Source organism: Papio anubis, chromosome 11, assembly GCF_008728515.1.
Source record: "Papio anubis isolate 15944 chromosome 11, Panubis1.0, whole genome shotgun sequence".
NCBI lineage: Eukaryota > Metazoa > Chordata > Mammalia > Primates > Cercopithecidae > Papio > Papio anubis.
Window position 1 is genome coordinate 86132875 of NC_044986.1, and position 144179 is coordinate 86277053.

Genomic DNA, 144179 nt, shown 5'->3' on the forward strand with positions numbered 1-144179 from the left:
GAAGCACACACTCCATACAGAAGTGTAATAAATCCACATATCTCTGAGGACTGAACCAGAAGGGGAAAAAAAATCACATAAATCAGAATGAAACTGCAGAACACCAATGACAAACAGATGATATCCACAAAGGAACAACTTTTAAAAGAGACAAAATAAACAATTTTCTAGAAAAATCTTACCAAAATTAACTGAAAGCAACACGGAACACCTGAAGGTATTTTTTAAAGTGTACAAATCAGCAGCCTTTAGTACATTCACAGTGTTGTGCAATCACCACTTCCATCTAGTTCCAAAGCACTTTCATTACCCCATAAAAGAACCCTATACCTATTAAGAAATCACTCCCCATTCCCCCTCCCCAGCTCCAGCCTCTGACAACCATTCATCTGCTGTCTACAGAATTTCCTGTTCTGTGTATTTTATATAAATGGAATCATACAATATATGCTATCTTTTGTGTCATACATGTTGTTGCATCAGTATTTCATTCCTTTTGTGGCTGAGTAATATTCCACTGTATAGATATACCACATTTTGTTTACGCATTCATCTGTCAATGGATGCTTCAACTGTTTCCACATTTTGACTATTATGAATAGTGCTACTATGAATATTCACAAACAAGTATCTGTTTGAGCACCAGTTTTCAGTTTGTGGAATATTCCACAAAGTATAACTGTTGGATCATATGATAATTCTATGTTTAACTTTTTGAGGAACCACCAAACTGTTTTTCACAGTGGTTGCACCATTTTACATTCTCACCAGCAATGTATAAGCGTTTGCTTATCCATGTCCTTGTCAACACTTGTTACTGAGTTTAAAATATTTTATTATAGTCATGCTAGTGACTGTTAAGTGGTATTTCATCACAGTTTTTACTTGCATTTCCCTAAAGACTAATGATGTCAAGCATCTTTTCATGTGCTTTTTGGCCATTTGTATATCTTCTTTGGGAAATGTCTATTCAGATTCTTTAAGCATTTTTAATTGCGTTGTCTTTTTGTTAAGCTCCCAATTTATCTTGCACCTTATGTTAATTATGTATTAACAACTGTACTGAGATATAATTCATATACCATATAACTCAATTTATTTCAGTAGTACAATTCAGTAGCTTTTAGTATATTCAAAGATATATGCAACCATCACCACCTCAATTTTACATTTTCATCACCTGAAAACCTAAAAACACCTCCAAACCCCCAACTTTTTAACTATTGTCCTCACTTATGACCCTTTACGCAACCTACTTACCACTTTTTCTTTAAGCAACCACTAACCTACTTCCTATTTCTATAGATTTCCCTATTCTGGACTTTTATATGGATGGGATCATAGCATGTGGTCTTTTATGGCTTTTTCACTTAGCAGAAAATTTTAGAGGTTCGTTAGTGTTGTAGCATGTATCAGTGCTTCACTGCTTTTTGGGGCTGAATAATATTCCATTGTATAGATATACTGCATTTTAAAATCCATTCACCTATTGATGTATATTTGAGCTGTTTCCATTTTTTTACTATTACGAACAATGCTGCTAGAGACATTCATATACAAGTTTCTGTGTGGACGTATGTCTTCACTTGGTTATATACCTAGGAGAAGAATTTCTAGGTCATAGGCTAGCTCTGTGTTTAATCATTTGAGAAATTGCAACTATTTTCTAAAGTGGCTGCACCATTTTACATTCTCACCAGCAGTATCCGTGGCTTCCAACTTCTCTACAATCTCAACACTTGTTACTTTTTTATTATTTTAGCCAACTTAGTGGGTGTGAAGTGGTATCTCACTGTGGTTTTGCTTTGCATTTCCCTGATGACTAATGATGTTGAGCATCTTTTCATGTGCTTCTTGGCCATTTTTATTTATTTGGGAAAATGTCTAATCAGATCCTCTGTCCATTTTTAAAGTTATTTCTGAGTCTTTATTAGCATGATTCACAAACATTTTCTCCAATTCTGTAGGTTGTCTTTTCCCTTTCTTGATGGTATCCTTCAAAGCACAGAAGCTTTAAATGTCAATGAAGTCCAAATTCTCTTTTTTCTTTTGCTGCTTGTGTTTTTAATGTCATATCTAAGAATGCTTTGCCAAGCCCAAGTTCATGAAGATTTACCCATTTTCTTCTAAGAGTTTTGTAGATTTTGCTTTGACAGTTAGGTCTTTCATTTTTTTTTTTTTTTTAGACAGAGTCTTACTCTGTCACCCAGGCTGGAGTGCAGTGGCACAATCTCGGCTCCTGGGTTCAAGTGATTCTTCTGGGTCAAGTGATTCTTCTGCCTCAGCCTCCCAAGTAGCTGGGACTACAGGCGCATGCCATCATGCCCAGCTAATTTTTGTATTTTTAGTAGAGATGGGGTTTCACCATATTGGTCAGGCTGGTCTCAAACTCCTGACTTTGTGATCTACCCACCTCGGCCTCCCAAAGTGCTGGGATTACAGGCGTGAGCCACCACGCCTCGCCTCTTTCATCTTTTTTTTTTTTTTTTGAGATAGGGTCTTGCTCTGTCACCCAGGCTGGAGTACAGTGGCATGCTCATGGCTCACTACAACCTCGACCTCCTGGGCTCAAGTGATCCTCTCACCATAGCCTCCTGAGTAGCTGGGACTACAGACGCACATGACCATGACCAGCTAATTTTTTTTTTCTGTAGAGACATGACTTTGCCATGTTGCCCAGGCTGGTCTGAAACTCCTGAACTCAAGCAATCTGCCCCTTTGCCTCCCAAAGTGCTAAGACTCCAGACATGAGCCATCATACCCAGCCAACTTTTTAAATATAATGTAAGGTAAGCGTTCAGCTTTATTCTTTTGCACATGACTATCCACTTGTCCCAGCACCATTTGTTGAAAAGACTGTTCTTTCCCCACTGGATGGACTTGGCACCTTTGCTGAAAATCAGTTGACTACAGATGTTTGCATTTATTTCTGGAATCACCATTTTTTAAAAAATACAATGATCTATGTCTATGCTTGTGCCAGTAACACACTTTGTAATTACTGTTGTTTTGTAATTCAAAATGAGGAAATGTGAGTTTTTCTACTTTATTCTTTTTCAGGATTTCTTTGGCTATTCTGGGTTCCTTGCAATTTCATATAACTCTTAGCATCAGCTTGTCAATTTCTGCAAAGAAATCAGCAGAGATTCTGACAGAGATTATGCTGAATCTGTAGATAAGTTTGAGGAATACTGTCATCTCAACAGCATTATACTCTTCTGATCCACAAACATGGGATGTTTTTCCACTTATTTATGTCTTCTTTAATTGCTTTCTGCAATGTTTTGTAGTTTTCAGAGTATAAGTTTTGCACTTTTTGTTAAATATGTTAAGCACCTTATTCTTTTTTATGCTATTATGAATATTCTTAATTTCATTTTTGATTATTCACTGCAAGTGTGTAGAAATACAATTGATTTTTAAATACTGATGTTGTATCCTCCCATCTTGTTGAACTCATTTATTAGCTTCAATAGTTTTTTTTAGCAGATTCCCTAGAATTTTCTACATACAAGATCATGTTATTTGCGAACAAAGTTTTTCTTCTTCCTTTCCACACTTTTTTTCTTCTTGTATAATTGTAATGGCTAGAACCTCCAGTACAATGTTAAATAGAAGTGTGATAATGGGCATCCTTGTCCTATTTCTAATCTTAGTGGGAAAGCATTGTTTTTCACCATTAAGTATAAAGACAGCTGTAGATTTTTCACAGATGCTCTTTATCAGGTTAAGGTAGTTTCCTTCCATTCCTTGTTTTTCAACCATTTTTATCATGAAAGGGTGTTGGATTTATTCAAATGCACCTTTTTTTTTCATCAGTAGAGATGACTTTTTAAAATTATATTGACATACGTATTACATTGATTTTCACATGTTAAGCCAATCTTATATCCCTGGGATAAATCCTACTTGGTGATGGTGTATAATTCTTTTTATATGTTGCTGGATTTGGTTTGTAGCATTTAGTTGAGGATTTTTGCATGTATTTCATAAGACATATTGGTCTGCAGTTTTCCTGTGATATCTTTGAGTGGTTTTGTTATCAGGGCAATACTGGGAAGTATTCCCTCCTATTTCTTGAAAGAGTTTGAGAATAATTGCTATTAGCATTTCTTTGATTGTTTGGTAGAACGCAGGGGTAAAACTGTCTGTGCCTGGGCTATTCTTCATGGGCAATTTTCTGATTGCTGGTTTAATCTGCTCACTAGTGATAGGTCTATTCAGATTGCCCATTTCTGTAAGGTTGGTAGTAGTGTCTATTATTTCATATTATATCCTAGTAATTTGAGTATTGCCTTTTTATTGGTCAATCTAGTGAAATATTTGTCATATTTATTGATCTTTTCAAATAACCAGTTTCTAGTAATATTTTCTCTATTGTTTTTCTATTGTTTCATTAATTTCTACTCTATTATTTCCTTCCTTCTGCTTGCTTTAGGTTTAGTTTTTCTTTCTTCAATGACTCAAGGTGGAAGGAAGGTTACTGCTTTATTTCTTCCTTCTTAATACAGGCATTTACACCTATAAATTTCCCTCTAAGCACTTTTTTAGCTGCATCTGTACAGTTCACTTGTGTCTTAATTTTCATTAGTCTCAAAGTGCTTTCTGATTACCTTCTTGTTTTCTTCTTTAGTGTATTGGTTATTTAATAGTGTGTTGTTCAATTTCCTAATTGTGAGTTCTTCAGATGTTCCCATTTTTTATTTCTAATTTAATCCTGTGATTATGACCACAAAATGCTCTTTGTATTATTTCTATCCTTTTAAACGTATTGAAGTTTCATGGTCTAGCATAAGGCCTATCCTGAAGAATGTTCCATGAGCATTTGAGAATGTATATGCTGTAGTGCTTGGGTAAAGCGTTCTATAGATGTTTGTTAGGGCCTAGTTGGTTTATAGTGTTGGTCAAGTCTTCTATTTCATTAACCTTCTGTCTAGTTCTGTCCATTATTGAAAATAGGTTATTGGAGTCTCCAGTTACTATTATGGCCATTTTCTTTTTTCATTTCTGTCAGTTTTTGCTTTCTGTGTTTTGATACTGTTATTAAGTTCATATATATGTTTAAACTGTTATATTTTTTTTTTGATGAGTTAACCTTTTTATCATTATAAAATGTCTCTATCTCTAGGAGCATTTTTGTCTTAAGATCTACTTTGTCTGACACTAGTACAGCCAGTCCAGCTCTTTTGTGGCAATTGTTTGGACTATTTCTCTTTCTATCCTTTTACTTTTAATCTATCTATGTCTTTGAACCTAAAGTGTGTCTCCCATAGATAACACAGAGTTGGAATGCATTTTTAATCCAATCTGACAGTCTCTGCCTGATTAAATTAACATTTATTATTGATAAGTTGAATACACATTACTTTGTTTTCTATTATCTATTGTGTTCTTTTCATTCTCTTTTACTATTGCCTTTTGCATCAAGTGAGTATTTTCTAAGGTAGTATTTTAATTTTATTAATAATTTTTCAACTATATTTCTGGAGTTATTTTCTTAGTGGTTGCTCTAGCATTTACCATATACATCTTATCAGAATCTAGTAGAATTACACAAGCTTAAGTCCAATAATATATAGAAGCTTTCCTCCTATATAGCTATATTCCCTTTCCCCCTTTTTGTGATATTTTAGGTATACATACTGTATCCATTAATGTTACAAATCCAACACATTGTTATAATTATTATTTTACCATCTGCCATTTCATTAGTCTATTACAGCTTTGCTCCCAGCCACCTCTTTTGTGCTGTTTTGACAAATGTTATATGACATTTCTGAATGTTATAGACCAATACATTACATACATATTATTTGATACAGCTGCATTTTGAATCAGTTGAGAGGAGAAAAATATGCATTTATGTGACTTTTATAATTATATAATTGCTTTTACTGGTGCTCTTCATTTGCTTTCAGCCTAAAGAACTTCCTTTAATACTTATTAGGCAGGTTCGTTAACAACAATTTTTCTGTTTTTGTTTATCTGGAAAAGTCTTTATTTCACTTTCATTTTTGAATAATACATTTGCTGGATATAGGATTCTTGGTTGACACTTCTTTTCCTTCGAGCACTCTGACTGTTATACCTGCCCTCTGGCCTCCATTATTTCTTCTGAGAAGTCAAGTATTAATTTTGTTCCCTAAGTGATGTATCTTTTTTTCACTCACTACTTTCAAGGTTTTCTCATCTTTGTTTCCAGCATTTTTTACTATGATGTGTCTGTGAATCCCTCTGCATTTATCATGCTGGGAGTTCACTAAGCTTCCTAGATGTTTTTCAATCAATTTGGAGAGTTTTCAGTCATTATATCTTTAAATATTTTCTTTTTCTTCTGTCCTTCTTGTAATCCCATTACATGCACACTTAATGGTCTTCAATGGTGCATATGATGGTGCTTTACAGTTCTCTGGGGTTTTGCTCATTTTTCATTTTCATTCTCTGTTCTTTGGAAAGCATATCTCTCTTACTCTATCTGCCAGTTGGCTGACAATTTCTTCTGCCAGTTCAAATCTACTACTGAACCCCTTTCGTGCATTTTTTCCTTGTCATAGTTTTTAACTTCATGAATTTAGCTCTTGCCACCTGGAGCTGCAGGGGATAAGAAATGCTGGCATCTTGCCCCTCCCTGTGAGGTACCATACCTCTGGACAGGGAGCTGAGGGAGACGGAGCTCTGTTTTCTTGGCTGCACCCACTGAAATGGGAGGGAGGGGGGAGTGTGTTGTGGCTGAAGAGTCTGACTCACTGTTCTTACCAAGATTTGGATTTCCTTGAATAAGTGTTACTTTATTCTACATGCTTTTAGGATAATTTTCAGTACATTAAGTGTTTGTGTCTCTCTGTATAAGAGGAAGGTGTTTATTTTTTGTTCCAATTTTCACCAGTTAAAGCTAATCCCTAGGACAGGGGGTCCAGAGGGCCCTTCACATTGCCATTCTGGAAGTGAAAGTCTAAAGGATATCTCAATGTTAGAAAATTTAACTGTGTACTTTACTACACTAAGAAAAGCTATACAGTTATATCAATATATACCAGAAAAGACTTTGAGGACAATCATTCTACCATGTGTGATAACTAATTATGACACCACAATGATAAAAACAGTGGGTTACTAGCAAAGTTAGATAAATGGACCAATTTAACAGAATGCAGAGCCAAGAAACATTTCCATAATTATATATAAATTGGTAAAGGTGGCATTATACATCAGGAGGAAAATAATAAACTATTTGTTAAAGGTGGTAGGGAAACTAGTCATCCGTATGGGATTAATAATTTATGAGAATGTATTCATGACCTTAGCTAGGGAATGATTCTTAAAGAAACAAAAAAAAAATGGAAAGACTGAATTTACTGTATTTTAAAACTTCCATATGATAAACATCACAAGGTAGATATGAGAATATGCTAATTCTCCATATTTTTATATAAAAGTTAAAAGACTCACAACCAAAACTAAAAATCTGTAAAACACCTAGGAATAAGCCTATTATGAAATGTGCAAGAGATTTATGATGAAAGTTATTAAAATTTCATCCAAGAATATAAAAGACTTTAATAAAATGACGCCTATCATAATACTAATCAGAAACATAATATTAATTATAAAGAAGTCTTTTATTCTTTAATGTGGAAACAAATGCAACCCTAGTCAAAAGAACACCACAATTTTACTGGAATTTAATAAACTAATTCTTGATTCAGCTGGAACAGAAAACACCCAAGAATAAGACACTGAAGAGGGGGAGAAAGGAAAAGCAACTTGCCCATGAATGGCAAAACACAACGCAAAGCGCCAAATGACAGCGTGAGGAGTGTGGTTGGTAGAACCAACACCTGGATCCACGGGTCAGAAATAGACAACTTAGCATGTGATGAGTTGAAAGCTGACATTTTAAACTGGTGGAGAAAAGAATATTTGTTGATCATTGGAATAATTGCCTTTTTGTTTTTGTTTAGGGGAACAATCCTAAAAGATAAACAACCCACAGGAAAACTAGGCAAATATAACACAAATAGGCAAAGTATGGTAGAGATCTACAAATGGCCAATAACACGCAAATGTTTGATTTTATAAGTAATCAGGGAAATTCAAGTGAAAAAAAGGTACTTTCAATCATGAGATTGGTTAAAACAAAACAAAACAACCTACCGATATTGATACCACTTACTGTTGGCAAGGGTTTGGAGAAATGGGTCCTTTTATGGAGGGTGAATTGAAGCAAGTAATTTTGCTACACCAACTGACACTTAAAATCTACATAATTAATCCAACAATTCTATGCAGGCAGAGCTATACTTACAGGAATAGAAATGTCTTGCACATAATATTAAATGAAAAGTTAGTTGCAAAATAAGGATGGTATCACTCCATTAATATAAATTACATATTTAAAGCAAACTGGTTGCTGTAATAGACTTCAAAAGACAGTAGTTTAAGCAAGTCAGTATTTTATTTCACTCTTAAATAGCAAGTCAAAGGAGAACAGTTCAAGACTGGCAGGCCAACTTCTCCTTCCTCAATACATGACTTCCATCTCTTGAGATGCCAGGTCACTACTGAAGCTCCCATTGGCCTCCCAGCCAGCAAGAAAGGGGAATGTCAAGGAGAGTACATACCCTGCTTCTTTATTTAAAGGGCCAATTTGGAAGTTTAAAACTTAGTCATATGGCCACAATTAACTTTAAAGGAGGCTGAGTAGTAGTCTTAAGCTGAGCAGCCAGACGTCCAGGTAAAACTCAGAAATTTTATTAGTAAAGGAAGAATGAGAAAATGACATTATAGCAGCAGTCTGTGTCATGTGATTCTCTAAATGCATGGAGAAGACACACCAAACATAGGACTGTACTTAGCTGTGGAACAGGTGCACGATGGTGTGGGGGTGGGGAGGCAGACTATTGCTTGAACATTTTTAATGGTGATGGTATTAACATATTTAATTTTTTGACAAAATTTTAAAATCCTTTATTTGTGCTGATAAAGCATGTTAAATACATTAAATCTACACTGTACAAAGCTTTTAAAGTTCCAAAAATTAGATTTTTATCTAAATGAATAAACAACTCTGCATTGTTAAAACCATTCTACTTACTGCAATGTTCTCCAAGTCCCTCCATCCAGGAGGCATGATGACAATGTGTACAGATCTCCTCACTGAGACACCACCTTCCCAAGATCATGGTACATCAGAAAAACTGAGACAAGAACTGGAACAAGGACCACCTTGCTCCTACTGCATTATAGCTTTTGACAGTGTTTGTTACTTGAAGAGAAGGCTATACCTTGTCTAGCTCAATACAGTTTATGTTCAGACACTATAAATGTGATGCCCAAATGCTTCATATGAGTGAACAAGGTCAGTAGATCACCCTGAGAACAAGGAAGACACAATTTCCTTATAGGCTAATGATTATAAAAATAGAAATTAAGAGCTCTCCAGAAACAAACCACTTAGTCAAAAAGGAAGGAGTTTTGACTTCCTTCTAAACCAAGTATTCAAGTTTAAGACTTATTGGCCTGTTTAAAAATTCCTTCTATGACTTCTCAACAATGATGGCAAAGTGACAAGAATAATGTAATCATCATTTTCCCTCATTATATATAAACCAAACTAAAAACCAAAGAAATGAACAAGCTATAATCCAAAAAAACTAGAAAATCCTGGCAGGAATCATAAAGAACATCTCTAAGAAAAAGATTCTTGGCTTAAGCAAAATATTAGAGCAGAGAAAGCAAAACTCATGTCCTCTCATGCAGTCCGGCAAGGCTCCCCCTGCCCAGGACCCTCCTGTCTGAGTCACAGGGACAAGCAGACAGAAGATCTGGACACAGCTATCCATGTTAAGCATGAGCGAGATGTAAAGAAACAGCACGGTAGGAGGGCAGGTATACTACAGAAAATGAGAGAGGAAAAGAGCAGACCAGAGAACACAAATCCAAGAAACAAACTGCACTGAGATAGCTACAGAAGAAATTCAAGGAATACAATGAATTTCAGAAAACAACACTTCAAAGATGAGATGATAAAATCATCCTGAGAAGGAAACAAGAAAAACACAGGTAAGAAAATAAACTGGGCTAGGCGCAGTGGCTCACGCCTGTAATCCCAGCACTTTGGGAGGCCGAGGCGGGCAGATCACGAGGTCAGGAGATCGAGACCATCTTGGCTAACACAGTGAAACCCCGTCTCTACTAAAAATACAAAAAATTAGCTGGGCGTGGTGGCGGGCACCTGTAGTCCCAGGTACTCAGGAGGCTGAGGCAGGAGAATGACGTGAACCCGGGAGGCGGAGCTTGCAGTGAGCAGAGATCACGCCACTGCACTCCAGCCTAGGCGACAGAGCGAGACTCCATCTCAAAAAAAAAAAAAGAAAATAAACTGAGGATCAAAGCAACACCATCACAGAACCATAAACACATAAACAGTAGCGAGATACAAACAGCCTTGGCTGGAATCCAAACCACAGAAACAGGAAAGCCCGTCACAGGGAATGCAAAGGCAGGCGCAAGACAAAGGCAACTGGAGAGAAGACAGCCTGCCAGCCTGCAGATAAGAGAGGTCTGGAGTGGTGTCACTTCATAGTAATAACAGCTGGGTCTGCTGTGGGCTACAGTGATGTTTGTGTGCATGCACATGTGTGGTTTTTATGTACCTACTTTTGGCTTTAATTGGATTTTTTTTTTAATAGCACATTTTGTGACTGTAGGAGGGAAAAAGATGCCCTTTTGTGACTGTAGAAGGGAAAAAGATGCCCTCTGCTTAAAGGAAAGCCAGGGTAAACTGAATACCCTACAACTTTCCACAAATACATGTCTTATCATTTATTAACAAACTGTTTCATGCTTTACTAATAAAAATACCCACCAATTTGCCAGTACCTTGAAAAGAGGATCTTTTCAAGAAAATTAATATAATTATCAAACAACAAATAACAAACCTGACCTTTGTGGGTGGCAAACAGTAAATTTAAATGTTTAAAGGTTATGCATCAAAATAATGCTGTCATCAGATATTGATGAACTTACTGAACAGGTTTGACTGAATATAAAACCTGTTTTTAGCACCAATAAAAAAAATTATTGAGATTTCTGTTCTGCAAACTTCTAACTGTGCTCCCTGACAGCATCTTTTGGCTAAAGGAACAAATGTGCTCCAAGGAGTAACCGTTAGGTCCCTGATTTTCTAACATAATTCAGAGTGCCAAAAAAAAAAAATCAATCCAAGTATTTTCTCCTTTAGCTAGCATTATTAAACCTTTTTAACTTTCAGAGAAGAGTTTCGTCTTCTTAAAGTTTTAATTCTGAGGTAGATGTCATGCAAACAAACATCAAGTGCAGCCAACTTCTGTTGACAAACATGATTATTAATAATAAATTAATAATCAGAAATGCCCATTAGAAAAAGTGACTTGAAAGTTTAGGAAGCAATGTTGTTTAGCAGTATTCTGGCTTGAGTTTCCAAATCCCTTCACCACCAGAAGTTCTATGAAAAGTGCACAGATTTCTCAATAGTTCTCGGAAGACACAAGACTGCGATGCAGATAACTTGGATTCAAACTCCTGTAGTATCTCCCTAGTGCTGGCCTGGCCATCAGTGTGGGCCTGGAAAGCGATGAAGTTTCTCATCTCCACCAGAAGGTCATCATGTTCTGTGGTGGGAAGCAGGGCAGAAGCTTCCTGCAGGTGCCCGCTTTCACTTTCTAAACGCTCTGGCAGAATCAGGTGGTTTCTAGCTCTCATTTTAGCCAAGAGTGAGGAGGAAGCAAGGGCCCCGGACGAAGAGTCTGCATCTTCTGCTCTTCCACTAAAATGCTCAGGGACATTATCTTTTCCCTCCTTTTTCATGATGCCATCCTGGAAAAAGAAGACCACTATATTGATATATTTAATCTCTAGTTTATGCCCCCACTTCCTTCCCCAAAAGCTGTGAGGGGTCACCAGACAACACGTGTGCCAGGGTGGTGAGGTTGACGGGGTAAGACTGAGACTCCACCTAATGAAAAGGGAAAGGAGGAGGGTCCGGTATCTAAATCCTCCCACTGTTAAGAGACCATTTCCTAAAAAAAATAAAATAAAATAAAAGGGGGGCAACCAAGCCATTCCCTTAGTCACCACTCTGCATGGTGGTGGAAGGGAAGGCAGAGTGGAGGTTTCCAGGCAAGGTTTCAGGAAAATCTGTCTCTAGGAGGCCCAGGACCACTTTCAGTGCCTGTGGGCTTTTCCTATTCTTCCTCTCAAATGGACCCTGACCTGTACACTGTGGATAAGGAACAGTATCATAGCTATACTTCTTTTTCCTCACTTTTAAATCTTCTTACTCTTTCCTACCTTACATCTAATGCAAGTTTCCTTAAAAAAACACAAATCTAACTCTGAAAGGGTCTCAAATCCCTACTGCTAAAAGCACAGAACATGAGAAGTCAAAAAGGTACTCATATTCCTAAACACATTCATATTAACTTAAAATTGGAGTCTGAATCTGGGAGTTTTAACATAATCCTTAATCAGAAAGACCACAAAGACTTCCACTGAATGGTGGAGTCTGGACTAGTTTTAACCACTGTAGCACTCAAGGCAAGCAGGGCATTCTTGAACAGAGAAAGACAGGCACTCTGCTCTAGCAGCTAGTGAGTTACAGACACCAACATTCAAGGCAGTTTTCTGGACCTTTATTTCAGAGGGTTGTGGTCTCTGGAGCTGGCACTTCCCCTCTAGACAAGGCAGGCTGTCCTAGCAGTGACACACCCATCCCTGTGTCAACCTTCTAATGGCAAAACAGAAATGCTGCTACGGATCTTGGGTTAAAGACTTTGTCTTTAGGAAATCAGCAGGTCCTTTTAGATTCAAGTGAATGTGCATCGTAAATCAGAGCATGCAACACAAATATCAGGTGTCATTACACCAGAGATAACCATTTTCTTCACACCCAAAATCAGGTGAAATTTTCATGGCATTCAATCAAGCAAATCTCACCCTGGAAAGCAAAAAGGTTATCTATATTACCTGGCACTTCTCTGTTGGAGATGTCGATGAAGAATGCTGCACAGAGAAGTTAGAATTCCTTTTCTTACCAAATCTACTCCTAAAGAAGGAAAATAATCACAGTAGATTAAATGTTTGCTTTTGAGACTCAGAGATCAAAATACTCTTTCAACAATGAACTTCTTCCTGGAAACATTTCCATCTGCATGGTAATTCTTTCACAGCCACGCCATTTCTGGTCTATCCTCCTCGACTCTTCCACACCACCCTCCTAGAAAGTAACTGCTGGCCGGGTGCAGAGGCTCATGCCTGTAATCCCAACACTTTTAGGGGCCTTGAGAAGGCAGATCACTTGAGGTCAGGAGCGCAGGGCCAGCTACAGCCAGCATGGTGAAATCCCATCTTTACTAAAAATACAAGAATAGCATGGCATGGTGGGCGGGGAGCCTGTCCCAATAACTATTGAGGAGGCCGAGGGAGGCTGCAGTGGGCTGAGATCCTGCACCACCACACTCAGCCCACGGGTGACAGGCGGACTCAGAATCTCAAAAAAAAAAAAAAAAAGGAACTGCTGCATCTCAGAATGAGAACCACTCAGTTTCTTGTTCAAAAGATGATGGGAACCATTCTCAATTCCAGGTAGGAAAATCATTCTAAAAGAGCATACTGAATAACAAAGTAATTAATGTGTGTTGTAAATTGTCTAATTATCTCATTCAAGTTTAATCATTATCCTGGATCTCTTACTTTTTTTTTTTTTTGAGCCAGGTCTGGCTCATCACCAGAGCAGTGCAGTGGCTGGGATCTCAAGCTCACTGCAAGCTCACGCTCCGAGGTCAGCCATTCTCCTGCCTCAGCCTCACGTTAGCTGGGACTGGCTCGCCCGCCAGCCGGGCGCGTATTTTTAGTAGGAGGCGAGGTTGCCGTGTTGGCCAGGATGGTCTCGATCTCCTGACCTCGTGATCCGCCCGTCTCGGCCTCCCAAAGTGCTGGGATTACAGGCTTGAGCCACCGCGCCCGGCCTCTTACTATATTTAACAACACCATCTCTCAAATAAAACCAATCACTTCTCCTGAAGCCACTTTGGAAAACAGGGGATGAAAGCAAGTAGGAAGGCAAAGTTGTAACAGTATTTCTACAAGTCACCCAGATTTCGCTGCTATAATCTTTCCATGAGGGATTTATTCCTGAAGAGAAATAACAACATAAGCCTCCACACCTGCTCTGATTTTATTTCTAGCCTTAGTTGTTTGGCCTCCTTGCAAGTATGGCATGCAGCAATCTCTTACTTTGTTCCTGCTGGTGCACCAGAAATCCCCCTGTGGCCAGTCCAGGTGGGAACACCAGACACTGCTCCCAGACACCGCTGACGAGAGAGCCTCAGTGCTTTCAAGGCATCCTGAGCCACTCGGTTGGCTTCTGCTTCCACCAGTACATAATCTGGGCTGGCTCCATCCATGATGGCATCGTGCTTCATGACACTGTGCACGCCAACTAGCAAGAAAAGAAACAGCAAAGTGATATTTCACTTTGTACGCAAGAAAGACACTTTTCTCCTCTGTATAAGTACAATATTGTGGTAGACAAAAAACAAAGTCATAGTACACTTAGAAAACCCTAGAGAATCAATGATAAAAAATAGTAAAATAATTCAGGCAACATAAAAAAATAAAATTCACATACAGAAACCTGTAACGTTCCTATTTACAAACAATAGCCAGCTGAAGATAAAATGGCAGGAAAATTCTACTTACAGTAACAGAAAAGACAAAACACTTAGGAATAAACCCAAGCAATGTGTAAAGCTTCTATGGAGAAGACATGAAAACACTCCTGGGAAGAGAGACCATCAGACTTAAACAAACAGAAAGATATCCCTTGCATTTGAGAAGAATGACTCAATAACCATTTTCCCTGAGTTACTTTATATGTTTAATGCAATCTCAATAAAAATATCAAGCTTTCTTATGAAGTTAGACAAACTGATATTAAAGTTCATATAGAAAAATAAACCTTCATGAATAGATCAGAAAACACTGAAAAGGCAAAGTGACACCCTACTGGACAATAAAACATGCTCCAATTACAACAGTTTGGTGCTGAGGAAGGAAGAGACACAACAGGAGATTGACCAGAAACTAGAAATAGATCGAACTACATTTGGAAATGTATTACATGATAAAGGCATCTCTAATCACTGAGAAAACCATATTTGAAATAAATGATGCTACAAACGTTGGGGCACAAATGTTGGGGCATTTTATCTTTGAACCAAGATAAAATCCACACCTCATACTCTAAATGGATCAGAAATCTGAATGTAAAAAGCAAAACCATACAAGTAGTACAAGAAAACATGGTGAATTATCATATGATCTATGTGTAGAAAAGGCTTAGAACTACAATTCCAATTAATAAAAGACTGACAAGTGTTTTTTTTTAAAAAAAAAAAACCTGTTTCATAGGAAAAAAATGATCATAAGTAATAAAAGACAACCAATGAGGAAATACTTGTAACATATATGAAAAATGAAAAGTTAACATCCCTAATATATAAAGAACTCTTTAAAACCAAGGGGAAAAAGGGACCAAAAATCTGATTTAGAAAATGGACAAAAGATATGAACAGACAAATTCACATAAAGAAAAATTTTTTAAATATAAATGGTCCTATAAAAAGTTCAATTTCACTCAAAGAAAATAACTGCAAATTGAAACTTAATATATCTTTTCTCACCTATCAGACTGGGAAAAATTAAAAGTATAACACCACACTCTTGACAAGGCTCTGGGGAACAATTGCTGGTGACAATTCAAATTGATCTAAACCTTACAAAAGGGAGTTGGGCATTATTCAAACAAACAAAACCACCTTACATATGTGTTCACCTTTTGATCTAGCAATCTCTCTTGTACAAGCACAGGATTATTTAGTGCAGCATTGTGGCTGAAAGAAGCTATAAACAATCTAAATCCTCATATGTGGATAAACTGTGGTACAGGTTTAATATCTCTTAATCAAAATTCCTGGGACCAGAAGTGTTTCAAATTTTCACTTTTTTGGAATTTGGAATAATTGCATATACAAAATGAGACATCTTGGGGATGGGCCCCAAGTCTAAACACAAAATGTGTGTATTTTTAACATACACCTTACACACATAGCCTGAAGGTAATTTTAATATAATACGTTTATCAATTTTGTGCAAGAAACAAAGTGTTAACTGTGTTTTGACTGTGACCCATCACATGAAGTCAGGTGTGGAATTTTCCACATCTGGCATCATGTCAGTGCACAAAAGGTTTTGATTTTTGAGCATTTTAGATTTCGGGTTTTGGGTCAACATAGCAGAGCACTCTAGCAATAAAAATTGCTAAAGGAGGAATAGCTCTCTGTTAACTAATACAGGAGTGGCTGTCAGGATATATGAAGTTTTTTAAAAAAAGAAACAGAAGATAACATAATGTACAACCTTTTGTGTAAAAGAATAAGGGAATATGAAATTATACATGTGCCTGCTTATTTCCACAAAAAGAAACTGATACAGTTCAGCTGTGTCCCCACCCAAATCTCATCTTGAATTGTAACTCCCACAATTCCCACGTGACAAGGGAGGAACCCAGTGGGAGGTGATGAATTATAAAGATGAGTCTTTCCTACACTGTTCTCACGAGTGAATGAGTCTCACGAGATCTCATGGTTTTAAAAATGGGAGTTTCCCTGCACAAGCTCTTTGCCTGCTGCCATCCATGTAAGATGTGACTTGCTCCTCCTTGCCTTCTGATATGATTGTGAGGCCTCCACACCCACATGGAACTGTAAGTTGATCAAACCTCTTTTGTAAATTGACCAGTCTTGGGTATGCCTTTATCAGCAGGGTGAAAATGCACTAATACAGTCCATCTGTACCAGTGGGGAGGTGCGCTGCTGAAAAGATACCCCAAAATGTGGAAGCAACTTTGGAACTGGGTAACAGGTAGAGATGGGAACACTTTGGAGGGCTCAGAAAAAGACAGGAAAACGTGAGAAGGTTTGGAACTTCCTAGAAACTTGTTGAATGGCTTTGACAAAAATGTTGATAGTGATATGAACAGTAAGCTCTAGACTGAGGTGGTCTCAGATGGAGATGAGGAACTTGTTGGGAAGTGGAACAAAGGTGACTCTTGTTATGTTTTAGCAAAGAGACTGGTGGCATTTTGCCCCTGCTGTAGAGATTTGTGGAACTTTGAACTTGAGAGATATGATTTAGGGTATCTGGTGGAAGAAATTTCTAAGCAGCAAAGCATTCAAGAGGCGACATGGGTGTTGTTAAAGGCATTCAGTTTTATAAGGGAAGCAGTGCATAAAAGTCTGGATAATTTGCAGCCTGACAATGTGATAGGAAAGAAAACCCCATTTTCTCAAGAGAAATTCAAGTTGGCTGCAGAAATTTGCATAAGTAACGAGGAGCCAAATGTTAATCCCCAAGACAATGGGGAAAATGTCTGCAGGGCATGTCAGAGACCTTCATGGCAGCGCCTCCCATCACAGGCCCAAAGGCCCAGGAAGAAAAAGTAGTTTCATGGGCCTGGCCCACGGTTCATGCTGTGTGCAGCCTGGGGACTTGGTGTCCTGCGTCCCAGCCACTCCAGCTGTGGCTGAAAGGGGCCAACACAGAGCTCAGGCCATGGCTTCAGATGGTGCAAGCCCCAAGCCTTGGCAGCTTCCACAAGGTGTCGAGCCTGAGGGTGCACAGAAGACAGTAACTGAGATGTGGGAACCTCCACCTAGATTTCAAAAGATGTATGGAAACACCTAGATGCCCAGGCAGAAGTCTGCTGCAGGGGCAGGGTTCTCATGGAGAATCTCTGCTAGGGCAGTGCAGAAGGAAAATGTGGGGTTGGAGCCCCCAAACAGAGTCCCTACTGGGGCACCAACTAGTGGAACTGTGAGAAGAGGGCCACGGTCCTCCAGACCCCAGAACGGTAGATCCACTGACAGCTTGTACCATGCACCTGGAAAGGCTGCAGACACTCAATGCCACCCATGAAAGCAGCCAGGAGGGAGGCTATACCCTGCAAAGCCAAAGGGGCGGAGCTGCCCAAGACTATGGGAACCCACCTCTTGCATCAGCGTAACCTGGATGTGAGACATGGAGTCAAAGGAGATATTTTGGTGCTTTAAGATTTGACTGCCCTGCTGGATTTCAGACTTGTGTGGGGCATGTAGCCCCTTTGTTTTGGTCAATTTCTCCCATTTGGAATGGCTGTACTTACCCAATGCCTGTACCCCTATTGCATCCAGGAAGTAACTAACTTGCTTTTGATTTTACAGGCTCATAGGCAGAAAAGACTTGCCTTGTCTTGGATGAGACTTTGGACTGTGGACATTTTAGTTAATGCTGAAATGAGCTGAGACTCTGGGAGACTGTTGGGAAGGCATGATTGGTTTTAAAATGTGAAGATATGAGATTTGGGAGAGGTCAGAGGTGGAACGATATGGTTTGGCTATGTCCCAGCCAAATCTTATCTTGAATTGTAACTCCCACAATTCCCACATCATGGGAGGAATCTGATGGAAGGTGACTGAATTATGGGGTCGGGTCTTTCCTGTGCTGTTCTTGTACTAGTGAATGAGTCTCATGAGATCTGATGGTTTTAAAAACCGGAATTTCTCTGCACAAGCTCTTTGCCTGCTGCCATCCCCGAAAGATGTGACTTGCTCCTCCTTGCATGATTGTAAAGCCTCCCCAGCGTGTGGAATTGTAAGTCAATTAAACCTCTTTCTTTTGTAAATTGCTCAGTCTTGGGTATGTCTTATCAGCAGTGTGAAAACAGACTAATACAGAAACACGTGAAGGAAATGCCAGAAACTCATGAGACTGGAAAGGGAAGGAAGGGGTGGGGACAGGGTGGGGGATGACACAACTCTGGTATTTCTTTTTGCATATTTTGTCTTTTGTTACTACGTTAATGTGTTGCTACTCAGAAGATAACATAGAGTCAACAAGGATGGGAGGAAACCCTAAAGTGGAATACAAACAAATAAATTAACCTAACTATATTTTAAATTGATAGCACACACTGAAAATACAAAGAAGAGAAAAAAGAACCAAGTTTTTTTTGACTCAAGAAGTGTTTTGACCAAAAACTTAAAGACAAAAATAAATAAAAACAAATACTGAACTCTAGTTAGTATAAATAAAAACAAATATTGAATTCTAGTTAGTATAACTGTTTTTGCCGTAGTTCAGGTTAGAAATTCTAAAAAACTACCATGTATCCTAGGATTGAGGAGTAACTCAGTACGTTGTGAATGAAGGTCTTGAAGAGGGAAGCTACAAACATGGAAAGGGCCCTAGGGCGCTGAAATGAAATTGGAGACAACAGTATCCCCTCATTTTATTTTGCTTTCTGGAGCTTGTTAGAGTGTAACTGATATGCAGTAACTGCTAAAGTACAGAATTGGTAAGTTGTGACATTATGTACATACCATGAAACTATCACTACAATCAAGACAATGAACATAGCTATCACCTGTAAAACTCACGTCCCTTTGTAATCCCACCCTCAAATATCCCATCCCCAGACAACCAAGCCACTTTCTGTCATGACTGTGTTTTCTAGAATTTTATGCAAATGGCATCAGAGTATGTACTAATCTTACTAGTCTGAAAGTCATCCATGCTGTAGCATGTATCAATACTCTATTTCCTTTTATTGTTGAATAGTGTATGTGTGTGTGTATATATATATATAATATATATATATATATTTTGAGATGGAGTCTCACTCTGTTGCCCAGGCGGGAGTGCAATGGTGTGATCTCGGCTCACTGCAACCTCCACCTCCCAGGTTCAAGCGATTCTCCCGCTCAGCCTCCCAAGTAGCTGGGATTCCAGACACCTACCATCATGCCTAATTTTTGTATTTTTGTAGAGACAGGGTTTCACCATGTTGTCCAGGTTGGACTCGAACTCCTGACCTCAGGTGATTCACCCACCTCAGCCTCCCGAAGTGCTAGGATTATAGGTGTGAGCCACCAAGCCTGGTCTGTTGATTAATATTTGATCATACGGATATGCCATGGTTAATTTAACTATTTACTTGTTGATGGACATTTGATTTCTACATTTTGGCTATTACTAATAAAGCTGCTATGAATATTCACGTACAAGCCTTTGTATGGACATATTTTCCAGTTCTCTTGGGCAAATACACATCCAGGACTGAAAAGGCTATATTGTAAGGAAGGTGCATGCCTAATTTTTAAGAAACTGCCAAACTGTTTTCCAAAGTGATTGTGCCACTTTACATTCCCACCAGGCGTGTATGAGAGACCCAACTGCTTCACATCTTTACCAACACTTAGTATGGTCGGTCTTCTTTCATTTTAGCCATTCTAGAGGGTGTGTAGTGGTGTCTCATTATGGTCCTAATTGGCATTTCCCTAATAATTAATAATATTAACAAGTTTCATATATTTATTTGCCATCTACATATCTTTCTTGGTGAAGTCTGTTCAAATTATTTGTCCATTTTAAAAACTGGGTTATACATTTTATTTATTTATTTTTTGACATGGGGTCTCACTCTGCTGCCCAGGCTGGAGTGCAGTGGCATGATCATAGCTCACCACAGCCTCAACCTTCCAGGCTCAAGCAATCCCTCCACCTCAGCCTCCCAGGTAGCTGGGACTGCAGGTGTGTGCTACCACACCCGGCTAATTTTTTTTACTTTTTGTAGAGATGGGATCTGACCATGTTGCCCAGACCTGTCTCAAACTCTTAAGCTCAAGCAATCAACACACCTCAGCCTCTCAAAGCACTGGGATTACAGACTGAGCCACCACACCCAGCCAGTAATTTTTGATTGGGTTCCAGACATTGTGAATTTCATCTTGTTGGATGTTGGGTATTTGCATATTCCTGTAAACTCTCAGGTGGAGCTGAAGCAGTGCTCACTCCAAGGCTGATCATTCCCTACTACACAGGCAAGACCCCCTACTCTGTCCTATACCCAATGCCCCATGAAATATTTTTCCAGTCTTAGCTGGTGGGAACAGGCACTATCCCTGGCCATGGGAGAGCACCAGACATCTCTCCTCTAATTCAAAAAGTTAAAGAGGAAAGGCCTTTTCACTGACCTTAAGTAGTTTTCTTGCACAATGTGCTGGTCAGTATTCAGCTGAGTGCCAAAGGAGATTCTGCAGACCTGTGGGGTTCTCTCCCTGTGCAGAGCTGTCTCCTCTATCATCTCTTTTATGTGAATGCCAGCCACCCTGGCCTCCCCTGATGCCCAGCTCTGTTTTTTCAACAGAGGGTCTGCCTTGGACTCTCATCTGGTTTCTTGTTCTTTCTGTCACAGCATGAAAATTCTCTCAAGGCAGTAGGGCAGGGCTGGAGAGTTCAGTTCATTTGTTTCCCATCTCTCAAGAGATCACTGCCCTTTGGTGCCTGAAAACCATTGCTTCGTACGTTTTGTCATTGTTTTCATTGTTTCACATCGAAGGATAAATGTTAATCTGTCTTTGCTGGAAGCCAAACTCATGGTTTTTATAGACATAGAGATAGGTGTATCTGTGCAATTTGTTGTGCATATATATGCATGTATGTATATGTATGTACACAACAAACACATACACACACATACATACATCTATTTCCTGATACTGTTGGCTACAAAAGCAATAACATACTAGCAGCAATGAACACTCTGAGAACCCAGATCCTAGTTCCTAAATACCATTCTCCAGGGCTCCTTGAAGAAATGGCTGATTCCAGGGCTGGCACAGAATACCAATTGAGCTCAGCATATATTAGTATACCAAGAAGAAAGGAGGTGCTCAAAGAATGGGGGGGACATACCAGAGGGACAAAGGAGCCTGCCTGAAGGAGCTCCCACCCACGAGGCAAATCTAAGACAATATGAGCATCATAATACCCCTACTAATGGATTACAGTTATGGAAAAAAAGAATCCATTAGTCCATACTGATCTAAAAATAAATTAATAAATAAATAAGGGAGAAGGAAAACCTTCCTTATAGTAGAATGTTAATCACCACTTGGCAATCACTGTAGTAATAACTGACTGAGGAAAGAATTATCAATGGATATTAAAACTAGTGGATAAAAGTTGGATGAGAAACAGGATATTTACACAGTCTCAAAGCATATTCCTTGAAAGTATAAATTAATTACAAAGGGAAAAATATTAACGTTAGCATTGAGAAACCTGGCAGACTCCACCTTAATCTTGAAAATTAACTTGTACTAGGTCAAATCACCATGTGTCTCCTGACAGATGCATTGAGTAAGATACAGTATCACCTCTGTGGTATTCCTGCCAAAAAAAACAATGTATGCATAGATGGGTGTGTGTGTGAATGATAAAGCAAAAGCTGAAAAATGTTAATAACTTAGGTAAAGGATATAGGAGAGTTCTTCGTATTATTCAAACTGATTTCTTTAAGTTTGAAATTACTTCAAAATATGAAATTAACAAAAAAATTAACCATGCTAAATAAAAGTCTTTCTGAAATGCTACACATAAACCTGCCTTCTTAAACTGAATGCCATAAGCAGCAATCTTTGGTAACTCAAGGTCATGACATTGTGAACACAGTGACTGCTAAGGGATCACTAAGCAGGGCTATCTATACTCCATGGTCTTGAGCAACTGTTGAGTCTACATCTCCTAACTTTTCTCCCTTGACATAAGTTATCAGCTTTCGTACTTCTAGAATGTCTGTCTCTAGCCACAAGCCTGTCTCTTTCCCTTATAATGTTACATAAATCTCCTATGGTTGGAAAATCAGATTAATGTAGCACATAGCATGTAAAGTAACTGCCTACTAATGTTCAGGTAGTACACATCTATTTAAGAATTGCACACTTCCCATAAGTGGCCATAAGTACTACCGTTTTCCAAAGTTTCAAATTCTTCTAGGTCTTCAGAAAAGAGGCGTAAATACAATTTTTTAAATGTCAATATATTTCAAATCTAAATTTTTGAAGAAAAACGCTTCTGGCTGAGAGCCCTCTATGCACCATCAGTTAAAGACTGCTACTGCTAGAAACAGCCTACTTATTTTCTGGTCCTAGCATCCCTGTGGCAAATGTATCAAATGGATTACCTGATTTTTTGAAAAGCTTTTCCAAAACATAATCATCATTGCTCTGTTCCTTGGCCTCACTCTTGTTTTCACCATCTTGCTTCTGGTAACGCCTTTTCTTCACCAGGTGTGGAATTCGAGTTCCTTCAAACTTGGCGTCTCTGCAATGCTTAGGGTTCTTAGGCTTTTGCTTTGGTCTCAGATGTTTCTCTAGGGTCTCTTCTTCTGCCACACTATGATGTTTTGTTTTTGACTTGTGCTTATAAAAATTATTTTCCATTTGTTTATTCTCCCAAAAAGATTCTGTTTGAGCCTGGCTGGGTCTTTCTCTTTTGTAAGAAAGACCCAACTTTTCATCAATGCTTTCATCACCAGATGGCCTAGAAGTTTTGCCTGTTCCTGAAGAATTTGAACATTCCCCATTTCCACTAATCACTGACGACTCTTCCGGTCCAGATACTGCATTTGTCTCTTCTCCAAGCCTATCATTGCTAGCTATATTACTACTCATGTGAGGGTCATCTTTCAAAGGATCACTTTGATTAGAAGGTACTACATTTACTTCAGCTCCTTTAGCCTCAGATTTCTCTTCAGATGATGTGGCATCATTTATTGATATGTTAGAAGCAGGGAACTTTTTGTGTTTTGGAACATCATGGTCTGCTCCAAAGGCTGGTTGAATCTTTCTTTTTAGATGGCATTTGGGTGTCTGAACATCTGATCCAGTTCCTGTAGAGCAAAAACACCGCTAATACTATATTGTATCATCTTGTGCAATTGATTACTTTAAATTAAATGATTTTATGTAATACCTGCAAAAATCGCACTTGTTTCAGTGCTCTGGGATGCATCAGGGCTAGTCAGAGTAAATAGCTCATAGAGATCATTGGATTTGAAAAAACGCCTTTGTTTTGGGTCTTTTAGCACTCTATTTGTCAAAAACTGCTTGAAGATTTGTCTAAAAAAATAAAAGATAAGCTGGTATAAAACAATGTGTAGCTCTACCTAAAAATTCAAGTTATAAAGCAATATAAGAGAGATACGATAACAGCTGCTGCATGCATGGCTAAATAATCCCCCAAATTTTCAGCCTTGGAAAATTACAATTCAGAAAATATATAATACATCAGTTAATCTCCCACATCTTGCAGAATTTAAATTAGAAATAATACCTTATTATTTACACCAAATGAGCTTTTTCAACCTCTAAGATCTAATCCATTTCAAGAAACACCTTTTCACATGCCATCATGTGGCTCATAGCCTCTCTTAGCCTCCCTGACTTGAATACCAAGGGTCCTGCCCTGCCTAGAACCTTCCTATCATAGGGCTCAGCAAACTCTCTTACCTGGGCTTTGCAACATCTCCACTCTGACCTCTCTCTCCCTGCTCCCACCTGCAGGTCCACACTCTGCTGAAGCCCCATGCCACTGCCACTCTGGAACAGGCACCTCCACCAGCCACACTGTCCCTCTCTGTCATTTATTCTCCTGGCTAAAGCATAAATCTGTAAGAGGAAGCTCTATTCTCACAGGATCCAACTCGTCCTCCACCCTCACACAACAGTCCCTTGAGGAAGATGTAATGTTCCCAGCATGTGATGAAGGGCATAGAACTTCCTATAAAAGCTGGGCTATGGCTCAAGGAGAGTCTGTGGTGGGGGAGTGGGAGAAGCTGGCAATGTCTTGATTCTACTGTTGAAGTTACTACTCTCTAAAATCCCCTAGTCATTACAGAAAGACAGAGGAAGAAACAGGCATCCTGTCAACTTCTTTGTAAGGGACATCAGAGTCAAAGACCGCCAGAACACCCACACTGATCCCACCTGCATAGTATGTGTAAATACCAATATGGTAACATTTAACCTTGTCACTTTTTAAAATTTTTCTGAAGGCAACACACCATAGTAGGCAGAAATATTCCTTTCAAATAACAATATGAAGTTTACACATACGTGATTCTTGAGGTAGAATAAGGTACAAAAATTATCAGGTTCAAAGACATTTTCTGACAACTCACAGTAAGCCATCTAAGCATATTTTAAAAGGAAAGAAAAAATACAAAACAAAAACCAAAACCTTAACTTATAGCAACTATTATTCTAAGATGTTAAGACTTTTAAAAACAACACTTTGGAAAAATTCCCTGCTCAAGACTCCAAGAGCGGCCGTCGTGTGCACTGACCGGTGGTAGATCTTTTCTTCAATGGTGCCCGCAGTGAGGAGCCTGTACACAGTCACCTGCTTCTTCTGGCCTATTCTCCATGCTCGCTCCCGGGCCTGTGGCAGAGAGAGACCTCTCAACAAGAATCCTTCCCAATGACAAGCACTGACTATAAGAAACAAAGCTAGCCGGTCACAACCTTTCACTCCCAGAGTCAGAATTTTGACTCATGACGTCAAGTACACCTAAGGCCTACTCAGGAAGATGAAGAGCCAGTTGACAAGACATCTGTACTTGAAAAAAATGTTTGTAACTATGCCTATGTTCTTTTTGCCCCAACTCTAGGAAAGAATGCTATGGATAAACTGTTGAAGATGGTTCCTGTCCACGTGGCTCTGAAGGGTGTCTTCTTCCACGTTGAAGAACAGTAGACAACCAAAATGTGAAATGTACTCTGAAGTCAACCAGAACATCAAAGAACAGTCACAAGCACTAACCATGAAACTATATTTCTACTAACATATTCTTTTCTTAAAAAAATAAAAAACAAACCTGTGTGTCTGTGCTTGGGTTCCAGTCGGGGTCATAGATGACAACTCTGTTTGCCCCTGTCAGGTTGACACCTAAACCGCCCACCCGCGTGGTCAGAAGAAACACAAATATGGATGTGTCCTAGAGGTAAGACACACAACACTGAGCACACGCACTTAAGACCAGTTATAGCTCTCAGCCTCTGCCTCCACATACTGTACACACGGAACTACTGGGCTGTTCCCAATACAAGGAATGGTAATGTCCTAGAGACCTCTGGTGAATCAAAATCTCATTTCACACCTTTTACTTTTAATATTTAATAGAAATATTGAAAAATTGGGTTTTTAGGAGGAAAATACATTCTGTGGAAAACACATTCTTTGTTTGAACACACACATGCCCACCCCCACCCCCAAATATCTAGAAGTGCACAGAGTTAAAAGCAACAAGTCTTCCCTTAGGCCCCCTCCCAAGCCCAGATGTCAACGCTGCTTCGGTGGGTAAGGGTGTGGCTTCGGTGGGTAAGGGTGTGGATATGCTTAGTCCTTTCCCTCCACGTACAGCAGCACCGCTCAACTTTCCTGTTACATTCACATGTTACCTCATTGTATCTTGTAATCAGTGGCTGTCTTGAAGCTATTGTAGTGGTACCATCCATCTTGAGATAGGTATACTTTTGGGCTCTAAGGAATACTTCAAGTATGTCCAGCATCTGTTTGGAGGTGGAGGATAAGAATTTGCAAAGCAAATACACATTCCCAGTGAGTGCTTCTCTATTTGTGTAAATGGTCACACCTTTCCCCAACAGGCCTATGTTAAAAGGAGTTTCTTGCTTTAGGACAGATAAACAGAACTGTTAAAATAGTAGTTTTGGTATATCCGTATGGTTAATTCTTACTTTTGTAAACAGCCAAAGCTCAGGCCTAAACTCACTTGCAGACCAAAATCACATGGTGAGCTTTTTTAAAAAGTCAACTTTTAGATACCAACTCTAGAGAAAGATCTAAACTCCCAAAGAAATCAGCAGACTGCCACCTCAGCATCAGTGGTAGACTTGCTTCAGAATCATTACTCTAGACTGAATCCCATTTTGTGAGTTGATGGCTGTCATAAAGAACCAGCCTGTTTCCTGTCTGAAGTCTGTGCACTCACCTGCCTTGACTGAGAAAACAGCAATACTCGCTGACCCTGCTTGTGCCATATTTTCAACAAAGATTCAACAACAATCATTTTCCCAGAACGTTTCCAGTACCCAAACTGATCTTCTTCTAGTTCATCATCAGGAAGACCTTTGAGATTCTTGGGACCTCCAGAAAAGAGATCAGGGTGGTTGCAAATTTTCCTTAGGGCTATGAGTCCGGAGAAAATCTATGATAAAAAAGACCATATGTACACTCAGATGACCCCATGTAAAGTAAGATTCCCTAGGCAAGGAGGCTATTCAACCTATAACACAGACTAAAAAACAGGTCTCCACCAGTTTCTTAGTTTCTTCTCTAATCACAGCATTATCAGGAGCTGGGAGAAATTAACTTTCACTCATCTTGTTTCCCTGATAGAACAAGTTCTCGGAAACAAAAAAATTCTACTGGACTGAACACGTCTACAGGGGTCATATACAATTGCTGACAATTCATTTTCCCTCACTAGAAAAAAGGCATGCTGTTCACAGCATTATAAACTTAATATAAAAAAGGAACTTGCCTTTTAAATATAGATCAGAAATGTCCTATCAACCTAAACTTGAAGACATCAGTCATGTGACTTATCAAATGCATTTAAATATTACACTCCTAAGTACCTTACTAAAAGTTCTGCAGTTTAATATGAGTCAGAGGTTGAGGATCCATTTACCTTTAGACTATTATTATATCCAAAAAAAAAAAAAAAACTGCATGAAAAATGCACGAATCGGAAACATATGAAGTATGGTCCATGCAGAAGGGCACAGAAGATGAGGGGTGAGTGCCCCTGGCCCATCCCCACAAAAGGACATTAACAAAACTTCAATAATGGGGCTCTTCCAGCCTTGAGAGGATGACTCAAATCAAACTCACTGGTATAAAAGCTTGAGCAAAAAAGGAGAAATCACCATTAAGCCAATAATCAAAGGGTAGGGTAGCTATCACTAGTAAACAGCAGTTAAACAGATTAACAATAAATGATCTGAATAAGTCAGGAACACTGGCAAACCTCCCCAGAGTCATCCGTGACTCATTTTTCTTCCTTTCAATCTGCACTGTCCAATGCAGTAGTCACTAGTCACACGTGGCTCCCGAGTACATGAAGGGTGGCTAGTTCAAATTGTGACGTGCTGCATTTGTAAAATACACACCCAATTTCGAAGACAAAAACAGGAGTAAAATATCTTGCTAATCATTTTTAATTTTTGATTACATATTAAAATGTATTTTAGATACATTAGGTCAAATAAAATATATGATCAAAATTAATTTCACCTGTTTCTCTTTTTCCTTTTTAATGTGACTACTAGAAAATTTACAATTCCAAGTGTAGTTTGCATTCTCTCTCCTGGATAGTGTGATCTAGACCTTCTAACTTGGAGAGACCTGAAGAAGTTAAGGGGAGATTCATGGAGACGAACAGATTTGAATGACTGAAAAAACCTCCTGTAGCTACCAATAAGAAATGAAATAAGAAATTGTGAGAGATGGTTAAAAGAAATGAAATGACCTAATCACACTCACATTAATAGAGTCTTTTGGAGAAAACACTAGCTAGGAACTTCTGAATTCTGGACACTAGTAGAAAGAGAGCTTTCTCAGTATTGAAAGGAACAGAATCACCATAAATAAACTACTGTCCTACCCCGGAGACAATAAGTATTAGAGCCAGGGACATTTGAACTAGATTTATATCTGGTTCCTAATATGGCAATGGTTCATAAACATTTATTGGGGAATAGAGCTCCTTTAGGAAGCTGATAAAAGTTATGAATCCTCACGATCCTCTCCACAAGATATGTAATTTTGGTCATAATATCTGGGAAAACCCAGTTATGTACCTGACACTTGCCCACCTACCAAGTAAGACCCTCGGAAGTAACAGTAACTGCACAGCTCGCAGCTGCATTTGCGTCTGGGTTCAGATCCACAGTGCACAGCTCTGCAACCTTCCACCTTCCACCAGTTACCTAACTCCTCTGCACCTTACGGCTCCAGGCCATAGGCTGACTGCACATCTACCATGCAGGACTGCATGCAAGTGAAGTGAGATGACAGTATGTGAAAAGCCTGGCATACTATAGATCCTAGTTTCTTTTCCTCCCTCGCTTCCCTTGGTCCACAATTCATTTCTCCAGCTTCTATTTTTTAGCTGACCTGCATCTCTCCATTGAGAATCCTGTAAACTTCTTTGGAATCAACAAAATTTTGGTAGACTTTATGCTGCTCATCTGTAAGACGGCAAAATAAGACCTACGGAGGGGAAAAACAAGGAAACTATAATTTCAAAAAAAAATTAACAGAAATAATTAAAATATCAGCAAAACTTCCCGATCAAAAGAGCACAATGCATGCGATTTTAATGATATCCCTATAATTAATATGAAAACAACAAAGGGTGATAATACTTCTCACCATACCCTCCTCACCAGCCCCTCCATTTCTGTCACTCATCTACCTCCAGGGCCCACCCCACAGTCCCCAAAGACTGGCTTCCTGCTCACGAACAAGTTCAGGGCCCAGGTGCACAGACCGTCCTCCATGTTAGCCTCCAAGTGCTCAAACCATCCCACCTCCCATGACCCATGCCATGCTCTACTCGCAGACCTGACCAGAGACCACAACCTCACCTGGAGCTCTCCCTTTCCTGGAGCTCTAAGTGCAGGCCCATGAGTTACCAGACTCACCTTGGAAGGCAATCCCTATCCTCCCAGCCCACTGCACCAACCACTCCATGCCATCGTGCTCTGTGACCCTTCACCTCTCAACCCTCCCTCCTTCGTGAAGTCCACTACCACCAGTTACATTCCCATGGATGCTCATTTAGCTACCCCTCTGTCACCTACCTGGACTGCTTTCAACTCCCTGCATCTTCCCTGTAAACTTCCAAATACAGGTCAACTCAACCATCAGTCTTCTGTAGGCCTATGGTCAGTGCCGGTGCTGCTGGAGAAAAGCTCCTACCCGGCAGCTTCCTGCCATGGTCTGCCCTGCTCCAGGGGGTCCTCTACGCATGCCCACCCAGAGCCTTCCATAAGCCCAGAGCAACTGTGCCCATGCTCCTCACCACCTAAGCCACCCACACCTCTGTCTCAACTTCTACTTAAAAACAATCAGACAAATAAAAACAAAATGAAAATCAAACCTGAACCTACCAGGATCAGGCATGATTCCCTGGTTTTCACTCCCTAACATGTCTCTACTTCTGCATCCACCTCATCTTCCTTTATTCCCAGAGAAAGAGGTTCCTGAACGGGATGGAAGGCAACGCTTCAACCTCTGCACAGCATCTGAAGACCCACTCATTCTCCTCAGTAGAGTGTGCCTCACCTGTTAGCCTCCAAGTGGAAGATGGGGGCTTCCCTGGGAAAATAAGGTACAATCCCCACCTCCACTTCCTCACCTCCACTCACTCCTGAAGCCTACACACAGAGCAAGCCTCACATGCACCTCTGTTGATGTCACTGAGGCATCACTCATGACTTCCTAGTGGCCAAACACACTGGGTCCTTACCAGGTCACCCTACTCACCTTTCGACGCCCAGGCCTTCACTTCTGCTCATGCACCTGTCTTCGCCAGCCTCCCCAGTCTTCCCAGCTAGCTCCTCCTCTTCTACCCTCCTCCTTGCTCTCAACCCTGACCACACTGCCCTCCCTGCTGTCCATGGAGGCCCCAAAGCACTGCCACAGCCCACCATCTGCAATGCTCTGCCTTCAAAACCTATATGACTTGCTCCTTCGCCTTCTTTAGGCCTCTGCTCAAGTGTCAGTTCATCAAAAGTCTTCTCTGACCATCCCTTATAAATGGCCCACTTCCCCAAATCCTTGCCCTCAGCATTCCCAGCTTATCCTTCAACCCTGCTTCATTTGTCTCCACACTTACTGCTGCTACCTGACATCTTCTAGAGTTTCTGTGACACTCTCCCTCAAGAATAAATGTGGGTTCCCACAAGAACAAAACTTGCTTTGTTCACTGCTATATCTCAGAGCCTAGGATCATGACAGGCACATGGTTGGCACCTAATATAATTTGTAGCATGAATGAATTAGGGGCTTAAGGAGAATGGAGATGTTTAAAAGAGCAATTGTAGGAACCCATGTGTCAATAAGAGGGAGGTCAAAGCCTGTGGACTAGAGAAGAATCCACTGAGGGCAGACGCCACAGCAGGCCTAGCCTGACCACAGTTCCAGGATCATACCTCACCAGACTCACCCACAGAGGAGAATCAGAGTGAAGAGAAAGGCACACTTATGCTTTAGGAATGCTTTGTTAACTCCTGGATTTACAGACCTGTTCATTTTTATCTGGCAAAGAAAGGCTCATCTTGACATCTGACTTCATTCTCCGTAGTAGATATGGATTTATGGTATCTCGTAATACACATGCACACTTGTAAGCAGTTTTGACCTTTAAAAAGAGCAGAGAAGAGAACAATACCATACATGTTTAAGGAATGTATTTGTTCTTACCTCTCAATAGATTCCATTCCTTAAAAAAAATAAAAGAATGACCAACAGCTGTACAAAGTCAGTGGGAAATGATTGCAAAATGGTTAGAAAAAGCTAGCATAAGTTCCATATACTCCAAGGGGTGGTAGCTTTCATAATATTATCAGTTAAAAAAATTATCTCATTAACCACAATGTACAACAAAACTGATAATTTTGTGCCTTATTTCTCTTGTACACTTTCTTTTAATTATTACTGTACAGTTAAACCCTAAAGTAGAGACTTATTGGGTTCTTGACCACCACCCCTAGGGGAAAAACTGCTTTTGTACAAATCTCTGTTTATGATCTTGTATTCTCCAAAAGCTACAAAGGCACTCTGTAAAGCTGAAGATCAAAAGCTAACTCTAGGGAAAAGCTGCAGTGATGGAGCAGCCAGCCAATAAGCAGAGATTAGTGCCCACTGGAGACTTACAAGAGTAAGTTCAACAAGAGCCCTCTGATCCTAGAAACGAAAGGTCACTCTGCCCTAAAATGCAGCATATGGTTCTGTAATGGAGCACGGCCACATGAGATGAGTACTAAATATACGCAAAAAACAAAGCCCCACAGCCCAGAAAACCACTCCCTCTGCAATTCACTTACAGGCAAAGCAGTCAATAAATTATTGCTACTTCAAAAAAAAACTAAATAGGCTTAACAACTTAGTAAATTACTATTTCATGGAAAAAATTCCAACCAAAGTTTCAATTTAAGAAAGTCAGTTGTAAAATGAATGATAATAAAAAAGAGCTTGACCACACAGAAAAAAAGTTAAAAAGTTAACTTGTTAAAAAATATTTTTAAAGAATGCTAAAAATACCTCACTCATGCACATATATGTATGTGTGTGTATCTGTTGCGTGAACGCATGTGCATAAATATTAAAATAGGCTTTACTTGGAATAATACATAAAAAAGCTCAACTAATCAATGACTTTTATTTATATATAACCCCTTAAATATATCATTCAGACATTGATAAAAATCACCTTGAAGATGATGATGAGGTACCTATTACTATTTCTGATGCAGAGATGATGAAATTTCAGAATTTAAAAACACAGTCCCACCAAGGAAGCATGAATGTACAGTCTATAAAGAAAACTGCCCCCACAACCTCCCTCCGCCCACACCCCCTTCCACAGAAGAATGAGCATGATGGTTGGAGGTGCTGGTTAACTACACCAGGGCTAGGCTGGGGAGCGGCCGGGCTGTGGCTCCTGCTCTTTCCTGCATGCCACCCCACGGAGATGATCTTCTGTTTCACTCCCAACTGGCTCCCAGTCTGTTTCTCTGTTCATAAAAATACAAGGTGGGATCCAGCTAGATTTCTCTACCAATGCTCACATCCCAGTGCTGTGGAAAACGGACACCTTGCTGAGCATGCCCACGCTACTTCCTACTCTGACAAGGAAGAGTTCTGCCTCTTCCTGAGCACAGTGGCCTTAGGCGAGTCACCAGAACGCTGGGAATCAAAAACCTTGTGTGTGGAATGAAGAGGGTCAACTAGGCATCTCTGCAAGCTCTTCTCAGTTCTCACATGCCCTGCCCCAGCTGAGCACACCAACCCCAGCAGCAGTCTGTATTTGGGCTGCTGACATGCTCCCCCTCACCTTCCTCACCTTTCAGGCTCCAGCTTAGTCATCCCTTCTCCAGGAAGCCTTTCTGAGCTCCATAAGCTCTGACACTGGGCATCTCCCCTGATCACAGTTGTCACTGTCCTGTACTGGGACCAGGTTTATTTGCCATTTTCCCCTGTGCCCACCCCTACTGGACTGGAAATACCTTCATGGGAAGGTTCTGGTTTCCAGCTCCTGCCATCATTTTAGCACCAGCATGACAGTCTTAGAATTCAATAATGCACGGCAACATGGTCTTTTTTTTTTTTTTTTTTTTGAGACGGAGTCTCGCTCTGTCGCCAGGCTGGAGTGCAGTGGCCGGATCTCAGCTCACTGCAAGCTCCGCCTCCCGGGTTCACACCATTCTCCTGCCTCAGCCTCCCGAGTAGCCGGGACTACGGGCGCCCGCCACCTCGCCTGGCTAGCTTTTTGTATCTTTTTAGTAGAGACGGGGTTTCACTGTGTTAGCCAGGATGGTCTCGATCTCCTGACCTCGTGATCCGCCCATCTCAGCCTCCCAAAGTGCTGGGATTACAGGCTTGAGCCACCGCGCCCGGCAACATGGTCTTAAACAAAAAGGAGCAAATACAACCAATGCTCTGCTTTCAAAGATCTCACCCGCTAGGAAGGGCAGAAAGACAAGTACACAGATTCCTGAAACAAGAACTTCAAGGAAAAAATAGATCATAATGACATGTTCTCAAATCATTTTTCTATAAATGACTTATTAATGTCAAAGGAGAAGTGGTAACTTCACAGAGTTTAGATCTGGCCAACACCAACTTAAAGTAATCAGAGTTAACATCACCCATAGTGGGACAGACAGACAGCATGTTCCTCCAGATACCACGCACTGAGGAAGACACATCATTTCTGTGATATTCCTGGTCAAAATGTATAACCTGAATCCAATCATGAAAAAATGTAAGGCAAACCCAAACTGAGGTACATTCTACAAATTAACAGGCCTATAGTCTTTAAAAATGTCAAGATAATGAAGGGCAAAACAAACGGTCCCAGATTAAAGGAGACTAGAGACACAGAAACTACTGGAACAACTGACAAAATATGAGTGATTATAGACTAGATAACAGACTCCTATCAATGTTAAACTTCCTTCTGATTTTGTTGCTTACACTGGCTATGTAAGAGGCTATCCTTGTTCTTGGAAATACACACTGAAGGATTTGGAGAAACGGGCATCAGGTCTGCAACCTGCCCTCAGATGGTTAGAAAACAGTAACTTCAGCTGTGAATCTACATGGAAAGAGGTGCGGGAGAGGGAGGGGAGGAATAGTAAAGCCAATGTGGCAAAATGTTTGCAAAATGCTAACAATCAGTGAATCTGGGTGAAGTGTTAAGAGGGTTTTCTTGTTTGTTTGTTCTTTTAAAATTCTTACAACTTTTTGTTAAGTTTGAAATTATTTCAAAATGAATTAAAAAAAAAAAAATAGAATGGTATAATGGGAGATTGAGAGAAAGAAGAGAGTCCTTACAAAAGTTAGCTGAAAATAATTCAATCTCAAAATGTAAAAGATGTTAAAATTGTTTCTGACAATCTTTTAATCTTAAAGGTCTAAAATTCTTTTTCTAATTAAATATTCCAAAATACAAGAGCTTCTCTTTTGGTGGAAAGTCTCATCCCTGGCTCAGCCATGACCTGGTAGGCACAGGCCAACCCAAGAAGGGCTGCCGAGAAACCCTGCCTCCCATCCAGGCTGTAGCCTGCCCTACAAGCCACAAACTGCCCTGTGGCTAACTTTACCTCCTGGCATTTCTGCTTGTGACCACCCCATTCCATCAGGTGCCCGGGCCTGAAACCTCAGGAGTCAGTCAGTCATTCACAGCAAGCTTAGCCCCTACTCCATCTCCTCGATCCTATCAGCCTCCAAACCTTGTTTGTTCTGCCTAAAAATGCCACCTGAGTCTCCTGCCCCACCATCTTTCTCAGACCACCACCCAAGATCAGGTACAGGTCCTCATGGCCCTCACCCCAGTGGTTCCTGCAGGTCACTCAGTGCCAGCCTCCCTCCTGTGACTACCCTGTAGCATGACAAACCCCTGAGAACCAGCATCTTCCAGAGTCCTGCTCAGACACTTTCAGTAGCCCAGTCCTCCCTGAGTGCCACTGCTTCCCTTTCAAGGCCCTTCAGTTCTGGCATCCACAGCTTTCTAGCTATGCCCCCACAAGCATCTCCGATCCAGTCAAGTGGGTCTCTTCACTGCCCCCAGCCACATATGGTGGCTGCATTCACACTGTTGCCCTAATCAAGGATGCCCTCACTCTCCATGGCCTACATTCCCAGAATCAGGTTAAGGGCCATGTCTCATTAAATCATCCCTGAACAGTCCGATCCTCCTGGTGTTTCTAAGTTTCTCCACCACTTTATAAGATGCACTACCCCAATTTGCAGAACTAAATTACATGCTGTTCCAAATGATTTGTCCTTGTTTCATAATTTCTAACTGCTCTTCTGACCACATGTGACATCTTTTTAAAATTTGTTGTCTGACTAAAACATCCCAGGAACAATGCCAAAACTGTTTAATTTCCATTAAACAAAGAGATATTTTATTCTAGGGCTTTCTTCTCTGTGAGTATTTTTCATGATGTTTTAAGTAAAAAAAATACGATCAAGCAAAAATAATTTTGTGATTTTTTTAATCAGATACCAATTTATAAGCCTGGCCATCTTTCTCACATTCTGAATGACTTGGCTACAAATTATAGTATTTAATAGGAGCATTTTAAATACTAAACTGCCAAAAGTATTATCATCCCAATATATTACCTGTACTGGGGAAGCATTTGAATATCCCCCCATGGTGATGGGGACGGAGAACTGCTCCATAAACACAGGCAACGTGCCTAACTTTCCCGGGAAGATGAAGTCAAAGAGCGACCACAGCTCTCGGAGGTTATTTTGCATTGGTGAGCCAGACAGGATGATCCGATGAGGGGTGCGAAACTATTTGAGGAAAGGAAACACCTTTTTATTAAATTTACCTTTTAGCAATCACCATTCCTACCCCAAAACGCTCCTCTGCAATATTATTTACACATTTACTCATTATTCTTGCATCATTTTGGTACTCTCTAAAACATACACATTTTATGCAATTACAAATCCTTAATTACATTTAGATGAAAAAATTACAAAGAATTTATTCTTATTGTTGAAGCTGAATACTATAGAGTTGGGTTTGGTTACATTCTAACAACTGGCCCCTACAAGAGACACTAAATAACGTGAACAATCAGAATTAAAGACATGATCAAGGGCAAAAATAAGGAGTTCTTTGCATTAACGAAAATGCACATTTTAAATTCCTTGTGCAGTTGGCACAAGAAAAGATTAATAAATGTGTTACTAAAAGCAGATAGTTTATTCTGAATTAAATATTCTTCTCCACCTGGAAATCTCCCTTGTTATAAGAGGTCATACCTGTTTGCAAGCAAGGGTGACAGCAGCATTTGGATTTCGAATTTTGTGTCCTTCGTCCAAGATCACATAATGCCAGTCATACCTGCTAATGTCATCCTGCATCAGTCGAATGTAGGAGTAAGATGTGATCAAAATTCCATGACAATGAGCAACATCTCGAATTAGTTTCTCCTAAGACCATAATAAAATGGTAAAGTCAGTTTTAAATAAGAAGTGACACCCTTTCAATCATGACACAATCTAAAGCACTTTATAAAAATGCATAAATACAAACATAACATGCACAATCATAGACATTATCAGCACTGGAAGTGTATTTGTTAACCTGGCAAGTAGTAAACAGTCATTATTGGGGGAAGGAGACTCTCAAAAAGATGACAAAGTTATAATACATATTTATATAAATATATACATATATTAAATTTTTATTTTTATTTTTTTCAAAACATCCTTTGTGTCCATCCTTGTTAAAACAACAATGTGGGCCGGGCGCGGTGGCTCAAGCCTGTAATCCCAGCACTTTGGGAGGCCAAGACGGGTGGATCACAAGGTCAGAAGATCGAGACCATCCTGGCGAACACGGTGAAACCCCGTCTCTACTAAAAAATACAAAAAACTAGCCGGGCGAGATGGCGGGCGCCTGTAGTCCCAGTTACTTGGGAGGCTGAGGCAGGAGAATGGCGTAAACCTGGGAGGCGGAGCTTGCAGTGAGCTGAGATCCGGCCACTGCACTCCAGCCCGGGCGACAGAGCGAGACTCCGTCTCAAAAAAAAAACAAAAAAACAAAAAAACAAAAAAAAAACAACAATGTGAATGGAAAATATATTAATTTAAAACAAAAGCAAGAAAATAAGAGAAAATCCAAAGACACACGGCAGACAAATCTAGGATCTCTAACAATGTATAACAGGAATTCCAGGACTGAGTGGAAAGGATATAAAAGCAATGATTTTAAAATGATAGAAAAAAAGCCAGTACAGTGGCTTACACCTGTAATCCCAGCACTTTGGGAGGCTGAGGTGGGTGGATTGCTTGAGCCCAGGAGTTCGAGACCAGCCTAGGCAACATGGTGAAAGCCTATCTCTACTAAAAACTTTTAAAAGTTAGCTGGATGTGGTGCCAAGCACCTGTAGTCCCATCTACTCAGGAGGCTGAGGTGGGAGGATCCCTTGAGCCCAGGAGGTCAAGGCTGCACTGAGCGGTGATGGCACCACTGCACTCCAGCCTGGGTGACAGTCAGACTCTGTCTCAAAAAAAAAAAAAAAAGAAAATGATAGAAAACAATCTCCATAAATGGAGCCGAGATTTGAATCTACAGAACAAAACATCTCCCAGAGTGTCAGGCAGAGACACTAAAAAAAAGACATATCTGTAGACGTAGCTTACTAGATGTCTGAATTCCAAAAATAAATAAAAACAGCCAGGCAAAGTGGCTTATGCCTATAATCTCAGCACTTTGGGAAGCTGAGGGAGGAGGATCTCTTGAGGCCAGGAGTTCAAGACTAGCCTGAACAACAAAGCAAGACCTGTCTCTACAAAAAATAAAAAAATTAGCAGTGCATGGTGGTATACAGCTGCAGTGCCAGCTACTCAGCAGGCTCAGGCAAGAAGATCCCTTGAGCTCAGGAGTTTGAGGCTACAGTGAGCTATGATCTCACTACTGCATTCCAGGCTAGGCGATGGCGCGAGATCCTGACTCAAAAGAGAAAAATACTTTTAAAAATAAGAAGAAAGTGTCATACATTCTAGTCAGAACAAAACAGAAAAAGAAAATATTCCCTACAGAGGAAAAGGACTGCCTGCATCAGACATCTTTTCTGCAGCACTAAAAATGTCCGAAGGCAAAGAGGAAAATCTTTACATAATTCTAAGAAGCAAAAGTGGTGACCATAGATTCTACATCAATCCAAACTAGCAGTCATGCTTGACGAAGAAAATAAACAAATTCCAGCTTCAGGTAGGAAGGACTTGGAAGATCAGTCACCAACAGATTGGCTAGCTACCGTGCACTGTACCCAGACAGTGGAGTGGCGCAGTCGTGGACAAAAGGAAGGCATGCACAGACGCCGTGACCTGAAGAAAGACAGCAATGCTCCCGCCTCGCATCCTCACCACAGCCCATGCTCACAGCAGCTCCCCAAGGAAGGACAGAGGGGCCATCACTAACTCCATTTTACAGATGAGGGAACTGGGGTTGGAGATGGTAACTAATGTACCAGGTCATGCAGCTGCTAAGTGGTGGAGTCAGAATTCAAATGGAGAAAGGTAGCCAAATCCAAAGCTAGTACTACTGATATTAGGCAACACTACCTCCTACTAAAATATAAAAGAAAAAATTTAAAAAGAAGATTATATGTGATATACATACCATTTCTTAAATCATTAAAGCATAACAATAAAGCCTAAATATTAAACACTTAAATATGAATGAAACTGTTAAGAAATGATCTAAAATATTAAAAGGTATATATTTTTAAGTGTTACTGTAATTCCTATTTAGTTTCATAAAAGCTGCAGTGAGATTAAGGGAAAATAAAAGCGGACTAAAAATTCCACCCTCTCCAACGGTAGAATGGGACACAGGAAATTGATAGAGTTTAATTCTTAACCATGTCAGAAAAATATGTTAAAATACATTTGTCAAAACTTTAAGCTGATTACTGAGTAACAGCTGCTACTTCCACATAAATACTAGAAAATAAATAGAATGTAGAACTCTCAAACCATTACAAGGGAAAATAATAGAAAATAGCAAAAATCAGGACAACAGAAAACAGAAAACAAGATATCAGGTTTCAGACTAAACCTGGTAACCCACCACATGACAGTGGGTTATTAACAGTGAGACATTCCACTGGGTAAGGCAAAAACCTAGCCTTCTGTTTAAAAGAGACCCAAATCAGACTGGTACTGAAAGTTGCAATATGGGAATTATCAAAGATATATCAAAGAAATGCAAACCAAAAAAGGGCAGGATTAGCAATATAAATATGAAACAAAAAGGAGTAAATAGAAAGAGGGATATTTTATATTTTAATGGAGATGCCACAACAAGAAAAAAAAGCCATGAACCTTTACCTACCAAAAAGCGCAGCAATAAACACAAAAGCAGAGCCCTTAGAGCTGTCAAACTGACACACCCACAGCCTACCCAGAGAGCGGACCACAGCCTGAGAGAGAGTCAGTTCAAAGAAAATAAAACATTTAAAAAGAGGATGCAAAGGATTTGAGTATCACCATCAGAGCTCCTTTTAACTGTGATCAGCAGCACTTTAGACTATACAAAGAATATTCAATCTTTACAAACACTCTATTAAGAAAAGATGAAATCAAAATGAGCAGTCAACTTAGCCTGCTAAAAAAGGAAAATAAGAAAATTAGCAGGATAAAAATTAGTGGGTACTAAAAAAACTGGTAGAATTGATGAAGCAAATAATAACCCTTTGGAAAGACTAAACCAAACCAACCTCTGAAAAGTAAGTCAAAAGAACAGACTGAGATGTACAGCATCAGAAATGTTAAAGGAACACAATTACAGATGTAGAGAATACGAAAGTGTTAAACAATATACATACCACAAAATCTGAACATTTTGACAGATATGATAGCTAAAAAGTTCATTGCCAAAATGGACCCAAGAAAAATCAGACCAACAGAACGAACCAATACTGAACAATGTGAAAAAGATGTTACACTCTTCTTACCAAAAGTCTACCAGACCCAAAGGGGTTTTATGAGTAAAGTAGGAATAGATCCTATTACTGAAATTGTTCCAAAATACAGAAAAAGAATGGATTCCAAATCATTGTTACAAGGCTAGCAAACCCTGTTTTCGAAACTGACACAGCACACTTACATGTGTGCATACACGCCTCTAAACTAGAGATCCACCACTTTACAGATAAAACCTAGTAATATATTAACCTAATAAGGCTTATCACAGGAATACAAGAATAGCTATTAGGAAGCCTAACATAATTCATGTAATCACAATCATCTCATATAAATTTTATAAAATACAACATCTTCAAAAAATGGTAATTTTGTATCTTCTTAAAGAACTAGGATTAAAATGTGTTTTAATTCAACAGAGTATAAAAGGGTACAACAAGAAAGGCTAAGACAATCTTAAGGAACAAAATAAAGAAGGGACATTGTCTTCTCATATGTTGTAATTCATGTAACATTCAAAGAGTTAATACAACTGCTGCAGAGAATAACCACAATGCCTGGACCTATTAATAATTTGACAGGTGTGTGCCATATTTTTATTACTATTATGACTACTCCTCTTCCATCTTCCCATTCACAGAATTCAACACCTGCACAATACCATATTGAAGGCCACACCTGAAAGAACCATTTCCTAACTTCTGACCTCACAAGAATACAGCACCTTGGAGTGCACAACGGCCTTAAAAACACACATACGGGTTCTTCAGGACTCCCTCGCACCAGCCCCACTCAGCTGCTGGTGCCAGTGAAGAAGGCAGTCTGCCCAGAGAAAAACCGTCCACCTCCAGCACCTCACCTGGTCAGACCTACGACCTTTAGAAGCCAAAGCCAAAATGAATTCTGGACATCACCTAGTGTAGCTGGAGCTTTCCCATAGTTATCAAATGAGACACCAAGCTTCTCAAATGTATACCACTGGAATGATGTTTAGTTTCTTATGCTTGTTTAAGGATTGAAGTTTATTTGGAAAATTCTAAATACTTTTATAGGTATAGAAATGTTAGCTATAGAAATACAAAACTTCGACTGTGTTCAGGAAGATGTATTAATGATTAACAAGAATTTAAAAGATGCTCATGTAAAAAGAACAAGAAATTGTTCAAAATGTCCCAACCGAAAATATAATCTCCACTTAGCCACTGGGTAAAACCCCATCTAAGATCATTTATTATCACCTGATTCAATCACAGAATTCTATAGCTGCCTAGACTGGAGTTTCAATAACGGTGAATTGTTGAATATTATGGACGTCTCTATCCAAACACTTAAGACAAATCATCTCGGGCGGTTTCAAATTAAAAGCTTGTAAAATATGTAACCTCTCCTAGTTTTTGCAATTAATAGGGTACATCTGCAATTAGCCTGACTTACTGAATGCAGTGCTGTTGTCATTAAAAGATGTCTGTGAAAGTGCTGCTGTTATTATGCAGGCTCAAGAGACCAATCCCTCCTAGAGGGCAAACAGTGGACTGGTGGAAAACAACAGCCATAAATCACACTGTCAGGCGGCGGGGAGAGGAGTGAAGCACAGGCACATGAAGGCCATTCACGGGAAACACAGTACAGCCGCTTCCTAGGCAGGATTTACTGCACCTGTAATTAATTAAAATTTCCTTCAAGCTAAATCTTTAATAAACAAGGATTTGTGCTGACAATAAGGAAAAAAAAGGGGGGCTCCAGCAATACAATTTTACAACATACCTCGCAGAACAAGCCCAGCATCTATCATGTCTTCTATCAGGTGTATACACTGACTCTAAAGTTAATAGGAATGATACCACTTTGCATTCTACTATAATTCGTGCACTTAGAATGTGTCTGAAATATTTCAGATGCTTGAGGAATAATGTGGCTTTTTTTTTTTTTAAGTTTTTTACTCCCGTCTAGCTTTTTAAAAAGCCATGTCTTTTTGCTCTAGTTTCAGAAAACAGGCCCTTTTAAAGAACGTCATGTTGACGGGAGTTTCATCGGATGGCCAAGTTTTTGTGTTATTTGCTTTTCTTTTTTTTTTTTTTTGAGACGGAGTCGCCCAGGCTGGAGTGTAGTGGCGTGATCTCGGCTCACTGCAAGCTCCGCCTCCCAGGTTCACGCCATTTTCCTGCCTCAGCCTCCCAAGTAGCTGGGACTACAGGTGCCTGCCACCACGCCCGGCTATTTTTTTCTATTTTTAGTAGAGACGGGGTTTCACCATGTGGCCAGGATGGTCTCGATCTTCTGACCTCGTGATCCGCCCGCCTCGGCCTCCCAAAGTGCTGGAATTACAGGCATGAGCCACTGCGCTGGGCCATTATTTGCTTGTTTAACCACACCTTGCACTTCACTGTTTCCATTTGGGGCCAAATGTATCTGAACACGAGAATAAAAGGTCTAAGTGATGTTGAATGACCACGAACATTTTTGATAAAGTACATGTGTACCTTCTCTCTAGACTACATACTGAGTCAATCAGCAATGCCTCATTCAGCATCTTTTCTTTTCCCAACCTCTGAGGTGAAGAGGCCTAAATATTCTTTGTTTCTAACAACAGCAAGAATTACCTGAGTAAATGTTACTATTAGGGACCACAATAAGCTCTTCATACATACATATTAACCCAAAAAGTCCTCACAAGTTTACCAAAACTAACCATTTTACAGGTGATCAAATCAGGCTCAGAAAGGCAAGTGACTCGCCCAAGCTTGCAAAGTTATAAAACAGGAGATCCAAGATTCAAACCCTGGTCTTATAAGCACAAAACCAATGCACTTAAAACTGCATGCTCTTGTTGCTTCTCCCACTCTTATGCATCTACATGTCATGAATTGATTAAAATGAAACAAAACTCTTTAAATTACCTAAGATGTTACAGAACTACTAGAGCCTACATAGCAAAAAAAAGGTAGGAGAGAGACAACTGTTTCAGAACATAAGCAATTTCTCATTATATATCTTGCAATAAATTGAAAAAAGGATCCTTAATCATTAAATAAACTTTACAAGACAGTGCTAAAGATGTCACCACCTACTGTGAATTATGGGATAGGTATCACAAGACTGCCTTCTTTATATCTCTTCATTTATTATATTTTCTTTCCCCAAGAAAACAGTTGGCTTTTTAAGGTTAGTTAAAAACATCCTTTTTTTTTTTTTTTTGAGCCCTAGCAACATCAAACACCTGAAATGCAGTGTTTCTGGTTGTTTTAACAAATAAATATTAATCAACTCACATGAAAGTTGCTCTATACTAGAAAAAAAGATCACAAAATATAATGAGAAAAAGGAAATCTTGAACTTTTATTAAATGAGATTTCAAGTGATCATTAAAAGAGATTCAGAAGCCTAAAAATTTCTTTATCAGATTTCATCATTTGGTTGAAACTATCAGCTGTATATTTTTTTGCATGGCTGCTGGGTGTGCATTTGACAATTCTAAATTATGCTGCCAATCAAAGACTATTAACAAAGATAACATAGCATCAAAGGGTGAGAGAGGTGGGAAGCTAAAGGGCAATCTGGGGAAGAAGAATGGTAGATGTGCTCAATTGAGAAATTGACCATTTGATATTTTTCCAAATAAAAAATTGTTAATTTTTTTTTTTTTTTTTTTTTTTTGAGACAGAGTCTCGCTCTGTCACCCAGGCTGGAGTGCAATGGCAGTCTAGGCTCACTGCAATCTCCGCCGCCTGGGTCCAAGAGATTCTCCTGCCTCAGCCTCCCGAGTAGCTGGGACTACAGGCGCATGCCACCACACCCAGCTAATTTTTGTATTTTTAGTAGAGATGGGGTTTCACCACGTTGACCAGGCTGGTCTCAAACCCCTGAGCTCGTGATCCACCCACCTCAGCCTCCCAGAGTGCTGGAATTACAGGTGTGAGCCACCATGCGTGGCCACTTTTCAAAATTTATGTCATATCAGCTACAACAAAGCATTTGGAAAATAAAGATAATCTACTTGAATGATAAAACAATTCTGGCATTATTATTCTTTTAAATATTTCTAAACAGAAATTCTCTTCCCTTCCCTGTTCTGTCCAGCATTGAATGTCCCAATGTCAGAGTACCATTATTAAATTTAGACAGGACAGCTGGTGGGCACAGAAAGTTCACCCACTGCAAAAAGCAATCACAGCTGATAAGGAAGTCAGGCATTAGATGCTGAGTTAGAGGACGAATCACCATAAACAGAACTTTTGAAATATGAATAAGAAACACAGGCTCTATTGTAATTTAACACACATGTAAGCCAGGAGGTATGCATGTGTGGTGACAAAGATCTGCACATCAGAGAAGATTGAAGGTGCAGAGGAAGCAAATACCCCTTCAGTAGTTGAATCCAGAAACCAAAATTATGATCTTAGAAATGTCAATATCAAGGCCTATGGAAAGAAACTATTAATACATTTTCAATGTGTCATCACCACAAATAATAAGCCAATATTAACATTAATAAAAAGTAATAAACATAGCGCTTCTAAGCAAGAATATAGTTTGATACATATAAAAGTACATCTTTTTGATCTTTTGCCTAACAGTTTACATCTTTAGTGATCTAAGATACTTTATAATGGAAAAGGAACAGTAGGAAGAGAGTTAAGAGTTTGAATAAAAACACAAGAAAACTGTAATCCTGTTTTTCCTCAAAAGTTAATTAAGAATCTTCAAGTTAAAGTCCTTGGTAAACTGTAAAACACTGAAAAAATCATTAACCACCATATGTATGCATGCGTCTATGAAGGTAAAACAACCTCAGAAGGTAAAACCACTGCAACCAAAAGTGAAATATCTCTTCTTAAAGTTTGCCCTCCAAAGTTAAGGAGGCAAATTTCACCAAGTTCACTGTCAATTCTATTTCCATAATGAGTCCATGTATGTGGTTTACATGAAGGCAGTTCTTCAAACTACGGTGACAAAGGAACTGGAGGCAAGCTATGATCCAGGTAAAGGTGTCCAATACGCACACTTTACTACTCCACAAGAAAATGAAAGGAAGAACATTTTTTTAAATTGCCTTTATAAGACAAACATCAGCTAATGAGTCCTGCTACAGGATTTTGCAGTACAAAACACTAAGAGATGTTAACAGATAACAGAAAAGAAAAAGGAACCACAAATGCTTTACAAGGATAGTGACAGGATAGTTTAAGGTTTGACAAACCATTTAAGGTTTGACTAGACAACAATCTAAACTGTTATTATCTTCATATTGCTAAAAATCACTTCTTTTTATAACTCACAGCATTTACCCTAATTTATTAATTATCTTATCCAGTTTATTTTCCACTTATCACTTAAAATTCTGGGCAAAGTCAGTTGGTTTTAACAATAACAGTGTAAGCAAAATTCCATCTCGCCTTACTTGTGCTACCAAACCATAGATTTTTCTGAGTCACTTCTATCAAAAGCTTGCTTTTCCATGAACACAAACACAACAGGAATCCTGGAGTTTCATGGTCCCCGTGCATCTGACTCCGTGAGGCAAACACCCCATAGCCCTTGCAGCCGGCACTGCTTTCCTGGGCCCTGAGAACTCACTCAAGAGCTCAGAAGACTCAGGAAAGAAAGAACTAGCTCCTAAGAGACTGCTGCTTCTCCTCAATAATGTAACCTGCAAATTCACAGTGAAACTGTGTGATTATTATTTATTCAGCAAATGTTTATGGGTCACCTGGGATACAAAAATGAATCAGACACAGTCCCTACTCAACAGAGCTCACAGTCTGGATGGTTGGAGAGATGAGAAGAAAAAAGGAAGAACACAACGTATCTATGCTACCCACAGGTGCACAGATAAAGCTCCTTTTCGATACTGTGATGTTACCAAACTATAAGTGAAGAAATACAACTGTCAATACATGACGATCAAGGATTCGGGGAACAAAACACAACTAAAAAGCAACAATACTTGGGAAATTCTCAAAATGGAAGGTTTCTTCTTTCACTCATCAAAAACAGATTTTAAATGCATATTAACAAATGCATTTACCAATTAAGAGTTGTTATTCTACTTCCGTATCCACTTTCCTAAAACTGTTTACAGCCGCTAATGCCCAAAGTCTCTCCTTACTGGACGCAGCCACCTGCGCAACCAGGCTTGTGCCCTGTCTGAGACGATTCATATTTCACTGGACAACAGACATGTCACAACACCACCACAGACTGTTGGAACAATAAGACCTATATTCATAACTGTTCTGAAAACACAGAGCTCTAAAGTAAGTCAATAATAAAATAAATGCACAGGAAAAAAACAGGAATATACATCTGAGAAACACATGGATCAGAGAAAAACCAAATATGTAAAATGGAGGGCATTAAAACAAAACAAAAAGGTATTGAAATATTATGTTACCTTTTTGTGGGTATAGGAACCGGTTTCATGTAGAATTGCCACTCTGAATGGAGGCCACCACGTGTGAAATTCCTTCACCCACTGATGCATCACTGTTGTTGGACAGACAATTACAGTTGGACCCAACCCCTCAAACCTGCATCCAAACGTCCAAGAAGAAAACAACCATGAAAGAGCATATACAGTCATCAACTGCTCAAAAGATCCCCCAAAACAACAAACAAAAAACTTAGTTCAAAAAAAAATGCTAACTATGGATATTTATTGATATTTTCTTTAAGAAAAAGTTACTGAGGTTAAAACCCAGTAAGTAAAATCTCTATAATCCCATTGATTAATTAGTGGATGTAGGTGTTAAGAGAAAACACTAAATAATATATTAACAGATATAACATCTATAGTAACATAAAAGAAAAACAAATATTATTTAACAAAAATACTCCTTTTCCCTTCTACTACAGATTAGTGACGTTTTTATACATTAGTGAAGTGTTTCTTAACCTAACTGAACATAACAGGATCTTAAATTTGTCTGAAGCTTTACAGTCTAACAAGAGTTTTCAACCCACAGAATTTCAATCTCGCTGCCCTAGGAAGCAAGCAGGCCAGAAATGCTCCACTGCTGCAGGCTCAGAAGGCTGGCATGGCACAGGTGACACGGCTACCAGGGGACAGAGGGCTGCCTAGTAGCCAGTCTTCACTTACTGCAGCCTGTCCTCACTACACCACCCTGCCTGCTCCTCCACACCACAACAGCACCATGGAGGAGCACCACAGTGGGTGTTCTCTCCTGGGAAGCCCACACCAACCGAGTATAAGCTAGCACTGCTGTGTGGGCAGGTGGCTGGGCAGCAAAATCAAGAGCCTTAAAGGCACTCATGCATTGACCCAGCAATCCCAATACAAACATTTACACAATGGGATACACACTGGAGCATTCTTTTTACTGCAGAAAAAGTGGGCGCTACCTATGTCCATAGAGAAGAGGGAAGCTGAATGAACTATCCCATTTCTTTAAAAAGCATGGGCCAGGGGTTAGGGGCACTGCCTGGATCTGAATCCCAGCTCTGCACACATTGTATGATCTCACGCACACTATTTAACCTCTGGAAACCTCAGTTTTTCATTTTCAAATGGGAATAATAACAGTATTGATCTTATAGGGTTATTAAGAAGATTAAATCAGTTAACATCTGTAAAGTGCTTAAAACAGGACCATACAGAAAATACTGTAAGATTCTGTTAAATAAGATGGAATATCATATAACTATTAAAATCATTTTGAAGAAGTTAATAAACTAGAAAAATGTTCATCATAATTTTTAAAAATTATTTATGGAATCATCCCAATTTCCTCAGACATAGGTATAGGTGGAGAAACTGGTTGTGGCCATTGTCTCAACATCCATTCCCCTCTCTCTTTCTCCTGAAGAATCAGATTTCTGCAGGTGCGCCTCCTTCTTCCTTCCCGCAGACACAGTTTATGGGACTCTGACCACTGCTTGGCTCAGGAGCAGGAATCTTGACTCATCTATAACCTGTCAGTGCATGGTACCCCCCTGAAACTCTCACTAGTCCTGAAGCTGGCCTGGCAAGACTGACCAACTTTGTAAGGAAGAATTACATTCTAGGTTGGGAGAGACTTTTCTCTCCTGGTCTTTCTAGCTACATGTACAGACCAATGGTCGCTGGGTTACAGTGGTAAGGAGATCTAATGATTACAAGGAGACCTGGCCTTAGGCAAAAATTAAAGTATTTGGGTCCCTGAAGACATCACTGAACTGCTGATCACGCTGTGTCCACAGCCTCCCCCTCTGTAGGTTTCTAGGTGTACCATATATTTGTGAATGTTTAACCCAATTTGAGGCCAGGTTTCACTTAGGTGCAGTCAAATATCCCGATACATCCTACACTGTATTCCCTGTCCGCATCTGCACTCCTCCTGCCCTTCTGGGACAATGGGACAAGTGTCCCTTTTCTTGTTTGAGACCAATCCCTTTAGCTAAGCTCTTGAGCTTATATCTCCACAAGCAACGCTCCCATTAATGTAGCCAATTTATCTTCAGTCTTGCTGGAGGTTGGGTGCCAGTCAGTGCATAAGATGAAAATTAAGCAGAAGTCAAAACTAACCATGGCAACCTCTTCAACAACACTCAGCTCATGTTACAAGAGGCAACTAAAAACTGGGACTGACTGAGGGCATCACAGGGCCACACGCCTGCCTTTCACACACCTGGAACAGAGTCACTGCACTCTGCACACAGTCATCCCTCCCCTCCACTCCCTTTCCTGCCCCACAAAGATGTTGACTGTGTGAAGCCAAATGCACATACATTACTCCACTGTACACACTATCCCCATTCTATCTCACTAATTCCCACAATTTCAATTCTAGATGCTGGTAATGCCAAATCTAGGTCTCCAGCCTAGATTTGGAGTTCACTCTTCTGAACTCCAAACCACCACACACTAGATATCTCACTGCCGATATCCCCATAGCACCACACACCATCCTCCCTTACCTGGCTGTCTCCCATCCCCATGCTTCCAAACCAATGGACAGAACTGTCTCCCACTGTCCAGGTGCCCAAATCAGAAACCTAGGCCTCATCCTTGAGCAGACCTGCTTGCTCTCCACCATGAGCAACCTACACTGAGTTCACATCATTTTTACCTCCTGAATCCTTTCAGTCACAGTATCTCTCCACCTACACTGTTACTATGCCAGTTCCAGCCACTCTCCTCTCTCATCTGGCTTACTGCATCTTCAAGGATGATTATTTCAAACAGTAAAATTTGAATTCCTCATCCCCTCACTTCAAAACCTCTAATGGCTGCCCACTGCTCTTGGGACAGAGATTAAACACCTGGATTTGGCCTATGAGGCGACAAAGACTGACCTCTGCTCGGCTCTCCTGCCTTACCTCTCACTGCCACTATCCTAACACTTGCTCCTGTGGCCAGGAGCCCACCAGCCTGAACCATCTTCCCTTCTTTCAATCGACCTTCACCTTGTCCTGGTACCCCTCCAGCTACCTTCTACTCAACTTTCAGATCTCTAGCTTCCTCAACAAAGCCTTCCCTGTCCCTTTCTCCATAAACAAGTTAAGGACTCTTCCTTAGTGCACTCCACATTAATCCTGTCGTAACACAAATCACCTTTACTGTAACTGTATGAGATCCTCCCTAAACTCTGTGAGAGGAGAGATAATCTCTTCTTCAAATGATCTCAATGCCTACCTAATGGCAAGCAATTAAAGAATACTGGCTTTATTAAATTAAAACATTTTTTAAGATTGGAAGAAAATATATCAACATGCTAAAAGAGATTATTTCAGAGTTGGGGAATCATAAGTGATTTTTGTTTCCTTACTAGAGCTCAGAAATAAATGATTTCTGAACTTAAAACAATTCTTGGCCGGGTGCAGTGGCTCACGCCTGTAATCCCATCACTTTGGCAGGCCAAGGCGGGTGGATCACCTGAAGTCAGGAGTTCGAGACCAGCCTGGCCAACATGGTGAAATCCCATCTCTACCTAAACTACAAAAATTAGCCGGGTGTGGTGGCGAGTGTCTGTAATCCCAGCTGCTTGGGACGCTGAAGCATGAGAATCGCTTGAACCCGGGAGGCGGAGGTTGCAGTGAGCTGAGACTGCGCCACTGCACTCCAGCCTGGGCGACAAGAGCAAGACTCTGTCTCAAAACAAACAAACAAACAAAATACAACTTTTACAAATAACTAAAGAGTAAATCATACAGTGCTTGAAATATTAAAAATCATCTGCTATACAACTGAAAAATAATCTGTAGTTCTATATAAAAATAACGAAACTTTGGTCAAGCCCTAACTTAAATGAGGCCTACCCTTATACTCCAACGTGACAAAATACCTGTCTACTTTGAAACTCTCCCTGCCTCCAGCTACAGTCACCACTGTCCCTGCCCTTCAACTGGGTGGAAAGGGTCAGACTACAAGAAGCCAGAGGCTACAGGAGACTCCGACACTCTTCCTACAGAGTTTCTAAGCTATGCTCCTCACCAAGACAGGGCCTCTCTAGGCACCCCTCGAGCTCCCTGAGGAGAGTGGGACTCTGCCCTGGCCCCTTCCGTGGCAGCAAGCCTTTCTAAAAGGATTAAATGCACCAGCTTCTTTCTGTCCCCCAAGGGGAATAAAAGAGTTATCATCAATATGCACTTAGCAGGGATTAGGAAACAACCAATCAAAAGCTGTCTAAAATATTTTTACAACAAACTCACATTCAAATAAGCATAAATACGTGTATATGTTTTTTCAGGTTATACAGTATTTTTTTCTCTTTTATAATATGCCTTCTGCAAACTGCTACATTGATGACTCACATTTTGTTATTTAAGGCTAGTATATTCTTCTGGCTGAACATCTATCTGGCATTATCATGATGCCCTTTAATTTCTACCATTTTCCCTCTAGTAGAAAAATTTGGAGATTTTCATGCTGAGTTGAGATCTAGAAGCAGACCTAGATTGTTGCTGGACCACAGCAGGACAATCAACTCCATTAACAGTCATGTCGTCAACTGAACCACCCTTTCCTAACCCCTAATTCCAGTGAGATGAACTTGAGTAATGGCTAAGTGTGCTACAGTGATTAGCATCAATTACCAAACAGACTACAATTCCTTTAATCTTTGATTACCATTGATTACCTAATAAATTTAGGGCAAGCCAATAGCTCCATGGTCAAATATATCAACCTACAAGATGGAAATCTGCTAGTCATACCCAGAACTTACCAGGAACAACAAAGTAAAATATTTATCCTTGAAAGTTTATTAAATTTAGTAACATTATAAATTAACAAAATGATATCCAAGACTTTAAAAAATTAACTGAAGTTTGAAAAGTCAAATTATTTCCTTTTCATTGTAAGATTGAGGGGCCTATCATTATAATATGAATGGCAAAGTGAAAAGAAGGTGGCGTATCTATTATGAACGGGGAACACAGGAACCAGTATAGATGTTTATTAACCATATGTAATATGCTTCTCTGTCTTCTAGAAACACACATACAAAACACATTTTTAAAAAACAACAAATCAAACTTCTTTTACCATGAAGTTTCTTGGTATCACAGAGACACTATTTCCACTTCAATGTTCATGGTCTTTAAAATTACAACACTAAAATCATCTCAAATTAGGGCCCCTCTACAGTTTGTAAGAGTTCACAGGAAATATACATAGCCAATGAGGCAATAACAGCTCACACAGAACTTCATTTGACCTTAAGAGCTATTTTTCTGTAAGACATAAATATAGAGAACTCCCAAATTCATCTGGTTCCAGAGGAGGATGTGTTATAAAGTTGTTAGGAAGATGTGGTCCAGTCTGCCCTGGTACATATGAACGGAGGGGACCACACTCCTCTGTAAATTTCCACTCATGAGGAGCCCAGGTGTTTGTGATGCAGCACCACATTCTCGCAAGCCACTTCCACCAATACCATCTTAATAAAGACAATCTGGGATGTAGTCCAATATGCCACATTATTTCATTATAGAGAAGAGGATATAAACATTGATAGTTAATTGATTACAGCTGTTGTTCATTATTAGCCTTGACTTCATTCTTAGTAGGATTGTCACCACCCAAGAGAGCATGTTTTAATTTTTAGATCAAAACTACACTGCAGGGATGACTTTAGGTTTCCCAGGACCCGAGCATTAGACTCCACGTAAGTTTGATGATAATAGGAAGGGAAGCAAAGAAAAGAAATGGGAAATAAGAAAATCCCAGAAACCATTTTAAGGAAAGAAAGAGTCCTAGAAAACATTTGGAGGAGTTTGGGGTAGTCTAGTTACCAAAAACACCCAATAGAGTTGCAGAAAACAAGCCAACCAAAGAGCTTATTTGAAACAGAAAAAGCATATTATTTGAAACAGAAAAAGCATATTAAAAAAATAAAGTCATAGATAAGACAACACTAAATGCCCACTTTCAACTTCAACTTTTCCTTAGATCTGGAATGTTTTCACATGCTTCCAAGCAAAATGTAATAGAATTCTCATATTTGAAAAAAAATCCCCTGCTTCAACATAACTTCCTTGTAACAACAACAACAAAACGTCTAGCATTTAAAAATCTCCGAGTGTTTTCTTCCCCTTCCTACATCTATATAAATGCAACTGGGGTTCTAAAATATTCTAAAACTCCAAACACTCCTCACAGAAGTATTGATCTGCTAACTTAACGAAAAGAGTAAGAAATAAAAAGAAAACACTAAACTCTAGAGACTAAAGAAACAAGATCTTGACTCAGTTTATGGTTCATATTTGGCTCTCTACTAAGCATTTTGCTGCTGATGAGCTGGAGTGTAGGAAGAACTTTGGGCACTTGCTGACTTCAGGCACACTGACACTACTGTAAAGACTATCTCCAAATCATATGTAGTGAGTGTCTGAGGTTTCCAGGGCACACCCCTCTAGCAAATACCTTGCTCTTACTCTTTACATAAGCCCTGAAACACAAGGAGCTTGGACTTATCTGGGTTCAATATGATGGAATATCCTACATAATTTACCTACCAATATTTTTACCAATACCAATTTCTATAAAGTCAATTTACAGTTTAAATATGGAAGTGCTCATAGTACTTTCTTTCAAAATAAAGTATTTCAGTCCTACCACACCAAATAAATTAAATGCTTATTCTTCTGGAATACAAAAGCCTTAATAGTTTATTTAAATTTCTAAAGAGAAGAAAGATTAACATCTAAACATAGTTTTCTACCATTTTAGGTAGTCACTTAGGTTTTGGCCTTAGAATTTATTACATAAAGTTCATAGATTGGGAAAGGCAGAAAGCACAAGGATCAGACAAGTAACTTCATTCAAAAACAAAAGAGAGAGCAAGCTATCTAGAAATGCTATCATGCACACTCATTATAAAGGAAATTAGGGAGAATGGCTTCTTCAAAGCTCCAGCTCTCCCCATGAATAGACTTTGTACTTACTGTAATGCTCACCTGGTCTCCTGCCAGAACAACTATTTTAATGCAAAATTTAATAAATGGAACTAAAGGTATTATGTCTAATTTAAAATTCCATATTGTGTAAACTATTGATATTAACATAATTGAGTTTGTAAACAATCCATTTGTAGAAGCTAACCTTAGACATCGTATTGACCCAAAATATCTAGTGGGGCTCATCTGCAAAATGAAGCATCAATGCCTGGAATTCATTAAAAGTGTTACATGTTTAATTTCTCCTGCCCTACAGCTCCATTGTCTCGTAAAATTTTTCCTTTGATGTCCCCCACTAAAAGAATTAAAGGAATATTGTAATTGAAATATCATCAATAATTCACAAGACCCTCCTCCACAGCAATACATCTGATGAAATATTAATTGAGCTCCACAGACTGACAGTCTGCAGAGGAGCACTTGCCTGTAATTTGAACCACGAGTCCTGATCTTGCTGTAGCTCAGACCTGCCAAGAAGGCAATTATCTGGATGGTCTTGCCCAATCCCATTTCGTCTCCCAGAATTCCTCCTGCCTGCTGGCAGTGCAATTCCCACAGCCACCTAACACCTGTCTGCTGGTACCTACGACAACAAACACCAACAAGAAAAGAGAAAATGGCAAATGGTGGATAATACAGATCATAACAGAAAGTACTCATGAATTAATCATTTGGCTAGGTTCTAGTACCAGTCAGAGAAACATGCGGGATGTGTGTTTTACATGAGTATTATATTTATAAGGTCATACATTTTTGATCACCTAGGCATAAAATCACAAATTTTTCTTTACAAAACGTTAACACATTTCTAATTAAACTGATAGATGGGTAATTAGAGACTATTTCCTTTCTTTTCAACATTAGAAATAGCTTGCTAAACAAGCATAAACTTACTATTTTTTACTCACTTTCTGGGGGAAAAAAATCCCAAACATTTTTCATAAAGTTCCATTAATTTTTCTACAAAACAGAGGCACTAATGTTTATTTTTTCAATCTGAATAGCATCAAAAAAGCAGGACAGAGAACACCACAACCTACAGCTTATACTGTTGAAAAGTCATTTGGTAATCATATTATCTTTTAATAGAAAAAACTAAATTTTAAGGTCATAAACAAGTCTGAATAAATAGGGCTGCTCTCAAAATTAGGACATAACAGATGATTCTGTCATATTACTAGCAGATGCAAAAAAGAACAGTTTAAAGACTCAACAATACAAAAGGTCTTTTTAATATTTCAAAGCAGAAATTGATTCAGGGAGTTTACCATAGGTATAAAAAGATCATAGCTATTAAGATTTTAAATAAGGAATACGGGCCAAAGAGAAATAATTTAAACCACCCTCCGCCCCGCAAAAAGTAGAAGTTAATATTTTTCTTTCTCCATCAATGATATGTTTAATCTAAAACCTAAAAATAAAGTTAAAAAAGGAAAAATACAAAAAAATTTTCTGAGAGTGGAAGACACACTTAACAACAGGGAATGGTATGAAGATTATATCCCAAGTTACAAAATCTAAAGCAAATACCACTTGAATTAAAAGATGATGGGTTAGATGAAGTGGCTCATGCCTGTAAATCCCAACACTTTGGGAAGCCGAGGCAGGAGGATCACTTAAGCCCAGGAGTTCAAGACTAGCCTGGGCAACATAGTGAGATCTCATCTCTACCAGAAAAAAAAAAAAAATTAGCCTGGAGTGGTGGCACATGCCTGTGGTCCCAGCTACTTAGGAGGCTAAGGTGAGAGGACCACTTGAGCCATGGAGGATGAGACTGCAGTGAACCATGATTGCACCACTGGATTCCAAACTGGGCAACAGAGTGAGATCCCATCTCTAATAAATAAATAAATAAATGATGCAAGATAAAGGATTTTTTTTTTTTTTCAAAGAAAATATCAAGGCTAATGGGCTACCCATCTTAAAATAAGATGGTTTTGTTGTTTTGCTGCCCAAATATTTACTATCTGGTACCTGGTATGTCTACCTAAAATCTCATTTTGGACTTCAGCTCATTTAACTGGTTTTATTTAATCTCCTCTCAGTAAATATATCATAATTAACTTTCTCCCAGTATTTTGCAAAGCAATTCTAGAAGTTTGACTCTAGCTGTTCCATTATTACCTATTACATAATGAAAACTCTGAATGAGAATTTTGCTGCTTATTAAGTCTGCTAATTATAATACACACACTGGATATGCACCTTGGAGAAAAGGACTAAAAATCAAAACACGATGAAGTCTAGTACAGATATAAGATGGTTCAATTTGGGAAGAAGGACAAATTCCAAAAATATGTGGTATATAATCAGAGAATAATGGCTACCACTTAAGGAGCAGGCTGCTGAGGAGGCACAGGCCAGGTGGTTTGGACACAGCCTCACAATCAACCTGCACAAAGGAGATTATCAGCACACTTTATCACTAGGAAACAAAAGCTCAGAATGGTTAAGTAACTTGCCAAAGGTCACATTGCTAGAAAAAAATGAGCAAGCCAGAGCTGAAATCCAGAACTGTATGTTTCCAAAGTAATTCTAGAAATGATCTAGACCAATAGTTGTCAGCCAGGGGTAATTTTTCTCCCTATGGGACATTTGGCAATGTCTAAAAACATTTTTGTTACAACTGGAGAAGTGCAATAGTAGAGGCCAAAGAAGCTGTTCAATATCTGATACTGCACAGGACAGTCCCCACAGCAACAAATTATTTAGCCCTAGACGTCAATTGTGTCAAGGTTGAGAAACCCTGATTTAGAACAAAAGTTGGTTCATGAACTGGCTACACTAGAATAATCTCAACTTTTGAAAAAGACATACTGCAAAAAGCTCTCCAAAAAAACTGATGTGCAATTAGTTTCCAGAATCACTAAATTCTAGTCAATTGACCTCTTTTTGCTGAGATACAGAACAACCATGGGACCAGCTCCTCCAGTCAGGGAACAAAATCTCCCAGTGATTATTCTAGTGTATTATTCCTACACCACACTGCCTCCATCCTACATGGGTCCAACAACTCTTTTTGCTTGGGGCTCATCAACTTAATTAAAGTGGGGAGAGTATGGAGAGGAGCAATTGAGAAATTATTAAAGGAATGGTAAATAGCATAGGATCCCTGAGAGGGGATCTCTCAGCAGGAACCTGAGAGGGGGTTAAGACAACTAGATTCTGTGTGGCCCAGGAGAGGCAGCATACAATGTGCTGGATGTTTCCTCATCTACAAATCTAATCTTTGAGGGTTTCCAAACAGCATGTGAATGTGTTTACAAGAAGATGAACAGCACTAAGAAAATGACATTAAAAAAAATATCTTACTAGGCAGCATGTAAGTCATATCTCGAGTAGGATCCCTAACAACTAGGGATAGTTACAAAGACAGCAAAGAGTGGCTCTTTCTTTCCACACAACACATGAAGGCCCTCAGATGGTATTTAAAGGAAATTCACTTGCAGATTGAAAGCACTAGCCACACAGCTGGTAGGTGGTATACATAGCTGGTATTGCTAGATGAGGAGTAAGCGGCCTGACTCAGGTTTCAGCGGTGCCACTAACTAACTTTGGTTTTACTGCTTTACCTTCCTAATAATAAACAGTGTAAACCAATTACATAGTTTAAATAAAAACATACTATAGAATCTAGTTTTCAAAATTTTTGAAAAGCATATAAAAATTACTTTTTAGGGACAGTTAAAGATTTTTGTAACTATACAACATAAAAAAATGTACTCTGCTATCCCTTGAGACTGAGGCATCACTATGTGACCACAGACAATTGGTGTGCATTGGCATTGCCACACTAACCCAAGATTGCATTTACTAGTGTGGCTGAAGGTAAGCTCAAAAGATTGAAGTTTGTCATTTGACTGCTAAATTAGATAGACAAATGTACTTGCTGGGCAAACTTTCAAAACAGAAATTTAAGTGTTAAACATTATCTTGCAGAAAATAGTACTTAAACGGCTAATTGTACCTTCTGACTCCCTTGTGTGCAACTCTATACCCTGTTAATTCAATTCCATAGAATGCAGTAAATACAGTAAAAAATACATCTACAGTTTAAAATTAAATTGGTCCCGCTAAAATGTAATCATAAAAGAAAAATGGAGACTATCAATCCTGTTAATTTTTTTCATACAGCAAAAGAAAATGAATAGAAGTTTTATGACATTTATAAAATATTTAAAATCCTGTTTTTGCAGAGATTAAAAAACACATTACTTTCCAGGAATGTGCAATTAAGACTAATTTTTTAAAAACAAGTATTATTTATATTAACTACTATAGAGTTTTGTCAATACACTGAATCCTAAATACTTTTAGTAAGCAAAGTTTAGTTCTATTAATTGTGAAATATCTTTGCTAGAAAATCTGACATTTATACAAAAATGCAGACTCAACTTGATCCTTGAGGATATTTGCCAAATCATTTACTACACATACACAGAAGCATCCTGTCTTTTTTAAATCAATTTAATCTACAATTTGGGTGTTCCTTTTGCTAGTACAACACTGATGGTATTTGGCTTGTTTCTTAATAAACAATCACTTTAGAGAAAACAAAAAGAGTTGCCAATAAATGTGGCCTTTATTTACCTTTCCATAGTTAATTTTCATTTGGGAGAAGCAATAAACAAAGCAACCACCTCTCTGCAAATACTACTACAGATTCGGATTTCAACTTCTGCATGGCTGTTCCTCTGTCCAGTTAAAGCAATCACAAGTCACTTCACATCTTCAGAGTTTGGCTTTCTATAATGTTTAGTGGGATAAAATAACTACTCTTCGCTCTCCACTCCCCCATGGAGAGAAAAATTAAAACTATAATATAAGCTCTTTGAGAGAAAATATAAAGAGCATGCTGTTTTTAAGTAAACTTCTTCCACAAGTTTAGGGCATGGCTGACAACTGAATCTATAAAGGAGACTAAACTTAATCATCTCAAAGAAAGAACTTTGCATCCTGCTCCCAACTACAAATTGATTATACAAAAGAGACAGAAAGAAGCTATGTAATGGTTTAACTTCCTACATGCATCTAAGAAGCCTTCCTAAAGTATCTTGTTAAGTAAATCCCAGGAGTGATGAGACTGAAAATGTTCCTCAGTATTTACATTCATCACGGGAGACCAGCCAGCCCTTAGAGATGACATGCACGCATCTATCAGGCAGCATCCGGTCATCTCCAATGCTTGGCCACTTACACATGAAACCTGGCTTCAGATAGCAACTTAATCGTCAAGGTGTTGCCCATATCTTCTCTTTTGACATTAGAATGACATCCTACATAAAATATTTAGATGCGCATTTGGTCAGCTCAAAAATATTATACTCTCAGATACAATATAAGACACTCAAAACATCTCAAAAGTTTTTTATTCCCACATATAAGAAAAAAAATCCTTCCCAATATTGATTTTAATATGAAACTCTTCCTATTAATCTGATTTAAGAAATTAGGAGTTTGGCACCTTAAAATTACTAAGAACAAAAAAATTATTCAACATAGATGGCTTTTAAATGTGTTGCTTTTAGTCTGCTGAGACAGGTCCATATAGATTCATCAGTTTACAAACATACCCAATGTACACTTTAGTCAATTTATTATCATCCAATTTTAATGAACAGCACGTGGCTATAATTTCATTTGACAGTATCTGTTTTTGCAATAAATTGCTGCAAGTACCTTCAGGGCCCACAGGTAACTACTATGTAATTCCTAAAATGTTAATTTGTACATAATGGCTTGACAGCAAATAGAAAGGAAAGAACACATGGTACATACTTAAAAAGCTTTTTGAACAGAAAACCTGGCACTTTAAAACCTTCGTCAAATTCAGCATCGCTTTCCTCAGAATCGTCCTCCAGCTTCAGACGTTTCTCTTTGTCCTGCAGTCTCAGTTTATTCCATCTCCTACCATAAAAATAAAAATCGTATTTCCATTATTTTGATCACAAGATAGATTTAAAAAGATAGCTCCTGATAATGTACAAGAAAAAACGGGCAAATTAAAATGGTCTCTTAGGTTAATGCTGCCATTATTACCCAAAACACGGATATTCAAAGAGGAAAAACAATTCTCTTCTCCGGCCATCTCAATTCATTTCTTATGTAAATTATTACAGCTGCTCTAGAAATATTTCTTTAAGGTCTCATTTCATTATCAAAACTACTTTCTCCTCTTCTGGCATACCCTAAGGGAAAATTTCTCTGCTAGTTCGTAATACATGAAATTAGTTCTAGAAAAGATTCAGTAAAAATTTCAATATAATTGAGTGTCTTCACAACAGCAATACTATATAACAAAAAATAGATTTTATTTATAATTACTGTTTCTGTGCTAAAGATATGATAATCACAGCATAAAACAACAAAGTACCTTAAACATAAAGCAAATTTTGGGTCAAAAATCACTGAATCAAGTTCACATTACTGATTACTTAACTGGGGGAAGAGGCATCAGCAATATATAAGCACTGATAGTGCTACCACTCAAAAAAATGTGTTCACTGAATAAAATCTAAGTTACAAATTTAGTAATATACTTTCAGATATAAAATAAGGCAAACACTTATATTTCAGAAGGAAATATATTTCATCTAAATATCTGAAAGTCTTAGCAACACACCAAGGTTGTGGAGAAGGTGCACCCATTTAACGAGACTAATTTTGCATTTATATAACTATAATGGACCCTAGTTGTCATGAGTGGGGAAAAAAAGCCTCAAATTCTATTCACTTTCAAAATAAAAAGATGACTTTTTTCATTTGGCATGGTGCAACTGATGCTCTGAATTTCACAAAATGGTGGAAATGGAATAAAACAATAATACAGAGAAATGCTTTCAAACTACAATTAAAAAAAAAAACTCACAGGAAGTAAGAGCGGCAACACATATACAGCATTTATCTGCCACTGACTATGCAAGAGTAAGAGAGAATGTCTGAGGCAAGGCAAGAGAAAATGAAAGGGTAATACTACACATGCTGCCTGGTCAGAGGTATGGTGTGTTGTCCATTACAAAACCAGCACAGAGCCCAATGCTAGTATCTGAGTAGCTGCTGGTGGGCCTTAAAGCACATCCTCTGATAAACTCTTGCCTTGTTAAAAATTTCAACTCTTCAAGGTAACAAAAGGAAGGGCTAGCTGAAATTTACTTGTGATCAATAAGAACTGGTGATCTGAAATTGCACTGCACGGTAGTAAAGGACCTATAAATAAGATCAATGAAGCACTGTTGGTCATTTCCAGAGAACAGCAGCAAATGGAAGAGGCAGTATATGGCTAACTCAAGGAAATAGCTATCATCTGACAATAGTTTAATAAGTGATACTCTTTTTATAGAAAAATTTAATGTCCTTTTTGTGCTTAACTTCTAAAGGCAATCTCTTCTTCTCCACTGGTATTTTTCTTCCTTAAAAATTATCACCGTGCAATGGACAAAATGAAGTATCTCTAGGTGGCTATGAGTCTTCTGGGTTTCATGTTATTTACAAATTTAGTTAAATGCAATGGTGTACAACAACCGTTCTTGACAGGGAGCAATTCTGTCCCTTCAACCCCACCCTGGGGTAATCTGACAATGCCTAGAGATATTCTTGGTTGTTACAACTGTGGAAGGAGTCGGGAGGATATACTACTACTGGCATCTTTCACGTGAGTCCAGGTATGCTGCTAAACATCCTACAGCACACAGGACAGCCCCCAAACCCCCCAGTAAAAAGGTATCAAGTCTCAAATGTCAATAATGTCAAAGCCAAGAAGCCCTGGCATATAGGTATCCCTTACTATCAAAACTTAGAAACTAAACAGATATACTTTCCTGATACACATATCTGAATTCTTGTTACTCACTCTGTAATTCAGCAATCAAGCAGTTTACATAATGAGAGAGTCCTCAGTATCAAAACTATGAACTCAGAGCCAAACTTCTGCGTAACAAAGGATACTTGTATTTAGTAAACTTGTGGATAACATAAACGCTGGAAGAATCACAGCCACTTAAACATACTTCACTTTGCAATTTCTCCAAGATAATTTTACGGAAGGAGAAATAAAAACACCAGAATATATTGCCTTTAGAAGTCTGGCACAATAAGGTCATTAAATATTTTACATACAGGGTATCACTTTTTAAACTTCATTGATATATGACGACCATTTCCTTAGACTTAGCCAGTCGATCTTTGTGGCTGTTAAATTTCCCACCACATCACTCTGCATCGAAAAGATTCAGCTTCCTCCTCCTCCCTCCCTCCTAAAATATATAGGCATCTTGTCACCACAGAACTCAGCACCTAGGAAACCACATAAGCCACTACAGAAATGATTGTATTCTAGTGCCTTCCGCTTCATAAAGAAAGATGAAAAGGGCCAAACATTTATTCAGTTTGGCTAAAGGATGACTAAAAGTGGTGGGGAAAATCATTATTGCCTACAAGTATTTGTATCATTGTGAAGACAAATCGCCCCAGTAGAATTATACACATATTAAAGACAGAAAATACCACGGTTATAAAACCATACGTATACAGAGAGGCAAAGAGATTCTTCTGTTACATAAGCAATACTTCCTCATGTGACTTATCTCCAAAATAGACCTGACCATCTGATAAGGGTCCACTGAAGCAGCACAGCTGAAGGTGGGGCCGACAAGTACACCATAGCACACTAGGGAAAGGGGGAGAACCAAGTTCATCCACACATACACAGAAACATGTCTTCCCCATCCCAGATGCTGCCAAGAGACTTTAAGGTGCTCTCTTTAACAGATCTAACCAGCCTGTCCTGTAGTCTGGCAGGCTGAGCAGTCTGTCTGGCCAGCAGATGTAAAGGATTCTGTATACGAACACACTGGGTTTGACATACGCAGAAGCGCAGGCACAGGCACAAAAGTCTGAGCTCATACTCGCTGTAGTCAAATCCTGGTGCCATTTACTAGCTCATGAACCCTCAGCAAGTAACTTAACTTCGTCCGCATCTAACTTTCCTCCACTGTGAGATGGGGAGAACAGCAGCACCTACTTCACTGGGTTCTGGGAAGGATTAAATAAGGTGTTACATACAAAGCACCTTAGCACAGAACCTAGATTAGGAAGTGCTTAATAAACTGATATAGTATTATATATAACCACATACATTTTCTGAAATCCTCACGACAACCCTGCAGCATATACTATTATTATGTTCACTGAAAGAAGAAACAGGTTACATATGTGGCCCAATACAATGTGCATATTGCAATGTACCCTGACTGTTTAACAGAACTATCTGAACATGTATACCTGAACAGAAACTGTGATAGCTCATCAAATGGATGCTCAGTAAATTATTACGAATAATGTGTTCACCACAGGAGTAAAGACACCTAGTCTTCAGATGGTACCTGTTGGCATATCTCAATTTAAAAATTCTGTCACAAATTTGTAAATAGTAAACCACCATTAGGTATGGCAGTCTTTTACGTGATAGTAACAAAAATAGATACAGATTGACTTAAAATTGGTAGGCAGTGGGTAAGAATTAAGATCTGGGCCAAGTAAGCTGAAATCTTAAAAATTAGAAATGACCTCAAAATGTCTAAATTCTGTTATTTCAATAAGTAGACCAGTTAACTGAGAAAAAGCAGAAGGGAGCAGTAAATAGTCCAATATTCACCCTTTTAGAAAACAAATAACTTTTTCATGTTCTCTATTCTCTCATTTTTAAAAATCCACACACGTAATAGTCACAGCTGCAGCCACATAAAACGAAGTGGTGGGCATGGTGTTCACTGGCTGTGTTTCTAGCTCCTCACAGAACTGCCAGATTCAGCCTGCTGTCAACTCCACTGGCAGCCAATTACAAGAGAAGCTGGGAACAAAAATAAACCTAAAATTCCAGTCAGATGCAGACAAGAGAAAACACTCCCTGGTTTCCCTACATTCATGCAGGAATGAGAATCTGGTCCAGGCTGTGGGGCCTGGGGCTGAGACTGTAATAATCATCTGTCAGAAGCAACTCAGACCCAGCACAACCAGTTGAACGACACTAGGAACAATGCTTCCTCCAGTTGTAACCTATTAGGGTGCCTCGTCAATGGAACCCTGAAAGCTAGTTGCTGTCATTTAATATATTTTAGAAGAATTTTCAGCACTCCAAGGATGTTCAAAATAAGTAAGTGGAAAGACACAGCTAGCTACCACTGTGCCATACCATGTATGCAGCCTCCTCATCTCTGTGCACCTGCATTCCTGTACTGTCCCCAAATCCTTCCCCTAACACACATATCCACAGAGTCAGCAGACCTTTCATACCCTCACTCACGCAGCACCTCCACTCACAGAAACCTCCCATGACCAGCCAGATTTAGGCGTCCTCTCTTCTAAGGGCCCTCCCAATCCCGTGACATCTTGGACACACCTGGGAACTCTACTACAGTGCCCATCAACTATAGCATACTGTGAAATCCATACCAGTGTCCTCCACTGGACTGGAAGCCACCTGGGGACAGACACTGTCCTAGCCATTTTTATAGCACTAGAGACTGGTATAATGCCTCCTCATGGCAGACAGTAAGTGCCGAATGAATGAATGAAGTTCATAATTGGGTTAGGGAAAAGGAAGATACAGACAGAGAAGCATGGCTTGAAAATGGTCAAAAGGGGTCATCCAGAAATAGGTTCTGGAAACTTTCTGTTCTATCTCATTTAGAGCCTACCTCTTGCTGCATTTCCTACTCCTTCTACCCGTATGACTTTAAAGCACTGCTCCTAGCTCTGTCCACTGGATAAAAATGGTTAAGGTTAGTTACAAAAAAATGACCCACAATGAGGGTGGCTGTAACATCAGATAAGTTCTTTATTTAGAATCTTATAACAAAAAAGAGATAAGGAGAAGGAAAGCTCATTATTTTGAACAATAAAAAGGTAAATAAATAAAATAAAAATTGTGTGATTTAAGTCTGAGCTCCATTTTTTGGGTTCATCACCAGCAGGTGACGGTAAGGAGCCTGGTTTCTGCACGCTGGCTGACAGGAAGAACCAGGAGCCCTGAGTTTGGTCCCAAGCTTCCCCAGGACCAGGTGGGAAAGGCTGGGCAAAAGAAGTACCTTCTTATGAAAGAATTCTTATGACGGGAAAAAAGTCTAGCCTTAAACTGTCTTTACATTACTAGGAAGGAAATAGTGTTTTTGATGTTCCTACTTTCATTTGTTTCTTTAATATATACATGTAAAAGTCACAGCTGCACCCAAATAAAACAAAGTAAGTATGTTGTTCATCTTATTTTTTTCTTTTTCTTTTTTTTTTTGAGACAAAGTCTCACTCTGTCACCTCAGCCGGAGGGCACTGGCGTGATCTCAGCTCACTGCAACTCCCACTTTCCAGATTCAAGCAATCCTTGTGCCTCAGCCTCCAGAGTAGCTAGGACTACAGGCATGCACCACCATGTCCGGCTGATTTTTGTATTTTTTGGTGTAGATGGGGTTTTGCCATGCCGGCCAAGCTGGTCTCAAACTGACCTCAAGTGATCTGCCTGCCTTGCCTTCCAAAGTGCTAGGATTACAGGTGTTAGCCAACATTCCCGATCCATCAAGGCATTTTCTAACTCCTAAAGCCCCTGTCAGGCTCCAGTGGTGGCCACTGGAGGAGAACCCAGCAACAGACACAGATTTAAGATAACCACAGATAAGTGAAAACAATGTAGGCAAAAGAGGTGCATTACAGGCCTTTAACTAGTAAGGGGAGGCCTGAACTTTAGAAAACATAATGTAACATTATTGAATCTGCCTCCTCCACCACAAAATGAGCCAAATAATGACTTTTTATGAGGACTAAATGAAATAATGTATGTACATTATACTTTTGAAACTACATAAATTTCAGATGCTATTAACAGTTGGCAGATTACACAAAAAGATTGAGAAATTTTAATTAATTGCAGGTTAAACGGGAATAAAAAATAGCAAATGTCAAAACACCTATTGCAATCTTAGGCCAGCAGGAGCTCAGTTTAACCCCCAAGCATAGAAGACTGTCATGCCAGTTCACTCCATACTGGTCAGTCAAGATCGGCAGGACATTCCAGTCAGGACATCCTATCATCCAGGACAGCAAGGAGGCTGGAAATCAAGCCAAAAGAGAAGACACAGAAGAGGTACAAGAGAAGGATCTGGTACATCTACCTCAGAATACAACTGTGAGAAACCACACCGCAATCTTGACCTACCTACACTTAGAACCAAGGGGCATGTTGCACGGTTTGTCCCCTAGACAGATGTCTGGTGCCCCCTAGTGTGTTCAAAGGAGAAATAATTATACTTCTTCCCAATATTGATACCGTACTTATATTTTTATAGACATTTTATCATTAAGTGGGCCTTAAGCTTATTTTTTAAAATGTATAAAAGGTACCAAAAGCATAATATCAATAAAACAAAATTTGTAACAGCTAACGATTTTGCTATGCTTATGACAGGTTGAACAGTCCTTATCCAAAATGCTTGGGACAAGAAGTGTTTTGGATTTTGGAATATTTGTGTGTATACACAATGAGATATGTTGGGATGGGACCCAAGACTAAACATGAATTCATTTATGTTTCATATTCATTCATTATGTTTCATAACTTATACACACAGACTGAAGGTAATGTTATACAATATTTTCTGCATGAAACAAAGTTTTGACTGTGTTTTGACTGAGACCCAACATATGAGGTCAAATACGGAATTTTCCACTTGTGGCATCAGGTTGCTAAAACATTTTCAGATTTTGGATTTTCAGACCAGGGATGTCAACCTGTGGTATCAATTGTTAAACTGCCTTTACTTGTGAAAGATCACATTTTCATATCAATATTTATACACCCTCCTTCATGGTTCTCACAGACCCTCATTTCAAGCATCTTACTGCCTTGGTGGAATCTCTGTCATAACTTTTAGCTAGTGGGCGTGTAACAAGAATAGCTAATATCTACTGAGTGCCTGATGTATGCCAAATATCTTACACATATCATCACCCATGAAGAAGGTACTGCTGTGATCCCCATCTTACCCCATCTTGTGAGTGGACACACAAGACCTCAGAGCTACTCGGCAAGGCTCTGGCACTCACTCCATGGCCCGTGGTGTCTAACCCGTATGCTATTTACTGCCTCCTTAAGGAAAGTCAGCTAGCTCTGGACAAGTTTTGTTTTGAGATTACATATATACCCATACATACATATTTTTTAACTGGGTCAGAAAACAAATAGTAATTATGACTGACAGTGATACTGGGCACTGGGCACTATTTTAAGTATTTCACATTTATTAATTCATTTAATCTTTACAACTTAATAAGGAAGATACTGTATGTATGAGTCCATTTTCACACTGCTATAAAGAAATACCCAAGACTGGGTAATTTATAAGGGAAAGAGGTTTAATTGACTCACAGTTCGGCATGGCTAGGGAGGCCTCAGGAAACGTACAATCATGGTGGAAGGTGAAGGGCACCTTCTTCACAAGGTGGCAGGAGGAAGTGAGTGCAAGCACAGGAAAAACTTCCACTTTTAAAACCATAAGCTCTTATGAAAACTAACTGTCGTGAGAACAGCATGGGGGAAACTGCCCCCATTATCCAGTCACTTCCCATCAGGTTCCTCCCTTGACACATGCATTACAATTCAAGATGAGATTTGGGTGGGGACAGAAAGCAAAACCATATCAATACTATTGTTATTGTTATTCTCTCTTTTTTCTTTTTTTTTTTTTTTAACAGTCAAAGCAGACAGGGAGAAAGAAAGGAAGCTGTCCAAGATTACCAATGAGTTAAGGAAAAGATTCAAACCCAGATAATCAGGTTCTAGAGTCTATATTTCTATCTGTTACATAATACTGTCTCCAAAAAGTATTTTCCAAACTCCCTAGTACCACTGCTTTTCTCACAGTGCCAGCAGAAGGGTCCTCTTTAACTGCCACAGAACAAAAGCAATTGCACAAGAACAAACCAAATTCTAAACCTTCAAACCATATGTTGTCTTTAAAAAACATCAGGACTAAGGTTTAAAGAAGGGAAAGACTGCCTTCATTTTTGTACAATAACAAGATTCCTTCTCCACCTTAATACTGTGCAAGGTAAGTCAAAACTCACTTTTCACTACACCCTTGCAAACTTTTCCAAGTAACAGTAAAATCAGTGTAGCAGTTCTTCGAACTATACATAATCTAGGCTGAACAATCATGTAATATACATTTTATACTAAACAAATCAATGTACACAACTGCCCATACCAATACACAAAAAGGACAGAATACACATTAATGGGAATTGTCAAATATTAGTAGCCCAAGATCATATTAATAAAACAAACATGCCGTCTCCAAAACTTCAAGGAAGTCACCTACCGCGGTGCTCAAATTTCAAAACAGACCTTATTGCTCTACTGTAATATTTTCATGTTGCAAGGGTCACTGTACACAGAGCAGTTTAAATCTGCACTGTCTGTAAGGAAAAAGCTGTGTATCACACAGTTAAATCATTCTTAATAGAGTGACATTTCAACCTCAGGATCATTCTCTACTTATTGCAATATCCATTTAAGAAATTCAACAACAGAGGCACAATGAGTACAATTTGATTTTTAAAAATATATTCAGGCACCAAGCTGGGTATTTAATATAGTTTGCATTCTGTAGTATGATAGGCTTTCTATTTCAGACAGCTAAGAATCCCTTACAGATTAGTCTAATTTGCTAAATAGAGATACTTGGTGTTTTACTTTTCTTATCTGCCTTTTTATGGTCTATCTGGGTAAACTTAATTGGCACATCTGAGCAGATGAAATACCCTCAGTTAGGAGTGCAGATCTCATGGAGTAAATTAAGACTGATGCAGACAATTATGCCCAGAGCCAAAAATGAAAGGTATGTAGAGCAGGAAGCAAAATTAGTCTTCATTTGTGTCTCAGCTTTGTTATTTAAAAGAAGCCAATGTGCTCTACATCTTTAACCCATTTATGTCTAAGGTTACAATTTTTTTAATTTTTGCATTAAATTCATATATGTTACCTAGAAAAATTCAAGGAACAAAAATCTGAAGATAAAAAAAATTTATTATGTTCCATTGTTATGTGACGTTCCAAAATTGGAACACTAGGCAAAACCACTGTACATAATGTATAAAATTATGTTTCTTGTCTCAGGAGGTGGTGACACCTGCTATTCAGTGTGATATTCAACGGAACACTTCACATGTAAGGCAACATCACATTTTTCACATCGAAAAGTGGTGTTCTTATGACATTCAGCGCACCGCGTTTGCTTTCCCTGTTTGACTATCACATGATTTATGCCATCATAACGGGAGTCAATGTTACGCTTCTGAGGTCTTCCTTTTTGGCCAGGTTCTGGAGGATGACCATGGGTCTCCAGATAATGGCATACCACACGCCGACGAAACTCCAGAAAATCCACTGGTTTCTCATCATATGTTTTATGCAATTGCCAAGCATTTTGTAAGACCAATTCGAAACAGAACAAAAGAGGGCTTGAATACCATTTCTTTCCACGGATTGAGGCCCGATACTTATCAATGTTTTCATCAGCTCTGTCTACGCCTCCCATGAATTGGTTATACACTTTGATCATGTTTGGCTGCTGAACTTGGATCTTCTTTTTCAATTTCTGGGAATAACGACTGACAAGACACAGGGGATGGATACCAGCACCAGATGAGGCAACAGTGACAACACTGTTATCATTCCATCTGCAGACAATATTGCCTTTGCCATCAATTCGATAATCAAATGTGCCTCTTTCTTTTTTCTTTAAAGCTACATCTGATTCCAATGGAACTTTGTCAATGTGATCCTTTCTCACTGTACCTGTTGCCTGATGTCCCATTGAACTGAGCTTATCAAGAAGTGCAATACTCGTGAAAAAGTTATTGAATACAAAATGGTATTGTCCAGGGTGTGCCTCTGTAAGTGCCTCACTAAACTGAAGGACAAGTGACGCACCAACACCATATTCCTCATGTTTAGTATTTGGGTTTTTACCCTGATACGGCTGAAACCAGCAAATGTAGCCCAGACAGGTGGCACCACACCAAAACTTATAGCCAAACCGAATGGGCTTTCCCCGAATAAACTGTTTGCACCCATGACGACCAAAATAAGGAACCATGAATTCATCAAAGCTGAAATATGTTTCATTTGGAACAAATTTCATGCATCTCTCATTGAGTTTGCTTATGAGAGGTCGCAATTTGGAAAATTTGTCCACTGGATCCAAATCTGCATTGTCAGCAACATGCAAATTAGAAAATATAGTTTCAAATCGGTCACGTCTCATGGCAGCACTAACCAGTACATTATGCACATCCGTTCTTTGTTCCCAAAACATACGCCTTCTAGGAACTGAAACATAACCACTCAGAAAAATAATTCCCAGAAAACATTTGAATTCAGAGCTAGTCAAGCCAAGATGTACACCTTTACTGTCAGCATATAAGTTGGAGTACTTGACAATGAGTTCAATGACCTCGTCATCAAGAAAAAGTTCAAGAATTTCTGTGGGAGTTCTCATTTCGGTGAAGAAATCGTTTGGTGGTGCTGTAACTCTACCTGCTACGGGTTGTACAGTTAGGTCGGCTTTTTTCCATTTGCAAACAATTTTTGTCATTTTCCTCCTCCTTGATGGTGGAGGTTGCTGCACAGTAGACGTAGATGGAACTTCGTCAGGAGAGTCATCTTTAGGTGCGTATGAGGGATCATCTGAGTCAGACTCAGCATCAGAGCCATCTTGAATAAGATACGCAGCTGTGTGCAACAAAGAACCTGGCAGATTTTTTATTGTTCCACCTTCTTCATCTCCTGATTCCTCATCAGAAACAGGTGCTGTAGCATTTTCAGGTGGTTGTATTACTATAGCACTTGCTTCTATGCTGTCATCTGTCTCTAAAAGGTCAGTTATTTCATGTAAACTTAGTGTTCGAGGCATCTTGGGACTAAAACGGAAAAAAGGTATTATTAGTCCTAGTGGTAGTGGTTTTGCCTAGTGTTCCAAAAATGGAACATGAAAAATGTCAAACCCATAACTAATGCAACAATAATACTTTCTGTATTTTCTTTTTACTGCACAATAGCATAACTAATAGAGAAGTTATTCTTTTAAAATTACTAGTATAGAATGTAGTGCAATAAAGTTATATGTACCTGTCTTTGGATACTTCCTCAAAAATGTTTCTGAAAACTCACATCACTTTTGACAAGCTCCCAGCATGCCAGTATCTGTAGCAGTAACTAACTCTGTGCACCACGTGATAACATGCACCCTCAGGAGGCAGACGTGTGAAAAATCAGACCTTGGCAATGACATTGAGCAGTAGGGTATAAATAACTCCCACATGCTTAGCGTTCCAATAATGGAACACTAGGCATAAATAGGTTTTAAGAGTGTAACTTTTTCTTTCAACTTATAGATTCCTAAAAAAGAAAAAAAAACATGGGCATCGTTCTTTCTTTTTTTTTTTTCTCCCAGGCTCAAGTGATCCACCCGCCTCGGTCTCACGGGTAGCTGGGACTACAGGCGCACACCACCACACCCAGGTAACTTTTTCTACTTTTTGTAGAGGTGGGGTTTCACCATGTTGACCAGGCTGGTCTCGAACTCTTGAGCTCAAGCAATCCTCCTGCCTTGGCCTCCAAAAGTCATGGGTTTACTGGTATGAGCCATTGTGCCCGGCCAGGCTTATTTCTTGAGAAAAATGAACTCTCAGAGAAGTTAAGAACATTCTTAAAATCATTATATTTAGGTTTCTGGGTAAAATCTCAAACTTTTACTAAATTCAGATTTTGGGAGAGTTTTGTTTTTTCTCTTTAATTTGAGTTTTAAAAAAAAAAAGGCACGATCAAATCAACCTCCATATTGTCAGCTGGCCTTTGCTGAAGCACAGCCTAAAATTGCTAAATCCTCATCGGGTACAAACCAGGATCCAAATTAAGGACAGACAGGACAATCCCAGTGCAAACAGGTGCTAGACAGAAGGAAGAGGTTCCCGGAAGACAATAAAATGGAAACAGGCTGGGAGGGTGGTGGTTCTCAGGGCACTGCCTTTAGAAGCATTTCAAGATAGGAATGGGACAATGGGGTGGAGTTGGCCCCCATCAAGTGGAGGGAGAAACCAGGCACTGAAGCAATGCTTGTCCGAGTCTGCTGCAGCAAAGCAAGCTGTGAGATCACTCTCATGTGTCCCAAACCACCTTCAGACCCCTTCTCCTTCTCCAAGCCCTTCCACTGACTGCTACCTTGAGCAAATGACTTCATCTCTCTGGGCTCAAAGTCCTATCTCCTGGGTAGCTGTAAGGATTAAACAAATTAACCTATATAACAAGAAGAACCACAGGAACCACTAAGAGGTACACATTCAAACATGTCAGCCATCATTGTTCTTGTGCACCACCCCTACCCCCGCCCCCACCCCCACTTAATGCCACCCGTGCTCAGGCCCTCAAGGCCTCAACGTTCCAAATCCACAAGACTCTCTTCATAACAGTCATCCTACTTGGCTTGACCCCTCAGCATCTGAAATGCTGAGAGCTACCTCCTCAGAACAGTGGATGTGCACAACCCAACCCTCCCAAGCCAGGATCCAATGGGGCCCTGGCCACAGAGGCCCAGTGCTCAGGGGAAGGACAATGAAGAGTATTATCTTCACAGGAGATTACGTCTCACAGACTATTAGAACACATGCTGTAAGACTTACACAATGAATAGAATCTTTATCAGCCCTTTACATCTCAAAGTTACTCATATAAAAAAGGTAAAAAATAGGGCACAAGAAAAACCTTTAGGATCAAAAATGTATTAAAAACCAATTATACCAACAGACATCAAGACTACAGATTCAGGTTACACCAGATCATGAAGTAAATTCGATCCCTATCCACACCATACTTGCCAGGTCTTCCATACTCCTGAGCCATCTCCCTATATCCTCATCCAATTCCCAGACCACAGGCTTAGGTTTTTGGTTTGGTTTCCAGTCCAACGGAGGTGGGGGCAGCTATGTGTTGATTCTTGGCACCACCCTGTGGTCATACCTAAATATTGCACCTTCTACTCAATCCCCCAAAGGGAAGGAAACACAAGTATGTAGAGGGCCCAGCCAACTTAAAATCTCAGCTCTACTTCACAGTAAGACTGTGGGCAAGCCAATTAACTGGAGGGGCCATGATTATAACCATGTAAAGATGTGTATTCACAGAACCAAAGACTGGAATGACATGTAGAAAACAAAAACATAAAAAATAGAGGTCATTTTTTCATCTTAATATTATCATACTTTTACAATAAAAAACAGGGACTCATCAGAAGTGCTGAAAGGTGGCGAGGGAGCCTTCAAACCATTCAGAGGAACCAACTCAAATCCACTTCAGGCTGTGTGTTTAGCAGCTTAGCCCAATGCACCAGGTCATCTGAGGAGACTCAGGCACCGCCTACTGAAGAGTTCATTTCTGAACTCCCCACTGTGTTTCCCTGATCGGGGTGGGCACAGGTTGGGGATTTATCCCAGAGGCAATTATTTGCTGAGTGTGGCCCAAAGTAGAGAAAAAAGCATTACATTCTCAAGACTCAACATCCTTACCAACAATGCTTTCCAACTGCCTCAAAGCTCTCCTAAATGAGAATACAGTTATTTCTGAACAAGGGCCTGTGGACCATGAAGAATGTCACCAAGCTCCCCCCAGAGTCAGCGGGAGCCCAGCCAAAGCACAAGTGCAATGCCCAGCTCCTCCTGCCCCGCATCTGCCACCTCGGACTCCCCAGGTTGAGCTTAGGCCCCTACCCACTGAAAGTGTTCCCCATGTGATTCTGACACACACACCCCACAAGAACTAGATGATCTATGACATATAGCATTTAGCTAAGGCTCCCTGCCAGGCCCTCCCCTGTGTACATACAACTGTGCAGGGCACATAAAAGAAGATTTTTGAGAAACTGATATACAAACTGCATTAGCCAAAAGCTGCAGCCCCAAAAAGAAGAAATATGTAAGATTGACTTATTTCCATCCCTAGCTCCCAAACCTGATAGTGATCAGAGCCACCTGGGAACATATTTTAAAAGTCCTGCCCGGTGACCCCATGCTAGACTTCCTGAGTCAGCATCTCCAGTGTTGGGGGCTTCCAGTGACACTGCATATTCAGTCTGTGGGTGGGGAAGCTTTGCTGTTGTCTGTGCTTGTTGCCAAGGAAGTAGTCTGTGAGGGCAACAACTTAAATAATAACCACTGGCAGATGAAAACAGAGTAAGAGCTTGGGGGAATGAGTTTAAGTCAAATGATAAATGCTAACCCTAGTCCTGGCAGCAAGAAGAGACAAAAACATATCTGGAAGTGCATCTTCTCACTCAGGATGCAACCCATCTATGCCCACAGCCTGACCAAGCAGCGCTGACCACTGCTGGACAAAGAGGCAGGAGTCAGTGACATTTGTTTCCTATGGCAAGGTTGGCAACTACCTAGCATGAATGTTGCTAGTTCCCCACTGTGCGTATGATAGACATCACTAAGGAACTGCAGACTCTTTCCCAGCCCACCCAAAAAGGGCCTCGGAGCCCCCTGAATAGACTACCACTACCCAGAAATCAGAGCTGGCTGGAGAGTGAAGCCCACCTGCCCTCCCTGTCCTCAGCTTCTCTGCATATTGTGGCATCACACCAACCTCCAAGGCAATCCAAATGAGAACCCTGAGGAAATAATGTGCCTCCAAAGCAAAGCAAATTCCTTCCCTTCTCAATGATGTACCTGGAGCTTAGGGGCAAATGTGTAACGTTGTTAATTGGGATAAGGGCCATATTAATATATCTGAGCTACCCAATAAGACGAGGCCCTACACTGGATGAACTTCCTCCACAGTCTCTCCCAAATATCTCAATCTGAATTCATTATTCCCTTCACACTTGGTTAGGTCCTATTTGTGCCCAAGTCCATCAACGGACTGCAAATTTTTTGCCAGAAACCCTTGAAGCCAGTCCAAGGATGCAGACATGCATTCCTGACATGAAAGCAAAGATAAAGCTATGTGGGCTGACCTCGAATATGTCAACTGGGAAGTGAATCAACAACATGGAGGTAACAAGGACTGGGGACAAGCGCCCTGATCTTTATCACCCTGCAGGGGAAAGGTTCATACGAAATGTTCGGTCTTCTGGGCCACCCAGGGCTGTCTTGGCTGCACAGCCTGGACTAGGTAAGTAGCATGTAGATGCTCACCAGGAACCCACATCACTCAAACACTGAAGGTGTGTTAGTCCTATTAAATCTTTATTTGGCACCTGGAGCTCCCAGGCCCACAATGTGCAAAGCAGTAGTATATTTTAAGAAAGCAGCAGACCTCACAATCAACAGCCAATAGCAAATGGAAACTGTGGTAGCACAAAATTAAAATGAAAAAATAATGTATGTTTTATAAGACCTGTATATCATTGACCATAGAACCGACAGAACATTTACTTCTAAGCAATGGCTCATCCATCCTGTATGATATGAAATGGTATGAAAACCAGGGAACCCACTGAGGAGCTGGCCTCGAGATACAGTTCAGTGCAGAGGAGGAGGCAGGAGAAATACGTGGGAAGGGGGAATACACGGTTTGAAAAATGGTTAAAACTTCAAAGACTGAGCTAAGAGTCTGAGCCAAATGAAGGAAAGCAGGATCCAAGGTGCGACTGCCCAGTTCCATAAAGAAGCTATGGAAAGGGCTTGACGGGAAATTCCTAGTACCAGCTAAAACAAAGGCACCTAGTTAGGGTGAACCTAGTGCCAGTGAAAGGCCAATGGCTCTCACGCTGAGAGAATAAAGAGGATGAGATATCCAGAAGTTACCCACTCTCACTTCCTAGAGTTGAAAAGAGCATTATAATTAACAGGCTATACCCTCAGTAAAAGGTGTTAAGTTCAGCTAAGGGTGCCTACCCTGAGAACTATTTCTAAATTCTAACGCCCCCCAAAAAACTAATTTTCTATGTTTTAAACTATATGACTTATTGTAATCATCCATCATCAAACCATTGCTAAGACAAGCAACCCTAAAGGTCTTTTTGTTTCTCAAGGGAATAGCATTACCATTTCAATCAGTCTACGAAGATCAGCAATGAGTAACAAAATATAGAGAGACTGGCAGTTCTAATATGCTTCTCAATCCTGAGCATTTTATTTTCCTTTAACATCCCCCAATCCAGATAGCACCAAAGGAGACGTAATACAAATATTTCAATGTGGATATCTGCAGTTTAACAGCCTTAATAACTGTAGCTATAAAATGTTAAGAGCTAACGTATTTTGGTGGCAATTAAGAGTTATTGATATTTCTGAAATTCATTTGAGATTTTACTGTAGCTTTAGCAAAATATTGGCTCTGGAAATAATAAATTGTTTTACAATCTTAACGTTATTAAGAAAAACTGACTGCCATAAAATTAAACTAAACCCACATTTAAAATTCAGTCAAAATAAATTGCTCTCGATCAAAATACTGATATATTTTAAACATATTTAATATTGACCCAATTTAATTGGAAAAATATATATTGCTCCATTTATAATCAATATGTTGAGATTAACACTTTTATTAATTCCTTGCAGTAGTTAAGAAAAAGCCTGACACTGCTCACTGTTCAAGAGTACTGGGCAACATTCCTCAAACAACTTTACAGGTAATAAACATGCACAGAAACGAAAGCTGCACTGAGGGATGACAAATATACGCCAGCCCTCATCTGTGCATTATTACAGAAGGTGCTACTAGAATGTGAGTGCCACAACTCTAAAGAACAGGATTTAAGTCACAGGTCCTCAAATTACTGTTTAAAAGAATTCTGACGCATCTATTTTGGAAAGGTTATGGTGTCTGTACTGTCTGGACAGGGGTTAATGAGCAGTTCTAAGTAACAAGAAAAAACACCAGGTCAACCTTCACTCACAAAGGCCAATAAATATAACAAACTAGGTCTCTTCACCTTGAGAAAGAAGAAAAAACTGTTGAGGATTGGGAAAAAGCCATCCCACTATCAAGTATTTTAAAAGTAATAAAGTTCCTTGTTCCCTTTGAATTCCTTACAGCTAAGTGAGCTCTAAGTCAAGGAGACCTGAAATGTGCAGCAGTAGCACAGTGCTCAGTGGGCCACCATGGGGAGGCCTGCAATGCCGATTATTCTTCCTGGCTCACAGAAAACGTGTGGCAATATGCAATTCAGACTTCGTGTTTCACATGTTCACCTTCCCTTTTATGGTGCTTGCTTTATACAGAGACAATGTCATGGAGCTAAAAGCCAAAGTCAGTCTCTAACATAAAAAACAACAGTGAAAAGAAAGGTATGCTGTGCATACAAAGTATACTTTTTGCACGATGGTAGTTTATAATTATGCAGATGACTATCTTCTCAAGACAAATGAAGGATTTACAAAAACAAGCTTATTCTTTCTATGCCAAAGCTTGTTTCAGCTTGTTTTTGAAGAAAAGTTCTCTAAAATTACTTTCCTGCTTCAAAAGGGAAAACAGAAACCCCTATCCAGTATGCATGACATAATTCACCCTTTTCTTTTTCCTGATACTTATTCTAGGATGACTGTAGATATCAAGGCGACACAGCTCACACTCAGCCCTCTGTATGCCTCTTGCCCCAGGCTTCCCTTAAGTTTTTCATCTTCGACTTGCCTCCAAATCCAAATAAAGACCTAGAAGTACATGCATTTGGGGCCAGCACCATTAAGGACTCAGGGGCCCCACTGCTTCTAGCAGGTTAAGGCTGCAGAAATCCAACCTCTGCATAATCGGGGGTCTAATATATTAAGCTGGATCTAGAATGTTTACATATTAATAAACCTGTCACCTAAGATAAAGCAAACAGTACAATATATTTATACTCCCCACAGACCAACCTTAACCGCTGCTTATAATAATCTTCATCTCCATCATCTCGGTATCTTCCTACTTTCCGACCTCCTCCTCCTCCTTCTCCTATAGGAGAAGCTTCAGCTTCTTCCCCAGAACTTGGGAAAAAGTCGTCATCAATCTCCTGCACTGGGACTTTCTTCTGCCGTTTCCGGCCCTTGGGCAGAGGCTTCAGCTCATAGTCAGTACGGTCTCCAGACAGGTCTGCCTCCACCCCCTCCACCTCGTCATCTTCCTCCTCCTCCTCCTCCTCTGTGGGGAAATACTCAGACTCTTCACCCTCAGAGTCTCCCTCTGCCTCTGGCCTCATGTCTGACTCCCAGGGTCTCCTTGCCTTTGGCAATCCCACTTTCCCCTGGAACTGCAAAGCCCTCTTCTGGAGTTTCTTGATGTGCTTTTTCAAACGCTCCTCTTTTTTGGACAGAACTTTGGCTTTCTTGTTTGGTTTGTTTTTACTTTGTGTTGGGGCCGGAGGCGTGACTGAGGCTGGAGCTTTTCTAGCTGGTCTTTTATTACAAGTAGCTTGCTTCTTCCTTTCAAAAGACAGTTTTGCTTGATCTGCCAAATACTTTTCGAAGCCTGATGCTTCATTGAGCATGATTTTTCTGGGCTTTTTCTCCTGTTTCTGAGGGATCTGGGTACCAAAAGGTGTCATCTGGCCAGTGCGAATGAGCTCTTCCCAGGCAGTCTCCTGGACAGGCATGAGCATGCTGCCAAGACTGGATGGCCCCGGCTCTGAAAGAACAATGGCAACGCGTTTTGCACTAGCATGAAACTTTTCAAGGGTACAAAAGAAATGCTCACTCTTTCAAGAAATATTAGGCAGCTACAAGTAACTCATATAAAAAAAAGAATCATCCATGTACTAAAGCATGTTACATACGAAGGACAGAATAAAATTTATTATAGCATCACACTATATTTAATATATTCCTGTTCAAAAAGATGACTTCTCAGTAACTTTTCTCCACAATATTTCACTATAAATATACTCTCTGCCATCCAAAAATAGGCTGATTACTCTATAAATACAGTTATAAATAGTCATATTTAGCTGTGTTTCCTTATCAGCCAAGGAACAGTCCATGAGGAAGCAAGCTCTGAAGTTCTCACATCATTGCTAAAACCAGCATTCAGATGGACTTAAATTCAAGAGACAGTAAAACCGAAAACAGGCATCTCAGGGATCACCACATATCTAAACAGGAAAAACATAAATGTCAGCTCTACGCTGCCCAGCATGGCAGTTACCAGTCACCTGTAGCTATTTAAATTTAAATTACATTAAGTTAAAAACTCAGTTCCACAGCTGCACTTGCCCTTTTTCAAGTGCTCAAGAGCTACACATGACTAATGGCTACTATAATGGGCAACACAGAGAACATTTTCATCACTGCAAAAAGGTCTATTGGAGAGCAGCACTGTGTTAGATATGTGAAGTTAACTGACGTGAAGACATGAACTAAAATTGGAAGTTACACCATAAGCGTAAAGTCACCCAGAAAGTATCCCTCTTTCATTAGTTGAAATTCATTTCTGGCAAAATTACCACATAATCAAAACACCAAAAGACATAAGGCTTAATAGGAAGGAATCCATATTCTAAAATCTATGACTCTTGCAGGCCAATGATACCCAGTTTTTCATTAAACTTGCACTGAAACAAAACACACATCTGAAAGTGCACAACTCATTAAGTGTAGAACTCAGTGAATATTCAGAAAATACGTACTCATAAACTAGCACCCATACCATATAACAGAAATTACCAGCACCACCAGATGAGCCCTTCAGGCTACCTCCCAGCCTCTATACCCCTCAAGATAATGATGGACCTGGACTCCTAATGTACAGACAAGTTGTGCCTGTCTCTGAATGCTACATAAGTAGAAATGTTTGTCCTGTGTCCACCTTCTTTCGCGCAACATTATGCTTTTGAGCTGCATCCTTACTGTTGAATGAAGCTGTAGTTTGTTAACTGTCACTGTTAATGCACATTTGAGTGGCTTCCACGTTTTGGCTACTAGAAATAATGTTATGAATATTCTGATGTACATCTTTCGGTAACATATATATATACACACACACACACGTGTATATACACACACGTGTATATACGTATGTACGTATATATATAAGTATATGTGTATATACGTGTGTATATATACATATATATACACATGTACATGTGTGTGTGTATATAATTATCTGAGTATGCTAAGCTTTAGTAGACACTGTCAGTTTTCCAAAGTATTACCTTCCAAAGTCCCATCAACTGCGTCAGAAAGTTCCAGCTGGTGCATATTCTTGCCATTCCATGTTAGCTGTTTTGGTAGATGTGTAGTGGTACCACATTATGGCTATAATTTACATTTCCCTGATGACTAACAAAATAGATGCCTTTCATGAATTTATCTTTTGGACAGTCTTTTTTGTATAGAAAGTGTTCCAGTCTTTTTCCCATTTTTCTTTGTCTATTTTTTTAAACGACTGCTAGTTCTTTATACATCCTAGATTTGAGTCCTTTGATTCACACATGTATTGCAAATTATCTTCTCCAGCTCAGTATCTTGCCTTTACACTCTCTTAATGTTATCTTCTGATGAACAGAAGTTCTTGGTTTTATATACAGTTTATTTAACAAATCTTTTCCTTTACACTGAGTATTCTGCCTCAAGTCTCAAGTGTTGGCTGCTGTCCAGACGGAGAGATGGAACCAGGAGCTCAAAAAAAGAGCAAAGCCAGATGTCTACAGATCTGTATAAGGTACTAGTAGAACCTAGGTGGCTGCAAAAGCCATGGGGATTAGATGACCAGGGAGAGGCAGTAGAACAAGAAGAGGGCTCAGAGAAATCCTGAGAAACATCAACATTTAAGATAATGCCAGAAATAACTATGCAGAAGTAGTCAGAGGGCCAAAAAGAAAACCGGTAGAGAAGTAGAGATCCCAGAAGGAATAGAAGTGTCAGCTGCTGTAGACAGGCAAAGTGGAACAAGGATAAAAAGGGGCTCCTGGATTTGAGGAGGTAGCTAATAACTCTAGACAATGTAGCTATTAACCCTACTACCAAAGTAGTAGCTGTTAACCCTGAGAGGTAGCTATTAACCCTACTACCAAAGTCAAAGTCACAGTAGGAGGTGAAAAACAACAGCAGATCTGAGACAGCCAGACAGGTACAAACATCTGTTACCAATGAGAAACACAGTACCAAGCAGTTAAAAGCACTGGTCATAGGCCTAATGAATTCTGAGAGACTGAACTTTAAAACCACGTATTTTTGGGCTGGGTGCAGTGGCTCACACCTGTAATCCCAGCACTTTGGGAGGCCAAGGTGGGCAGATCACCTGACGTCAGGAGTTCGAGACCAGCCTGGTTAACGTGGTGAAACCCTGTTTCTACTAAAAATACAAAAAATTAGCCAGGCGTGGTGGTGTGCACCTGAAATCCCAGCTACTTGGGAGGCTGAGGCAGGAGAATCACCTGAACCCAGGAGGGAGAGGTTGCAGTGAGCTGAGATGGTGCCACTGCACTCCAACTTGGGCAACCAGAGCGAAACTCTGTCTCAAAAATATATATGTGTATTTACATTTTTCTATTGCCTCAATTAATTCTTCATAACAATTCTCATCTTACTGAATAAACTTGTAAAGCTAGTAGAAAATAGTTGCTTAGAGAATTTAATGTTGGCCGGGCGCGGTGGCTCAAGCCTGTAATCCCAGCACTTTGGGAGGCCGAGGCGGGTGGATCACGAGGTCAGGAGATCGAGACTATCCTGGCTAACATGGTGAAGCCCCGTCTCCACTAAAAATACAAAAAACCAGCCGGGCATGGTGGCGGGCGCCTGTAGTCTCAGCTACTTGGGAGGCTGAGGCGGGAGAATGGCGTGAACCCAGGAGGCGGAGCTTGCAGTGAGCCGAGATCACGCCACTGCACTCCAGCCTGGGAGCACAGCGAGACTCCGTCTCAAAAAAAAAAAAAAAAAAAAAAGAGAATTTAATGTTAAGCAGCTTTAATCTGTATTTCAAATAGTCAATGCCTAAGCAGCCACCAACAATTTGTACACACACGCACACACACAATGACTGCAAAGATAATTTAGTTCCAGAGCTTATGAATTTTCCCAAAAGGTTTTCCAAAAGACAACTATCCAAGACAGTAATGTAAATGAAATACTGGCCACAGTATAACCTGAATGAAGATGTCTTTTCTTAAACTGATGCTTGGAAAGCCTGCCAAATACGCTCCTTAAAGACATGTGAGAGCCATTCTACAAATGGGGATTGATGATGTTGGGCTTCCAACTTGTAATTTAATCACAATGCTAGTTGTCTTTATCAAATTAACAATATAAGAATGTTTAAGATTTCCAATGTATTAAATGTAATAATAAATGTGTATCAGCAGCCTCCAATGAACTGAGTAAAAAGTTTACTTTAATTCTCTTTGAGAGGGATTTGGTTCTGCAAGTGTAAAGAATAAAATTTTCCTAAATCTGTTTTGACACTAAAGCAAAGAAATGGATTTTTCTCAAAACCCAGGCAAAGACTAAAGAGACACCCTCCACTGACTACAGGCATCAGGCATCAATTCAAGAACACAGAGAAACTGCTCCCAGCATTCTCACCTGCATCTTCCTCTAGACTGGCGTGATCTAGTTCAATTTTCACCTCTGCTCCTCCAAGGATGGCCTGGAGATGCTTTTGTTTTGCAGTGATCTTTTTTAGCTGTTGTTCCTTGAATGGTAAATATCGAAGACAGAAAATAGCAATGAAGTGATTTATTGTTAAATACAAAAGATAGCATTATGAAATTTTAAACTTTAATCCAAAGTAAAATAAAAATAAAATATACATTACATTATATAAAAATTCCATACATTACTATTACTAGAGAGCCCCATGTGAGCAACTACCACTTTTCTAGGAGTAAAGGGGCCATGAATATTCCCAGCAGACAGGCATGCCTGCACCACCATGCTCTCCTAAGGGCGGCAGACAGCCTTCTATGTGCCCGAGCCCTTAAATACATGGACACTGACCTGAAAGGTGGACTTGTTCTACTTGGTTTCCCCTTTACACACTGGGCAAAACCCTAAACTACTCTGTGTTTCTGATCTCCGGAGCCAATGGGCTATGGAAGTCAATAGGCCATAAGATAAGAAATAAAAACACAAATGTTCAGTTGAAAAAGTTAGTCCCCTTTGATAACCTACCATATTTATGACTGTCCTTTTAGTATTCTATCTAATCAAAAAGCCTTAAGAAAAAAATATATTTTGCCATGCCTCTTCACCCTGGCCACTCCAGACTCCTCTGTCTTGTTTCCTTCCACATCACTAGAACTCAGATATGTGCCCTTGGGCTTCATTGGGAAGGCCCAATGAACTGGGCCTGTGGTACCTGGTTCATCTTCCCAAAGTCAAGAAGTTTCAACTTCAAATATGAGTATGGGACTAGGGGAAATCCTGAACATAAATGCCACATTGCAATGACTTGCAGTTTGTTTTTTCTCAGTCTTACTCTCAGCAACATCCTGTTTAAAGCACTTTCCCTCTGAATAGTCTACCTAACCATCAAAGAGCTGTTAAAGACAAGAATGCATAATTAAGTTAGACTAGGACCTGAAGTGGTCTCAAGTTTGATGCTCTACACCCTTGAAATCCCAGCCCACCAGAAGCCCAAGAAGATATCTGTGCACATCAATTTCACATGCTCCCACGAGAGACCAGATATCCCCTCTCTGATTTGGGAGGAGCCACCTGCCTTGGGCAACTGCTAGCTTTGACCTTTGGGCTTGTATTCTGGAAGCAAGTGAGAGAAGATGGGATGGTGCAGACAACAGACTGGTGAGTGGAAAGTATAATAAAAGGAGGGCCACGTGAACTGAGTCTATGCACAGCCCTGCCCCTGGAGAGTTTAAAGAAAAGATGCAAGGACTCTACTCACTGCAGCGAATCAACTGTAAGCACAAGGACATCTGTTAGTCATTTGGGATGGCAGAACTGAAAAGGTTACAACTAGTCATTCCCATCTATTGCAATATATTTTCACAAAGGGGTACATAAATCCTAAAAAATGTTTCAAACCTCACAAAGCTGTACATAAATCCTTAAAAAAAGTTTCAAACTTCATAAAAATAATATCCGAAGTAACAAATATTCCCTACCCTTAAGTTTTCCAAAGCTAAGTACAGCTCCAGTGTGGCTGGGTGCTGACTGTACCACCCAAGGTGGGAAGAAGGGCCAGGCTCTCGCAACAGTGAGCAAAGGTGTGTGAGGGTCAACAGCTGCACTGCCAGGAAACAGAGTGGAGACAATCATAGGAAGCAAGGTTGAAGTAGAAAAGAATTCACACAAGACCAGGAGACTGAGGTCAGTGTGACCCTAAGCCGGGCCAAAGAAATGGTGATGCAGGAAGACTAGGGAAGTGCACCCAAGTGAGGCAAGCAACACCAAAAAGGAACTTTTCTCAAATACACAGATGGTCTCCAACTTACCAAGTTCTGACTTGCAATTTTTCAACTTTGCGATGGGTTTATCAGGGCATAACCCCATTATAAACTGAGGAGGCTCTGGACTTAACTACGGTTTGACTTACAATATTTTGACTTTAAGATAGGTTTTTCAGCGTATTAAATGCATTTTTGACTGACAATATTTTCAATTTACGATGAGTTTGTTGGGATGTAGCCCTGCCGTAAATCAAGGAGCAACTGTGTATGTATGGATGTGTGTATGGATGGATGTGTGTGTATATGTATCTGTGTTTTCTTAAATGCAATAGAATGGGATGTCAAAGGGAAACAGCAGAAAGATTAAACATAAAAAAGAAACCCAAAATTTCTCTACTGTAATTATAAGTATTTGCTTCACATCTTATAAGTGCTTTTTAAAATACTTCCTAAATTAAGTGGGCCTAAATGATGACTTTTTCAAAAATGCAATACTGAATATGTTATTCTGAATCACCTTATTATACTTCTGTCGTTTTACAGAATCTAGTTTCCTGTTGATGTCTCTGCTGGTGGCAGCTTGAGGGCTAAGCTGTTCAATAATTTTATTGATTTGCCTTAGTGATGTCGTACATGACCTGAAAAATAAGATAAATTGTCTATTTTCCACTCTGATAACATTTTTATAGCATAATATAAAGAGAAAAATGCTAAAAACACATCCCTTTTACTTCTTATTAACTAAAAGATAAAAGAAACTAAACCAGAATACATACCCTTATTTGCCACAAATAAAACTTTTAGGATCATTAGAGGTTTAAGATGACTGCTAGTGTTTTCTTTTATCTAGCGGATTTACATCAGCTCATTCCCATTTGTAAGCTGCTTCATTCATTCTACAAGCATTATTTAAGTGCCTACTTTATTCAAGACACTATGCTAGAATAATGTGCAATAAGTTGTTCTTTTACATGAAAAAATGCATACATGGGCTTTTTAACCCTGTTGCGGAAGCCAAAGTTTGGAAGCATCCTAAAAATGCTTAAACATTTTCTTTTTTTTTTTTTTTTTTTTTTTTTGAGACGGAGTCTCGCACTGTGTCACCCAGGCTGGAGTGCAGTGGCGCGATCTCGGCTCACTGCAAGCTCCGCCTCCCAGGTTCACGCCATTCTCCTGCCTCAGCCTCCGAGTAGCTGGGACTACAGGCGCCCGCCACCACGCCCGGCTAGTTTTTTTTTGTATTTTTAGTAGAGACGGGGTTTCACCATGTTAGCCAGGATGGTCTCGATCTCCTGACCTCGTGATCCACCCGCCTCGGCCTCCCAAAGTGCTGGGATTACAGGCTTGAGCCACCGCGCCCGGCCTTAAACATTTTCTTATATAAATCACATATCTGCGACAATATTTTTCTTCTACATAAATGGAAGATTCACTTACTATAGCATTAAACTTTGTGGTGCAAAGAAAACAAATCAATTTAAAATAAATTACTCCTAAAATAGACACCATAGAATTGTAGCTTCCAATTTTCAAAACACAAATTCAATCTTCTTGATGCTTGTGTAATTTGCTGTTTGCATCCTCTGTGGATTACAGGATAAACAATGCATATTACTGGCTGAGATACCACATGCCACCAGCCATCTAGCATCACTCTGCATGGAGACCCCACAACTTTCCTCTGTCACCTCTGTAGAAAGAGGACACATTTCCAAGATCAAATGTAAAAGTATCATTATAAAGAGTTGAGGTCCTCAACACCCAGTCTATAACCATGAATGTGCACCTGCTCCTGAGGAGACCAAAAGAACACACCAGGGAATGGTTAGCAGAAAACATGTCTTTGCAGTACCAACAGCCACATTCATGACAGCTCCACACTCCACCCTCCCCAGCTATCCTCTGCGACACTGCTCCATCCTCCATCCAGTTCAGCCCTTGCCTTCTTTCTTGCTTACCTGACACTGCCCAGAACACTGCCCAACAGGGGGCCAAGCAGCAATGATAAGTGAGCTCAACACCTCCCACTTCCCCTCTCCTGTCCTCACCTCCTACCCTGGCTCAGGTCTACAGTTTCCCCTATTTCTAGAATGCAAATCTGAAAAATTGCCCAAGGACTGAACACTAAGTTTGGGGACAGCAAGCTAGAAAGAAACTACTGCACAGAGAAAAATGTGAAGGTGGCGGAATGTATTCCTGGCATCTCAAATAGGAAACACCCGAATTTTAGGTGCACTTCTCCTGAGATCACTTTATGTACATGCTGGTGAACAGCCCTTCTCTTCTGGACATTATGCATGCAACTGGCTTTCATGAGCTGGACGGAGACTCTAACTACCATGTACAATGCCACTCCTGAGGGGAAGGGCTAGGGCTCAAAGATGAGGCTGAGGATTGCCCTTACTGACTCTGTTCTCCAAATAAAAGACTCTACACATCTCCTAAACTTCTGGAATACTAGAGCTCTCCATTACCTGAATATCCCCGTCATGTTTAACCACAACTTTTAAAGGAAGAAGACGGGCTGCACTCACGTGAGGTCATCCAGGACCGACCGATACTCCTTCTCTACGTCAGCGAGCTGGGAGGTACGGCTGGCCTCATGGATGGCATTGTCCACCTGCCGAAGCACACCCTGTTCCAGCACATCCTGGTCATAGACGTCCACACCCAAACCCTGCAGCTCAAGGGCCTGGGCGCTAGGCTCCACCGCCTGGATCTGATGTCGGTTGATATGCAGCAGGGCTGGCCCTCTCCTCGGAGCTGCTGATGCGCACCCCTCGGCAGAGGTGGACAGTCCGTCACCCACGGAACTAAAGGGCAGGTATTCTTCCACCTCCCCATCACCACCACTTTCTTGCTTGATTGCCATTTCTTCATTATTACTGACAGGTTGACTCTGTAAATAGTCTTGCTCCTGAGTTTGACTTGAGTGGGGGATTCCCTCATTTGGCATTCTCTACAGACTATCTAAAAGGAAAAAAAATTTATAAGCCTTTTCATTATGTAGGATTCATTGTAGTTCTTAAATATTTTATAATTAAAGCAGACCAATTTCTAAAAAGATCAAGTAATAATCTTCCAACTATATAAATTCAAGTGTCCAAGTATTAATTCACTAAAAAGGGACAAACACTCTATCTTCTTGAGTTCTGATAATAAATAAAAAACATTAACCAGAAATAGAAAAGCAGTGTCATCAACAAAGAACATTTAGGCAGCCAGCTAAGAAAGCTAGCCACCAAAATCCTGGGGTGATGGCCATGGAATATTTTTCAAAACAGTTGAAGTCATTTGGCTGCTGTTTTCCAAGTTAGCATCTTCATTTCATTATGACACAAATGATTTATATTATAGTGGCAAGATCAACTGTAATGCATAGAAACAGTGATGTTAGGAAAGAGCTTCTGTGTGAATCTGAGACTAGAAACTCCTAGGCTGAATACCTATCCAGTAAGTAGGAGCTCTGAACAAATCAGAAGCTCAGCAGATTAATTAGGCCAGGCACGTGGCTCACTCCTATAATCCCAGCACTTTGGGAAGCCAAAGCAGGAGGACAGAGACCAGCCAGGGAAACAGCAAGCTCAGGACTTCGAGATCAGCCTGGGAAAGATAATGAGGCCTTGTCTCTACTAAAAATTTAAAAAATTAGCCAGGCCTGGTGGTGTGCACCTATAGTCCCAGCTACTCAAGGGGCTGAGGCAGGAGGATCACTTGAGCCTGGCAGACGGAGGCTGCAGTGAGCCATGATTGCACAACTGCACTCTAGCCTGGGCAAAAGAGCAAGACTATGTAAAATAAATCAGAAGTTTTTTTAAAAGATTAATTAAAATATTCTCGAAAATAGGCTGGGCACAGTGGGTCACATCTGTGATCCCAACACTTTGGGAGGCTGAGGCGGGCAGATCACTTGAGGTCAGGAGTTTGAGATCAGCCTGGCCAACATGGTGAAACCCCGTCTCTACTAAAAATACAATAATTGGCTGGGCATGGTGGTGGGCACCTGTAATCCCAGCTACTTGGGAGGCTGAAGCAGGAGAATCACTTAAACCCAGGAGGCGGAGGTTGCAGTGAGCTGAGATCTAGCCACTGCATTCCAGCATAGGCAAGAGTGAGACTCAATCTCAAAAAAAACAAAAAACAAAAAAACCTCAAAAATAACTCCATTTTAATACATAGTATAATTTCTCACCCATCAGGCTGGCAAGAATGTAAAGCCTGATACATCCAATACAGACAAGGAGAATGATCCCCTCCCCCTCACACGCGGCTGCTGAGAATATAAATTAGTAAAGCCCTTTGGGGGGACAACTTAGCAATAGCTATTAAAATTTTAAACGCACATGACCTTTGTCAAGTAATTCTAGGTATTTATTCCAGAGAATTATTCCAGAGAACTAGTCAAACACAGATGCAAGGATGTTTACTGGAGCACATTTTTAATAGTTTAATGTAGCTACTAAGTATATTCTGTAGTACTGATACAAAAGCCATGTTAAGTGAAAAAATTCATGGTATGAACGCACTTATGTTGAAAGAAGTATGTATCCTGCACACAGAATGATCTGGCAGGATACAAACTAAGCCTGCAAGTCAGGAGGGGGGAAGAGAAAGCACAGGGAAAAATAAGGGGGAACTTTCACATTGTACTCCACATACTCAGGACCTGCTGCTTTAAGGAGAATATATTCACTATATTACCCATACAACTATTACACCTAATAAATATATTAAAAAGCAACACAATAACCAAAAACCAGTCTTGCTTTTTGTTTATCTGTGAATATACTAAGACTTCTTTGAGCACTGTCACTTTTCTGTTAAATGACAAGTTCCCCCAATGGGTCCCACTCATTCCTTATTAAATAAAATAAGCCCAGCAATAAAGCACTGGCATACAAAGATTTTAGCACCATCTACACCCGAGTGGCTATCCACTGGAGAAGCAGCATGTCAGTAACAACAGAGCAGGGCAGGTCAGCTAGCCCAGGACACGGACAAGAGGTCACATGAGCATTGAGGGACCTATATATGGTGTCTGGAGCCCAAGAAATATCACGGAGGAACTGAGATTTGAACACATGCACCATGCATGGTCTGATAAATAGGAGGTGCTCAATATCTGCTGAAAGGAAGTGAGGTTCAGAGCTAAGTCTAATAAAAAGTTTGGTCTGGACAAATGAGTCATAAATTCAGTCACAAAAATGAGACTCTCAAAAAGGAAGCAGATGGGAAGCAGGACTGGCAAGCAGCTTACATGTAATCAGTACCATGTGCAGCATGCAGTCAGAAATGCACAGCTGAGCTCAAGGGAAAGTCTGGGTGATACGTGGACACATCAGCAGAGTGAGCAGTTCCAGGGTTCTTAAGGCTCTGACAGGTACCGAAGGTCATTTTGGAGGGTCCGAGGAGGCTAACATCAGAAAGGTTAAAAAGTGAACAACACAGTGAGAAAGTTCCTCCTTTTGGGGCCTGCTGATTATTTTCAAGAGGAAGGCTCAGCTCACCTCACTTTCCAACAGAGGGAGCAGGATTCCAGCTCAGAGTCTCTGTACTAGCTGGTAGTTAACAATTCTGTTTTCATTTTTCTTATTTGTACACACATGAGGATTTCTTTTTAAGAGAAAAAGAATGCCAATTCAACCAAAAATATTAAGTAACCTTTTTTTATTTTTGTAAAATAAATAATATCAAAAAGTAGTAGTATTGTAGTGCCAAGACAAGGTTAAAAATAATGAAGTTTGGGGAAAACTTCTAATAATAAAAAAGGAGGAAGAGAGTCCAGTGAATTGGAAAGGGCTGAGTGAATTTGGATACTAACAGGTCACCATTTACCCTGGTAAAAGAAGTTTCAGGCCAGGCTCAGTGGCTCACACCTGTAATCCCAGCACTTTGGGAGGCCGAGGTGGGTGGATCACCTGAGGTCAGGAGTTCATGACCAGCCTGACCCAACACGGTGAAACCCCACCTCTACTAAAAATACAAAACTTAGCCGGGCGTGGTGGTGCATGCCTGTAATCCCCGCTACTCAGGAGGCTGAGGCGCGAGAATCCCTTGAACCCGGGAGGCAGAGGTTGCAGTGAGCTGAGAGCGCACCATTGCACTACAGCCTGGGCAACAAGAGCAAAACTGTCACCAAAAAAAAAGTTTCAGTGGAGGATGGGGTCAAAAACCAGACTGTAGTGGTTGAAATGTAGTTGGTGTGAAAGGAGCAGATGAGAAAATGGAGGCCACAAGGGAGTGGCCTGTCCTTTAAGGAGCTTGCCTGTGGCAAGGAGACAGCTAGAGTGATAAATAATGGATTTGTTGGGGGTGGGGAAAGAACTAGGGCAAGAAAAACTAGAGCATGTAATGACTGGAGGGAGACAGAGGAGATAACTCACACAGAAAGGTGTACCAAAAAAGACAGCAAAAGTGGAAGGTCCTGAGCAGAAAGGAACAGGAGGCACAACACATCTTTCTCGGACTCTGGCAGAAGGAGGAATCCTGATGGATCTAAATTTGCAGGTGGAGAGGAGGGAAGCTGAAGTGGATCATAGACAAAATATCCCACAAAGTAGCACGTTGGGCAGTTCCTGGGTCAGGAGACAAAGTTGGCACAGGGGCTGAAGACTGAGTCTGGAATAAATGTCCTGTACAAGAGAACAGGGAGTTGACAGGGAACAAACACTGATGATTGCTGTGGAGGACCTACCTGAGGATCCCCGCCCCCAGCCCCGCAGAGCCATGGACTGCTAACAATCTCCAGGGCTGTACAATCTCCTCCTTCAGCAATTAGCAGTCCTGGGGGAAATGTCACTATTGAGGATTTTCAGAGCAGAAATGGTACAGCAAAAGGGTCATGGGGTTGAAGATGCTGAGAAGAGTAGCTGAAGTAACTGACTTCAGGGTCCAAGCTGAGTAGGTTTAAAAAAAAAAAAAAAACAAACAGAAGGGGCCTGGAAATGGGAGAAAGGTGTCAAGAAGCCATTTAGTGTCTGGCAATGGCCAGAAAACCAAGTCTTCTGGGAGTGAGAGTTGGAAACCAGAAGGCTCTTATCAGGTTAAAGAATTTCAGAAGTGAAATAAATCATACATTTAACAAATAGTTACTGACAGTCAATTACACCAGGCAATGTACTAGGTTAACTAATTCCTGTCCTCATAGAGCTTAGAGTCTCATGAAAAAAACAGATATTTAAAATCCATATATATATATACACACACACACGTACACAATAGCGATTTCTTGGACACAATATTAAAAATAGAAGGGCAGTTGACTGATACTAGTTTCAACGCTTGAAAATAAAAGCAGATACACAGTGGTTCCCAACTTTTGAGACACATACAAGTATAATTGTGGTGACTGCTGTTAGGAAAGTACAAGGCTTTCTGACAAAATGAGAGACACCAAACTGAAATTATGGAGGTAGATGTGGGGTCAAGGAGGCCTCTCTGATAAAGTGACATCTGAGGACTCAGTCAGATCGAAAGTAAAGTGAACGTCTTGCAAGGAAACAACGAGTATAATTTTTTTTTTTTTTTTTTTTTTGAGACAGAATTTCGCTCCTGTTGCCCAGGCTGGAGGGCAACCTCTGCCAGGCTCCGCCAGGCTCACTGCAACCTCTGCCTCCCGGGTTCAAACGATTCTCCTGCCTCAGCCTCCCGAGAGCTGGGATTACAGGCATGTGCCACCACGCCTGGCTAATTTTTTGTATTTAGTAAACACAGGGTTTCACCATGTTGGTCAGGCTGGTCTCGAACTCCTGACCTCAGGTGATCCACCTACCTCGGCCTCCCAACAACGTGTGTAACTTTTATCACTAGAAAGAGCTGATGCATTTGTGAAAAAGGAAGAAGGCTAGAACACCGAATTTTTTACTTTATTTTTGACTTTGAGTTAAGAAGAGCCAAGAAGGGCTCCATTCATGGCCTAAGTCTTGCAGAGTATCTTCTAAGGCTTAATCATCTGGGACGCTAGTATCTTCATCGTCCTTCCCCCAGCACTGGGGCTCCCGCAGCCAGGGGAGAGCTGGGTCTGGTTTGGAGAGTTGGTCGGACACAGGCACAGTTCTGAGAGGGGACAGGCAAGGGCCAGATCACACAAGGCCTGGGAAAACACGAGCATGGATTCCACTCCCAGTGCAATGGAATGACTCTGAAAACTGTTAAGTAGGGTGATGATGGCATGACCTACTTTATGCCCGAGACCACTTGCACAACTGTGCGGATAACGGATTGGAGGAGACAGAGCAACAAGAATATGATGGGAAAAGTGGAGGAGAAAAGCAAGGGCAGCCTGTCACAGGATGACAGCAGTGAAGACGCTGCGTGGAAGTCACGTAACAGCAGCATTTACAGGCGGCCTGCCCCATCCGCCCACACTCTACTAACTTGACTCTATCAACGCCCAAAACCTCAGACGTACATCTAGCCCGACTCTCTTTAAAATAACAGCTCCAGCATTTTAATCGAGATCAAAAAGGACCCAGCTGACCCAGCGCGCAGGGGCCTTACACAAAGTCGGAGAAGTAGCTGAGTTTCTGGTCAGCCAGGGACTCGGGCCGCCTCAGGTGAAAGCTCCGCGGCGCTACTTCCGGTCTCAGGCTAGGCGGCCGGAAGCGGGCGCCTGGCCCTAAGACCGCTACAAACAGCCCTAGCTGACAGGCTCAATCACCACCGCGAGGCCAAGGCGCGGGGCCGCGGCCGCCCGAGGAGCCTGAGCCGGGCCCCGACATCCACTGCCCGACATTGGGCCGGTTCCCCCGAACACTCACCCAGGGCTGCGTGGCCGCCCACACGGAAACGGAGACTCTGCCGCTGCCACTGGCGCTGCCGCCGCCGCCAGCCGCCCGGGAACCCGGCTAGACGGGCCTTGGCGCCTGCGCCCTCAGCTCAACCGTAGACACCGCCCCCAACAGGGACTCCGAGTCGGGCTGGCGCGAGGTGGCTCGCGGCGCATGCGCCTGGCTCAGCGCTTGTTTTTAAGCACGCGCAAGACCACGTGGTTTGGAGGGAAGCGCTCAGCCGCGCCTTTGTCCTTGCGTGCGAGCAGGGCCAGAACGCTGTCTCTGCTGCATGTCAGCTGGGCGGCTTGCGGAGGACGCTTCGCCCCTAGCGAAAAATACCCTGCTAGTAAGGCAGTTATGAAAGTTAAGACATATTTCCACGTAGAGGGGGATGCGGGTGTGCCATGAGAATGTAAATCCTCATAATTAACCTTGAACCCTGCAGAGAAAGTCCGCTTGGGCAGGGGAGTTAGCCCCAGGCTGTGACCTCTCCTGTCATCTGGCACAACTTAACACGGGAAGGATAGAAAGCGGTTTGCTTCTCTCTTCCCCTTCCGCCACGCGCGCGCCTGGGCGCAGTGAGTGCCTACAGAGCCTGCTTACATGTGTACATTGCATTACATCCAGCGTTTAGTATCCGTTCTCAGATCTCAGAGATAGGCAGGGTTTCGAGGTAGGCAAGGATTTTACCGTGGAGCGTTTGAAAAAAGATGTCCACACAGAGGTTCAGAACAAAGGGAAGAAGTTGAGCTTCGCCTGGGGAAAGAAGCAGCCCACGATGCATGGTGGCTGTACCAGACAGAGCTTCTCAGCTCAGGATCGGCGCTAGGAGAAGGTGGACGTTCCAGGGCCCCGAGGCAGGATGTCCTCTGGGAGCGCAGTGACTGCGGGTCACTGCCTGGGAAGTGCCGTCCTCACTTGGAAGCCTGAAGTCGGACAATAGGGAAGTGGGATCGGAAGGCGGCCCCAACCCACAATGTAACTTGTTTTTGTTGGTGGTAGTGGGTTTTTTTGTTTGTTTTTTGTTTTTGTTTTTGAGACGGAGTTTTGCTCTTGTCGCCCAGGATGGAGTACAATGGCGCGATCTTGGCTCACTGCAACCTCTGCCTCCCAGGTTCAAGTGATTCTCCTGCCTCAGCCTCTTGAGTAGCTGAGATTACACGCGCCCGCCACCATGCCCAGCTAATTTTTGTATTTTTAGTAGAGACAGGGCTTCGCCATGTTAACCAAGCTGTCCTCAAACTCCACCCGCCTCGGCCTCCCACGGTGCTGGGATTACAGGCGTGAGCCAACACACCCAGCCTGTAACTTGTTTTTTTTAAAGAAGAAAGAATTTGGTGATTTCTTGGATAAAATATTAAGAATAGAAGGGCAGTTGATTGACATTAGTTTCAATGCTTGAAAGTAAAAGCAGATATACAGTGGTTCCCAACTTTTGAGACTGAGGTTCCCTTTGCAGTGTACTATTTTGGAGACCCTTCCTATATCAGAATTTGGACAGGAAAAAGATGATCCACTCAATAGGGGAAGTTGAGAGTTATTATTTACAAAGACGTGGGCAAGGTTCAGGAAAACAACTCAGGGTGATACAACTGGAGCTATTAAGGGCCGAATTGTGTCCCCTCCCCAAAACTCATGCTGAAGTCCTAACCCCCCACCCCCACCCCAGGACCTCAGAATGTGGCTGTATTTGAAGATAGGGTCTTAAATGAGGGAATTTAGTTAAACGAGGTCCCAAGTTATTTAGCAAGTCGTCCAACCCCTTTTATTCTCCTGCCCCATCTAATTTTTCTGCATCATTTGTGTCCTTCACTCCCTGGGTGCCTATGCTCAGGATTTAGGGAACTACTTACTCTTCTCCCAGGAAGGATGTGCTGCAATTGGCTTCTATGGCCTAGTAAGCATACTGTTCACCTCTTTCCAGCTGTCTTCTCTCAGGCTGCCATAACAAATGCCATAGACTGGGCAGCTTAAACAACAGGCATTTATTTCTCATAGTTCTAGAGACTGGGAAGTCCAAGATCAAATGCAGGCAGATTTAGCTCATTTAGGGAAAGCTCTCCTCATGGCTTGCAGATGGTTACCTTCTCACTGTGTCCTTACATGGGGGAGAGAGAGGGCTCTCTCTCTTCCCTTTCTTCTAAAGTATCAGCCCTATTGGATTAGGGACTCACCCTTATGATCTCATTTAACCGGAGTTACTGCCTGAAGACCCTGTCTCCAAATAGTCACATTGAAGGTTAGGGATTCAACATATGAATTTAGGGGGCACCCAGTTTAGCCCGTAGCACCAACTCTGCTTTGTTGACTTCACATTAATAGCTTGAAATCAGCCATGGTAGGAGTATTTATACCACAGAAATGGACAAACTATAAACTGGAACTTTGAAGGAGGGGCAATTATTAATCTTTTTCCACATACCCCTACTTGTTATTCTGTCACTTCTGTGATCTTACATGATCTTACAAGCAGGTCCTTCTGCTTAGAATTCTCTTACCCATTCCAAACTCAGAAAAAGTTTATCTTTTCTGAAGCTTTCCCCTACCTTCTGACAGCAACTGGCTCTTGCATCTCCTGTGTACTCCCAAACCAATATTTCTAATGTCATTATAGTAGTTATTGATTTGGATTTTAATCCATTTTCCCTACCATTTTCTAGCCCTTACTCTAAGCTAGGCATTATTTTAAACACCCCACCCAAGGGGTTTTTGCTGCCCACTGCATAAAGAAAGACCATAGCATTGTGGTAGAAAAGGAGCTTAATAGACACAAGGCCCACCATGCCAAGTGGGAGATGAAGGGCATACTCAGATCGTCTGATCCAAAGTCTGAAGCTCATAGGCTGGGAGTTTTTCAAATGCAGCTTGGAGGAAGGGGTGGGGGTGGCCAGGTAACAGTTGCTTGCTGCTGGTTGGTTGAGGCTGAGATGAAATCATAGGGGGAGTCAAAGCTGTCCTCCTGCAGGCTGAATCACTTCTGGGTGGCGCTGTGGGAGTGGGGTTGGCAGTCCAGGTGGAGCTATGGTTGTCAGACATGCAAAAAACCTGGAAAGATATCTCAAAAAGCTACAAATAGTGGTTGTATTAGTCCGCTCTCATGCTACTAATAAAGACATACCCAAGACTGGGTGATTTATAAAGGAAAGAGTTTTAATTGACTCACAGTTAAGCATGGCTGGGGAGGCCTCAGGAAACTTACAATCATGGTGGCAGGGGAAGCAAACATGTCCTGCTTCACATGGTGGCAGCAAAGAGATGTGTAGAGTGAAGGAGGGGAAAGCCCCTTATAAAACCATCAGATATCGTGAGAACTCACTCACTATTAGAACAGCATGGAGGTAATCACCCCCACGATTCAGTTACCTCCCACCAGGTTCCTCCCACAACACATAGGGATTATGGAAACCACAATTCAGAATGAGATTTGGGTGGGGACACAGCCAAACCATATCAGTGGTGTTATTTGCAGGAGTACTTGGGAAAGTTGAGCATCTTATAACCTCCAGAATAACAACTGACAATCGTTCATATCTGCGACTTAGCAGGACTCAGGCTCCTCTCCTCCCCCACAGCCTGATGGCTTCCCATTAGCTTTACAAAAACAGTTGAGTTTCAGACAAGGTCTGTTATCATGTAAACTACAGCCTAAATGTTTCTCAAACTTAGCCGGCCCCAGTAGCTTAGAAATAATTAAGGGAAAGGCAAGATGGGGGTTGGGGGTGAGGTGTTAGCTCAGACCTCTTTCACTGTCATAATTTTCTAACTGATATAATTTTTGCAAAGGTGGTTTCATTGTCTTGAGTGCTTTACTAATGTTAACTTGTTTAACTATGACCATATTCATCCTTGTGCCTTTATTCACATTTAGTGTTCAGTGTAAGGAACCACTGACCCTACAGAACAGAGGTTTGAGTTGACTCTCACTTTTCAAAACTTCTGGACAATGGCAGTGCAACAAAACCAGTTTGGTTCTCTGATCCTCATAAATGGGGAAAAACTCATGAAAAAAAAATTAGATGTACTGGAAGCACAATAAATACTTTGTAAAAATTATACATCAAAAAAGCAGTAAAAGCATATTATTTAGAATTGTGTTGGCAACCGCTAGAAAAACATGTTAAATGTATGTTGAATACATGAACATGCAATCTTAAAAGCAATGAATGTATAAAAAGCATCCATTGTGAACTGTTACCAGAAGGGGTTCCTGATCCAGATGCCAAGAGACAGTTCTTAACCCTTGAGCAAGAAAGAATTCCGGGCAAGTCCATACAGTAAAGTGAAAGCAAGTTTATTAGGAGAGTAAAGGAATAAAGAATGGCTACTCCATAGGCAGAACAGCAACTTGGGCTGCTTGACTGAGAATACTTATAGTTATTTCTTGATTATATGCTAAACAAGGGGTAGATTATTCATGAGTTTTCTAGGAAAGAGGTGGATAATTCCCAGAACTGAGGGTTCTTCCCGTTTTTTAAACCACATAGGGTAACTTCCTGACATTGCCATGGCATTTGTAAACTGTCATGTGCTGATAGGAATGTCTCTTAGCATGCTAATGCATTATAATTAGCATATAAGGAACAGTGAAGATGACCAGATATCACTTTCATTGCCATCTTGGTTTTGGTGGGTTTTAGCCAACTTCTTTACTGCAAACTGTTTAATCAGCAAGGTCTTTGTCACCTGTATCTTGTGCCAACCTCCTATCTCATCCTGTGACTTAGAATGCCTGCCCTCTTGGGAATACAGCTCAGTAGGTCTCAGCCTTATTTCACCCAGCCCCAATTCAAGATGGAGTTGCTCTGGTTCAAGTGCCTCTGACATATTTCTCCCTTCCCTTTTACAAGGGAACCCCTAATCCAAAGGGTAGTAGAGGGATGAAGATCCATCTGCTGTAACTTCTTCAGGCTGAATCACGGCTATGCTATTCCTACCTATTGTGGTCTCTTGTATTCAGGGTAGAGAGGAGCACAGTCAGAAGTCATCACTATGGTGAGGGCCATTCATAACTCTGGAGGGCAAAAGGTGATATCCAGAAGATTAAAAAGTATTCAATTTAATAAAACATTGAGTAAGCTTATCCTGCACTCCCACACAAAGTACAACAGCAATATATTCCACAATGGTAAAGCAAAATAAGTAAAACTATCCCAAGTAAACTAAATTAGAAGGCTTTCCATGAACTTGGCAATGGCTGGAACTGGTCAAGCTGATATGAAGTTGCTGTACATGCTATATGTTCCAATACATGATCGGAATTAGAATATTGATCCAGATTTTTACATTACCCATTTCTGTTATTTTTTTCTGAGCAGCAGCCAGAGATCACTGGTTAGTTGGCAGGAATAAGTAGGGTTAGTCTAAATTGCAAGAAAAAAAAAAAAACTTAAAAATAACTGATGAGACTAGAATCTAATAACAGGTGTACCATAGTTGGAACATAACTTTTTTCTCTCTTCAGGTTCCCACTTTTATTAAACACAAATCATGGTAAGACTGATTTGCTTCTGACTAAATAAATTTAGTTTTATACTTGGCCTGATTCTTTGTAAAGAGTGCAGCAAGAATAATTATTTTTCACATAGGGTTTTGTGTGTGTGTGTGTGTGTGTGTGTGTGTGTGTGTGTGTGTGTTTGTAATTGGATTTGATGGATATTTCTTCTATAAGGAATTTTAAATAAGCCTTTTTTAAAAACTGAGCCCAGCCATGGGTTGCTGCCATCAAATACCTATAAGTTAGGTAAATTTCTCTCCTCCTGAGGTCCCAAGATATTGGGGTTCCTGGGCCTATGAGAAAGTTGCATTCTTTACTTATCACAGGCCAAGAACCCTGTATAAGGACTATGTAGATAAGGTATGAGGCCAGTTTTCCCAAGGGGTTTTTATTGTCTCTGTAAGTCAAGTTTGATTCCTTAAAGCAGTTTGTTTATATTTGAAAGCATGCCATTCCAGTCAAAGGCTTGGTAAAATAACCAGTTCCTCCAATTGTGTCCTGTTGTAAAAGAAAACAGATTCTTATTGCACTTATGCAAATAACCATATTGCCATAAGAATACTCACAAATAGTTTCCAAATTCTGGAGAAATCGGGTAGAGAGAAATATGCTTCAAATTTTGTTTATAGGTGTACTCAGCTGCTACAAGTTGTAAATAAAAGTTTTCTTGACTGTGAAAAACAAAACAAAGGATCAGCAACACTTTGAAAAAAAAGGCAAAAAGATTACTTTAGGCTTCTATTAGTTTACTCCATGCAGTTGACTCCTGTTCTGCTTGATAGTCATGAATATTTCAGCTCTCCATGAGAGTCCTGAATGTTTTTTCCTCTATTCTAATGTCACAATCTCCTAAGTTATCAGAAACCTGCATTTAAGAGCACCTGTCAAAGTCCTGTAGTTGATTATAAATCACCTTTTGAAGAGAATCAATACAAGATAACACTTATCTGTGGATGACAAAAAGTCTTAGGACAGCCACTATTAAAGTCACAATTGACCAGGAATTTTGGTGACTTCTGTGCATACAAAGACTTTTCATAATTATAATTATTAACAATATACACTAAGTCATATAAGAATTATAGGAGTTTCTCGGCTGGGCGCAGTGGCTCACACCTGTAATCCCAACACTTTGGGAGGCCGAGGCAGGCAGATCACAAAGTCAGGAGATCAAGACCTGGCTAACACAATGAAACCCCCATCTCTACTAAAAATACAAAAACAAACAAACAAACAAATTAGCCAGGCATGGTGGTGGGTGCCTGTAGTTCCAGCTACTCGGGAAGCTGAGGCAGGAGAATGGCATGAACCCAGGAAGTGGAGGTTGCAGTGAGCCGAAATCACGCCACTATACTCCAGCTTGGGTGACAGAGCAAGACTCTGTCAAAAAAAAAAAAAGAAAGAAAGAAAAAGAAAAAAGAAGTATAGGAGCTTCTCATAATTTTGGAACAGATACAAATAAATATTTATAAAAATACAGCCCAAAGAAAGCCAAACACCATTTCATATTTGACAGTGCTTTCTGTATGATTTTTATACCAAATAAGCCAAATTTCACCATGGGATTAGTGCATTATTGATGTTAAACCAAATTCTTAATAAAACCTTAAAGACGAATCTATCCAATTTTAATGTCTGACCATAAGGTAAGATTCTCATAAATCTTTTATAACCCTTTACAAATTTTTGTTAAAGAGTAGATAAGTGCTCTAAGAAAAACCTGTTGTGTTTTTATTCCAATGTTCAATTTATGAAAAAACTGAATAATACCCCTTCAACTTTAGCCAATATGTTCATCACAGAATTTCTTTTACAATATGCATTTTTCACAAACCTTCCACCACTTGCTCAAACCTTCAACTTTATCCTATCTAACTTAAACCAATCCTTTAACCCTGTGAACTAGGCCAAAAGAAAAAGTCCACATTCCCATGCCTTCTTATAATATTTTACCAAAAATACATTTCACTTTCCTTACATACCTTGCTTGTAAAACTATTTCCCTAGTAGTCCTTTTTTTTTTTTTTTTTTTTTTTTGAGGCAAGGTCTGGTTCTATTACCCAGGCTGGAGTGCAGCGACACAATTTCAGCTCAATGCAACCTCCACCTCCTGGTTTCAAGCTGTGCTCCCACCTCAGCATCCTGAGTAGCTGGGGCTACAGACATCACCACCGTGCCCAGTACTTTTTGTACTTTTTATAAAGACAGGGTTTAGCCATGTTGCCCAGGCTAATCTGGAACTCATGAGCTCAAGTGATCTTTCCACCTCAGCTTCTCAAAGTGCTGGGATTACAGGCATAAGCCACCATGCCTGGTATATTTCTGGTCGTCTTAATTACGTGTTACAATATTAACTCTTAGCAACTTTTACTTTTGGTGAAAAACCTGATAAGTAAGTGATTCTAATTTTGTACCAGCTTTGGAGCTTAAGACACCAGACAAAAGTGTAGATAAGGTCTGACTCTTTCTAGCATAACCACCAGGAGGCATGGCTAATTCTACATGCCCTCAGGCCTTACTTAGAATCTAATGGCTCCAAAGCAGGTACTAGAACAATTTTTAAAAGTAAAAGAAGCAGTTGACATTAAGGCATTCAGCAACCAGTGTAATTTAGAGGAAATGTCTTAATTTTACCAATAATCTGTAAAACTGTCTTTATTTCCCAAAGATTAAACCAAGTAATCAAATAATCTTTGGGAAATAAAGATTGCTTGATGGCTTGATTGATTTAAGTTCTTATTATTTTTAAGCCAATTAATCAAAGCTCTTTCATTTATACACATCACACATACAACACATTTAAATAGACAGACAGATCTAGTAGTTGTAAGATTTTTCATTTGCCAGCTTTTAAGTTTCTCTTTAAAGTATGCAATTTCTAGGGCCTAATAAGCAGGCACAGCTGGAAAGCGAAACAGATTCCCCAAAATTGAGGGTCCCATTTTTATACCAGATCCTGGATCCCAAAAAGAGGAAATCAGCCCATTTCCCATGGGAGTCTTATCTCTGAGTGGTGAGTGGGGATATTTCCATACCTTCCAGGGGGCCAAGAGCATGCTTCTCTGATCCAAACGTGCAAAGAGTTGAGTATCCCCCCCATAACTGTCATTAGCCATCCCTAAAAGTACATTTCCTCCCTAGTTATTGTACACTAAATTTCTCTCATAGTGTAAATTTCTCATACCCCCAACAGTCAAAAACATCAGATAATGCAATGCAAAAGAGAACAGAGTCTTAGATTTTGAGAGGGATCTATCCACTTTCAATTCCTGGGGTTTTATGAGGAAAACAGAGATTTTTCCCACAATGAGGTCTGTGGCACCTCCTCTGTTTTCCCAAGGAGTCCCATGCTGCTAGAAATTCTTAGGTCCTCTCATGTGTGCATCAAGAGTGGCAAGAAGACAAAATGGAGTAAAACTGAGAAGAAAAAAAAAGCTTTTTTTCCAGAAAAACATATTCCAAGAAGAGACGAAACAAAAGCCTTTTTAAATATATGTAGAGCTTGGCTATCTACTTTTAATTAAGCTAACGTTTAACCATAGCACTCTTTTTAAAATGTCCTTTTAAATTTCTTGTTACTGATCTCACCCAGGCCAAATGGCCAATATTTCTGGCTTTTGAATTTTACCAACGGTAACCTCACAGGCAAAACCAGTAAGCCTTAACTAAGGTTATAACTTAACCACAAGTCAACAGGTTTTTTTCAAAGAGATGGTTAGCAGTTTTTACAAAATCTAAAATCTCCAAATGTAGCTCAGAGAAAGGAAAATTCAAGAAGAAAGTCAGAAGTTGTTCATGGAGGGGCAGAGAATCAACAAATGGCAACATTCACATAGATAGGAACCAAAAAGTACTCATTCCCTGGGCCAGGAATTGAACCCTGAACCCGGGCCCCCATTGTGAAAAGACAAAGCCTTAGCCACTAAGCTACAACACTGGGCAGTTTCCATTACCCTTCCCAGAAGGAGCCTGGAAGCAGCCAGTTTTTAGCTTGCAAAAACTTTTAACTGCTCAAGACAATTTTTAGGGCTATGACGTGAATTCCAAAATTCCTATTCTCTGGATGGTGGAAAAAGAGAAACTACTTCCCCACGGTTACAAGATCAAGCTCCCAAGAATGTAGAACAAGATAAGAGGGAAACCTCATCCAGTTTCATTGTTTCGGGGACCTGCAGCAAAGCTTGTTACTGACCAGTTTGCTGGAGTGTCTTGAACAGTGGTTTCATGGGATCCTAAGCCCATGTTCTCTCCTAAGGTACTCTTCTTTATGACAGAATGATACAGAAAGACAAATTTATAGCACAAAATACATCAGATTCACTACAGCTTAAGACTAGCCTCAGAAATCCTTTTACTCATTAAGTAAAATTGCAAGAGATAATGCAAGAGATGGTGATCCTTTTTACCATTCCTACAACCAGTTTGCACAGAAAGAGAGGAAAGGGAAGGGAGAAAAGCATTGCCTGCAGTAGAGTAGGGAAGGCAAAGAACTCATGGAGAAAGATCCACAGAGAAAGACCCACCCATTGCAGTGACACTGAACCAGAAGTTCAGATGGCCGCCTGTCAGTCACAAGCGGATCTTTTCCAGCATGCCCATCAGCTCTCAGTTGTCCCCCTTTGGGGAGGAAAAAGCTCCCTATGTCCCATGGTCCTGTACATGCTTAATTCTGTAACCCACAGCCATCAGCAAAGAGTGCAAGGCATATTAATCCAGAGAGAATAATAGTTAATATCCTGCAGTACCAAATCCATTTTTAACCAAGAAGGACTTTACTGACAGGGGACTCTAACCCCCTAAATCTTAGGAAGGACTCTAACCTTCCTAAGTTGAGCTTCAAACCCAGGTTCAGTCAAGCATCCTTGCCTTTTCTTAAAAGAGGCCTTTAACCCAATCTCATCCTTTACCTGAGTAAAATGTACCCCACCATGTACCCAAAGTTAGCCAATTGGTGCTGCAGTCTATTTCCTTTGGGTCAGGGTCTCCTCAGTGTAGTCCCTTTGCGGTTCACCAGGAAGATGTTGCCAGAAAGGGATGTCAATCCAGACCTCAAGAGAGGGTTCCTGGATCTTGTGCAATAAAAAATTTGAGGCAAATCCATAGAGTAAAGTATAAGCAAGTTTATTAAAAAAGTAAAGGAATAAAGAATGGTTACTCCATAAGCAGTGCAGCCCCAGGGGTTTCCCATTTTTATGGTTATTTCTTGATGATATGCTTAAAAAGGAGTGGATTATTCATGAGTTTTCTGGGAAAGGGGTGGGCAGTTCTCAGAACTGAGGGTTCCTCCCCTTTTTAGACCATATAGGGTAACTTCCTGATGTTGCCATGGCATTTATAAACTGTCATAGTGCTTGTGGGAGTGTCTCTTAGCATGCTAATGCATTATAATTAGTATATAATGAGCAATGAGGATGACCAGAGGTCACTTCACTGCCATCTTGGTTTTGGTGGGTTTTGGCTGGCTTCTTTACTGCATCCTTTTATCACCAAGGTCTTTGTGACCTGTGTCTCATGCCGACCTCCTGTTTCATCCTGTAATTACAAATGCCTAACCTCCTAGGAATGCAGCCCAGTAGGTCTTAGCCTTATTTTACCCAGACCCTATACAAGATGGAGTTGCTCTGGTTTAAACACCTCTGACATAACCACCCAATGGATTCACCTTGCCTGCTGCCTATTATAAAGAGCCAATTTATAAAGACAGAGGAGCTCCAATAGAGAAAGGGTAATTCATGCAGAGCTGGCTGTGCAGGAGACTGGAATTTTATTATTACTCAAATCAGTCTCCCTAAGAATTTGGAGATCAGAGTTTTGTTTTGTTTTCCTTTGTTTTGTTTGTTTTTTTGAGACACAGTCTCTCTCTGTTGCCCAGGCTGGAGTGCGGTGTTGTGATTTCAGTTCACTGCAACCTCCGTCTCCCAGGTTCAAGCAATTCTGGTGCCTCAGCCTCCTAAGTAGCTGGGATTACAGGTGAGCACCACCAAGCCTAGCTAATTTTTGTATCTTTAGGAGAGACAGGGTTCCACCACATTGGCCAGGCTGGTCTTGAACTCCTGGGCTCCAGTGATCTGCCCACCTGGTCCTCCCAAAGTGCTGGGATTATAGGCATGAGCCACTGTGCCTGGCTGGGGATGGGAGTTTTTAAGGATAATTTGGTGGGTAGGGGCCCAATGAGTCATGAGTTCTGATTGGGCAGGTCAGAGATGAAATCACAGTGAGTTGAAGCTGTCCTCTTGTGCTGAGTCAGTTCCTGAGTGTGGGCCACAAGACCAGATTAGCCAGTTTATCAATCTGGGTGGTTCCAGCTTATTCATTGAGTACAGCAAAATATCTCAAGAACTGATCTCAGGTTTTACAATAGTGATGTTATCCCCAGGAGCAATTTGGGGAGGTTTAGAATCTTGCAGCCTCTAGCTGGATGACTCCTAAACCATAATTTCTAATCTTGCAGCTAATTTGTTAGTCCTGCAAAGGCACTCTAGTCCGCAGGCAGGAAGGGGGTTTGTTTTGGGAAAGGGCTATTATCATCTTTGTTTCAAAGCTAAACCATAAACTAAGTTTCTCCCAAAATTAGTTTAGCCTACACTCAGGAATGAACAAGGACCTCTTGGATGTCAGAAGCAAGATGGAATCAGTTAGGTCAGATCTCTTTCTCGTAGTAATTGTCTCAGTTACGATTTTTGCAGAGGCAGTTTTGATTGCAATACATGGAGCTCCATAGAGACTAAGCCAGGACAAGTGAGAGCCAGATGGGCACTGGGAGGAAAAATAACTAAACATGGACAAAGGAGACCCTAAGAAGTTGAGCAGCAAATTTGTTATCATATGCATTCTTTGTGCAAGCTTGCCTGGAGGAGCAGAAGAAGCACCCAGATGCTCCAGTCAGATTCTCGGAGTTTACTAAGAAGTGATCAGAGATGCGGAAGTCCATATCTGCTAAAAGGGAAAGGAAAAATCTGAAGACATGCAAAAAGCAGACAAGGCCTATTATAAAAAAGAAATGAAGGCTACGCGCGGTGGCTTACGCCTGTAATGCCAGCATGTTGGGAGGCCAAGGCGGGTGGATCACGAGTTCAGGAGTTCAAGACCAGCCTGGCCAAGATGGTGAAACTCCATCTCTACTAAAAATACAAAAAATTAGCCAGGCGCAGTGGCAGGCGCCTGTAATCCCAGCTACTTTGGAGGCTGAGGCAGGAGAATCACTTGAACTCAGAGGGCAGAGGTTGCAGTGAGCCGAGATCACACCACTGCACTCCAGCCTGGATGACAGAGTGAGACTCCATCTCAAAAAAAAAAAAAAGAAAGAAAGAAAGAAAAAACAGAGAAATGAAAACCTATCTTCCTCCTAAAGGAGAAACAAATAACAACTTCAGGAATTTCAGTGTGCACAAGAGGAATCCTCAGGAATTTTTCTTATTCTATTCCATCACCCCAGAGTCAAAGGAAAACACCTGGACTATCCTTTGGGGATGTTGCAAAGAAGCTTGGAGAGAAGTGGAGTTGGCTTGAAAGGAAGTGGCTGAGGCAAAATTAATATAAGTAGAGAGTTTATTTGGGCCAGCCTTGAGGACTGCAACCTGGGAGCACAGATTCAAGTTGCCTTGGATATACATTCTGTTAAAAGTAGGTTTTTAAGGGAAAAGAAGAGGAGCTTCTTAAGTTGTTTACCAAGAATTTGCATTAAAATGACATAAGCTATTGATTGTCTAGATATTGTTCTGTGTGTAGGAACATGAAGATAATTCAAATTCCAGGAACAGGAAGATAACGGGTGAGGCATATAGTCAGGAACAAGGTGTCTCTAAACAATTGCCCTCGGGCATGGGTGTAGAGGACATGACTGAAGTCCCATACTTATGTCTCTGTGGAATGAATAAATTTTGCATACTTCACATAGCTCAGAATGCTCTAAGCTATTTTTCTTTTCTCAGAAATAATGATACTGCTGCAGATAACAAGCAGCCTTAGGAAAAGAAGGCTGAGAAGCTGAAGGAAAAATACAAAAAGGAAATTACTGCATACCAAGCTAAAGGAAAGCCTGTCAAAAAGGGAGTCATCAAGGCTGAAGAAAGTAAGAAAATAGAAGGAGATGAAGAGAAGAAGGAATATAGAAGATGAAAATGATGATGATGAATAAATTGGTTCTAGCCCGGTTTTTTTTTCTTGTCTATAAAGCATTTAACCCCTCTGTATACAACTCACTTATTTTAAGGAAAACAATTGAAATGCATAAGATTTGTATTTAAACTATACAGTGCCTTTTGTTTGTATAGCCGACACACTACCAAATTTGTCTTTAGAGAGCCTTGATGGTATTTTCAATAGACTCTAACCTTGCCTGGTACAGTATGGAGGTTGTAAATTGGCATGAAAATTTAAAGCAGGTTCTTGTTGGTGCACAGCACAAATCAGTTACATATAGGAATGATGGTTTCTTCATCTTCAGTTTACTCCAATGTGGCTTGTATGAAATAATTGTTTGTTAACTGAATAACACTCTGTAATAGCAAAAAAAGAAAAAAGAAGGAGAAGTTGCTGCTAATTTATAACTGCCAATGGGTTCTTCTTGCCTGCTGTCCAGACGAAGCCGGTTTAACAAGACAGGGGAATTGCAATAGAGAAAGAGTTTAATACATGTAGACCCAGCTAAACAGGAGACCAGAGTTTTATTATTACTCAAATCAACCTCCCTCAAAATTTGGAGGCTAGAGTTTTTTAAAGATAGTTTGGCAGGTGGGGGACTAGAGACTGGGTCCTGCTGATTGGTTGGGAATGTAATCATACGGATGTGGGAAAATGGTCCTCATGTGCTGAGTCTGCTTCTGGCGGGGGCGGCAGGACTAGTTGTCTTGAGTGGCAGGTCTGGATGGAGCCATCTGGTCATGAGAAATGCAAAAGTCTGAAAAGACATCTCAAAAAGCCAATCTTAGATTCTAAAATAGTGATGTTATTTACAGGAGTAATTGAGGAAGTTACAAATCTTGTGACCTCCAGAACAATGGCGGTAATTGTTTATGCCTACATCTTAGCAAGATTCAGGCCACTCTCACAGTACTAATCTTGTGGCCTTTTGTTAGTTTTACAAAGACAGTTTAGTTTTGGGAAGGGCTCTTATCAGCTAAACCATAAACTAAATTCCTCCCAAAGTTAGCTTGTCCTACACCTAGGAATGAACAATGATATCTTAGAAGCAAGATGGAGTCAGCTATATCAGATTTCTCTTACTGTCATAATTTTGCAAAGGTGGTTTCAGTTTTGTTGACATTCTGAATGCTTCTAAGTAAATACAGTTTTTCATTAGTAAAAAATATATATATGATTCCATTGAATCGTGTGTGTGTGTGTGTGTGTGTGCATGCGTATAGTGGGAGGGTGAAAGGTAGGAATGAGGAACAGTTCATTAACTTTTTAGTCCCACATCTACCATGGTGTTCTGTGCCTTTTTTACTCTTTTTCTCATTATTTCATATATTCTGTCCAACTTTGTCTCTGCCCTGACTTTTTGTCAAGATCCTCCCTGCTTAATTTGGGCATTGTTTTTTTGGTAATCTTTTAGAGTCATTTTGATAATCTCCAACAATCGTCTTACTCTTCAAAGCTGACCTAAAAGATAGATGAGCAAAGCTCTGCTCAAACTTTAGAAGAAGACATGGGCTGATCTCAGAGTGCCTTAATTTCAGCAGCTCCACTGTTTCAATGTAATTTTATCATTAATAAGCAGCATTGTGATTAATATGTGCAGTTATACATGAAAGAGATTTTGAAGGAAATGGTAATGATTCTGAACACAAGAGGAAAAGTTATTGCTGATCTATTATTCATATCAGAGGAATCTGGCTGCAAGTGTGAACATAAATAAGAATGTAGCAACAGTAAAGAATAACCTGAGGGCATGGACATGTTTTCAGGATATCTAATTCCAGATAAAATCTGCAGAAAGAAAATGTAATCATATAATCTGTATTAGTCAGGGTTCTCTAGAAAGATGGAACCAATAGGATAGAGATAGAGAGAGAAAGATGGAGATAGAGATAGATAGAGATGAGATAGAGACAGAGATGATAGAGATAGGTAGAGATAGATAGAAATAAAGTTAGGGATAAGGGGAGGGATATGGGCAGGGATAGAGATAGAGATAGCTGAGATAGAGATAGAAATAGAGATAGAGACATAGAGATAGACATAGTGATAGAGATGATAGAGACAGAGCTAGGGATAGAGATAGAGATGTATGAGAAGGGATTTACTAGGGGAATGGGTTCATGTGATTATGGAGGCTAAGAAGTCACGCAACAGACCATCTGCAAGCTGAAGACCCTGGGATAGATCTAAATCCTAAAGCCTGAGAACCTGGGAAGCCAATGGTTTAACTCTCAGTCTGAGTCCAAAGGCCTGAAAACTCAGGAGGCCACTGCCATAAGTCCTGGAGTCCAAAGGCTGGAGTTCTGATGTCCAAGTGCACAAAAGCACTGGGGCAGCCAGCGGGTTACTGCACAATCACCAGGGAGCAAGCAGATCCTCAAGACTTTAAAGACCACACAGATCACCAGCATCCAGAGGAGATACAGGAATGAGTCAGCAATGGCAGCTTCCTCTACCAGCCAGTGCTCCCTACATGAGACTCTCCTCATGCATCCCTGAATTCTGTATGGCTGGGCCAGGGAACAGAGGAGAAGGAGGAGAGAGAGACTTGTGGAAGAGCAAGCCACGTGATCTCCTCTGCCAGCAGCTCACTGCTGAAGACCAGGGCAGAGGATCATCACATCCAAGTAAACTAAGTATTTGACTGAAAGGGGTCAAAGGTTTTAACCATGTATCAGAATACTAGCCAAACTTATTGGGCAAGAGACCAAGTTTTCTTTCCGTCCCACTTTCAGGATCAGAAAAAAGAATCTGAAAACGCAAAATTGATAGTAGTGGTTATTGTGGGGGCATGGAGGGGAGGAAATCACCTTTGCACATTACTGGATTAAAATTCCCCAATTCAGCCTGTTACAGTCTCTCATTCCTTTTTCTCTCCCTAATATTTGGAACTAGTGACATGCCTGGCCTTTGGAGAATGGAAGGATGAATGTCTGAGTCTTTGCTCATATCCTCTCCAGCTAGTCAGTCTGGTGATATTCTAGGAGTCCTCCATGATTTAACTCAAATTCCAGCCCTTTTCTAATCTTTCCCAACACCCAAGGCTCAACTCTGCCTCAATACTCAACCAAACTGTTTTGTAATTGGCTGGATCAATGTCCATTTCTCCCACTGATTGGGGAAATTGAGATCTCTGCTGCCCCTACCCACAATCTCAGTCCTCCAGGGACACAGGATGCCATGCCAGCCCCATCCCTTCTCCCACAGCTTCAGGGATGTCAGACAAAGAGATAATCTCTCCATCCATCAGCTCCTGGTGACCCCAGATCTCAGACCCAGAAGCTGTTCCAAGGTTGTAGGAAGTGGTGAAGCTTCAACAACTTGCCTACTCCAGCCTGCAGGAGCCCCCACCCACAGCCCACCTCATTTCTGTGAGGTTTGTGTTTTGAGATCCACAGATTCTTCAAGGTGCTTTTTAAGACTTCCTGCTCTCTGCTGGCAAATTGTTAATCAGTTTGTGGCAGCATAAATAAAATTAGAGGGTTTAATTAAAATGAATGAGTGAGTGGAGACCAGCCTGGCTGCTTTGCTCTTGAGCCTGAGATGAGTAAATAATGAACATGTCACCAGCAAGTGATGTGCTTTAGCAGAAGTGTGAGGACAGCAGAAAGGAGGCCGTAGAAAGCTCCTCCACCCGTAGCAATTTGCAAGTTGGTGGAATCTCCATTTGGGTGTATCTTTTTAATAAATTCTGCAGGAACTGTTTCTGTTTTCTAGGCCTTCTAGAAAAAGTGAGGAGAGGGCCACACACAGGATGCCCATTCTCTGGGTACCCCTTAATGTCATGGTCCTTGTGAAGGGAAACAGTGGACATATGGATGAGACAGCACCATAGTCATTTAGTGGATGGGGTGAGAAATTCTAACTTTCTCCATGTGCAAGATGCAGAAAGAGTTGTCTTATATCCCACAGGACTTTCAAATGCTTTCCCAGACATTCATGCAAGAGAGAGATGTTTGTATGATTATTTGGGCCTAAACCTGAACTCCATGTAACATAAAGTCCTTTTTGCACAGTTTTCTATGCAAGGCATTTTTCTAGAAATGCAACTACTATGTGGAATGAGGTAAACTGGGACTGGCAGCACTTTTAAAACCACATCCCAGATGGAAACACCCCTCTTAGTGTTCACGTCTCTAGTATGGCATACTGTGACAGTCTGCATCCGAGACTGACGCAATGTGTTATACCAGACATGGCCGCACTCATGTTGACCCTACACACAGGTACAAACATCTTACTATTAACTTTGTCTTTAAGGCCAGGCCTACCCGAACATTTACATGTTGAAATGAATTTTTTTTTTTTTTTTTTGAGACGGAGGCTTGCTCTGTGGCCCAGGCTGGAGTGCAGTGGCATGATCTCAGCTCACTGCAACCTCTGCCTCCTGGGTTCAAGCAGTTCTCCTGCCTCAGCCTGCTGAATAGCTGGGATTACAGGCGCCCACCACCACACCCAGTTCATTTTTGTATTTGTAGTAGAGATGGGGTTTCACCATGTTGGTCAGGCTGGTTCTTGAACACCTGACCTCATGATCTACCGGCCTCGGCCTCCCAAAGTGCTAGGATTACAGGTGTGAGCCACCGCACCTGGCCAATATTCTTTTATTATAAATCACTTTCGTTTTATTCAGTGAAGGCATTATACTGACTTTGGAAAAACTGTGTGTGTGTGTGTGTGTGTGTGTGTGTGTGTGTGTGTGTGTGTGTATGCGTGTTTAGGAAGTATTAAGAGATATTTGTTACAGAAATGGGTGCACTGGGCAGATGAGTTTGAGAGGACCCCTGTTCATGTCCACATATGGCCGGGAAAACTGCTGAGAGGATTTTGGAGAATGTATTCTTCCACTACTGCTCCTGTTCCCAGTCCCCATCAACCCCTCACTTCTGGTTCAAGTCCTAGGAGGCATCGAGAAGCCATGTCAGGGCCCCTGGAGTAGCTTGTCAGTCTGGGCACATGGGCACAGGTCTAAATCCTCCACCCAGCTGGCTGCCTGCCCCTATCCCCCGTTCTGTGCCCCTGCACCCTCTCAAGGAAGCCCAAGAGTGTTCCTTACCAGGGTTTCCTGACTCTCCCACCTGCTGTTATGTCTGGGCTTGGGGGCCATGAAGGTAGGGGTCCAGGCCTGACCTGAACAGAGAGGTAGCATGGTAGGCAGGATTCCTCATGTAAATCAAAGAAAATGACTGAAGTCAGTCTCAATCAATTCAGAAGTTTATTTTACCAAGGTCGAGGATGTGCCTGGGAAAAAGAACAAAAATCACAGGAACATCTGCGATCCATGTTTTTTACAAAGATGGTTTGGAGGCTTCAATAGAGAAATGAGCAGGCAGTAGAGGAAAGAGGAAAGAGAAAAAGGAGAGGGTAGATGAAAGAGGCAAATGATTACATTCTTGCCAGGCTTTGATCAGCCTTCATAGAATCCACATTGCACATGTGAAAAGAGGGAGTAGAGGAACAGTCAACTATGCACTGGTCTTGTGCTCAGTGAATCTGCATTTTTTACATAAAATAAAGGAAATATAGAGTAAAAGATGCAGTAAAATATGCATTTGTCTCAGGTGGGCAGAGGGATGAGCACAAGTTCTGTCTGTCCTATACCTGTGAAGATAGGCTGTTGATTAAATTGTCCGAGTGAAATTCAACAGAAGTTGGTTTTAGGGTAAAGATCTTGGGCCCACAGGAATTTCCTTGTAAGCGAACTGTGAGGAGGCCCCTGGGGAGGTGTGTGGCTTCTATCTTTGCAGCTACCCATTTAGGAAATGGGAGGCAGTTTTGCATGACTCAGTTCCCAAGCCTAACTTTTCCCTTTGACATAGTGAGTTTGGGGTCCTGAACTTTTTATTTTCTTTTCACACAAGATGACCTGCAGGATTTCCCAGGCCCTGCCTCTGCCTTTCTTGTAACTGCATTCCAATGGAACTTTCTCCCTCTGCCTGGTCCAGTTTACCTCCCTTCCACACTGTAGTGTTACCAAAAGCACTTCCCAATGAACTTCCTCTGCCTGAGAGTCTGCTTACCAGGAAACATGACCTAAGAGAAATAAGGCCAGGAGTAGTTCAAGGAAGTAGACTGTAAAATGGGATTTCAGAGTTGCATCACCCACCGGTTGACACTGAGGATCCCATAACCGGGACAGGTGGAGTCGAGAGTCCTGAGCATGTAGAAGCAGGGCAACTATTAACACACGTGCCATGAACTTGAACAGCATGAAATGGGCCGTGAACAGCAGTGAAGGGATAATGCAGGCACAATGATTCTGGCACCATGAAGTAATTATTAAGCCAAAGTGGTTGACCCTTACTGAGTACCATTGATACATCAAAGAAAGACCTCAGAGTGATTGATTATCAATTAAAGGCATAGTGTGAAAGTCAGAGAGCCTTCTTGGCAACATAAAGAGATTTTCATCTCTTACAGAAAAAAGCTGAGATCAGGCCTGGGAGTTGATTCACTCTAAAAGTAGTAGAATGCTAAGGAAGTTGAATTCTCACCCCCAGCAAGTCTGCAGTTCCAAGATCAAAGACTGAGATGGGAAAGAGTAAGTAAGACTTTGAGGGACAGGGACATCTGGGTTGATGCATTTAAGAACTTGAAACTCCATGTCCCCCTGAACTCTCTGGGTCTTCAGAAGTGGCCCATTCCTCCTTCTTAAAGTCTAGAACTCTCCTCTGCTTAAAAGTAGGGGGAGGTATCTGCCTTACTAAAGAACATAGACCTCCTCAGAATCTCTCCCTACCCTCTCTCCTAATCACCAGACCAAGAACTAGGGTGAAAGCACAACATATATCCTGGCTATGAGTGCTGAGTTGACCCAAATGTATAGCTTTATCAGAAAAAAAGTAAAGTGTTCCTGGTACGTGGTATGCAGGGAGAAAGAGAAATTTAAGACCTAGCCACTATATACCAACAGAAGCTGATAGTGTGGACAGGTGGCCTGACTTGCTGAAAGGTATGGACATGAGGCAATAGAATACTGAAGTCCTAAGAACAAGAGAAAAAGCCAGTCAGTGAAGGCATTGCTCAACTATACAATCAAAAGAAAGCTAGGATGATGGGCAGAAGGCTGAGGATAGCCACTTCAATAAAAGTCAAAATTTGTTTTAGTCAGTGTGGTCTGCTATGACGGAATACTGTAGACCAGGTAGATTAAACAACAGAAATGTATTTCTCACAGTTCTGGAGGCTTGGAAGTCCAAGATCATGGTGCTAGCAAGGTGGGTTTCATTCTGAGGTCTCTTATCTTGGCTTGCAGGCTGCCACCTCTCACTATGTGTTCACATGAACCCTTCTTTTTGCATGAGTCGGGGAGAAAGTAAGAAAGCTCTATGGTATTTCTTATTTCTTATTATAAGGGCAGTAATTTCATCATGATAGCTCCACCCTCATGACCCCATCTAATGTTAATTACCTTCCAAAGATCCCATTTCCAAATATCATCACATTTGCGGTTAGGGTTTCAACATATGGCTTTGCGGGTAGTAGACACAAACGTTAAGCTCTAACATAAACTTTTGCCCAGTTTTCGGCACTGAGACACTTTTGGGACCTGAAACCCTTTGACTGAAAGAGAGGCCAGGTCCTCAGAAAGAAGCTCCCCCTGCAATCATTCATGATCTCCCAGCTTTAAGGAACTGTTATCTCAAGCATTCTATGTCAGCCCCAGAAGTAGAGGCTGTTCCTTGTATCTGTTACCACTGTGTTCTTTAGCATTCTCTTTAGTTTTTACTACCCAGTCTCTCCATTCCTCTGTTATAGTTAGTAATTATTTACGTTAAACTCCCTGCATTCTAATTATTATGTGATTTCTCTCTCCTGATTGAGCCTTGCCTGATGCTGAATTGGTACCCTGAATGGTTTTATCTCCCACCCTCTAACTTGCATATATGTAACTAAGGCATCAAAAGAACTTGCTACTTCCTGCTCCTCAGATCTCAGCACAATGTTATCAATGCAGTGGGCTACTGTGATATTTCATCAGATGTCAAGATTATCCAGACCTCTGTGGACTGTAATGTGGCAGACAGCAGCAGAATTGACTAGCTCTGAGGCAAGAGTGTGAAGGAGCATAGTTGAGCCTGACAGGTGAAAAGCAAACTGATTTGCTGGTGGTCCTCATAAGTAAGTACGAAGAAAAAGGCATCAGCTAGGTCAACAGCTGCATACCACGTACCAGGAACACTTTACTTTTTTTCTGATAAAGCTATACATTTGGGACAGCAGCTGAAATTGGAGTCATCATTTAAGTTTACAGCAATCCACAGTCATTCTCCAGATTCTTCTGACTTCTACACAGGCGGCACTGATGTATTACATAGGGATGTGACACCTGTCATTACCCCTACTCTTCTTAAGTCTTTTATAGTGACATCAATCTCTGCAATTCTCCCAGGGATATAATATGGCTTTTGGTTTACTAGAAGTTAGTTCTTAGGCATTCCAATCATAATTATCTTCATCTCATAGATCAGAGAGGCCACATAGTTACCAAGTGTGTCTATTACCATTATACATTCAAGAACTGAGGGCTGTATGTAGTGGCTCGTGCCTGTAATCCCAGCATTTTGGGAGGCTGAACCTGCTTCAGCCCAGGAGTTTGAGACCAGCCTGGGCAACATAGTGAAACCCCATCTCTACAAAAAAATACAAAACTTTAGCTGGGCAGAGTGGCACATGCCTATGGTCCCAGCCACTCAGGAGGCTGAGATGGGAGGATCACTTGAGCCCAGGGAGGTCAAGGCTGCAGTGAGCTGTGATCAATCCCACCACTACACTCCAGCCTGAGTAACAGAGCAAGACCCTGTCTCAAGAACAAACCAAACCAAAACATGAACTGAGGAAATAACTACAGAGTTGGTCTGTAGACCACAGGGCCCACTGTGAGTCAGACCTGGGCTAAGATTACACCACCTGACACCATAAACCCCCACTCTGACTGGTGAGCCACTGTGGTATTTTGGGTCCTCAATAATCAGTATCAACTCACAGCCAGTGTCATAATCTTGGAAAGGTCTGGGAGTTCTCTTCTCCCAAATGCAGTCACTCTAATAAAGAGCCACAGGTCGCTTTGGAGAAGGCTTGAAGTAAGATTTACAGTGGAAATTTGCAATAGTGATGTAGGGTCCTTCCTCAAGGGTCTTCTTTATTCAAGGAACATGCTAAGTACATACATTGCCTTAGGTCTAGAAATGGGGTGAGAGGCTGTGACTCAAGTCAGACTTTTGGCTACCAGACCTAAAGTTCTTCCTGTTATACAGATCAAACAATGTAGTAAGCTGTCCATCTATTTGATTCCTGGGAATGCCATATCAATTGACCACTGCCAAATATCTCTGTGGGTCAAGGCATTCTGACTGCCTGCACAGCCCTGCTGCCCTTTACAGTGAATGTGCCTTTGGCAGTTAGGTGCTGCCTCTCGGCCTGTGATCCTCTGGGATTTCAACCCTATTGAAACCAGAGCCCATCTCAATGCAACATCCCCTGCAGTCATATCTGCCCTGCAGAAGAAAGCTACTGCAGAGTTGACCAAGGGTGCAGATGCTTTGCTCACTAATGCATTTCTCAATGCCTTAGCCAAGGGAGTGTCTTCTGGGCCTCCTCCTGGAACATAGGTTGAGGGTAGATGCACATTTGTGCATGATAAATCCAGCCCAACACTCCTATCTCCATAGCCTTTGGAGTCCATTTATCAAATCATACCAGGGAAGCTCTAGTACCTCAACCTCATCAAATATAGGCCACTATTTTGTCCAAGTTTTAGTCAACCAACCAGGTAAGCCATTAGAATCACCTTCAGCTGCATGAGCAAACACCTTAAATCCATAATCTCCAATAAGTGCGTCCATATTCACAATCAGGGCTGATCTAGTGTTAGATTCCACCCGCCTTGGTCTAATACCCTTAGAATGTACTTCCACACATGTACCCTAGGCTTCTGACAATATACATTAACAAAACCTTATCATTCTTTCTGTGTGTAAGCTATGTCTTTTTGTGTCACTGTGTATACCTGTTCTCTGGAGCATGCTGAGATTTGACACTAGTTATGGGTCTATGTGCATATGGTTTGAGTGGGTCTTGAGGATAAAGGGCATCCCCTTTTAAAGCATCTGCCTCAGGTGAGCTTATCACAAGATTCTCAAAGAAAAGAAAGGCTATTATTCTCAGACACCGGGGGCAGGCTTCTTCCATGGGTAAAGGAATATCAGAGTGACTTGGAGATCTAAGATTGTCAGTTTCTTCTGGGTTCAACCAGAAGCTCGCGTTCCAAGTTTCAGAATCCCATTCTTTACCAATCAACGTTCTAAATTTCAAGTGCAATTCGGCAAAAAATTAAGTTGGTGTTTTATTTTCAGCATTATCAGTCCAGTTACAAAAAATAAGAGATTTTTTTAGGGCTCTCCAGTTTTCAGACTGTGACTCAAGCTGAGAGTGAACAGAACTGTACTTCCCATTTCCTGTTTGTAAGTGCCCACGTGTGCTTAAAAAGAAAATCCGCCTCACATCGCAGTCCTCATAGTCATCATGACTGCCACCACAGTTCAGTGCAGTGGCACTTGGGTTTCCAGGACTCTTGCTGCTGGTTCTTCATCACAATCAGCCATGGGTCACAGCTTGATTCAATGTGGCACCGCCACATGCCATGGGTTTCTAACATTCCACTGCCCATTGGCAAGGAGCTCAGAACTGCACTTAAGCCCAAGGGTCTGACCAAAGCAATGCTGATTTCTGCCTGTGTGGCCTCTCTCCTGGGATAACTCCTGATATCCATTCTGTACCAGTGAGAACCCAGTCAGAAGAACAAAACCAGACAGTAATTTTATCGGGAAAAAATTCAACATAAAAAATTATTAATATATCAGAGGATGAGCATGATGAAGGATTCTCTGGTAAAAAGTCAAGAGAACTTGAAATAACATCAGAATGGCAGCTAGAAAGAGCAGCCACCACCCCTAGGGCTGAGATGAGGTTGCCAGAGAAGAGGTCCCTCAGGCTGAGATGCAGACCTTGTAGGAGAGGGCGTGGCCAAGGGTCACTGAATGGCAGAGAAGTCACAGTGGGGCTGCAGCTAGGAAGAAGAGCCTCATGGAGAGGACTTCCTGATAGGAGATGCAACATGAGGCAAACCTGCCCAGAGAGTAAAGACCCTGGCCTCACTGAAGGAACATACCTCAAAATAATGAGCCATTTATGACAAACCAACAGCCAACATCGTACTCAATGGGCAAAAGCTGGAAGCCTTCCCCTTGAAAACCAGTACAAAACGAGGATGCTCTCTCTCTAGTCTCCTATTCAACATAGTATTGGAAGTCCTGGCTGGGGCAGTCGGGTAAGAGAAAAAAATAAAGGGCATCCTAACCGAAAGAGATGAATCCAAGCTATCCCTGCTTCCAGACAACATGATTCTACATCTAGAAAACCCCATAGTCTTGGCCCAAAAGCTTTTTAAGCTGATAAAACAACTTCAGCAAGTCTCAGGTTACAAAATTAATGTACAAAAATCACTAACATTCCTACACGACAACAACAGTCAAGCCCAGAGCCACACGAGAAATGCAATCCCATTGACAACCACCATACACACACACATACACACACACACACAAACACACAAAGAAAAAAAACCTAGGAATACAGCTAACCAGGGAGGTGAAAGACCTCTACAGGGAGAACTACAAAACGCTGCTCAAAGAAATCAGAGATGACACAAACAAATGGAAAAACATTCCATGCTAATGAATAGGAAGAATCAATATGGTAAAAAAGGTCATACTGCTGAAAGCGATTTATAGATTCAATGCTATTCCTATTAAACTACCATTGATATTCTTCACAGAACTAGAAAAAACTATTTTAAAATTCATATGGAACCCCTAAAGACCCCAAATATCCAAGGCAATTCTAAACAAAAGGAATAAAGCTGGAGCCATCATATTACCCGACTTCAAACTATACTACAGGGATACAGTAACCAAAACAGCATGTTACTGGTACAAAAACAGATACATAGGCCAATGGAACAGAATAGAGAACCCAGAAATAAGGCTGCACACCTACAACCATCTGATCTTTGACAAAGCTGACAAAAACAAACAATGGGAAAAGGATTCCATATTCAATAAATGGTACTGGGATAACTGGCTAGCCATATGAAGAAGATTGAAACCGGACCCCTTCTTTACACCATATATAAAAATCGACTCAAGATGATTGAACACTTAAATGTTAAACCCAAAACTATAAAAACCCTCAAAGGCAATCTAGGCAGTACCATTTAGGACACAGAAATGGGCAAAGATTTTATAACAAAGACACCAAAAGCAATTGCAACAAAAAGCAAAAATTAACAAATGGGATCTAATTAAACTTAAGAGCTTCTATACAGCAAAAGAAACTATCAACAGAGTGAACAGACAACCTACGGGATAGGAGAAAATTTTGGTAAACTATGCGTCTGGCGAAGGTCTAATATCCACATCTATAAGGAACTTAAACAAATTTACAAAAAAAAAAAAAAAAAACCCTCAAGCAATCCTATTAAAAAGTGGGCAAAGGATACAAACAGACACTTTTCAAAAGAAGACATACATGCGGCCAACAAACATATGAAAAAAGCTCAACATCACTTATCATTAAAGAAACTCAAATCAAAACCACAATGAGAGACAATCTCACGTGAGTCAGAATGGCTATTATTAAAAAGGCAAAAAATAACAGATGCTGGTGAGGTTGAGGAGAAAAAGGAACACTTACGTACAGTTGGTGGGAGTGTATATTACTTCAACCATTGCAGAAGAGTGTGGCAACTCCTCAAAGACCTGAAAACAGAAATACCATTTGACCCATTACTGGGTATATACCCAAAGGAATATAAATCATTCTATTATAAAGGCACATACACACACATGTTCATTGCAGCAATATTGACAAGAGCAAAGACACTGAATCAACCTAAATGTCCATCAGTGATAGACTGGATAAAGACAATGTGGTACATATACACCATGGAATACTATGCAGCCATTAAAAGCAACCAGATCATGTCCTTTGCAGAAACATGGATGAAGCTGGAGGCCATTATCCTTAGCAAACTAACACAAGAACAGAAAACCAAATACCACATGTTCTCACTTACAAGTGGGAACTAGATGATGAGAACACATGGACACATAGAGGGGAACAACAGACACTGGAGTCTATTAGAAGGTGGAGGGTGGGAGGAGGGAGAGGATAAGGAAAAATAACTAATGGGTACTAAGCTTAATACCTGGGTGATGAATAATTGCACAACAAATCCCTGTGACACAAGTTTACCTATATAACAAACCTGCAAATGTACCCCTGAACTTAAAATAAACTTTTTTAAAAAGACCCTGAGCTGGCTCTTTCCTTCATGTTATCTCCCATTGGGAGTGGCCGTTGGCCAAAACTTATTTGCTGTCGGTTTGACCCTCTGGGCTCTTGATTCGGTCTTCAGCATTCATCCTTTGTTGTGAAAGGTAGCACAGCTGAGAGCAGTTGACCCCTGAGCAATTTTGGGGATGGGGCACAGGCCTCTTACCTAGTTGAAAATCCAAAAATCCATGGATAATTTTGGCTCCTCCCAAACTTAACTACTAGTAGCTTATTGGCTGGAAGGCTTACTGGTCATGTAAACAGTTGATTAACACAACTGTTTTGTATGTTATATGTATTATATACTATATTCTTACAATAAAGTAAGCTATAGAAAAGAAAATATTATTAAGAAAAGCATAAGAAAGAGAAAATACATTTACTATTCACTAAGCAGAAGTGGATCATTATAAAGGTCTCCATCCTCACTGTCTTCACATTGATTAAGTAGGGAGAAGTGGAGGAGAAAGAGGAAGGGTTGGTCTTGTCTCGGAGGTGGCAGAAGTGGAAGAAGTGGAGGAGGTAGAAGGGGGAGCAGGAGAGGCAGGTACACTCAATGTAACTTTTATTGAAAAAAATCTAGGTGTAAGTGGACCCACACAATTTAATCCAACATTGTTCAAGGATCAGCTGCAGTTTTCTCACCCTGTTTCCTGCCAGGAGAGTCTCAGGGGTTCAGCAGGCATCTTTCATTTTGCACTCTCTGTCTTTCAGGACTCTTTTAGTCCAAGCTGGTAGAGTTTCTGCCAAAATAATTTTCTTAAGAATTTCATGGTCTTGTGTATTACATTAGGGTTCCTTCCATTAGACAAAACCCACACCCACACATTGTTTGAAGATAATCCCGTCTCTGTTTTTGTCTTCTGCTGAGATGACTAAAGACAACACCCTCAAGCCTAGAAGCCCTCCAGTTTGGCCCAGAAGATCTGTAAGGCACACCCTTAACCTCAACTTGAAAAACCCCCTTGCATGACTAAATATTCTGACCTTTTGGTCTCTCTGAGGTTTTAGCAAAAGTTTGTGCAGTCACACCCTTGGCTTTTTCTCTATGCCAGATTTTTCACATGCAATCTTTTCTCTTTAGCATTTTTGCCAACTGGATAAAGTGAGAATTTCCCAAATCATCAAGAACAAAGTTTTTTGTTTCACTCTTCTTCCCTCAATTTCTCTCTCTTTTCTGGCATTTTACTATAAGCAGCAAGAAAGAACTAGACTGCATTTCAACAGTTTCCATGGACATCTCCTCAGCTAAATATCCAAGTTTATCACTTACAAGTTCCACTTTCCAAAGAACTGGAGTAGACAACTCTGCTAAGCTTTCTTCCACTCCATAACTAGGATTCCTTTCCTTCCAATTTCCAGTAAAGTGTTCCTCACTTTCTTGTGGCTCTCACTGGCAGCATCCTTAAAGACCAGATTTCTACTAGGTTTCTTCAAAGTGACTTAAGTTTTCTCCATCACAATCTTCAAAATTCTCCTCAAATTCTCTTCAGCCTCTGCCCACTCTGAGTTCCAGAATCACTCCCACATTGTCAGAGTAATTGCCTGACAGGTTCTTCTTGCCCACTGCACATATAGAGCTGATTCACTGAGACAGAAGTATTGCAACAGAGGAAGAGTTTAATAAACACAGGGCTAACCAAGCAGAAGACGGGAGTTATTACTCAAATCAGCCTCCCACAAAGCTCAGAGGCCAGGGCTTCTCTAGGATAGTTTGGCAGGAAGGGAGCTGGGGAATGGGAAACGATGATTGGTTGGGTCAGGGATGAAATCATGGGCGGGGGTCAAACCTGTCTTCTTGCACTGACACAGCTCCTGGATTGGGGGCTGGGCACATCACAGAAGAGGTTGAATTCGTTCCATGGTATGAGTCACAAGTCCAGGTGGAGTCACCAGAATGCAAAAATCTGAAAAATACCTCAAAGATCAACCTTAGGTTTTGATAATAGTGATGTTATCTACAGGAGCAATTGGAGACTTTACAAATCCTCTGGCTATATGACTCCTAAGTCATAATCCTACAAAGACAGTTTTGGTCCCTGAGCAAGGAGGGGGTTCATTTCTGGAAAGAACTGTTAGTTTCTGGAAAGAACTGTTATCATCTTTTTCACTAAATGCCTCCCATAGTTAGTTTGATTTATGCCCAGGAATGAGCAAAGATAGTTTGTAAGGTTAGAAGCAAGATGGAGTAGGCTATGTAAGATTTCGCTCACTGTCATAATTTTTGCAAAGGTGGCTTCAGCAGTGCCCCACTCTATAGTACCAAAATCTGTCTTAGGTTTCCATTGCTGCACAACAAAGTGTCACAAATTTAGCCACTTAACATCACCATTTATCAGTTCACGGCTTTGTAAGTCAGAAGTCCAGGCACAGCATGACTGGGCTTTCTGCTCAGGGTCTCACAAAGTTAAAATCAAGGCATTGGCCAGTACTGCATCCTCATCTGAGCCCAGGGCCCCTTTCTAAGGTCATGTGGTGGTGGCAGAACTCAGTTCCTTGCAGCTGTGGGATGGAGGTCCCCTTTCTTTGCTGGCTGTCAGCTGGGAGATACTCTAAGTCCTAGAGGTCACTTTTGTTCCTTGCCACATCCCCTTCTCCCCATCTTTAAAGCCAGTAATGTAGAATCTCGCTCATGTCAAATCCTTCTCATACTTCAAATCTCTTTCATCAAGAAGAGCCCAGTCCCTTTTAAGGACCCACCTGATTAGGTCCGGCCTGCGCCAAATCATCTCCCTCTCCTTAGGTCAATTTCTTCAGGATCTTAATAACATCTGCAACACCCTTTGCCATATAACTTAACATATTCACGAGAGTGAGATTATGTTTAGAAATTCTGCCCATATTCAAAAGCAGGTGATCACACAAGGGCGAGAGTCACTGGTGATTATCTCAGAATTCAGCCTACCACCAGCACCTTACCCCATGGAGTTGTTGTAAGGACTAAATAAGTTGCTGTATAAGAAACTCTTAGGACAATGGCTGGAACATAGCTGTTGTCAAGTGTTGGCTCTTATTATTGTTGTTGTTGCTGTTAAACACAGATTCCCAGGCCCACTTCAGATCACTGGAACCAGAATCCTCGGGGTGAGTCAGGAAGGAGGCTGTCTCTCCAGCTCCTTGGGGCTTTGGTGCCCACTGAGACGTGGCCTCTAGGATCCAGACCAGGTGGCACATGTCTAATAACTCCGCCTTCCTGGGGAAGCACCTCTCAGCCTCTGCTGCTCATCCTCAGCATGCTCCCTCACTGTGGCTGATGTTGCTTCTCCTTACATGTCCCTTCACCCCCTGGTTATTTCCCTGCTATCGGCTTGGCCTGTCTTGCTCACCAGAATAACTGTCATGGCGTCCAATGGTAATGTTTTTTTCCAAAAGTCACAGTTTCACATTATCCACTTGAGAAATGTGATATTTTATTTGTGGTTGACTGTTCTAGCCTAGGGGTCAACACAGAGGGGTGCAGGTAGAAAGCAGGAGCCAGGGTGCAGAAATCAGCAAGTATCCCAGGAAAAATCCCAGGAGAACAGAACAATATTCAAGAAAAGAATGCAAAACCTTCTCAAACATTTAACACCTTGGGATCGTGGCTCTAATCAAAAAATGTTAAATCCTTATTGGGGATGAGGGTTGGGAATCGCAGCCAGTGTGGTCTGTGTTGTTTTCTGATTGATAAAGAAATCTGAGGCCTTCGGTCCAGCAGAGAAAATGCCGGGCTCAGCGAGTTTCCACAGTGGAAGCAATTTGGAAGTGGTTTGGAGGAGATGAATTCCCTACCCAAAAGGTCTAAACAAACCCAAACCAGGGCTTTTTACACAAATGATTAGAAATGAAAGCAAACATTTCATCAAAGCAAAGGTGTGTGTGCAAGATATTGGCCCCTTGGTGTCATTTCAAGGAAATTAATGTGGAAGGCCAAAGAGATGGAGTCCGTAATATGCAATGCTCCAGGGACCTGCCTGTGAGTTTGTTCCTAGTGCAGCAAAAATAAATGCTCCCAGCAAACCTTTAGGGAGAAACGAGACATGTGCATAAGTAAGATTAATCAGTAAAGCTAGCGTCCACCTAATGAGTCATCTTTGACATCATAAAACTTGAAAAATACAAGGTTGTGGCCTGTCAGATCTCTGTACTCTCAGCAAAAGCAAAATAGTCCTGTCCTGGTGCACAGCTGGGGGTGGCTCTTGAGTACACTGGGCTCAGCAGAGAGGAAATGATAGAAAAATGACTGCGTTCTGGGTTTTATTGACTTGATGTGTGAGGAGACGGGATGGAGTGCTGAGGTAGAGAAAAATGAAAGTATAGAGCTCATGCACCTTCACCCTTCAGGAAACCTCCTTCTTTCTATCCCAAAGAATCCCCCAGGGGGACCGTGTTTCCATCTGAACAAACCATCCCTCGGGGTTTTTCTGGAACACAGCTCCAGCTTCTAGGAGGCCAGGAGCAGGAGGGGTGCAGAGCATCCCACACACACCAGGCTGCTCCACCTTTAGATGCAGGTCTAGCACTGGTATGTTCAGGGCCTGCTCAGTCCAGAGCCTCCTCTGCATCCTTGCACATCACGTTTCCATCTTCTGCCTTGGTAGTTCTGCATTCTTCATATTATTCCCACTTTTCAGATGGACAAGCTGAGGTTCCAAGTCATGCAGCAGACGCTATGTGAAGCTGAGGAATCTCAGGTGTGCTCAGGTGTTGACTCTTAGCAGAACCTCCATGGGGTGAGACCTTTAGAAGTTTCTGGGCCCTCAGAAGCATGTTGGAGTGGCTTTCCATCCACCCATGCTGCCAGTTCTCTGCCCCCATCTGTTATCAGGTCTTGCGAGCCAGCCCCCACCTGGAATCAGCTCTGCTTCTCTGCCATCTACCCAAATCTGCTTACACACCTCTTTTACTTCCCTTGAACCTGAACATCTCTTCATGTCCCTGAAGAGACCTAGGTTTCTGCCATCCTAGCCATCAAAATGCAAATCTCTAATCCTGGGGAATCAGATGGTTACAAGCAAATCGTGGCTGCCTGACCATACACTCCCTTGGAACTTCCCAGTTTTGAAAACTTTCTTCAAACATTTGGGATGCTGAAACCCACCTTCCCCTGATTGACTGACTCCATCCAGATGGGCTACAGAAGGCCCCAAGAGCCTTAAACAGTTCCTCCGTGGTTAGAGCCTCCTGAAAATACATCCGGGCCCCTCCGCTGTGCACAGCCAAATTCCATGGGAGTAGCGTCCTCCCTGCAGTGACCATACCACTTGGCACCACTGCTGGCCCGCAGCCTGCACCCAGAACACACCAGCCTCATGCAGCTGGCTGCCTGGCTTATTCCACAGGACTCAGTGGCAGCATCCCATCTGGCAACACACTTGGACTGGTGCCCTGGTGTTACCGGTGGAGGGTGCCCAGGTTCTTGGTGTTTTGAACAAAGAATTGGACAAAATGCACAAAGCAAGGAAAGAATGAAGGAACAAAAGCAGAGTTTATTGAAAATGAAAGTACACTCCACAGGGCGGGAGTGGTCCTGAGCACAGGGAGTCAAGAGCACCTTTACAGAATTTTCTGGGATTTAAATACCCTCTAGAGGTTTTCCATTGGTTACTTGGTGTACACCCTATGTAAATGAAATAGTGGCCTGCAATCAGTATAATTGGCTGTGGAAAGCAACCAATCAGAGGCTGAAACGAAGTTACAAAGTTACACTCCTATGCAAATGTCTGATCAGTTGAATAAAGCAAATGCCTATAGTCCCAGCTACTCGGAATGGCTTGAGCCTGGGAGGTTGAGACTGCAGTGAGTCCTGCAGAGAGCAACCGATCAGACATACTTTCAATTGTCCATTTCCCACGCAGAAAAAGAGCAGGGTGGTGGGGGGGCGGGTGGCAAAGGGAGTAGCCTCTAGTCCTTTTGTTACTTAGGCATGGAAAGTTGTGGTTTTCCTTTTTATTTAGTTCTAGGAAGTCAGCATGAATTGGCCTTAGGTTCCCTGCCTCCAGACCCTATTCTTCTGCCTTGCTGGCTCAGTCCCAGAGTCCTGTGCATCCCAATGAGCCAGTTAATCTAGCTGAGCCTTGTTTCCACATCCTTCATTCATTCAATGAGCATTCACTGTGCCTACCATGGGCCTGCACTGTTCTAGCCACTGAGGATATAGCAGCAAAGAACAAAGATGCAATCTCTGTTTTCTTGGCACATATACATTTTAGTAGAGAAAGAAAAATGATAAATGAGTAAGCAAATAAATAAATGCAATATAATCAGAGAGTGACAAATGCCTTGAGCAAAAGAGGAAAGTTCTGCGACAGAGGGCCTGTAGCTGGTCAGATGAGGGGGACTTGGTTAGAGTGGCCAGGGAAGGCGGCTCGGAGGAGGGGTCTTTGAGGTGAGGCCTGGTAACTAAGAGGAAGCCAGCGTGGGAAGACCTAGAGTGAGGTGCGGGGAGCGAGAAGCAGAGGTCAGAGGGACTTGGGTTCAAGGACTAGAAGAGGGTGAATGGACAGAGCGGGTGGGAACGATCTGAGGCCAATCGGAGGCTGAGGTGTGAGTTAGGCTGGATTGCACAGGGCCAGGGCCTGCAAGGCCCCTGTTTAAACTGCATTCTAGTCTTACTACAAAACCACTGGATGATTTTCCATAAGAAAACCTATACTGTAAACCCCTGTAGCATGTTACTGTACTTAATACTGTAAGCAACTGTAGCACATGGTATCTGTGTATCTAAACATGAAAAGATACAGTAAAAATACAGTAAAAAGATACAAAATGGCACACCTGTATAAGACACTTACGGTGAATGGAGCTTGCAAGACTGGAAGTTGGTCTGGATGGGTTAGTGAGTAGTGAGTGAATGTGAAGGCCTAGACATTATTGTATACCGTAAACTTTATAAACACTGTACACTTAAACTAGACTGGATTTCCTTAACATTTTTTTTGCTTCAATAATAAATTAACCTTAGTTTATGTCACTTTTTTGCTTTGTAAATTTTTAATTGTTAAGAAACTTTGACTTTTGTAATAACACTTAGCTTAAAACACAAACACAGCCAGGCGCGGTGGCCTTTGTATTTGATCTTGCTTGTAATCCCAGCACTTTGGGAGGTTAAAGTGGATGGCTTGAGCCCAGGAGTTTGAGATCACCCTGACCAACACAGTGAAACTCGGTCTCTACAAAATATACACAATTAGCTGGGCATGGTGGCAAATGCATATAGTCCCAGCTACTTGGGATGGCTTGAGCCTGGGAGGTTGAGGCTGCTGTGAGCCCTGATAGTACCAGCGTGGGCAACAGAGCAAGACCCTGTCTCAAAAAAAACAAAACAAAACAACAACAACAACAAAAAACCAAACCACTTTGTATACCTGTACAAAAATATTTTCTTTCTTTATATTTTTATTCTATGAGCATTTATCTATTTTTAATTTTTTTTTTTTACTTTTTAAATGTTTTGTTAAAAGTGAAGAAACAAACACAAACAGCAGCCTAAGCCTACGCGGGGTCAGAATCATCAATATCTCTGTCTTCCACCTCCACATCATGTCCTACCAGACAGTCTTCTGAGTCAATAACATGCCTGGAGCTGTCGTCTCCTATGATGACAAGGCCTTCTTCTAGAGTACCTCTGGAAGGCCCTGCTGAGGCCATTTTACATTGAACTGTTTTGGTTTTTGTTTTTTAAAGAAGAAGGAGTACACTCTAAAATAATGATTATAGTATAGTAAATACATAAACCAGTAACACAGTTGTTTATTATCATTATCAAGTATTAGGTACTGTACATAATTCTGTAATCCTTTTTTTTTTTTTTTTTTTGAGATGGGGTCTTGCTGGGGAATGCAATGGTATAATCACAGCTCACTGCACTCTCCAATTCCTGAGTTCAAGCAATCCTCCCACATCAGCCTCCTGAGTAGCTGGGATTATAAGCAAGTACCACCATGCCTGGCTAATTTTTTTTCCTTTTATAAAAATGGGGTCTCACTATGATGCCCAGGCTGGTCTCGAACTCCCAGCCTTAAGCAATCCTCCCACCTCAGCCTCCCAAAACATTGGCATTACAGGCATGAGCCACTGCATCTGGCCCTTTTCAATACTTTTATATGACTGGCAGCACAGCAGGTTTTTTTACACCAGCATCACCATAAACATGCAAGCAATACGTTGTGCTATGAAGTTATGACAGCTATGATGTCAGTAGGCAACAGGAATTTTTCAGCTCCATTATAATCTTATGGGACCACCATCATCTGTGTAGCCCCTCATGGACCAAGACATCATCATGTGGCACGTGACTGTATGTGGATGGCACGTGAATCACGAGACCAGATGAGAGTACCCTGAGGCAACATGTAAAGGGAGAAGACAGGCCAAGCTCTGGTACCTTTACCATGGAGAGGACAAGCACAAGCAACCACCAAAGGAGACTGAGAAAGAACAGGCCACTGGGGTAGGAGGAAAACTGGGAACGAGAGAATGCACGAAAACCAAGAAAGGAGATATGTCAAGAAGCAGTGAGTGGTTTGATGTGTTTATGCCACACACTGCCTAGGACCACTTCAAAAACTAAACAAAGTGAGAGCTCCTATGGGGCATGATGGGGCACGCCATGTGCACCACCATTATTATTATTCAAAGGTCATGGCAGGGTATGGTGGCTCACACCTATAATCCCAGCATTTTGGGAGGCCAAGGCAGGAGGATCACCTGAGGTCAGGAGTTCAAGACCAGCCTGGCCAACATGGCAAAACCCTGCTACTAAAAATACAAAATACAAAAAATACAAAATTTAATACAAAATACAAAAAAAATTTTTTTGTATTAAATTTTACTAAAAATACAAAAATTAGCCAGTCATGGTGGTGTGTGCCTGTAATCCCAGCTACTTGGGAGGCTGAGGCACAAGAATCGCTTGAACCCAGGAGGCAGAGGTTGCAGTGAGCCGAAATTATGCCACTGCATTCCAGTCTGAGTGACAGAGCAAGACTCCGTCTCAAAAAAACAAAACAAAACAAACAAACAAATAAAACAGTGAGCCTCCAGGGCCAACTGTTCTCATGAAGCTATGTTCCACTGTGGGCCTTTCTGTTCCAAATTGCTGGCGATCTTTTTTTTCCTTTCTTTCTTTTTTTAGAGACAGCATCTTTCTCTGTCACCCAGGCTGGAGTGCAGTAAGCACTATCACCTTTCACTGCAGCCTTGGGCTCCTGGGTTCAAGTGATCATCCTGTCTCAGCCTCCCAAGTAGCTGTGTCTACAGGCACACACCACCATACTTGGCTAATTTTATTTCAATTTTTTGTAGAGATGGGGTCTCACTGTGTTGCCCAAGCTGGTCTAGAACTTGAGGCCTCAAGCAATGCTCCCGCCTCGGCCTCTGAAAGCACTGGGATTGCAGGTATGAGTGACCATGCTCAAACTGCCGGTGACTTTCAACAAAAGAAAGAGCAATATGGCATCATCTCTCTCGTGAAATCTAATTGGAATTGCAGTGGCCGTTGAATACCAAGAAACTTCTAATGAAGTGGACCCAGAAGGATCAAATGGGAGAAGAAAATGAAGAAAAAGAACAAAGAGTTTACAAACATCATGCCTGAGGGCCAGAATTTTCCCTAAGGATGCAGAAAACCAGTTGCCAGAGGAAGAGCAGAGGATCGTCCCAACCTCATGAGGACATCAGACCCCAACATCACCTAGTTAGTCCTGGCTACAAATTGGTTGATAAAAGAGATTATCTTATAAAGTAGTGGTTCAGCAGAAAGGACTGAGTAACTTTGGGGTTATTTATAAAGCAGCAGGCAGTATGAAATCATTGTTTCAAAAGGTAAAACAACCCAGTCATTTCTAAACATCTCTATGCTTCTCCACGTCTTGAAGAAGCCACAATTAAACAGAGCTGCATGACAATGATGAACTTCTCTGGTGCTTGACTCTGCATGGTGTGTGTGTGTGTGTGTGTGTGTGTGTGACAGAGAGAGAGAGAGAGACAGAGAGAGAGGTACAGAGATTCCCATATAACCCTTTCCCCCACACATGTACAGCCTCTCCCTTGTCAACATTCCCCCCCGCCATTTGTTGTAATTGATGAATGGCAGTGACACATCATTGTCACCCAAAGTCCACAGTTTACATCAGGGTTCACTCTTGGTGTTACATATTCTGTGGGTTTTTGTAAGTGTATAACGGCATGTACCCATCACTACAGTGTCACACAGTGACACAGAGTCATATCACTACCCTGAAAATCCTCTGCACTCTGCCTGTTCATCCTTCCCTGCCACCAACCCCTAGCAACCACCAATCTTTTTACTGTCTCCACAGTTTTGCCTTTTTCTGAGCATCATATGACTGGAATCATACGGTATGTAGCCTTTTCAGAGTGGCTTCTTTCTCTTAGTAATATGCATTTGAGGTTTCTCTATGTCTTTTCGTGACTTGATAGCTCATTTCTTCTTACTGCTAAATAATATTCCGTTTTCTGGATGTACCACAGTTAATCCATCCACCTACTGAAGGACATCTTGATTGCTTCCAATTGTTGACAATTATAAATAAAACTGCTATGAACATCCGTGTGGTAATGCTTTTTCAACTCCTCTGGGTGAATAGAATACTGAGGAGCACAGTTACTGGGTTGTCTGGTATGTTTAGCTTTGTGAGACACCACCAAGCTGGGCCTGGCACAGTGACTCATGCCTGTAACCCCAGCATTCGGGGAGGCTTAGGTGAGGGGAAGGCTCGAGGTCAGGAGTTTGAGAGCAGCCTGAAATCAATTTTTTTTTTTTCAAAAAGGAAACCACCTGTATTAAACCATTCTTGTATTGCTGTAAAGAAATGCCTGAGGTTGGGTAATTTATAAAGAAAAGAGGTTTTAATTGACTCACAGTTCTGCAGGTTATACAGGAAGCACCATCTACTGGCACCAGCATTTTCTCAGTTTCTGGGGAGGCCTCAGGTAGCTTTTACTCATGGTCGAAAGCAAAGCTGGAGCAGGCGCTTCACATAGCCAGAGCAGGAGTAAGAGAGAGAGCAGGTGGGGGAGGTGCCACATACTTTTAAACAACCAGATCTCATGAGTGCTCACTTACTATCACGAGGACACCACCGAGCCAAAAGGGATTCACCCTCATGGTCCAAATACCTCCCAGCAGGCCCCACCTCCAACACTGGGGGTTACAATTCAACATGAGATTAGGGTAGGTAGGACATATATCCAAACTATATTACAAACAAACTGCCTTCCAAAGTGCCTGTTCTGGCTGGGAATGGTGGTTTACGCCTGTAATCCCAGCACTTTGGGAGGCCGAGGCAGGCGGATAACTTGAGGTCAGTTCGAGACCAGCCTGGCCAACACAGTGAAATCCTGTCTGTACTGAAAATACAAAAATTATCCTGGCATGGTGGCACAAGCCAGTGATCCCAGCTACTCAGGAGGCTGAGGCAGGAGAATTGCTTGAACCCGGGTGATAGAGGTTGCAGTGAGCTGAGATCGTGCCACTATACTCCAGCCTGGTAGACAAAGCAAGACTCCTTCTCAAAAAAAAAAAAAGAAAAACAAAGTGCTTGTTCCATGTTGCACCCCCACCAGCAATGAATGACAGTTCCTGTTGATCCACCTCCTCACCAGCATTTGGTGTTGCCATGTTCTGAAGATTTGCCATCCTAGTAGGTGCATAGTAGTCAAAACCAGATTTTGAAATGAAGTAACAAGGAACATATTTACCCTCCCCCTTGGAACCATAAAAGATCCAGTCAAAATATATGAAACCATGGACTTCAACACTTTGGACATCAGGCAATGAAGGACGGGAATTCCTGAGAGGCGGGAAAATGAGATGAGCACTAGGTTCCTCAGCTCAGCACCTTGAGAGAGTTTCTAGCCTGCCAGGGGTGGGGCGGGGTGGGGGGAGGTGCCAAATAGAACTGGAAAACTGGCTTGAGAACATGGAGCTGAGAGCCTGAAACAACTAAGCTAGAGTTCAGAGGACCGGGAGCCAAAGAAGAGAGCACTGAAGAGAGCAAAGAGAGAGGTTTAGAGCATTTAGCAGAGTACTGATGGGCATGTGTGTGTAAGGAAATTACCCAGCTATGGGGAAGGAACTCTCCAAAATGATTAGAAGGAGCAATATGCCCCGCTCACACAAAGACAGCAATAGTGCCTTTTCCTACCAGGCTGACTGGAAAACCTCATAATTTCACAGTAGGAGACTCAGGAATGTCTTGCCTGAGTAGTGCAAAATTAGTGCAAAATAATCAGTAGTGCAAAAAGATCAGAGACTAGGCACTGATCCACACCCACCAAACAAATCATAAATCAAGACTTAAAAGATCAAGCTGTCTCTGAAGAAATTAACTGCATTCCAGAACAAAGCTCTAGAAGATTTATAGGAATGGAAAATATTCAGCATCCAGTAAGGCAAACTCTCTCTTTTTTGACATCCAAAAAAGAAAAGAAAAGAAAGGATTACCAGGCATTCACAGAGGCAGGAAAACATGACCCATAATTAGAATAAGGAAGTTATTTTTTAAAAAGACCGAAGTCAGATTCCTGAGATGAAAACTACTTTCATGGGATTAATGGGTGGGATTAATGGCAGAATAGGCACTGCAGAAGAAAAGATTATTGAACTTAAAAACATTGCAATTGAAACTACCAAAAATGAAGAGAAAAATAAATTTTAAAAATAAAAAGAGTATCAGTGAGTTTTAGGGCAACTTGAAGCATCCTAATAAATGTGTAACTGGAGTCTCTGAAAGGGCAGGGTCAGGCAGAAAATATTTGAGAAACAATGGCTGAAAAAATTCCAAAGTTGACGAAAACTATGAATGCACAGATTCATGAAGCTCGCCAAACCCCAAGCTTAAGAAACATGAAGAAAACGACACCAAGGCATTTTGTAATTGAATCGATTGCAGTGAGCCATGATTGCGCCACCGCACTCCAGCCTGAGTGACAGAGCGAGACTCCATCTCAGCAACAACAACAACAACAAAAAAAAAACAGTGATAAAGAGAAGATCTTAAAAGCAACCAGAAGAAAAAGACATGGTATGTACAGAGGACAAAGATAAGGACAACTGTAGTTTTCTCTTTGGAAACAGTGCAAGCAGAAACACAGTGGAGATATCTTTAAGCACTGATAGAAAAAATAATAATAATTTTGATTTCTAAACGCCCTCCCAAATCTTTCCAAAAGAAAAATGAAATAAAGACTTTTCCAACATATGAAAGCTGAAAGAATTCATCATGAGTAGACACAAACTACAAGAAACAGTAATGGAAATTCTTCAAGCAGAAGTAAAATTATACCGAAGAGAAATCTGGATCTACACAAAGAACTGAAGAGCACCAGAAATAGTGACTACATGGGTAAATGTATAAGACTTTTTTATTATTTAATTTGCTTTAAAATATAAATTGTTTAAACAAAATAATGGCAATGTATTGTGTAAAATGTGGCAACAGCATAAAGGCCAGAGGGAGAGAGTACCATAGAAGATTCTTAGACTATATGTCAGAGTTTCTGAAACACAGCACCATTGGCATGTTGGGCCAGATAATTTTCCACTGTGAAAAACTATCCTGCGCATTGTAAGATTTTAGCAGGATCCCTGGCTTCTACCCACTAAAGGCCCCTAGACTCTGCATATCATCAACATTCCTCTGGAAGACAAAATTGTTCCCAGCTGAAAATCAGTGCTATATGTGGAAAGGTTTAATATCACTTGACAATAGATGGAGATAAGTTAAAAATATACATTGTAAATTATAAAGCAAGCACTAAAATAGTGAAATAAAGAGATAATAGGCCAACAGATAAAACAAAATTGAGAATTAGAAAACATTCAATCCAAAGAAGGCATAAAATGAGTTTAAAAGAAATAAAGAACGCATTAGATGGGATACACAGAAAACAAGGAAGGGTGACAGTCTTAAACCTAACCATGTTCAAAAAATCACATTAGATGTATATGGTTTAAATACCCAATTAAAACATATAGAGTGTCAAACTGAATAAAAAATCAATACTAAATGACATGTTGCCTAAAACAAATGCACTTTAAATATGAAGACAGAAACAGATTAAGAGTCAGGATGGAAAAAAAGATATATAACACTAACACCAGTCAAAGAAAGCTACAGTGGCTGTGTCAATATAAGACAAAGATTTCAGAGCAAAAAATAATATTAGGGATGAGGAAGGTCATTTCATAAAGACAAAGGGGTCAATTTCCCAAGAGAAAATAATAATAGTAAACACGTATGCCCGTAATAAGGGAGCTTCAGAATCATGAAGTCACGAAGTAAAAGCTGATAGAACTATAATGAAAAAATAGCCAGATCTACAGTTACGAATATTAATATTCTTCCTCAATAATTGATAGAATAAGCAGACAGAAAATCAGCAAAGAAATCGTAGAGTTGAATACTCTCAATCAACATGACCTATTTGACATTTATGGAATGCTCCATGGCAAAGTGTTCTTTCTTCTCCAGTGGCTGCAGAACACTTACTAAGATATTCTGGGAAATAAAATTGGTCTCAACAAATCTCAAAATATTCCAGTCATATAAAGTCCGTTCTCTGAACAAAATGGAATTAAAGTTGGAACCAATATCAGAAAGATGTCTGAAAACTCTCCAAATATTTGGAAATTATATAACAAACTTCTAAATAATCTGTGGGTCCAGAAGAAATCAAAGAGAAGGTAGAAAGTATCTTGAATTTAATAAAAATGAAGGCACAACATATCAGAATTTTGGGGATGCCAGTAAAACAGTACCTAGTGGGCAAGAAAGGTCTCAAACCAATGACCTCAGTTTTCATTTTAAGAAAGTAGAAAAGTTTAATATGGGTCAAATTAAATTCAAAGCCAAAGAAAAGGAAAGAAAAAGGATCAATGGAGAAATCAATTGCCACTGAAAACAGAAAAACAGAGAGAAAATGAAACCAAAAGCTGGTTCTCTGGGGAGATCCATAACCTTGGTAAACTTCTAGCTAAACCGATCCAGGAGAAATCAGAGAAGACGCAAATTACCAATGTTAGAAATAGGAATGCTGATATCATTGCAGATTATACAGGTATTAAAACAATAATAAGAGAATATTATGAACAATTTTATGTCAATAAATTCATGACTTAGATTAAGTGGACAAATTCTGGACAAATTTTGGCTACATTTCTGCTATTGCCTTTCAACTTCTAAATGTTGGAGCATACAGGATTGCCATGTTCTCTTTTCAGCCCAACCAGCAAATAGGTCCCCAAAAATCACAGGGAAATTTGAGATGAAAACATAAACACAACATATAAAAACTTATGGGATGCAAAAAACACAGTGCTCAGAGAGAAATGTACAACTGTACACACCTACATTAAAAGAGAAGAAAAATATCAAATCAACAACTTAACTGTGTGCATTAAATAACTAGAAAAATCAGAGCAAACCAAACCTAAAGCTAATAGAAGAAAAGAAATAATAAATACAGAGCAGATGAAATAGAAACGAAAAAACAACAGAGAGAATCAACAAAAGAAAAAGTTTCTTATTTGAAAGTAAAATATTAACAAACCTTTAGCTAGACCAAGAAAAAGAGACAATGCAAATACTTAAAATGAGAAATGAAAATGGGTACATTACTACTGCTTTACAGAAATAGTAAGGATTACAAAATAATACTATGAACAGCTGTCATATTAGTTCATTTTCACATTGCTATAAAGAATACCTGAGACTGGGTAATTTATAAAGGAAAGAGGTTTAATTTACTCACAGTTCCACATGGCTGGGGAGGTCTCAGGAAACTTACAATCATGGCAGAAGAGGAAAGAGAAGTAAGTACCTTCTTAGAAAGGTGGCAGGAGAGAAAGCAGGCAAAGGGGGAAAAGCCCCTTATGAAACCATCAGATCTCGTGAGAACACACTCACTATCATGAGAACAGCATGGGGGAAACTGCCCCCTACAATCCAATCACCTCCCACCAGGTCCCTCCCTTAACATGTGGGGATTACAGTTCGAGATGAGATTTGGATGGGGACACAGAGCCAAACCATATCAATTTTACACCAACAAATTTGATAACCCGAATGAATGGAACAGATTGAAATTACCAAACTATCAAAACGAGCTCAAGAAGATCTCACAACAACAATCTACATAACCAACAGACCTATAAGAAGAAAAGAGATTGAATCAGTAATCAAAAACCTCCCGAAAAAGAAAAGCCCAGGACCATCACCATATTCACTAGTGAATTCTATAAAATATTTTAGGAAGAATTAATACCTTTTTTCAACGTCTGCCCCCCAAAATAGAAATGATACCTCCTAACTTCATTCTATGAGGTCATATTAATCCTGATACCAAAGTCAAACAGACACCACAAGAAGAGAAAACCACAGATCAATATTCCTTATGAATATAAATGCAAAACTCTCAACACTAGTAAACCAAACCCAAAAGCATGTTAACAGAAATATACACCATGACCATGTGCAATATATCCAAGGAATGCAAGAATGTTTCAACAAGAAAATTAAGCAACGTAATAAACAACATTATGAGAATAAATGGGAAGAAAATACCACATGATCATCTTAGTAGATGAAGAAAATGCATTTCACCAAATCTGACACCGTTGCGTGATAACAATACTAAGAAAACTAGGAATAGAAGGGAGCTTTCTCAAAATAATAAAGGGCATTTATGAATAAACAACGGCTAACATCATAATGGTGATAAACTGAAAATTCTCCCCTGCTGTGGTTTAAATGCATGTGTCACTTTCAAATACATATGTTGGAACTTAACACCCAAAGTAGTGATATTAAGAGGTGAGGTCCTTGCGGTGATTAGGCCATAAGGGGTCCAGTCTCATGAATGGGATTGATGACCTTATGAAAGGGCTAGAGGGAAAGAGTTTCTCCCTTCAGCTCCTCCCACCATGTGGGGACACAGCAATTCTCCCCTCTGGACAATGCAGCGACATGGCACCATCTTGGAAGCAGACAGTGAGCCCCTACCAGGCACAAAATTTGCTAGTGTCTTGATCTTGGACTTCTCAGCCTCCAGAAGTATAAGAAATAAATTTCTGTTCTTTATAAATTACCCAATCTAAATTGTTTTGTTATTCTAGCTTGAATGGACAAAGGCACCCTCAAAATCAGAAACAAGACAAGGAGCACCTTTTCTTCTTCCTCATTTGCCACCTCTATTCAGCATTGTCCTAGAATTTCTAGCCAGAGCAAATAGGCAAGAAAAAGAAATAAAAGTTATCCAAGTTGGAAAAGAAGAAGTAAAACTACACCTATTCATAGGTGACATATTCTATATATTAAGAAATTCCAAATAATCAATTTTTGAAACATACCAGAATAAATGAATGCAGCAAAGTGTAGGATACAAGATCAACACGCAAAACTCAGTGGTATTTTAAACACCAGCAATGAACAATCTGAAAAGAAAATTAAGGAAACATTCTGCTATGATTAAATGTTTATCCCCTCCAACACTATGTTGAAACTTAATGCAACAGTACTAAGATGTGGGGCCTTTAAGAGGTGATTGTGTCATGAGGGCTCTGCCATTAACCACTAATAGCTAAACAGGTTAATGAGCTATTACAGGGGTGAGTTATTTATGGCGAGAGTGAGTCTGTTATAAAAGCCAGTTTGTCAGCTCTAGCTCCCTCTCCATGTGATGCCCAATGCTGCTGCAAAACTCTGTGGAGTCCACACCAGCAAGAAGACCCTCACCAGATGTAGCCTCCAGAACAGTAAGAAAATCCAGCAATCCTACTACTAAGTATATATCCAAGGGAGATGAAATCAGTGTATTGAAGAGGTATCTGCACTCTCATGTTTATTGCAGCACCATTCACAATAGCCAAGATATGGAATCAACCTAGGTGTCCATCAACTGATAAATGGATAAATAAAATGTGGTATAAATACACAATGGAATACTATTTAGCCATAAAAATGAATGATATTCTGTCATTTGTGACGACATGGAGGGACCTGGAGGACATTATATTAAATGAAATGAGCCAGGCACAAAAAAAAACCAGTACTGCATAATCTCACTCAAGTGGAATCTACAAAATGTTGATCTCATAGAAATAGACAGCAGAAAACTGGTTACCAGAGGATGGGGAGGGCAATGGGTGGGGAGATGGAGAAGAAGGTACGAAGTTACAGTTAGATTGGAGGAATCAGTTCTGGTGTGCTATTGCACAATAGGGTGACTATAGTTAACAATCATATATTGTATATTTCAAAATAAGAGGATTTTTAATATCCTCACCACAAACAAATAATAAATGTTTGAGGTAATAGATTTGCCAATCACCCTGATTTGATTATTGCACAATGTATACATGTATCAAAACAGCACATTGTGCCCCATAAATATGTGTGATTATTATATATCAATTAAAAAGTACTATAAAAGGTCAGGCATGGTGTCTCACGCCTGTAATCCCAGCATTTTGGGACGCTGAGTCAGAGGGATCACCTGAGGCCAGGAGTTCAAGACCAGCCTGGCCAACATGGCGAAACCCCGTTGCTACTAAAAATACAAAAATTAGCTGGCCGTGGTGGTGCGTGCCTGTAATCCCAGCTACTCAGGAGGCTGAGGCAGGAGAATCGCGTGAACCCAGGAGGTAGAGATTGTAGTGAGCTGAGATTATGCCACTGCACTCCAGCCTGGGCAACAGAGTGAGACTGTCTCAAAAAACAAAAAACAAACAAACAAAAGTTCTATAAAAGATAAATATATTTTCTTTATAAATTACCCAGTCTCGGCCAGGCGTGGAGGCTCACGCCTGTAATCCCAGCACTTTGGGAGGCCGAGGCAGGTAGATGACCTGAGGTCAGGAGTTCCAGACCAGCCTGGCCAATATGGTGAAACCCTCTCTCTATTAAAAATACAAAAAATTAGCCACGTATGGTGGTGGGGGCCTGCAGTCCCAGCTACTCGGGAGGCTGAGGCAGGAGAATCGCTTGAACCCAGGAGGCAGAGGCTGCAGTGAGCCAAGATTGGGCCACTGCACTCCAGTCTGGGCAGCAGCATGAAACTCCATCTCAAAAAATAAATAAATAAACAAACAAATAAATAAATTACCCAGTCTCAATTATTCAGTTATAGCAACAGAAAACAGACTAAGACAAATTTACAATAGCATCAAAAAGAATAAAGTACCTAGGAATAAATCTAACCAAGAACATGTACAACTTGTACATTGAAAACTACAAAAACATTTCTGAAAGAAATTAAAGAATACTTAAAGAAAAAAAATTTCCATATTCAAGGATAATTCCTAAGATGGCAATAGCACTCAAAATTATCTACACATTCAATATAATTCCTATAAAAATTCCAATGGCATTTTTTGCAGAAATGGAAAACCTGATCCTAAATTCATATGGAATTAAGGAGCTCCAAATTGCCAAAGCAATCTTGAAAAAGAAGAATAAAGTTCAAGGACTCACACTTCCTGATTTGAAAACGTACTATGAAACTACAGTAATCAAAAGATTGTGGTAATGCCAGAAGTGTAGACATTTATACCAGTGGAATACAATTGAGAATCTTAGAAATAAAGATATATCTATGGCTAGCTAACTGATTTTTAACAAGAGTGTCAAGACTATTCAATGGGTAAAGAACAGTCTCTTCAACAAAATGTGCTGAGACAACTGGATATCCACATGCAAATGAATGACATTTGAGCCTTACTTCATACCATGTACAAAACTTAACACGAAAATGGATGAAAGACCTGTAAGAGCCAAAACTATACAACTCTTTGAAGAAAACATAAGTTAAATCATCATGACGTTGGATTCACATTAGTTTCTTAGATATGACACCCAAAGCATAAACAACAGAAGAAAAAATAGACAAATTACATTTTATGAGAATTAAAAACATTCATGTTTCAAAGGACACCACCAAGAAAGTGAAGACAGTCCACAGAAGGGGAGAAAATATTTGCAAATTGTATCTCTAATAAAACTCTAGTATCCAGAATATAGAGAGAACTTCTACAGTTCAATAAGAAAAAGACAGACAACCCAATTTTCAAATGGACAAAGGACTTGAATACACATTTCTCCAAAGAATACATACAAATAGTCAACATCATTAGTCATTAGGGAAACGCAAATCAAAACCACAAGATGGCACCACTTCACACCCATTACAATGAGTACAATTTTTTTAAAACTAGAAAATAATAAGTGTTGGTAAGGATGTGGAGAAATTGGAACACACATGCATTGCTGGTGGGAATGCAAAGGGTACAGCTGCTGTTGAAAACAGTTTGGTAGTTGTGGACAAAAGTTAAATATTAAATTTAAACTCAATTAAACACAGACACAAACAATGGTCATCAAGTCCCGGAACATGTTGTGTGAGCCCCTTGAGGCATTCGTTCAGCACTGTTTTGGAGAAATCTTTATTTCAATCTATTCTTATATGTTAGTTATTGAAAAACAACAGATGATCCCAAAAACAAGTTGACCTTTTTGTGTTCCTTAATCCCAGTCATGAAGGTCCCTCATGACTGGACCTCACACCAAACAACTCGTTACCAAAAGAGCTGGGGTCCCAGACCATGCCGAAGCTTCATGAGACCTCTCCTCGTCTGTGCACGGACAAGTGGCTGACTCTGGAGCCCAGGCTGTTGCTTCCCAGTCTGGTGGTGAATCCTCCATAGTCTGGTGAGTGTAGTGGCTGACTCTGGAACCCAGGCTTTTGCTTCGCGGTCTGGTGATGAATCCCCCACAGTCCGGTGAGGGTAAATATGTATATATCTTTTCCCTTCTCTCCTTCCCATTGTAATTTGCTTATTATATCAGTTTGCTTATTATATCATTTGTTTATTATATCTGCATTGCCTTTTACATGGATTAAAGGTTGTTCACCCTTAAAGGTATTGTGTGTGTGTCTTTTCTTCTCCCCTTGCATGTTTCCCACACAGAACGGTAGTTCCTCAAAAATTCAAATACAGAATTTCATATGACCTAGTAATTCAGATTCTGGTTACATACCCCAAAGAATTGAAACTGGTACTTAAACAAATACTTGTACACTAATATTCATAGCAGTACTACTTGCAATGGCAAAAGGTGAGAACAACCTAAATGTCCATCAATGGATAATGGATAAATAAGTAGTGGGGAGGGGGGATAGAGAGTAACAGTCTAATAGATGTAAAGTTTTCTTTGGGGGTGATAAAAATATTTTGCCATGTTATAGAGGTGTTGGTTACATAATATTATGAACATACTAAATGCCACATTTAAATGGTTTCTTTTATGTTATGTGAATTACACCTCAATAAAATATCTATCTGGCCGCCGGTGGCTCACACCTGTAATCCCAGCACTTTGGGAGGCCAAGGCAGGTGGATCACCTGAGGTCAGGAGTTCGAGATCAGCCTGACCAACATGGTGAAACTCTGTCTTTACTGAAAATACAAAAATTAGCTGGGTGTGGTGGCAGGTGACTGTAATTCCAGCTGCTTGGGAGACTGAGGCAGGAGAATCGCTTGAATCTGGGAGGTAGAGGTTGCAGTGAGATCGTGCCATTGCACTCCAGCCTGGGTGACAGAGTGAGACTTCCTCTCAAAAAATAAAATACAATATCTATTTAATATTTGATTATATATTTTCTAAAAGATCTACTCTTTTGCTGTGTAGAGAGTTGTACTAGTCAGGATAGGATAGGTTTGGTGCAGTGTAATCAAATCAGGATATTACTTTTGGACATTCAAATGTGAAATGTTACAAGCTATCATAGTGTAGCTGTTGAATAAAAAACTGAATATACACTTGTTGGAGTTCAAGAGACAGGTCAGGCTGCAGAAAAAAATCAGGAATCACAGCATTTAGATAGTGTTTAAAGGTATAGGATTAGGTGAGATCACACTGATAGTGAAAATAGGCTGTTGTTATGAGGTCATCTTGAGTCAGTTTTGGTAATTTGTATGCATATTAGTCCATTCTCACACTGCTATAAAGACATACCTGAGACTGGGTAATTTATGAAAAAAAAAAAAAAAGGTTTAATTGGCTCATTGTTCTGCAGCGCTGTACAGGCTTCTGCTTCTGGGGAGGCCTCAGTAAACTTACAATCATGGCAGAAGGCAAAGGGAAAGCAGACACATATTCACATGGCTGGCAGGAAAGAGAGAGCAACGGGGGAGGTGCTACACACTTTCAAACAATCAGATCTTGTGAGAACTGTATCACGAGGCAGCACTAGGGAGATGGGACTAAACCATTAGAAGCCACACTCATGATCCCACCAGGCCCCACCTCCAACACTCAGGGTTACAATTCAACATGAGATTTGGGTGGGGACACAGAGCCAAACCATATCAGTATGTGTCCCTTTCATACGGGTTATCTAATTTATTGGTGTGCAATTATTCATAGTATTCTCTTATAATCCTTTTTACTTCTGTAAAGCAGTAGTAATGTATCCATTTTCATTACTGATTTTAGTTATTTGCATCTTTTCCTTTTTTTTTCTTAGTCTAGCTAAAAGTCTGTCAATTTTGTTGTTCTTTTCAAATAATGTTTTTTGTTTTGTTGATTCTCTCTATTGTGTTTCTAGTCTCTATTTCATTTGTCTCTGCTCTATATTTATTATTTCATTCCTTCTGTTAGCTTTGGGTTTGGTTTGCTCTGATTTTTCTAGTTATTTAATATACTACAGTTAAGTTGCTGATCTCTCTCTGAGTGCTGTTTTTGCTGTATCCACTACATTTTGGTAGGTTGTGTTGATATTTTCATCCATCTCTAAGTATTTTCTATTCCTCATACTTTAGAGGTATCTATTGCTTAAGAGTACATTGTTTAGTTTACATATATTTATGAACTTTTTAGTTTTCCTTCTGCTATTGAATTTTAGTTTTATTCCACTGTGGTCAAAAAAGATATTTTGTATGATTTCAAGCTTTTTAACTTATTAGAGAGTTGCTTTATTACCTAACATGTTCTATTCTGGAGCACAGTCGAGTGCACTTGAAAAGAATGTGTATTCTTCTGTTGTTGGATAGAGTGTTCTGTAGATGTATGTTAAGTCTAGTTAGATCTTTAGTGCTGCTGAAGTTCTCTATTTCCTTATAGTTTTCTATTCATTATTTAAAGTAGATATTCAAAGTCTCCAGCTATTATTATGGAAATATTTTGCTTTTTAATACTGTTAACATCTGCTCCATTTAATTCAACGCTCTCTTGATTGATGTGTGTATGTTTATAATTGGTTTTGTTTGTTTGTTTGTTTTTGAGACGGAGTCTCACTCTGTCTCCCAGGCTGGAGTGCAGTGGCCCGATCTCGGCTCACTACAACCTCTGCCTCCTGGGTTCAAGCAATTCTCCTGCGTCAGCCTCCTGAGTAGCTGGGACTACAGGCCTCAGCTAATTTTTGTATTTTTAGTAGAGACGGGGTTTCACCATATTGGCCAGGCTGGTCTCGAACTCCTGACCTTGTGATCCGCCCGCCTCGGCCTCCCAAAGTGTTGGGATTACAGGCGTGAGCCACCGCGCCCGGCCTGTTTATAATTGTTATATTAATTCTTCTTAATTAATTGACCCCTTTATCAATGCATAATGACTTTCTTTGTCCCTTATAATGGTTTTTGACTTAAAGACTATTTTTTCTGATATTAGTGTAGCCACCCTAGTTTGTTTGGTTATTATTTGCATAGAATATCTTTCTCTATCTTCCCATGTTCAACTCACTTGTGTCTTTTGATCTATAGTGAGTTTTCCATATATAGCTTTCAGTTGGATTGTGTTTTCTTAACTCACTCTGCCAATCTCTGCCTTTCGATTGGAGAGTTTAATCAATTTACATTTAAAGTTATTACTGATAAGAAAGGACTTATCTCAACCATTTTACCATATTTTCTGTATGTTTTACACCTTTTTTGTTCCTTATTTCCTCCATTACTGATTTCTTCTGTTTAGTTTATTTTTTGGAGTGTACCTATTTGATTCCTTTCTCATTTTATTTTCTGTTATATATATTATATATATATTAATTTCTGTAACATATATTCTGTAATATATATTACATATATATTACAGAGAAGTAACGTGTATTACATATATATTACAGAAAAGTAATATATGTTATATATATCACTTTTGCACCAACTGGTGCTATTCCACTTCTGGAACTAGAAGAATTCCTGAGAGCGAAAATCAGCCCAGAAGGGGCAGGAAGGTAGCCAGCTAGACCCTAAGAGGTCACAAGGTCACACAACAGGGATGAAGGAAGCCACCCTCCCCACTCCATGACATGCACAGACAAATGACAACAAGAAGCGGAAGCCCTCTCTTCTCCAAATTCCAGCCTCAGCTGTAAGGGAAGAGAGAAAATCCTGTGTTGGCCAAGATTAGGATTCCTGCACCTCATCAGAGTGGGGGT

At 40.6% G+C, this 144179-nt stretch overlaps 1 protein-coding gene across 13 annotated transcripts; it reads right to left on the reverse strand.

The window, feature by feature from the left end:
- Nucleotides 1-10641: 10641 nt before the first annotated feature.
- On the reverse strand, nucleotides 10642-92885 carry ERCC6 (ERCC excision repair 6, chromatin remodeling factor). 13 transcript variants are annotated; one of them, XM_021943246.2, is made up of 23 exons: nucleotides 89456-89578; nucleotides 89206-89361; nucleotides 86483-86918; nucleotides 84466-84586; nucleotides 83664-83783; nucleotides 82123-82231; nucleotides 77485-78232; nucleotides 59362-59490; nucleotides 54008-54166; nucleotides 46580-46715; nucleotides 36517-36687; nucleotides 35863-36039; nucleotides 31253-31369; nucleotides 29119-29214; nucleotides 26930-27145; nucleotides 26379-26489; nucleotides 25796-25915; nucleotides 25265-25359; nucleotides 23893-24038; nucleotides 23102-23809; nucleotides 14275-14479; nucleotides 13006-13084; nucleotides 10642-11856 (listed from the first exon to the last, which is right to left on the reverse strand). In XM_021943246.2, exons 3-23 carry the CDS (start codon nucleotides 86902-86904, stop codon nucleotides 11437-11439), a joined length of 4605 nt encoding a protein of 1534 aa, XP_021798938.2. In that variant the 5' UTR covers nucleotides 86905-86918; nucleotides 89206-89361; nucleotides 89456-89578; the 3' UTR covers nucleotides 10642-11436. The 13 variants fall into 13 exon arrangements, with proteins under 13 accessions (XP_021798938.2, XP_021798935.2, XP_021798936.2 ...); XM_021943243.2 differs by lacking the exons at nucleotides 89206-89361; nucleotides 89456-89578 and adding an exon at nucleotides 92708-92855; XM_021943244.2 differs by lacking the exons at nucleotides 89206-89361; nucleotides 89456-89578 and adding an exon at nucleotides 92708-92825 and having other exon boundaries at nucleotides 86483-86914.
- Between the last annotated feature and the right edge of the window lie 51294 nt (nucleotides 92886-144179).

What these genes read in the sequence shown, in the direction of transcription:
- ERCC6 (XM_021943243.2), bottom strand. Translation starts at nt 86,904, where the DNA reads ATGCCAAATGAGGGAATCCCCCACTCAAGTCAAACTCAGGAGCAAGAC. An exon ending in ACTCGTGGTTCAAATTACAG is followed by an intron (nt 46,716 to 54,007) that starts GCAAGTGCTCCT and finishes GTTTGGATGCAG; the next exon opens with GTTTGAGGGGTTGGGTCCAA. An exon ending in GTTCCTATACCCACAAAAAG is followed by an intron (nt 36,688 to 46,579) that starts GTAACATAATAT and finishes TTATGGTCTTAG; the next exon opens with GAGAAACTAATTCGAGATGT.